We start from the raw sequence: 143844 nt of genomic DNA on the forward strand, positions 1-143844 counted from the left end.
AATGAACATGTTGGTTTTTGTTCCTGTCAAATTCTTTGGTGAAAAAGTCATTATGAACGATGTAAATCTCTTGACATATTTGCAGATTTTATTCAGATTTTTTTCATGATGTCACTCACCGAAGCGATGCCAGGTGTTAAAGTGATTATGTTGATGGAACATGAAAAATAAGCTTCAACAAACCTTCTTTCAGTTACTTTAGAAAGTGCAATTAGAAATTTTAAATCTAATGTGAAATAAATAGCAAAGCATGTATTGTTTGTTATCGGTCACAGGGCAAAGTATAGAATCAGACTGAATAGATCTGATGGGTATTGTGACACCGGATGGAATTTCTTATCAATATTTGGACCGATGCAGGTAGTAATATCGGTGGTCGGTGCGTTTCTAACGGTTACAAGGAAATACAGTTCTCGATCCATCTCAGTTATCAAAATGTTCATATTTTAGTTACAAAACATTTTCAGTATTTCTGAACAATCCGGAAGGAATCCCTCCTTCAGACCGATGATTCAACAGATACGACAGACTGGTTGATTTCTGAAGGCATATGCGATTTACCACAGTTACATCCTGATGTTATGAATTCATATCAGGTGCATGAGTCTAACCATTTCAAACAAATGCCATACAGTTTTCCTTGACGTTATAATTTATTGAGCTTAGACGTTAGACAAGAGTGACTTTAGCTTCTGCTTGTGTTTCTTGGTATATTTAATAAAAATAGTTGCTTATTTTTTGTGCTTTGTCGTACATTTTGTGACATGTTCACAGTAGATTTAACAAACACCTCCCACGGTTATGTGAATGCAGGAAGCGTGTGAACAAACGAGACCCTCTGGGACAGTCCAGGACAGCTGCTCGGTCTTGGGTGTGCTTGTCAGAATCTGATCCCTCGGCTCTTTCTCGGTGGGGCTGACGACCTTTCAGCACTGACACAATATAGAACTGCTTGAATTGAGATGCTTGACATTAACTTTAATGACCCCTTTCTTAATACGACTATGACAGTTGTAGCTCTTGTAGGAAGGCAGTCTGCCAGAAGTCTTTGGTGAGGCCAGATGTTGATGACGGACGAGAAGGCTAAAGGTTTATCTGTATCGTACATTTCGTGTACGAGACAATTCCAGTTGTCGGCGGTGTACGAAAACGAACAGTCCTCAACCACCTGACTCAGAGTCGACTTTTCTGCTTTGATCAAGTACGTAGAGTCTCTTCTCTAACTCATCCTGAAGGTGTTCTCGTCAGGCTGCGTCTAAAGGTTTAAGGTTTTCTAAGCATTTGGTGTGTGTGTTGGACAGAGCTGTCCTCAAATCCTCGAAATGTTCCCACAGAGCAGGAAATAAAAACTTGCAATCGACTTGTCGCTGTGTGCAATCGGACAAAATGGCGGCGCACCGAACCACGTCGACACCCGACTCTATACCGCCCAGTGGAAACCAGGCGACACATCCTACAATACAGGCATTAAAAACAAAACAAAACAAGAGCATCAGTTTGTTTTCACACCAATTCTTTTATACTTTATTTCCATTTATAAGCATTTATCTCAAGTTGACAGGTTACATCACAGCCCATCAGCTCTCTGGAATTGTCAATGTACTGGATATCAGCAGGGAGGACGACGGAAAGACCGAGGGAGACCAGGTACGGCTAAAACAGGGAGAGGAACGGAGGGGGAGGGAGGGGATGCTAAGGTTACTGCTTCCAGATCCCAAACTCAGACCGATCAACACAGTGTTCGTCCCACGATAATCATCATCCTTATTGTTATCACCATTCAGTCGAGTGCTGTTGTGCAGAAGGGAATGCTGGGAACTCGGAGGACTCAGTGCATTGGACCTGGAAGAGAGGAGGACGGATTTGAAACAGATTTATGACAGCAGAGGATTTCCCTTGTTTCAATTGTCTCGTAAATTTAGCATGTCTTTTGTTAGTTTTTTATTTAAATGGAGAAAAACACAGTTTTAACTCTGAACAATAATGATCCCACACCTGAATAAATATTTGGCCTTACCTTCTGAAATCAGTTCAGTATTTACACTGAAAAGACTTTATTATAGACTTTGTACATATAAAGCAGTTCTGGGCTCTGCTAAATCACATTATTTAAAGTATGCAATGTAAGACATATTTCATTAGTGGGATGAAAACAACCTGATACAGTTATAATTTGCACAACGTTCTTCTGCAGGTTTTCCATTGGTTTCATACAATCTTCCCCTGATCTGCACACATTAACTAAGCAACAGTGTAGCATGTAAGCTGCTTTCTGATTTGGAAAATATATATATATATATTTGTAATTTTATTGAACTCTGCAATAGTTTTTGACACCTTCCAAGTGCAATTTGCAGTCCAGTATCACCCCGAGAAATTCTGATTTCATATCATGAGATTAACTTCTAAAAAAAAAATTTAAAAAAAATCTTTTTTTTATTTTATTAAGAAGTCAATCTCATTATATGAAACTAAGTGCATCCTTACATGTCAGGCTGCAGGGGGCTCCTGCTCCTCACGACGTCCCCTCAGCTGCGCTCTTCACGCAGGCAGCGAAGGCCTCCATCAGCTCTTTGCAGCCCTCAGCTCCCTTCTCCGCCACGCTGCAAGACAGATCCATCGAATTAGACCGACGAAGACCCGGCTAAGCCGAAGAATAACTCAAAAGTCCCGCCGGTGGGAATTTGGCGCGGATGCTTTGAATCTGTATCTGAACAGAGGCCTGTTTGAAATGCTTACAGATGAGGTTAAAAACAAAAAAAAAGAACGAAAAGAAAAGATGTGAGCAGGAGCACGTCCTACGAGTCAGAGGGATGAGAGGAAAGAGGGAAAACATGGCTGCGGATTAAAACAGGCTCCCATTCAGCAGCAGCCACTGACACACAGCATCAGGGTGATGGAGCGAAAGAGAGGAGGGACGGAGGGAGGGAGGGAAGAGAGGATGTGTCCATGTGTTTGCAGTGGGAGGAGGAGAAGATTGCATGATGAAACAGAGATAACATGCAGAGTGTCACGTTACTGTAGACTCATCCTCTGGCTCTCCTCCCAGGGCTTCATCAGCTCCCTGGAGGGAGCTGCTCCTTCAGCAACAGGCCCCAGCATGACTTTCATATTCCCTCTGTACCCACAGCAAAAAACATGAACTTTTTGAAAAATTATTATTATTGTTTTTGTAATAATTTGCTTCACTTAGTGTTAAAGGTCTGAATCCAGAATATCTACAAAACGTAACAGACTCAAAGGAAATGATTCATCTTGTTGCTGCAGTTCAGAATACGTGTCAGAAATCTTAACGTGCCTGAGTATTACAAGCATTACTGTAAAAACAGAGGCAACATTTTCATAGGGGTGACCCTCCCTCATCAACACCCCCCACCCCACCCCACACACACACACAAATCAGGGATGGTGGATGACACCATTTCTGTTTCATCCACAGTTTTAACTCTGTGCTGTTGTTTAATTTTCAGCAGCTGTGTCACTCAGTAAGTTGTTGCTGTCGATCCACAGTTAGTTATTTGACGCCATGAGAGACAAACAAGGTTGAGAGTTTGAGCAGCTAAAGACTTTCCTCTGCCTTCATTTCCCAGAATGCTGTGTGGTTCTGAATCGGTGATTCAATCAGAAGTTTTATCTCTTGATGTTGATCACGTGTCAATCGCAATACAAATTGTTTCAATGGTTTCAGTTTTCACAGTGAAATTGAAAAGTATCTGTTTCCATCTGGACTTGTGTTCGTTCAGTTCAAAACCCAAACCGGACACGAGAACAGAAAAGAATAGAAATATTCCTCTCTCATATTTTTGGTTTCACCGGTTGCTCCTCGCTCCCCTCTCTGCTGCGTCGCGTTGTCAGCAGTGATGTAACATCCAGCTGGCTGCTGCAGATTATCACTCTGAGCCTCGCTCTGCCTGGAGGATGGAGCAAGGACTGTGTTTGTGTGCTGCTTGTGAGGATGTGGGAAGAAACGGGCCGCCGAGAGCACACTGTAAATAAACCCTGTTGCTATATCGGGCCCAGAAAGTATTTTCCCACAATGTAAATCCTTAAAGTGGGGATCATTTGTTCCAAATAATTGATTTCTCTTTGTCCTTAATGAAAATATTGGGTTTCAGAGGGTCACTGAGGTCCTTCAAGGATTCCAGCAGGTATGAGGGGATTACAGTCAGCGGGTCTGTGTGTATGAAGTTGGATGACATCATCACTAACAAAGCCATTGCGTAATCTCTTCAGAGAATCAGTACAGGGTCAAAGGGCAAAGCTGAGTTGTCATAGCAACATGTGCGGTGGATCCACGTCCTGGACTGGGACGTGGAATGAAGAGCATTAAGGACTGACGTCCCCCACGTCCCCGGAAAGAAGTGGATGATGAATTATTTAGGCTCCGTTAGGTGTAGTGAGTCATCTATTGCCCACCAATGCATATTGGTGGGCAGGTGCAGGGGTTAAAGGTTGATGCGGAGAACAAGCATTAGTCAGGGGTCAGGTGGTTCATGCTGGGCTTAACGCATGGTAGAAAAGAGACGAGGGGATTCATTCCAACACAACTAGAAGTAAAAGGAAGAAAGTCAAAAATCAAAGATCCGGCTCACTTGATAATTTTTTGGGAAGACTTCTTGTGAGCCCTCGCTGGTGTCGTTATAAGGAAACTGCATATCATAAGCTGCATTTCCATTACAAATGTGCACAAACCTGTGTCCATATTCAGCTAATGTTGAAAAATAAACCACACAACTCTGCAACCCTGGCAGAAAACGTAAGGGCTGTTAGACCATGAGGAGGTCAAACAGTTTCTAGTACAGGTTAGGTTACTTTTTGCATACCTGTAGCTATAGATAAGTGTAGCTCTATAGAGAAAAATGTCATATTAACCAGGATAAGAGGAGTTCTATCCCAGACACACTAGTTTCCGCAACATGACCACCTCAGTGTGCTCTAGCTATTCCTGGCTCACTGTAAATGTGAAGCCTTTGCGTCTTTAGCCAACCTGAGTTAAATAAAACGGGTATCGAGTAGAGCAGGAACATGATCTGTGACAGAGAGCGCTGCACCGTGTCCTGCACACACAGTTTCACACATACTGGAGGCTATAAATACCCAGGGACGACTGATCATTACACTAAATGAAGCCGTGCTGAGTTCAATGTTAGCTTCATTTTGCTCGTCAAATCCAGGTGCAGCCAGAAGTGTATTTTGATGCCACCCTGGCCTTTATCATGGAGGAAACTAATGGAGACCTAATGATGTTAAAGCAGAATATTTTCCCTAAAAACATCTTTATTGAGGAAGAAATGAAGACAGTTTTAAGGTTTAGTAACAAGGACTATTGTGTCTTCAGTCTAGGCAGATGAGAAATTGTTAGCTTAACCATTTGCTGACAGATTTTACTATTTGAACGGCAGCAAGGCCAAGAAAGAGTAAAGGTTAGTGTTATAATTAACCTTATGATTATAAGGTGATTTAGTCTTTTTTGTCCAGGTTCCGGTTAAACATCACGAGAAAAAGTAAAAAGCAGTGGCTAACTGGATATTGCTAACTTTAGCATCTTTAAAGTGCAAGTGTTGATAGCTGAACATTTCATTTAGCTAAAACTTGATGTGAATTCACACTCAATGTGAGTTTTAGTTCTACATCTAGACTAAAGCTAGATGTAGGAAATACTTCTGTAAAATCCAAAATATACATCCAAATAAATATAGCTAAGCATTTATATTACAGCTTATAGCTAAAACTCAAGATAAAAAGCTATAAAACTGAAAAAGGTGCAGATTCAGCAATACTTCCAAAGGCACAAAAATGTATGTAGGCTCCATCTGTGTTCAGCTAGCAAACATCACTGCAGCAAAATCATCACTTAGATTCTTACGAAATGATTAGAACGGCAGGCTGAAGCAATACTACCAAATTAAAATATCAATTCTTGTAGAGCTAGCTGAACAAACTGAACTCAATAGAGATCCTTATGAAACTCTCGAATCCGATAAAGATGAGGAGAGACACAGGTAAAGAATGCACTGACGCATTAATTAAAGGGAAATGCAGAAGTACCTGCATGAGAGGTGAAACAAATGAAATGGAGAATGATTCTTATGCAATTCATGTCTTACTAAAACTCAAGGTCGCAAATCGAAGGTCATAGCATATGTGTTTACTACTAAGAGTCACTGTGGCTCTCCAAAACTTAACATGAGTTGGACGGCTATATTTGTCAGTGCTTGTGCTGCTACATTTTGGACTTCTGAAAATCTTGGGTTCAAGTTCAGCTGACTTCAGCTGCATACAGTGACCTACATAAACCCAGAGCCCTGCCAGACATCAATGACATAGCACGAATGTCCGCTTTGAGCATCTTGTGTCTTAAACACCAGGAGGTGTAATTCTTGGCCTGATCTCCTTGAATTTCTAGAATGTCTTAAATAGAAGAGCAATTCAAGTAATTATTCAGTAACTGCACTGTGGCTCTCTGTGGTGTTAAAACTTAACATGCAACTTCAACTCGCAATAGAAACACAGCTTAGTTCCCTGCAACATAAAGCTGGCACATGCAAATCTTAAAAGCAAGATTCATCCACGCCTTCTTATATTCCCTGCCCCCACCTCAACTTGCAGTCTTATCTGAAGGATTCATACCCCAACAAGAACTTTATCAACTTAAACACTCTTGCCAAAGCAAGCGAGACTGTCATTGCGCTCCACAAAACATGAGCACTTCATAAAGCTACAAATAATGTTGTTATTTATGTTGTTGAATAAGTTCACTGCATTTTTTTAAGCAAACCTACCAACAGCCCTCCAAACATCCTTTTGCCTTGTGTCCCTGAACGTTGACACAGAAAGAGCTGAAAGGATACAGCGGGGACAAATGGATCGAGGTGCCGCAAAGTATTGTGGGGAAATGGAGGCAAGTGACGCAAGCAGATTCCCAGCCTCCATTCATGCGGATGGACAAGCACCAAGCATCACCCCACTGCCATACATCGTTAACCTCCAATTACTCTCCCATACACAGGATATCCCAGAGTTTTTATAGCCCCTTTCAGCACCCAGTTGGGATGTCAAAGTCTGTTACATCCCCACATACAAGATGTGGACGTTTTTAGCTGGAATCCTAGTGTCCGCTGACGAGACTCCATTTTATCGTGGCGCATTTTCGAACGCTGCTGTCCAAAGCTAACCCAGAGATGTTGTTACAAGCTCCGAGGTTTTAATTGTTATCAGCCGTAGGGTGATGGTGGTGTTTGCTTGTGCAGTTGCCTCTCATGAAGGTATCAGTCCAGCTTCTTGCAAGCAAACGATTGTACAGATTGAGGATCTCCACCTCAATCTGTAAAATTATGCGAATGCATCTCTGAAAGCCTCAGCTGACGGTCAAGCAGGGCTCTCTGTGATGAGTTTTAGTGTCAAAGTGCCCAAACTTCCTTGCAACACAAATTCCATCACTTACCATTTGTCCAGGTCTGCTTTGACACTGGCGCACGCTGCAGGGACGGGGGCCTCTGCGGGGGCAGCCGCGGTCTCAGAATCCGACATGTCTGTGGTGGGTTGTGGTGCCAAAGGTACCCTTTCTGTCCCGTTTCTGTCCTCTGGACGCCAATGGATTCCAGTGCCAGTGATAGAAAGAGAGAGAGAGAGAAAGAGAGAGAGAGAAGATGAGAGTGAGTTGGTGGTAGGGGAGGGGTAGTGGAGTGCAGCAGGGGGTGGGAGGAGATAAAACATGTAAGAGGGAAGCGCACATGTGTACATAGTGGTTCAGGTTGAGAGGGCAGCAACATGAAGCAAAGGGCTCAACATTAGAGTTGGGAAACAAGGGCAAGAATTTGGGAATCTTCCTAAGTAGGCTAAACTCCAGAGCCATCCTGTGTACGATCAGGTACACTGAAATGAGTTGAGTCTTATGGTCACGTGTTTGTACTTTTTGATATTTTTAGAATCCATTTTGGGACAGTTGCTTACTTTTCAAGAACCTGGTATCTTTGTGGAGACATGAGTCGTGTTCCAAATATCTTGAAACATTTGGGTTGCATTTGGACTTGGCTATGTCAGTGTAATGTTTTAATAAGGACAGAAAAAAGAACTTGCGTGAATGAGTGTGTGTGTGTGTGTGTGTGTGTGTGTGTGTGCGCGTATGCGCGAGTGATTCAAGACTCGCTCTAAGTCACTGAATGCTGCCATCTAATGGCAGCTTTGTAAAGCTGATTTATACTCCTGCCATCTTCACAATGACCTTCTGCCAGTCACCTCAAGATTTTTTTAATCAACATACGAGACAATATTAAAAGTCAAAGCTAAGAAACTGCTTTGAGCAAAACCTTTTTCTTGGACTTTTGAGTATCTATCGTGAAAAATTTGGAATTGAGGAGCAACGGATCATTTTCATCAGTTGTGGTGGTGATCTTTTTTTGACCTATATAATCATAATTCATGAGATTAAATGAACCAGCCTGTTTGACTCCAGGCTTTAGAACGAAAACAAAACTTCACCAGGTGGATGGAAAAAAAACCCACACAACTATTATTAGCAGGGTAGCGTTTTTTTGGTGTTGCCGCTTTACATTTCTTCTAACATTGTTTCCTAACAACCTATCAAGTGATTTGGATATTTTGGTCGAGCCTTTGGATAGTGGATGATGTAGTTCTCTAGTTAAAGTCAGGTTTCCTTTCTTAACTTTAGGGAGGCAGTTGAGACAGTTCCTCAGCTGCCATCATAACTGATTTAATACTATCAAATATTACAGGAAAGTGACCTAAAATGACCCATCTAACTCTTCTATAAATAGGTTTTCTGTACGATTTAAACATTTCATGGTGAAAATAACTGAAATTCAGCACTGCCTGTTCAAATACATGAGGACGAGGTGAGGCAGCTGCGCCTAACATTAGATGGCGCTGTGTCGCATTGACAACCTCAAAACATAAAGTCGACGACTCAGAACACTTCACCTCCGTAGTAGAAATAAAGATATGATCATACACAATTTTTTCTAGTTTAAATACAAAAAGGAGAGTTTATCCCAAAAATGTTTTACATGAAAAATAATCTAACCCTAGTCCAGTAAAAGCCCCTTGCTCTATGCTTTGCTTCGTCCAAAGGGAATATACCATTGAGAAATGATTGCTTGCTGGAGGCATGGAGTCTGAAACATTCACCGGTTTTTACCCAGTCCTTCACTTCACATCTCAACCGTGAAGGAATGAAGGCAGTAAGTTGTGCTGCGTATTTTGAACTTATACTAGCATCAAATCAGTAGCTGAGCACAGAGCGCCCACAGCTGTACACACTGTGAGAACCTTGAGACTTTCCTATAAGTAAAACAGAAAAGAATCATTTTAGATTTTCTTTTTATTATCTAACCCTCTTTACTATTAACATTTAGCAGAAAAAAGATCTATTGTGTCAAAACGTCTTGTACGTAGCGAGTGTGTGTGAGTACTGGAGGTTTGCACAAAGCCTAAATTTTATTGGTCAGTTTGCTTTTGCAAATTTGCCGGCTTGGCGATTTTTTCTGTCAGCTAAAAACGAATGAGTGGAGTTTGAATCCTCCAGTAGTGCTTAGAGCGGTCGTGTGGATCCTGACAGAACTTTTCACCCTAATCCTAACCCTAACCCGTGTGCATGGTTCTGTTTTTTTCTGATTATTTTTCACCAAATCTCTATGACATGGTGGACCCAAAATCATTGTCCTCCAGGTTAGGGATGTTTACTGTTCACTTTGGGACAAATTGCGACAAACCCACTGAATTGATTGACAGGTGCCATCCTATCAATTGACCAAGTGCAGGTGACATGACCCCGCACCTCAACAATGAATCTGACAAATGAAGCCTATTGGAAACTGCAAAAGCCCAAAAGAAGAAGGGCCACAACATATTTGGCTCGAAATAAAATGTCTTAACATTCCTCCTGCTGCTTTATAACTCAATACTTCGATGCATGGCCAAAACAACGGGTTGCTAACTCATCAAACTCACTCTGCTACTGTAAACTACAGCTCAGGCATCACAGTTTAAAAAGTCAACTAACAAACTGTTTTGAGTAAAATGGAAAATTTTAACATAATGAACAAACTTTTGCTCCTTGAATGATTAAAATGGCATATTAAGGCCATTATGGATTGAAAAGAAAATCGGTGTAAATTTCCAGCAATTGTTCGCAAATTTCCCCAAAACGTTTTTTTCTCGAAAATTTCTGAGATTAATCTCAAAATTTCTTAATTTCTTACTTTTTGGGCAGAAATGTACTCTTATTTTTCTTTCTATTTTATGACGCTAATACGCTGCAGTAAATGACTGAAATACCTTATTTTATGCCTCTGTTTATCAATAAATTACATGTTGGATTTATGTTGATGTGCATTGAAAGACATTCTCCATGTTGAAGACCTCTGAACTGTCGTATTTTTGAACATCTCTGAGTAGATTAAAGCATAAATTTAAAGCTTTCAAAACAACAGAAGTTTCAATTAGGCTCAAAATTGAAATGTAAATTTTTGGGGGGGTTTCATGTCTGTGTTTAGCGCTCCAGAGGAGCCAGCGTCTCCGGACATGAACGTCACCTCACATCTCTGCGTCACTCGTAATTCAAGACCGACATGCTGTAACGGGACTCTGCAGCTCCTCAAAGTAATCCTCTTCCTCATTCATAATCCACAGAGAAAGTGTCCGTAAATTACATTAGCATCAAATGCCAACCAATTAGCTCGCCGTAAAACCTCGGCTCAAACATATCTGAGCTCCTGTCACCAAGAAAAGCCTTTTAATGAATGCATTCTCCAAGATGAGACAACAGTTACAAGCACAGTTTAGATCATGACAATTTGAAATGAAATTTATGGTGTTTTTTGTTAAAAAACTAAAAAACACCATAAATACTTGCCAAAATACATGGGACTACGAAAAGGTTTTTGTAGAAAAAGAAAATGTAGCTCTCTAGAGAAAGGGGGACCAATTCCAAACTTCAGTGTGGGTGGATGAGGAACTGGATAAGAGAGAACGCCATGTACTTTAAGCTGCAGAATCCTGAGTTTTAACGTCAGAGCTGGTAACCCTTACCTACAGTCTCAGCAGACGGGATGTCCAGGTCAGCGGGGCTGGAGAAGTGTCTCTGTGTCCAGGAGAATGTCGAAACAAGGACTCTGATGTGCAACTAGTGCTCTGGGGTTGGATGTCTTCCTTCGAAGAAAGACGGATTCTGGCTTATGAGAGCGTGCGCAAGTATGTGGACACGTGTGCACGTGTATGCAGTTACAGGTTTTCGTATGGCCAGGAGCAGAAAGTTAGATCGCGATTGTCAGAGGGGGGTGGAGGGCAAACGGCTGAAAGAGGGCCAACATTTTTTTTTGTTTTGTTTTTTTTCCCCCCTCAAACAGCTCACGGCAAAACAGCAACAAGCTAAAAAAGAAGACACTCCCTGTTGAAATTTCATGAGGGTTAAACAGAGAGCCGACGAAGCGGTGGGGGGTCAACATGTGTGTGACATTTATCATGGGGTAGGCCGAACCTATGCCGACGGTGCGCCGCAGCAGTCCTTAAAGCCCCTGGTCATAAATTAGACAAACAGCTCCGGCGACCCTCACATTGTTTCCTCTGTGTCCTTTCTCCACTTCAGCCGGTTTCCATCTCAGGATATAAAGGCTCCTCATGCTTTGGCGCCTCAGGCTCTTTGCTGACTCTTCACTGTTGAATCGACTTCAGGACAAACCCTCAGTGTTGCTTTGTAACACAAAACCCACAACAGCTAACCGGGTTTCCTGTCAATGAATACGCATTTTGAAGGCAAAAATTTGGAAGTCGAACCAAAATCACCTGAATTAGTGAAGACTTGTGGAAAGAGAATCCATTCAAAGTCAGTCAGTCTTGTATGTCCCACGTGAGCCTTTCATGTTCACACATATCGCGTGTATTTTGTGTGGTGACAGATGGTTTTCAGGGTGTTGAAAGCAAAAACCCACAATCGGCACACATGAAGGACACCGGGGACCATGAGACAAACATTTAGAAATGTCCCAGAGGGGGGAGGTAATGTGTGAACCTTTATTCAAACATTCAGGATAATCAGTAGAAACTTTGTGCTCTAGTTTCCTCTACTACTATATTTTGAAGATGATTTTTAGCATTTTAAAAGCGAAAGTCCATGTCATAGACTTTCTGACATGTCAGTGTATTTACTGGGAATTTGTGTCATAAACCTTCACAACACAAATAATAATTATATGGTGGAGAAAAAAAAGTTTTGTTTTCACAAATAATATTATGGAAAATGCGTCTCCTCTTCACTGATAACTCCTAACAAAACCCGTCAATCTGTCAGTGCAGTAACTGTTAGTCATGCACTCTGTTAGATCTGGAGCGAAATGGTGCCTTGGTTGTTAGGGTTAGGGTTGTCTTGTACCAGAAGAGTCCGGGGTTCAAGAGTTTCTCTCCTTCCTGACCTGGTCAGAACCAGAACCTTGATCTACGCTTTGCTCCGTCCAGAGGGCCCGGAACCCTCGGCTATTGAGAAACGTTTGCTTCCTGAAGGCGTGGCCCCTGTTGACATTTGAAACAGTTGGATCTGACTTTACCCAATCGCTAATGTTTGGCCGTGACATATCTAATGTGCCAGCTTGATGAAGCATGCTGAAAATTGCGTGAGCCGTAAACAACCCCGCAGGGAGAAGGATCAAATATCTTAAACATTCATCGTGCTCTGACTTTAATTGCTCAACATTTGGAAGCAACACAGGCTGAACTGCTTCGTTCCTCCGCTGCCATTGCCAAACTACAACCGTATATTTTCAGACTGCAGTTCTAAAACAGAGCCGAAATTCAACGGGATAGTTTCAGGCAACGTCTTTCCTCCTGCAGCTCAAAATCAGGTTCCTTGTTCCACTTTCCTTCTGAATTGCACTTGGGAATCAGTGTGTGTATCGAGGTGTGAGTCTGTATTATAGTCACAAGCTATAGAGCCATGAAGCTGTTGTGTGTTGGAGATTACCATCAACACACCGTCACATCACGGTATAGGGATGCCTTCCCTCAAAAGGGATTGTCGGAGTTATGGGAAGATGGGTGTAGTTGGATGCGCAGAGATCCTGGAGGAAAACCTTTTGGAGCTTCACCTTCCCGGTGGACAAATATCCTAAATGTACATCCAGAGCCACAGAGGAATGGCTTAGATTAAAGATATTGATCCTGTATGGTCTCTAACAGAACCCTGAAGAGCATCACATATTGATTCTCATGGTCACCTTTGATTTGGTTTGAATCCCTGTTAAAAATGAATCCAGATTAACTGGAAGTCAATCCCGTGAAATGAAGGCTGACATTTCTACCCACCAATATTCGAAGATAACGACTGTCGGCATTAACCCCGTTAACCCCACTGTTTAAACAGCTTTTCGTTGATTGAAGTAAACCCCTTGCATGCAAGCACTAATGAGCATTATTGTTCCCGTGGTAACCATATTAGTGAAATTGGCTTATCCAGATCAATTGTAAGGTCACTGCCCAAACAGATGCCCAGAAACAAAGACTGTAAAGAAGATCTACCAGCTGTTTGTTGTGAAAAGACTGATGATGTAATGGAGACGTTTGGCCAGTTTCTTACTGGGACACAACACACTTTTTACCCAGCTGCACATTGGTGTAATCGGACCATTGTAGATAAAAAGAGGAGCAAATTCACTCCAAAAACTCAAATATTTTAGATGTAGAAAGGTCATCGTTTCCAAATGAGTCAGTTCTCGACTTTTAGACATTTAAAGTGTTTCAAAAGTCAAACGTTTGCAACTTTTGAAACTTTAAATCAAGTAAAGTTTCAGTTTGTTTCTAGCAATTTTTCTACTTTTCAAACTGAGAAATGTCCATGTTTTTATCCGGAACATTTTTCAGATGATTTTTCAGCGTTCTTATGTTGGAAATGTTTCTATCTGGAGTTTCTATCTGGAACATCTCCAACATGCCGTTGTTGCAATGTTATCATTTAGCTCTGGAACAAGACTTTTAACTCAAAAGGATTTTCCTTTTAAAGTTCAGATGAAAACTTGCCCTTCCACATGTATCCACCAGATGTCGCCATAAACACTTTGGCAGTTCAAAAGCCAACATCTGAGCTAAACTGATGTACACTCCTGATCAAAATCTTAAGACCAGTCAAAAAATTGCAAGAATTTGCATTTAGCATTATTGGATCTTAAGAAGGTTCTAAGTAGAGCTTCACAATGTTAAAAGAAGAAATCAGCATAAGAGACAAAAACATTTGAGCGGGGAATTAATTGAAAACTGCATTTATACTCAAACATGATTTTTTTAGCTGATCAAAAGTTTAAGACCATAGCTCAAAAAACCTCCAAAACCCCCCAAAACAGAAATCAAAGTGCCAAAAAAAGGACTCAGTAATGAGTAGCTCCACCATTCTTGTTGATGACGTCAAACAATCGTTTAGGCATGCTTGATGCCAGTGTTTCCAGGAGGCTAGTGGGAACATTGCTCCAAGTGTTGAAAATGGCTTCACGAAGGGCATCCACTGTCTGGAACTGATGTCCATTTTCGTAAACTTCCCTTGCCATCCATCCCCAAATGTTCTCAATTGGGTTTAGATCCGGGGAACATGCAGGATGGTCCAAAAGAGTGATGTTATTCTCTTGGAAGAACTGCTTTGTCAGGCGGGCATTGTGAACTGCAGCATTGTCTTGTTGAAAAACCCAATCATTACCACACAGACGAGGGCCCTCAGTCATGAGGGATGCCTGCTGCAACATCTCCACATAGCCAGCTGCTGTTTGACGCCCCTGCACAACCTGAAGCTCCATTGTTCCATTGAAGGAAAACGCACCCCCAAATCATGATGGCGCCCCCACCACTGTGCCGTGTAGAAAACATCTCAGGTGGGATCTCTCTGTCATGCCAGTAACGTTGGAAGCCATCAGGATCATCAAGCCAAAACTTTTTCTCATCAGAGAAGACAACTTTCTTCCACCTTTCAATGTCCCATGTTTGGTGCACCCTTGCAAAGTCCAAACGGGCAATTCTGTGGCATTGAACAAGACGTGGCCTTTGAAGACGTTTTTTGTTTCTGAAGCCCTTCCCTTGCAGATGCCGTCTGATGGTTATCGGGCTGCAGTCGGCACCAGTAATGGCTTTAATTTGGGTAGAGGATCGTCCCTTGTCTTGATGGACAGCCAATCGGATCCTGCGGTTCAGAGCTGGTGAAATTTTTATGGGTCTACCGCTTGACTTTTTTGTTCCATAACCCTCAGGATCATTTAAAAAATGCAAAATGACTGTCTTACTGCGTCCAACCTCAGCAGCAATGGCACGTTGTGAGAGGCCTTGCTTATGCAGCTCAACAATCCTGCCACGTTCAAAGTCAGTGAATTTTTTTGCTTTTGCCATCTGGAGGTCTTGACAGTGTAAAGACTTCACAGAACATGACATGGAATCCAGATTTTTGCACAGCTTTTGGCTTTTAAAGACTATGGTCTTAAACTTTTGATCAGCTGAAAAAATCATGTTTGAGTGTAAATGCAGTTTTCAGAAAATTCCCTGCTCAAATGTTTTTGTCTCTTGCACTAATATTTTCTTTTAACATTGTGAAGCTCTACTTAGAATCTTCTTAAGATTCAATAGTGCAAAATGCAAATTCTTGCAATTTTTTGACTGGTCTTAAGATTTTGATCAGGAGTGTATTTATATACAGACGCGCCTGCACGTAAATAAGTAACACACTCTTAGAACAATGTTATTTAAACCTTTAAGTATAAGCATCAAAATTACACTGAAGAGGGAATGTTTTAACATAAAAGTTTAAATAATTGCCTAATATTCATTACCAAAATATATTCCTATTTTCTTTTATAATTTTTTTTTTTTAATCGCAGACAGTCAGATACAGGGAGCTAAATCTATGACTTTTGTGGACATGTTACAAGTAAAATTGACTGATATCAGACAAAAAGAATTGTCTTTGGTTTTAGTTGGATTTGGTTAAAAAAGTACATCTTACTAAAATGAGAAAAACATGTAAAAAAGAGAAAACATAGAAGTTTTCAAAGAAAAATAAGTAGAAACACTTAATAGATCTTTTGCTTGTAAATAATCTCTCTCTATATAAAATAATGAATTTATTTTTTTATCATTTATTATTCTGAGGAAATTAACTGTAATATCATGAAGAAGAAAACTTTCTCCCAGGGCAGGTTTAAAATCTGAAAAACTATTTTACTGATCCTAAAATCTTAAAAATATGACTTAAAGAGTCATTTTAATTTTCATCCTAATTTGTATTCATATCCATATTTTACCTCTCAGATCAGATGAATCCACTTTTCATGACCAGATGGCCATCAGTGACATTCAGACAAAATGAGGAAAACCTCCTAAAACTTAGTGAGAGCTGATGTTTTTATTCATCACTTTAATCAACACGAGGGAGGAAATTTTTCCACTTCTACACCATGCGTATACACACACACACACACACACACACACACACACACACACACACACACACACACACACACACACACACACACACACACACACACACACACACACTCACACGCATACGCAAGGTGTTTGTACTGGCACCTCACCTCATCCTGTTGCATCCATTCAAAGCCCCTCCACCATGTTTCTCATTATAAACTGGTCAAAGCAAGTTCTGGACAATTAGTGCAGACTCATCCCACTGCTCCATAAACAAAGTGTCAGATCCGAGGAACTATAAAATGGGAGCAAAATGCAGCAAAAGAGCGAAAAAAAAGGCATCAGGGCCAAGAAGAAGAAGAAGAAAGAGACTGAGAGCCTGCAGGACAGACGAGAGAACGATGGCTCAGAGAAGAATCAGCGCAGGAAAGCTCTTCATCACAGGTGAGATGGGTTTTTATTATTTTTTTCCTGTGTTTTAACAAAAAAGAACCCCAAAAAACAACAAAAAAGATTCATGCAATATTATGCAAAATGAAGAAAATACATTTGTTTGTGAGTCTATGAAGACAACTTCCTAAGCTGCAAGAACAAGAAACGTGGACTGAGGTGAAACCCACCGATGGAAGTCTGATGATCAGTTTCTTAAAATGTAATATTCTTGGATTTTAAAATATAAATCTGGCCGACATTTAGCTTCTTCAATAAAAAGATAAACCACAACGAAGCCAAAGCCAAGCCCAGAGTTTGGCTGGAACGAGAATTTACACAATCGTAACTCTGAGCAAAAATACAACGATCTCATGGTTTCTAGTTAAAATGAAAAAAGAACACAGATTGATCAGCTGTAAATTGATTCTAATACACAAACTTTTAAAAATTCTTATAATTTTGTATATAAAACCCACTAAAACTACAAATTATTAAGTGCTGATTGCACGCTTTTATTACATTTGAAACTAATTGAGTTGTCAGCCTTCATTGACACACCTTGAGTTTCCGTATTATCACGGTCTGTGTCTTTTTTGCAACTAGAAGTCAAAGTTTTCTTTGCTGGGAGAAAACTCAGGGAAAAGCCTAGCAGCCTCTCTTCAGCCATCTGACTGGCAGTGCACAGCAACAGATGGGGAAGGGAGAGCGCTTCCTCTAAATGAGATGCCTGAAACATTTTGTGACTGTCAAACTGCTACTTCTTTAAATGCTGGAACACCTTGATACCGGTAGCTAACATATACTTGGTGATAAGTGATACGATTTACCAGAAACAAACCACATTTAGACACCAACGCTACAGAGCTCAGAGTCTAAAAGCTGTCTTGTCTCCTGCGTCCTGCTCCAGCCGTGTACCTGGTGGCCATGTGCAGAGCCGTGCCCATCAATGACCTGCTCGACCGAGCCTCACAGCGCTCCGACAAAATGCACTCTCTGAGCACGCTGCTCACCCAAGAGATGGTAAGACCTCACTGCTGCCTGATTAAATCCAGTCAGATCTCTTCTATGGCTTTCACTAGATGTAGTGAACTCTTATAGGTCTGCTGGTTCTTGATAATGTTCAGAGATGTTGTCTTTTGGACAATGTGACAATCACCCTTTACTTCTCCTAGGACTCTCACTTCCCTCCTTACGGTAGGATCCAGATGCCTCGTCCTGCTGACTGCCACACCTCAGTTCTACAGACGCCCAATGATAAAGAGCAAGCTCTGCAAGTTTCTGTAAGTCGGTCTGGGTTTTGCTCTTTCGTGAGCTTTTCCCTACTGAGAAACTGGTCTTTGAACAACCTCCTTGTTGTTCTGGCTTATTCTCCAGGAGTCAGATCTGATGTCTCTGGCCCGCTCCCTGCTCCAAGCCTGGGTGGATCCGTTGGTGGTCCTGTCTACCAACGCCATCACCTTGCCTCACCCGGCCAAAAGCAGCATAGCAAGCAAGGTCCAGGAGATGCAGGAGCATTCCAAAAGCCTGACGGACGGTCTGGACATACTGTCTGGCAAGGTGAGCAAGATTTCTTACACCTAGTGCGGTTTTTGATAAAATGCTCCCCACTTGTACCTCAACGGCCTTCCTCTGTTCCAGATGGGTCCGGCCGCTCAAGCCATCTCCTTGCTGCCGTACACCGGTGGGACTGACCTGGGCCAGGACCGGATCACCATACTAAACAAATTCAACTTCCTGCTGTCCTGCCTTCGCCGCGACTCGCACAAGATCGACAGCTTCTTGAAAGTTCTTCGCTGTCGTGCAGCGAAGTTGCAGCCCGAGTTTTGCTAAGGCCAACGCGACTCTGGGGGGGAGTTCTGCTTCTTACTATCTACTAGCTCAGAGCTAGCACTTGATACCTTCAACAACATCCTGATTGTTGAGTAGTAAGTAGTGCACGTTTTCAGAGGATGGAGATATGGAGGAGTTATATAGAAGACAGAACATTGAACTTTAAGCAGTTACTCAAAACACTCGATGCCCTAATTGTTTGTCAGGGTAAACCATAGGAATTTGGTCAAAAAGGAGATTTTTAATGTTTTATTTTTTTCTTTTTATAGGGACAGATTTCTCCTGTTAATGGCATCGTATCAACTGTAGTCAACTATATTCAACTATATTCATTGCTACCTTTTGGGGTTTTCTTACCGGGACATTCTTTCCAGCTGGTCTGGCATTTCAAATTGGCCATCATTTCCTGACCTAACTCAGTAACTTCTGCATCGTCCATATCTTGCCTCCTCCTCGTCTCGTCTTTCTCTGAAACGGTTCTGCCCTCAAAGTCAGACTCCCCAACAGCTGAGCGCTGAAGCACAGGGTTTCTTCTCCTTCCCCAGTTTTACTGTGCAGCATTTGCACTTTAGATTCATTCCCACCTTCAATGCAGTGCCTGTCGCTGAATTGTTTCCTTTAAGTCTGTTAATCAATAAATACTATTTCTTGCACAGTGAATATTTGTCTTTTTTCAGTCGAACATCAGAAAGGCCTCGTTCCTAGAAAGCATTACTTACAGCCGAAACTGTCTCCATGGTAACATGAAGGAGTTTTCTTTTTTTTGTTGGTAGAAACATTTCTGGAAAATAGCTACATGGTTCTGATTACGCCTTTTGGTGAGTTAATGTTCACAGATGCACAAACTCATATTTACAATTGCAAGGATTCGACTGGAAGCACGTTGCTGCCATCTAGTGGTCAGAGGTATGAAAATACTGCTCTTGAAAAACATGCCTATTTCAAATATGACTCTTTAGGACACCAGTCACATGTTCATGTGATTTATGTCACTAAACTCCACATAATGGCTGCATGTAATCATATTTTCAAATGAAGTGATATTTATAGATGCTCTCATTGAACAAACTGTGGGGAAAATAGTGAAACCAGCAATCCCAACAATACGGACAGATTTGGAGACTTTAAGCATCATCAACATCATTTGACACCTTTTGAAATGAACAACCTTAAACCAGTTTTCTCCCTTAAAAATGTTTTTCTAATATTAATATTATAATATTCTGATCCTAAATATTTTGTATTTGATAACTGGAAATTCGTCATAGTTCACAAAAACAATTCACTGTAATAAATTAACAATAACCCACCAATAGCCTCTTTATTCTAGGAGGGTGGGAGGGGGGCTACAACAGGTAGGGGCCGTGACAGAACTTGCTCCGCCCCTGTATCTGTGCACCGGCGCTGAGCCGCAGCTCGGTATTCACAGCTCAGCCCGTCGTGGAAACACAGCTGACCGCCGAACCACAAGCCCTGTAAGCCGACACCTGCCTGCCCCCCCAGATGCGCCTGTTGGAAGTCCTCCGGCACGCCTCGGCGGACATGAGGAGCAAACAGCAGCGGGGCGCAAAGCCGCCGCTCCCGGACATGTCCAGCTTCGAGGTCTCCCTGCAGCAGCTCAACGACCTGCTGACGGACGACAGCGGCTTCTACAGCTGGCCCACCAGACACTTCCACGAGGTTCACCCGCGGATCTACATCGGCAACGCGTGAGTCCCGCAGCCATGTTTTATGGAAACCATCTTTAAGTGTGTCATGAGTGAAGCAACCTGCAGTGTTCCTATTCAGGTCACGTCATTATTCAAGACTCTCGTTAAATGAAACTGAATCAAATGTCTTTTATCTCGGTTTATTCCTCTTATTGATTTGTAATTATTGTCAGTCGGTTTCAGCAAGTTATTGTTAAAGATATTTTGATGTTTAAAAATGATGTTGGAAAACATATGTAGGACAATTGATTTGTTGCAATTATATTACTGATCAAATTTAATAATAATAATAATAATAATGATAATAATAATAATAATAATTGCATTCTCTCAGGGTCTAACATGGAAGCTCCACATCTTTCTAGAAAATGAATTCATTAAAGTGAGTGCAGCCCTCTGCCTGCCGCTTCTCTTGCTTGTGGAACAAACATACATTCGTGCGGCGAAGAGATGATGTTCTGTGACAAACCGAGAGCATCTTCTTCAAAGCTCAAGGAGCTGAGATCAGACCAGGATCTGTGAGAGCAGCTGAAAATAGCTGCTGTGCTTCACCTGTCCTCTGCAGGGGGACAGCGTCCCCGGAGCCACGCTCCACATTTCACTCACTGTACTTACTGAATCCTGCGGCAGGAAGGAAATTCTATTTTTACTGGGATTTAATGTGATTTTCATGTGGCGGGTATAAAAATGTGAAAACAATTAATCAAATTTTATTTTTACATACAGAGGTTCCAACAGGAACCATTGTGTTCTCGTGTTTCTGGTGCGCCCGTAAAGCTGATGCACAAGCTACATCCGCGAACAGCGATGGATGACAACGTCGCCTCCATCGGGCCATTGGGGGGGTCAATTTGTGCTTAAAAAAGATAAAAAATCTGATTGGACGCTGGAGAACACTGCGGTTGTGTTCAATTTGGGCTAACTGGAGTTAGCCTATCAGTGAAGCTGTTGAAGCCTAAACTAGCCTCTCCATGCTAAACATGCTGCAGCAGCACAGACACCAGCAGTCCTCACTCCTCAAGAAGAGCCATGAATTATTAAGATTTCCTGGAACACTGGAAAACTCAGTGGCTACAGCAGCGCTAGCACCCGTCTGATTTTTGAAGAACCTAAGTAACAGATGAAAATGATGCATATATCTGTTGAACTGAATAAAGAGACATAAAAAAAAACTTTTTTACTAATCTAAATGGACAAAAAATAGATTAGATTTATTATGGAAAATGTTGCTTATTTTGGCAATAAATAGAATTTGATTGAGTTGTGATTACAGATCCTGCAATTACTTGATTATAAATTTGAACCAAGTCGAATACAGACGCAGCTGTTCATTACAAGTTCGCTAATGGATGGTTTTATCAATTCATTTTAGGCTAGAACTGGCTCTTTTCAGGATCTTCTTGAGCCCAAAATGGAAATGAGTTTGACACACACACACACACGCACACACGCCTACACACATACACACACACTGTAGAAAATCTACAGAGGGAGCTGGGAGTAGGTCAGCCAAGCCCAAAGAGAGAGGAATTCATCAAAAAAAGTTAAACATAATACAAAACCGGTAAAAATACGAACAAAATAAAAGCAGCTGAAAATGCAGATAACTGGTTCTAGAAAGTATGACTCTGGTAGTACTTTCTGATTTTTGTTTGTACCACATTTTGAGTTTCGCTGAATTATATTTGGCAAAGTGAATGCAGGAACAAATTTTTTCTTATAAAACATATTCACACTCAGTGCTTTTTAAGAGAAAAAATAAAGACTTGAAATGATCCCGTCTCCTTTGAAAACCGTACATAAACGCAAAGAGGCGCTTGAGTCGGAATGTTCTAGAGGAAAATGCACTTCTCAGCTTTTCATGGCAAAAACAGAAGCATGAAAGACAAACTCTAAGGTGTCATTTTCTTTTTTATAATTCCACCTACGTGTCAAAAGATTTAAAGAACACAGAAGAGCAGTGGTCACGGTTGCCATGCAGGGAACCACTACATATAGGACGGTGGAGCAGGGTGAACAGAAGACGCGCCCACGCCTGGCTGCCTGGCGGATGTTTTCATCTCTGCTGTGTTGCCTTCAGTCTCCGGTGACTATTTTTAGCTCTTTGGGTTTGAGAGGATGGAGGTGCGAAGCGCCGCAGCAGCAGCAGAGGTTCACGGTTAAATGGAGCACGACTTTGTTCCAGCTCAAAAGGGATGCAGGGAGAAGGCGGAGGAGGGAAGAATGAGTCCCCGAAGATCTGTTCATATATGTTAAGTTGGATGTTTAGGTCATATGTTGAATTTTTACTCAGGAGTTAAACAACACTGAGAAATGTCGCAGTTTCATGTTCATATGTGCTTCTGCTTGAAGAAAAAATCAGACCTGAGCCTCTAAACCTCTTGATATTAAGAAAGGCGTTGCACCGAGTTCCTTGATTTTGGGAGATCTAAACCGGCAGATTCAGACTTTGCAAAGATCAACAATCGGCAGAAAACTGCCATCGGTGCATCCCTAAAATTGAATTCAGCAAAATTCATATTCTTAAGAATGCTCCTTACAGATTTGCCTTCTTGTTTAGATTTGTGGCGACTAACGTGATGCGCCTCAAGCGCCTGGGCGTCAGTCACATCCTGAACGCAGCGGAGGGAAACTCCTTCATGCACGTCAACACCAACGCCGAGTTCTACGCGGGCTCAGGCATCACCTACCACGGCATCCCGGCCAACGACACCGACCACTTCGACATCAGCGTCTACTTCGAAGAGGCGGCGGACTTCATCAAGAAGGCCCTGGCATACAAAAGTGGAAAAGGTACAGCGTGGCAAACACAAACTCCGACACGCATCACTTCACTGGAAATGCGACGGATCTGAAACCTTTTGACAAACGTTTTCGCTCCGAGGTGCAGTTTGCTTTCCAACAAACTGAACTTGCTCGCATTTCCCGTCTCCTCCAGGCAAAGTGTACGTGCATTGCAGGGAAGGCTACAGCCGCTCGCCCACCCTGGTCGTCGCTTACCTCATGCTTCACCAAAAGATGGACGTCCACACCGCTGTGGCCATGGTGCGGCAGAGACGAGAGATCGGACCCAACGACGGCTTCCTGCGGCAGCTCTGCCGGCTGAACCAGAGGTTGGCCGCCGAGGGGAAACTCTGGAACAAATGAGAGACGCGAGTAAACAGAAACGTGTCGTAGGAAAATGAAGTATGCTCAGCTGTACTTTGTTTGCTTTCCGCTTGTTTGAAGCTTGAAAAGCCCACAGGCTGGTGAGAACAAGCTCAGGACAAAGTGAAAGGTTTTGACCGAGGGCGATAACAGGAAGTGATGTATCTACAGTAGATTAACACCCCCCCTCCCACACACACACACACACACACACACACACACACACACACACACACACACACACACACACACACACACACACACACACACACACACACGCTGCCCTGTGTTGTGTCTTAGTTATACTGAAAGGAACATACCTCTGGGTCATACACTGACCCAATTCAGATCAGGTGAAAAAAAAACAAACAAAAAAAAAAAATCTAAAATTTTTTATTGTCGTGTGAATTTAAAGATATTCTTCCAGGCTTTCTACTTAACTTCAGCTAAATTGGAAAATTCACTTATTCATTTACAAAGAGTTCTAATGGCGACAAAAACTAAAATAACGTCTTCAGGAAAGTGTACTGTCAATAACTCAAAGTTAGTTCAGGTGAGTTTGCATGAAATGACCCTTTTTCATAAACATTACTTATAACTTGTTTAGCGTAGAACGGGTTAATTATTGTTAGATATTTTCTGAATATTAGATTTATCAAAGTTCAGTAGTTATTTATCATGTTCCGTATGGTTTGCTGCGTTTTCTTGATCAGTTTAGTTAATAGGAATATAATATTATAAGAAATAGTGAAACTTTAGATAGTGTTACTGTCACATCCAGCCTAATTTGTCCTCCACCCTTCTATCCATGGGCCCCTCATATCGGCCCCTGTCCTGCTAACACTGCCTCCTGTCTCAGTCACAGCCCCTCCCACTGTGATTTTTAATGTGGAAACTACAGGGTTTTATTACAGTATTTTTGCCTAATGTCTCTCCTGGACTTTTTGAACTGTATTGTACTCACGTTTAGAAATCTGCCTCAGACGTATTTTTGAGTTATTTCTTGTGGTTTATCACAGAAAACGAAACAGAATTTAAATTGATGCAGAGAATGTAAAACGAACAGAGTTGTCTTGAGATGTGGAGTTAGACGAACTTTGAAATTGGCCCGGTAACGATGAGAAAAGCCATTTTAGGCTCAGCTGTGTCCATGGACAAAAATACAATATTGAATTAGTATAAAATTGTCATGCATAAGGAAACGTGTATGGGGAGAGTTGGAGCATTCTGATTTGGTCTGGCTACAAAACAAAAAAAGTCCTTCAGTTCTTTGCTCATGAACTCAAGTGATTTTAATAAAATACAAATTAATTTGATTATTAGAATAGTAAAATAAAAATATAGAATATCGGTCCGCAAAAGACACACGAAGAATTTTAAAAAATGATTTTAAGCCATTTGTATTCATAGAATCGAGTAGTAGACGATGCCTTTTAGCTTAGCATAAATGCAGCGATTTGTAGTTTTCCGACAAACCTGAAACCAGTGAAGTGATTAATGTTGTAAATATCGCTCTCCAAAACAGCAAAATTATCCTAATTGTGTAATTAGGGTTATTAATAGCTAAATAATTTGAATAAAGAAATGACTTTTAGCTTAGCATAAGCGCTGTTGTTTTGGGGCAGTTAGCCTAAAGCTAGCTTTATGTTTGGCGTAAAGAGATGAGAACTGTAGCAACTTCTTCCTCTAGCTCTAAAGTGTCTGTAAATATGAAAGTACTGTGTATGAAATTAGTTGTTAATTAAACTGTTGTAGCTTAGCTCAAACATTAGCATCTGTTTTAAGCTGGCTAACCTAAGGGAAGCTTTGTTTTCTGTGTGTAGACATAAGGGAGGTCGCTTTAATATTTCTAACAATATAAACATAGTTAACTGTTGACTAATTTGCCAAGACTAAGTAAAAAGAAAACCGTTAACAAAATAAGGTTTCTTTCACATACAGCAGTGCAACTCTGCTTCGAATGTAACTTAACTGCTGCCAGGATGTCAGGAAGTCCAACTGCAAGTTTTGAACTTTTTGGTCAACATCTTTTGCACAGTGGAGTGTGGACATATTTGTACTTTTGGCATTTTCAATGCAATTTTATATCGTTGAGTTGCATGCTCTGTGATGTTTGTCAGCCCAAGTGTTGCTTACAGTCCTTAATGGATACGCTGTGTCTCTGTGTGTTAATGTGCATTACTCAGTGTGCATTATTTGTCACAGTGTGTTCTGTTGTGCCTATATCTTGTGATTCACGGTGTACTTCACTGACGGTGCAGCCCAATTGGTCAAATCAGAAGACTTACAATTTTGACTCAGCTTTGATGAAGTGCACTTTATCTAATGACTCTTGGGATTGTAATTGCTCTCTTTTCATACATGAAATAAAAAAATGTAAAAATAATACCGTCGTCTTTTTGTTTAATTGCTTCTACTTTTATCTCTTTTTTATTTACAAAAAATAAGTTTTGTATGGTTTATAAGGTTGATTTTTATTGCACAGCGGTTTACTTACTTACAATTTCTTGCTCACGTTTTGTCCTTGAAGTGGGGCAAAACTTTTATTCGTCTTCCATTGTTGATTTGTTTGAAACTTACTACATTAGAATTTGACTGTTCGACTTTATTCAGCTTTGAAAACAGCAGGACATGACCGTCTGTTGGTAACCATGTTGTCCTGAAGAGGGCGATACAGGATTGCTTTGGTTTTGCTTAGATCAGTAAGTTGTGCCAAATAGTTTATGGGCCAAAGGCCAAAAATTTAAAATTTGGTCCATCTCAGGCAGACTATATAAATTTCTTTTCTTTTTTTCTTCTTCTTCTTCTTCTTTTTTTTAACGATACATGTCTGTAGATGATATTTTGGTATGATAGTCCTTCCAAAGTGGTAGCTGAGTCTTCATTATCAGCGCATGAAGCTAACAAACCAGTATGGACAAATTCTGTTTGAGAAACTGTTTCAAAAACAGTTTGGCTCTCAAAAGAAACACATAGAAAAGAGAAAAATAAGAGCTACTTCTCAGTCCAACGCTCCAAACAACGGCTGTGAACAGCATAATGAGAAGTACCGACGTGCTGAAGGGAGTGTCAGAAAGAGCAGAAGCTTCTTAAAGAGACAGAGGCCCAATTTAAAGGCATTAAATTACAAATTTCCTTTAACTTACTTTTGATACACACCATTTTTAGAGCTGAAGTTACTTGACGGTTCTACAAAATGGCTCCATATGCCTGGAAAATACATAATACTGCTTCTTTAAAGTAATTTATGGTACACAAAATAAGTTTATCTTAAAGTTTTTTTTTGTGACTGAAGCATTAATAAAACCTTGACGACAAAGGCGTTACCATTTTGGGACCGCCACTAGAGGGTAGACTTGTACTTTAAACGGATCTTTTCTCATGGTCTCTCATTCATTGGAAGATCCAATCTCTCCTGCATTGATCCTGCTGATGTATGTAATTCAATAAAACGTTCTCCGTCGCTCTAATCACATGCTCTCATATTTCGGGCGTATTTCTTACATAACAGAATTTCTCTGAGCACGTGCAATGAAACCAAAACTCAAAGTTTGAACAGGGTCCATCATGATATCTCTTATTAAACACATGGATGCATCTGTAAGACCCCCTGACGCGGGTCGCCTCCGCCCTCCGTCCTGTATTATCTCTGCCCACCCAACTGTTATTCCTCTGACCAAGTTGAAGCAAGGACATGTCTGCCAGGGTAGCAGGGTAATGCTCTTACGTAACACCAGTCTTCATGAATGGATCAGCCACGGGGTTTAGTGTCCGATCTATTTATGGGAAATTCTTCTCAAACTGGTAGAAATACATTAGCCCATAAAGTGGGCTGCACACAGACAGTGGGCCAGCCATCAGGAAACGACCAGGCGATGAAATGACTTTAAGCCTGCGGTATGTCACTGTCATAAATAATATTTGTTTACATATTTGTTGAAACTGAGACTATATGACAACAGTAAGGTCAAACTGAACTCCTCTGCTGGTAGAGCTAATTAGAAACAACCAATCAGAGCCAGGAGGAGGAGGGTCTAAGCAGAGTTTGTGGATGCTAATACTAATTAGCATTGCAAGGACATAATAAACAGTTTTAACATTGAGTTTTGTTCCCACCGTTAGCACATTAAGTAGCTTGCATGAGGATGATTGACAGCGCCAAGCCCCTCCTCCTGGCTCTGATTGGTTATTTCTGGTCAGTGAGTTTCTTTAGACAGCAATAGCAGCTCAGGAAGGAGATCACCCTTTTCACAATGTAATCAATAAACACAAACTGCATGACAAATGAAAACAAACTCAATAATTTCCATTTTCTCTTTTCTGTCCTTTTACCAAAAACTGGATGACAGAAGTCTTCAGTCTGGTGTTTTGGTTTCTACTAGCCTCTCTTTTTTCCTGGAGGACAATTCTGTTTCACAATTCATTTCATTTGTTGTTTCTGTTGTTTTTCTTTTTTTTTAAAATTATTATTATTTTTATTTTAAGATGTCCGGTGCTAAATGTGTCATTAAAGTTTAAAGTTTATTGGTCTTGGAAAAATTTGTTCTTGCGTTATTAATGATCATATTTGAAAATGGTCTCAAAACAACAATGTGTCACCTGGACAGGCCTCATCATGAGACGGTGATATGTTTTGACATATTTGCTTGAACTATTTTTAGTACTGCAGCATTAATGTGTGAAAGAGTCGATCATTCATGCTAATCTGCAACATAAAGAAACGCAGAAGCAATGTCTACTAAAACCCGCTCTATCTAACCCATTTCAGAGATTTCCTGGAAGCATGTTTCCCTTACAGGAAAAATCTGTAATGGATGTCCGGGCCTGTCAGACTGCATCTCTGTGCAGGGGTGTGAGCCTCTCTCACACAGACCCCCCCCCCCCCACACACACACACACACACACATGCACGCACACACACACACACACGCACACGCATGCACACAGAACAGCCTTTACACACACACAGGCTATCTGTGCTGGTCTCGGCAGAGAGGCATTTTTGGATTGGTGGAGAGCAAAGCTGCTCACTGTTACATCATCTCCACCACAACAAGCTAAGAGCAAATTTGACGTCTCCATGACGGCGAAGGTTTGGGAATAATTTAGCCGTCTGCCTCATTGAAACGTAACCAGGTTCATGAACGCTGTCGATTATAAATTTTAAATTACCCCCTCGGCAAAAAAAAAAAAAAAAAAAAATGCTGGTTAATATTTCAAACATGTTGAAACTTTCACTTGTTGAAACTTTCTGTAATGTGTTACTGTTGGTTTTATAAAGACTTAGATGACAGACTGACAGCTGGATGCAGGATTATTCATGTCTGCCATTGATTATTGCTATAGTTTACCGTCTGCAATGTCGTTATGGTAAACAAGTTATTATTTGGTGGTTAATCAAGACAACATATGCTGTTTTGTGGGCTTTTTTGTCCCCATACTTTAAAATATTTTAGTTTAGTAACACTCTGTTACGAAACCTCGCTAAATAGATGTTGGTAGCAGTACAATGTGGGGAGCCGTCGTATTTCCATTTTTAGACAATGTGACTGAACAGATTTATGTGAAATGTACAGAGTTTGGGAGGTGAACTTCAAAGCCAGTTTGGTTCTGGATTTAATTTGGGGGTGTCAGAATAAAGAAGGGGGGATGTAAACTGAACTTGTGCGGATTTGGGTTTATGACTGATAAACATGTTAACCTGTTTCCCCTTCAGATCACATCAGAATGCAGATTAACACCAAACCGTAGAGATTCTTTTAGACCAATCACATCTCATCTCATCCGTTCCATTATCCGGGATCAGAACTGAAACGTATGATCAACATACGTATTGATCATATAAGCGTTGACAACACTGATTACGTATTGATTGTGTGATAGCAGTGTTGATCTCTGTGGGTTGATAATGTTCATACAGCCAGTCCTTCTCATTGTGGAAGAGGGAATATAAATGTTCACGCTGCTAGCAAAAAGTCAGTTCACAAGCTAAAGCCGGCTTGCTAGCTGCAGTTAGCATGCTGGCTAGGTAGTTGGCATTTGAGGCTAAATATCTAGCCTCAAATGTTTGATTTGAGGCTAAATGTTTGGCTTACAAACTAATTATAGTTGTAAGTTAAATATTTAGCACCAAACTGAATACTTAGCTATTAGTTTAGCTAATAGTTAGCAAGCTAAATATTTCGTTTGGAGCCACATACAGTATTTCGGTTGCTTGTTCAATATTTATTTATTTATTTAACGACATCCAAAGATGACTGACTTTGAAATTTGAACCTCCATTTTTTTCTCTTATTTCACTTTTTCCAATGACAGACTAAATAACCTGTCATTAGCAAACACATTTTTGATTGATTGATTGGTTGAAGAAAAACACAACAAACAAGTTTCCTGTGTGATGAGAAGGGTGTGGTGGAGGTTCAGTTCTCTGAAGCCTCACAAGTATTCGGTTTAAAACATATTAAAATGACTCCTAACACTGGAGGTCATTTAATATCTGCCTGAGCACAGTGTTAATCCCACAGCTCCATGTTACCATGTTCAAACTGATCACTTGGCTTAGCGGTTAATCCTGACCTCTAACTCTTTGTTCTCGTATAGAACGTCGGCCATGATGTTTTCTGGTATTGGATCTCCACCCTCGCTGCCTCACATGTGTCTACGGACTTTTGAAGCTCTGCTCATGTTGCAGCCACTATTGATGGTATTTTATTTGGCTATGTGAAAGACTAATGCAACGTTTGCCGTAATTGGAAAGTGGAAAATCTGAAAAATAGGATCTCGTTATCCATGATGGCGTTGAAAGAGCACGTTCCTGCCAGACAACTCTGAGGTTTTAAAGAAACACAAGGACATTTCTGAGTTTGAAAAGTCGCTAGAAAATAATTGAGAACATTTTGAGGTCAATCTCAACAAGTTTTCTATAAAAACAAACTTGGAGATTTCTGAGTTTGGAAAGTTTGAATTTCTCCCGTTGTCAATCTCTGAAAATGTACGAAAGTCGACTTTTCAAACTCAAAAATTTCTCCTTTCTCCTTCTAGAAAATGTTTTTTTTGGATGGAATTTACTTCTAACCCTAACCCTTTTTTTTTTTCCTTTTCTCTGATGTTCCGCCGTAGCTTTGTGCCAGTCTGTCACTTAAAATCCGTAATCAGACTGATCAGTCACATCTGGTTGAGGTCTAAAGTGCTAAATAACTGCTGCCTTCCCGCGCACAAAATTCCCCTTCAGATGCACAAAGTGGACAGACAAATGCCAAATACTTTGACGTAAGAAATGTCTCAATAAACATCAACAAAAAAAAAGGTTTTAAACTATCAGAATGCTTTTCTCCGATTGTGCTGACAGCAATTTGTCACAGAAAGCGAGAGAACAACGGATCCTGTTTCCTCTGAGCCGTTATCTGAGAGGCTCCAGGCCAAATCGGCTCAGCTTTTAGATCAACAGCTAGGAGAGAAAAACTGTGGCTGCTTGCTAAGAGGACGCGATGAGTCCAGCTGCTGGAGCTGAGTCTCACATGATGCTCTTCTGATTCACTAATCAGAGCCTGTGTGCTCCCAAATAAAGTTAGTGGAGAGGCGCTGCAGGCCGAGACAACACAGGCCCGCTTTCATCACCGCCGCTGCCTGGAAGAAGAACAGAGAAGTACGCAAAAGATTTCAGTTTGTCATTTTATAAGACACTACTTTGTGTTAAAATCACTCTAAGGGAAATGGAGGATGTACGGCATTCAGCAGGACAGAGAGCTGAACGACGGCACATTAGAGCTATTGTAGAAAAAAAGAGTCAATTTCTACCAAGCAACTCAGAAATCATCTAAGAAACAAACAGGGAAATTTCATAATTTGGAAAGTAGAAAATTTGATTGAAAATACTTTTTTTTTAATGAATCTACGTGCAAGTCTGAAAAGTCAAAAATTTGTCAGAAAAGACAAGTTTCTCATGTTTCTAGAAAAAACATAAGAAAAGTCTCAAAAGCTGAAATGATTTTTGAAATTTTCAAACTCAGAAAATGTCCAAAAGTCAAAAATGAACACAGCACTGAAACCGTTCTAGCGTTCCCTGCAGGTAAAGAGGCAGACGTGTTTTGATACGGACACGTTAAAGTTACTGACAAGTTAAAAAAACAATGTTGTTCAATTGACCGGTTGGTTGAAACCAGTAAAACGACAAGAGCCTGAAGATTTCACAATGTGTCTTTAATCACAATATTGCAGTATTTTACATTCCACATGGAGACACACTCCTGCAGGGATTGTCATATCTTCCTCCACCAATGAGAGCTCAGAGGAGCGCGGTGGGCAGAACACAGACAGAGGACAGGAGGACGGTGCAGGACAGACGCAGCTAGAGACAGAACCGTTTCTCCTGGGTAAGTCAGGAGGAGAACGCCTCAGCCGTTACGGTTTGGTGCAGTGGCAGAGATTAGGATCCGATTCACAGTTTGGACGACTGTAAACACAAGGGAGAGAAATCACAATTCTCCCTTTGCAAAAGTGAAAAAAAAAACCTCAACAACAAACAAACACCTGATTTGCTCTGAGGCTTCATTTTAAAGGTTGTAAAGTCATCCTGGGTTGGAGTGAGTTATCATTTTTATGTCAAATTAAAGACAGAGCTGGGCTCTGGACTCCAGAGTGCTGCTGTGGTTTCCCTCCGCCGACCGTTTGGCGCTGTCAGCTCACATCTGCATCACCGCCGGGGAGCGCTGACCCTCGAACTCAGCAAAAAGCAAAAAGAAGAGAAGAAAAAAAAAAAGAAAAAAGAAAGGAGTGGAGAGAGACGGCTCGATCTGCAGGCGGGGTCAAAGGTCGGCGGACTGAGAAGGTTACTTGGTAATCTCCACGAGTCAAACGAGCGTGGTCATGTCAGCCGGAGAGAAACGCTGCTGATTTTCATCCGGACTTTTGTCACCTGGTGAAATCATCTGAATGGGCCTGAGTGCATAGAAATATATAAATATGTATATATGTCGCTTTAAATATTTACAGATATTTATATGTATACTACATATAGTCCACAGCAAAAACATTCATACTTTTTATTTTTTTACTTTGTCCCATATCATATTGCAACCAAACATTTCTAAAGTACTTTACTGGGAGTTTATTGTCCAGACCAACACAAATAAAATGGTTCTGAAAATAACGGTGGTGGCAGCGTCATGCTGTGGGGATGTGTTTGTTTAGCCACGGACTGGCAGGTAATTGTGCATAGTTAATACTTTTTCTATATAATTTCTCTAGTAATTTCTCATGGGAAGCTTTGTTCAGTAAATTTTGATTTATACTGTAATAGTTCATGACTTGAAAATTATACTGACCATCATTTGCAATGAACGTTTGAGAAAACCTGGGAAAATATCACGTGCATAATCATTTGGAACACGGTTTAATGATGTCAAATATCAGCTGCAACAGCAACATAAATACTGGATATCGGCGTTTCCCCAAATGTTCAAATAGGTGCGACTTATTTCCGATTTTTCAAAAAAATGTCAAACTTTCACCTCCATCATGTGAAACTTGGTGCTGGTCAAATGAAACCCAGTGAAACACATCGATGTTTCTAGTTGTAATGCAACAAAATCGTGAAAGAGTTATTAGCTGTATGACTATTTCTGCAAGCACTACGAAGTGTAATAATGCACCCATGTGAGGCACATGAACATATCAGGATGAGCGACAGGGCAGCTGTCTGCGTGTGTGTGTGTGTGTGTGTGTGTGACGGCGCTCACTCAGTGATACCAAGACGGTGTGGATCAGTTTAACTTCTTCCGCTTTCTGTGTGTGTGTGTGTGTGTGTGTGTGTGTGTGTTTGTGAGTGCATGTCAAATGAGCCACAACGTAGATTAGCATCAGCAGCTGCGCTTCATTAACCGTAAAACTGCGCAAATTTTGGAAGAAGAAAAAAAGAAACAACTTGTGTTCTTCGACAAAAAGCTTTTGAGACGAGATGTGGTGATTTTTTTCGGCCGTATCAAACTTTGCAACTCTGCAAAACTTCAATGGAAACACTTTTCTCGACATCGCAAAAGTCACGTGATCAACAGTAACCGATGGTACTACTGCCGAAAACGACACAGAAGAAGACAGGAAGTGGAAGGATGATGATGGTTTCTTTTCCTCAAACCGCAGCATACGTAGATGTGCCAACAAACGTCGTCTCGGCGGATCGATGATGAGCTCTAAACCTCATGTAGCTTTTTACATCTAACAGCCGCGCTCCAAGCCTCATCGTCCGGAATCACCGGATGGAGTGAAAGACGAAAACAGCAGGAGGACAAGACGGAGAGGAAAAGAGTCCAGACTGGTTCAGGATACAGACAGCGTGGTTTTAGTGCAAAAAAGGAACCTGATAAGTCTTTTGTTGTTGTTTTTTTTTTGTAGTGATTGGCAGCTAGAGACGTGGTTCACAGAGTTTCTTTCCCTGCAGGTTTCTGAGGCGCGGATGTTCCTTTCTCCATGGAGGAATTTAGTCCATCATGTGCTTTGAAAAACTGCTGAGTCACCCGTCAGAATCCTGACCCGACCGGGGCCGAAACGGCTCCACCCGCCAGAGCACTGTCACGGTCTATTTGAAGTTCATTCATTTTACCGTCAGTCCTTCACCACCAGGCCGCCATCGAGTTCAGGTTCTGAAAGAAAAACCTGAACTCAGAGCGACTCTTGGTCCCACGGGGGCAGTTAGAAAAACAAACCGGGTGCAAATGATTTCTCCGTTCACAGTGGGGACGTACGGCGTACAACTCCAAATGTGTGTTAGGTTGGCGGATGTGATCGTGTTGGGTTCCTAGAGGCGGCTCCATGGAGACGAGAGGTGAGGTAGAGTCTGTTGGTTTCAGGCAGTTACAAGCAGAGGGGTCGGGTGGGGGGCAGAGGGGTCGGGTGGGGGGCAGACGGGGTGGGACAGGTCCCTACCAACCATCCACCAGGATGGAAACGGACCAGGGGATTCAAGATGAGGACACACTGAGACTGAGAGGCTGCTTCCCACAACGTATCAGAAAGGAATACAAAAATAAAAACAGAAGCCAATGAGAAAGAGTAAAAGCATCTGGAAAGTGAACGTGTGTCTGTGAGGTGAAGAATCAGGAGGTCTGAGTTGGGTGAGGTATTCTACATGCAGACACCCTGCGTGGGCTGGAAGTGGCTGAAGAGCTTTGAGATGTTTTGAATAAAAATAGTGCTTTCTGTGAACACACTGACTTCGTCATCAACCTACGAGATCAAAGTGTAAAGAAAAGGCTGAAGTTTGGAAGGACAATGAGTTGATGGGCAACAGCGACCCAATCCTCTTTGATTTGATCAAGAAGTTTTCCAGAGTTTCCTCGTCTCTAATTTCTGTCTGTCAAAGAAAGAAAATGAAATCAGCTGACTGCTACACGCTGAGGTCATTTGCAAGATTAAATTTGGGGCTGGTAGTGCTTTCACTAAGACCATGAGAGTGTCTTTAGTCAGAGGCTTCTTCAAATTTGATGTAATACAGACTGCTACAGGGGATCCTTCCTGCCAGCAACCATCACAGTTTACAATATCTCTGAAGAATTTGAATGAATATGAGTTACAATAACATTTAATTTCTCTTCGGGATCAAAAACGTCTTTTTGAATTGAATGGTGCACAATTTCAGATAATTTTTTAAGCAGTTATTTTTTCCTTCATTTATTAAGAAAAAATGCATAATTTGTTTTGCAAAAAAAAAATGCATTTTTTTTGCATAATAACATACTATTTATTATGCAAAACAATAAAGATTGTTATTTTGCATAATTTTACATATTTTCTTTACTGGGACACAGACTGTGGTGATAAGCAAAATTGTGTCAATAAAATTAGATAAAATCTTGAAAATCAACTAAAAACAGCCAAAGTGAGAAAGTTACCAAAATCACTAACAAAAGTCACACATAAGCTGTGATTACCACATAGAAATGTGTAGAAAACAACACAAAGCACTCCATGTGTTATTGTAATTGTTTAAATATTTCATCAATGAGAATAAAGGAGATAGATCTCTAAAGTTTCAGACGAATAGGCTACACATTTATTCAGATTATTTGCTTGGAAATCATAAATCGCACCAATTGGGATATGCATATATAAACAAATTTGTTCGTAGCCCTAAAAATATGTAAATATGATCTGAGAACCTTTGCAAGTGAAGCCCAAAAGACTGAAGAAGCTGGCCGTTGCCTTCCTATGCATTTCCACTCAATTCTCATCTCCACTCAGGGATTTCTCCCATTGGCTTTGATTTCTCAGGGTGAATAACAACAGGGCCAATCAGCGAACAGAGGAAGGAGTCGTGAACTGCGATGTTGAGTTTCTGCACTTTGTAACCGTTTTATCTGCCCAGACTGACTCTATACATACTCACAGTTTAGTGCTGCCAGAATGCACTGCGATGTTCAACACATCTGGTGACACACTGGATGTGACGACACTACTGCTGTAGTGCCCTCGGCTATAAGACTTGTAGTACAAATAATGTTTTATAGATTAGTGTTTGAAACAAAGCTGTTCTCTCAGCAGTTGTCAGTAGCATATGGGTAACTGTGGGGTGCATGGCTCCATATCCTCTAACTCAACTACGTCTGGCCCCTCCGTCCCCACCAAATATAAATAAAGAAATACATTTGACAAGAAATGAGGTAACACTGTTTTTTTGTTTTTTTTGTGCATGTACATTCTGTGAGTGTGTTTCTTAGTGTGAAGGTTTGTGTGACGGAGGTAGGTTGACGAACACTCTCAGGGCCACAGTGGATTGAAAGTGGAAGCTTATGCTCTTGGAGATGTCGGGGAGGTGGGAGGTCAGCGGGATGGTTGTTGGGGATTGTCAGAAGTGCCGGTTGTCAGGCCCAGGACAAGAAAAAACCCTCGAAGACAGGTGCTTGAGATTTCACTAAGGTGTGCCGCTAGCAAAGCCCCACAGTTTGCATTAGGTGTGACACCAGTCCAGGCCTCCTCATAGATGCAATTTGGATTTGCATATAGATGCACGTTTATGGCATAGTGTTGAAACACTACCAGCTGTAGAACACCTGGGTTTCTGTTTCATGATGCTGATGAGAGTTTGCTGGTGGCAGAAGGTCAAGTCTTGTGTTTGACAGAAATGGGCAAATACACAACTGAAAAATGAACAGGGCACGTTCTCACAAATGAAAACAAAATCCAGTCTTTCCTATGACGTTCATCCATGGCCGACGCTTCCTTTACTGGCGACCCCGAAGCGGTGGGGCGAGATGTCACACTTCCTGGTCCTCGAAGACTTCCAGGAAGAGTGGCGGGAAGAGTTCGTTTGGACACTCAACCTTCATGTGGAGGAAGCGACTGGCGTGGCAGGCGCCGATCATCCGCAGGTCCGTGACCTTCATCAAGAGCTTTGGCCAGAAGTGGGGAATGTTGTGCTTACGGTAGTTGATGTAGTGCTCGAACGCCAGCAGGAAGGCCTCCTGGCTCCGCTCGATCTTCTCCATGCTCATCAGCCCCGACCGATCTGAAGCCAGTGCAGAAAGAAGAGCTAGTAATATGACATGTTTATTGCAGCCGGTTCAAGCAGTCCTTCCTATAAAAGGTGACGCTGCCTCACCTGAGCTCATGAGCAGCACAGCTTGCAGCAGTGCCACCTCGGAGTCGTCCAAGTTGAACTGTGCCAGGCTTTTGCCCAGATCAAATATGGCGTCCGAAATGACCCCGAGCCCGCCGTTTTTCAAGTGCTCACGTTTTACGGCCATCTCGCCGCTGAGCGTCAACGTTTCGCTTTCGGGGTCGTAGCGCACGGCGGCGCGCAGCGACATGATCTCCATGCAGCAACCCTTCAGCAGGATGATCTGGTCTTCACAAGGCAGCTGGCAGGTGCACAGGAATTCAGGGTTACTGAATTTTCAACAATTTTTGTTTGAATTAAAATAAGTATGGTAATAAATTTGTGAATTTAAGTGTTAATGGGGTGTCTGGACCCGCCCCCAGTCTGTTAGCTAGGCCCCAACAGTGATAGCGCTGGACAGGCCTACTGTGTTGTACATGTCATTGTATTGTATTGCGTATTTCACATCAAGTCATAATGCAGCAGATTTAAGAAAGTGGCTGCAACATTCTGAGTAGAACTTCATGATGATGTGAAATGCTTCTAATAGAGTCAGATTTGTGGATTTCAATGTAAAGGGGGCTAGTAGCAACTGCATGCTACATTTTCAGATTTTTATCTGCAACAATATTTGAAAAACTTAATTTTATTTTATTTTACTTTGCAGGTAAAACTTTTGTAAGGCTGCTATTGCATGTACAATGGCAATAAATGCAAATGTATTATAAATGCCTACTTTGGCTTGTTTAGTTCTGATTTAACAACCAGTGTTTCCAGAACTGAAGTGGCACGTTTGAGCTCGGGATGGAAAAAGACGGCACCACAAACTGTTTCATGTATAACCAGATTCAGCATCCTTTCCCACCAACCTCTGAAAACATGGGCAGTTTCTTGGCAAAGTCAACAACGCGGGTGATGGCAGGGGTCATGATCTTGGTGAACTCACTGAAGACCTCCAGGTCGACCTTATCTCCGTCCGAGGTGAGCATCAGTTGACCGTGGCCGATGTCGTCCGCCTGCAAATGGCACAGTAACGCCGTCAGCAGTCGAAGAGGAGAAAACCTTGGACTAAGCTGCTGAATTGCTTCAAAAAATGAATGAAAATTTTTTTTAAAATCTTTTTTGGTGAAAACGTATGAAAACTCATGCACGCACTCTTTTGAAAATTCAAACATATTCAATGAGGACTTTTTTTTTTCTTTTCCCAAAGCTTTGTTTGCACAGATCAGGGTCGTTCTGAAGTGAAGCAGCTATGAGGCTGTGAAGCAGCAGCAGTCATTGTGCTTCTCCCACACAGCGTGTTCTTCAGACCTGAATGTCCTTCCCTTTTTAAACCGCTGCATAAAAACGTATTCATGTGTAAAACTGCTTGCTTTTGTGTTAAAATGGTTGCGTGGTAACCATCATTTTCTAAACTCAGTGTATGAAGGTATCCATTGATCACCACAATATATTCAAACTTTTATAGCTGGGTTTTCATCAGTAGAACGTTTTCTCGAAGCTTTGTCTTTCACTTTACTATTTTGGTACAATAAGAAGGACCTTTGAAAAGTTTTAACATTTTGATAAAGCATGTTAGGCTGCACTGTGTAATGATGGTTTACTAAAACGTTTAGCTGCTTAAATTTGATTTAAAAAAATTCTAACATTGTGATAAGAATTTAACAAAAAAATTTAGTTTCTGTAAACAGCTGCACTAAGTAATTGTGCATGTATAGACTTTATGTAAAAATTAAAGAAAGAAATTATTAAGAATTAATATTTTTGGTTTAACAACACTTGATTGAGCAGAAGTTTTTTTTCCTCCTTTGATTTGGTAAAAAATGTCCAATAATTAAGTGAATCTTAAAAATTTCGATTTTGTTTTTGCATGATCCGCTAAAATCGCCGTTGGAAAGCGAAAACTTTACAAACAGAGTTGTACAGCAAGTTATCACCGCATGTGGCGACCCTGAAACTCCAGTGATAAATTGCTTCTCTTCAAAGTTACAAATCACCAGAAATTTGCGCTTCTGTTTCCAGCTGGAGCCCTGGGCGTTGGTGTGCCGGTGAGCCTCAGTCACCATCCTGATCAGCTCCCACTCTGCGCTGTCTGGCTCCGGCCTCATCTGCAGCGTCCGCACCATCTCTTCCCGCTTCCTCCGCTCTCGGTTCTCTTCGATGAGGCGCCGCTTGGCCACGCGCTTGCTCTCATCCAGCACCACTGGGAGACAGAACGGGTGGAGTTCATTGGTTGGTGGTTTCATATAGAGATGCAGCCTTGTGTGTAACTACATGGTAAAAATTCAATAAGTTCTGACTTGGGCTTTTCACAAAGTATCCTGAAATTATGTTATCAACAGGACCGAAAGGACCGCAACCGAGCTACTCAGTGAGATAGGTAGATAACTGTGAGGTAGGGAGCTATCTAGTTGCCCCTTGTGGTAGCTAGATACTAGCTCAGTATGGTGGCCAGCTTGCTGCTCAGTGTAGTACCTAGCTAGTAGCTCAGTGTGGTAGTTAGCTGCTAACTACCACACTGAGCAACTGGCTAACTGAGCAACTGGCTAACTGTTAGCTAGCACCTCGGTGTGGTGGCTAGCCAGCTGCACAGTGTGGTAGTTCGCTAGCACCTCAGTGTGGTAGCTAACTAGCTGCACAGTATGGTAGTTCGCTAGCACCTCGGTGTGGTAGCTAGCTGCTCATTGAGCTAGCTGCACAGTGTGGTAGTTAGCTAGCAGCTCAGTATGGTAGCTAGCTGCTCATTGAGCTAGCTGCACAGTGTGGTAGTTAGCTAGCAGCTTGGTGTGGTAGCTAGCTGCTCATTGAGCTAGCTGCACAGTGTGGTAGTTCGCTAGCACCTCAGTGTGGTAGCTAACCAGCTGCACAGTGTGGTAGTTCGCTAGCAGCTCAGTATGGTAGCTAGCTGCTCATTGAGCTAGCTGCACAGTGTGGTAGTTCGCTAGCAGCTCAGTATGGTAGCTAGCTGCTCATTGAGCTAGCTGCACAGTGTGGTAGTTAGCTAGCAGCTTGGTGTGGTAGCTAGCTGCTCATTGAGCTAGCTGCACAGTGTGGTAGTTCGCTAGCACCTCAGTGTGGTAGCAACTGGCTAACTGTTAGCTAGCACCTCGGTGTGGTGGCTAGCCAGCTGCACAGTGTGGTAGTTCGCTAGCACCTCAGTGTGGTAGCTAACCAGCTGCACAGTAAAATATAATATGGCAACCTCACCAAAAAATGTTAAGACATAATTCATGCTGCAGACATAACCAGCTGCACAGTGTGGTAGTTCGCTAGCAGCTCAGTATGGTAGCTAGCTGCTCATTGAGCTAGCTGCACAGTGTGGTAGTTCGCTAGCAGCTCAGTATGGTAGCTAGCTGCTCATTGAGCTAGCTGCACAGTGTGGTAGTTCGATAGCAGCTCAGTATGGTAGCTAGCTGCTCATTGAGCTAGCTGCACAGTGTGGTAGTTAGCTAGCAGCTTGGTGTGGCAATTCAAGATTGTAGCTAGCAGCTAACTACTACCCCATTGTACACCTTCAGTAATACGATGGGGTAAGTGAGAGGTTTGGGATGACTCACAGTCCATGGCCATGCCCACAGAGATGCACTTCTTGAATCTGCACAGCTGGCACTGATTGCGGGTGATCTTGTCAATGATGCAGCAGCCTTCATATTTACAGGTGTAAGAAGGATGGAGATTTTTCTGGATTGTCCTGCGGAAGAAACCCTATAAGAAGGGACAGAATGAGAGACAGTAAACACCCCATCACTCTACAAAATGTTTTTATTAAAGGGCTAGTCAGAGACGCCGCAGTATTTAATGACATATCTCCCAAAGTGCATTGCTGTTAGCATATGATCGACCGAGGATCATATGCTAACATTTTTAAACTTCCTTTTAAAAATGAGTGCATAAAGTAAAGTCAGGATAGTCTCGATGTTTGAGACTCTTATTTTGAAGCATTAAAGGAAGTAGTTTTTAAATTCCCTGCAGAGAACTACCCAGCCCCATTTCGTTTTCTTCTCATCTTTGCTCCATCTGGAATTTCTCCCATTGAGCTCGATTTCTCCGGTTGAATTTCAATTGAGTCATTCAGCAAACAGAAGTTGGCTTTACGAACAATGACGCTCATTTTCTACGTTATTTTAGCATTTTAGTCTAGAGGAAATGAACAAAGTTCAGTCTGTGATGGGCACGCTTAAAAATACTGAGAAATGAAAGTCGGAGCAAGAGGAATGTTTAAGATGTTTGTCGTGACCCTACTCACTACAAGGGTGTTCACAGCAGACGCAATTTCCACCAAGCTTCATTCGGCTGACGCCCAGCCAAACGTTTAAAACTCGAGAGTCGTTGGCGCAGTGGCTAGAACAGACAGAGGCTATAGTTCCTTTTCCTGGATTTCTTTGTCCCCTTCTTGTCTGACTACTGTCAAATATAGGCAACTAGTCTCAATACAAATTCTTAAAAAAAAAAAAAAAAAAACAATAGCTGGGCATCCAGGTCTTCTGTATGAAACAAAGCGTAGAATAAATAAATGGTTTTTACCAGCCTGGCATGGGGCTAACAGAAACATCCTTTTTACCAGTCGACTGACCATAGCATGACCATAGCATTGAGCAAGCCTGTTCTTCTGGCAGCATTTACAGCAGAGGGTAGAAAAGTAAAATGTGGACAGAGTGACAGACGGGATCTAAAATTGGATCTAACTGAGGTAAAGTTAGGATCTGAGTTGTGGCTTTGTGCCGTTTGGCTGTCCTGGTTCAACTCCTGACCCTGGGCTATTTGTGCTGTTTGTTTTCGCTTCTCTATCGGCTTTCTTTATGCTAAGCAGCAAATCAATAAATTCCACCAGTTGCACAACATTTAAAGGACAATTTCAAAGTCTGCTGTTTATTCTACTTTCTCCAGTTGGAACCTGAGCTGGATAATTTAACGGAGCCTTTAAAACACAGATTCATCATACCTCTATGATGTTGTTTATGTCAAAACACACAAGATGGAGGCATTTTAATGTTTCTTTTTTTGTGGGGGAGCATTGAGGTTATCTATGAATTAGACAAACATTAAACAGAGTCAATGTATTGGGTATTTTAACCTGAACTACAATATTCTGAGAAGTTTTTAAACTATCGGGTTTTGTGAAAAGTTATTTTGTGAAAATAAAAATTCTGGAGGCCTTAGGTGTCCCCATAATGTTTTGCATCACCTGGTCTGAGTTGGATGGATCATTATCTGCACATTGGTTAGAAAATATGTCTGATGGACATCTGACATATTGCCTCTTGCTGAAATCGCTTGAAAGCAATTCCCATATGAAACAATCCATTGTGTCACAATGATGCAATTTCACCTACTGTCTTTCATGACACCGACTTTAAAGCGGGACTGAATCGTCACCGCTCCATCACCGTCGTCAAATATCTCCAGTTTGGTCAAAGAACCTGGTTCAGAGGGTTTAAGATTCAGCTTCACTAATCTAACCTGACCCCTCGGCCAGAACATTTATCACTTAAGCGTTCTTTTTGCTCCTTGATCTCATCACATGGTGTTTGTAGGTTCCAAGAACAGTGAAGTGATCAAGTTATCAAGCAATGATATAAGTGGACATCTTACATGTGCTCTCGCAAGAAAATACAGACTGTTTGGCCTGAGTTATGTTAGCGTAATGTAACCTGACCTTATAGGCAGGACACAAGGAGTGGAAAGGAGGAAGGAGTTTGCAAAAACCATTATGATTAAAGTCAAGAAATCCACGAGCTAACACGACAGATGTCTGGCTGGAATGTGACAAAGTGGAAATGAGTCTTTTACAGTCATTATATAACCTTTTTTTCAACCCCCGTTTAATAAAAAACACACTACTTTGGTATTTTCCTGTAAACAAAGAATCAATATTTAACATTTGTGTCTGTAACATGACAGCAGTTGAAGACGTGACGTAGTGGTGTGGCCCAGTACCTTGCAGCCTTCGCAGGTTATGCAGCGGTAGTGGTAGCCGGTGGCCTTGTCCCCACACACCACGCACGGCTCGTCCTTCTCCAGGTAGCTGGGGATGTACCCTGGAACAGAGATGCTAAGAGCTATAGGAGAGGAGGAGGAGGACGAAGAGTGAGACAGGACGGGGTGACAAAGAGTGCAAACGAGGGAGGAACGGGTGGATGGTGAAGAGTGAGATTCAGGATAGGGATGGAGGGAGAAGGAGAGGAGGAGGGAAGGGGCTGAGCGTTATCACAGGGGCCTCTGTGAAGCACCTGTACACAGGGGCCCCCAGAGACTGTGATACAAGGTTGAACATACACAAGAATGGCATTGTTTTCCCACGGGGGGCCGTTGTCATGCAAGGTCAGGAGGTTCAGGCTCCAAGGATTCCTGAAATATTCTTTTGCTCTCAATCTTGTCTCATAAATATTTTTCTGTTCTCCTTTGATCCCCTAAGCTCCGCCTTAAATGATCTAAGGCGATCTACTCCTTGGATTGTAACCTCTACAGATCTATTGTGGCCGAGAGACTTTAATACTCATTTCCACACAGTGAGACACTGCTTGAAAAGGATGAACGCCACCAACAATCTTACGACACAATGAAACCATCTACACAGGATTCTTGGGTCGAAGGTGGCTATTTGTAACTCTGTAACTGCTGGTATCATTTTTAATAGAAGACATGTCAATGATTTGGTCTGAGAAGAATGTAGTTTACATTATCAAAAGCTGGAAAGCAGAGACAACAATCCAGGAAGAAAAGTTCTCATTTTTAAGAATAAAAATGCCTACAAACTACAAAGAACACATGACATACCGTCAGTCAAGAGTAGCAGAGGTCCAGCTAATGCCTTTTGTTCACCTCACAAACGGCTGTCGATTATAAGTGTTGGTTTGCAAATAGTGTGCTCAGTGTCTTCTTTGGAGGTTTTTAAGTTGATTCCTTCAGTGGGTCTTGGTGAAGCGCCCACACAGGTGAGGGAGGGAACAAGTTTTTCAATGAGTTTGGTTTGTTTGACAAGGGTGAAAGAGAAGCACACCGGCTGAAAATGCAACAAATATCTCAACTTTCATCCCCAATTGAACTGAGTCTACCAGACTGTCAGGCGTGAAAATAACCTCAGATTTACTTCTTGGCCCATTGCTGTCGTCTCTATTTTGCTTTCTGGCTCATTTCTCGAGATGCTCCTTGAATATTTCTTTGTTTTTCATCTGATGCCTTTTATTTTTTGAGTTGTGCCAGCCTGAACTGCATCATCGTTGCAGAGGACAAGATACGCTGATTTTTAGTTTATACAAGAATTCTATGGTTAGCAAATCAGCTAGCTGCTCCAAGTTACAGAGTACACTCTAGTGGACAGCATGAGGACAGCCAACCAGAAAGTTCAAACTGAGTTCAGCTGCTGGAGTGCTCAGAAAAAAATAAAACATCCCTACTGCTGATCAGACTGCACAGGCCTCAGTCAGCATGCTACATGCTAAAGTTCAACACAGTGCAGTCGGAATAACTGAACTGATCTGGGTTACTTGGAAGGATTGCTCGAAAAAAGGTCTCTGTTTATTTTTCTTTCAAAAGAATATTAAAACTCTCTCTTGGTTGCCAAGTTGACCAAATAACTAAAAGTAAAAGAATATGTGCAGCAAAAACAACAGCAAACAGATGGACAGACAGACAGACAGCATGTCAGAAACGTCCCTTCATGGTAGATTGGCGGAACTGTGATGATTATGGCCACATGACTTCACTAGCATGCAGTCGGTAATGGAGATGACAGTGAACTGTTGACACCGATGTGTTCATGCATTAACGCTGCAATAGTCGAGTCACTATCTGAAAATTGTAGAAAATTAAAAATTGGGTCCATTTTTTCCCCTTATAAAACCGTGAAAGACTACTAAGGTCAGCAATAATACATATATTTTTCAAATTATTGCAGCTTGGGATGGTTGACAACTACTGGACTGTAAATGCATGTTGCCATTAGACTGCAAAACAGATGAAAGTTATTTTTCATCAGCTTTTTTTTGTACCTGTTTACAGAATGTTACAAAAATTATTCAGGCAGTATGAATTTTAAAATCTGTGGTGTTGAATAACTTCAGAAAATGTGTATATGTTGTTAGCTTGACTTTGAAGAAAAAAACATGTTGACTGGTGAACTAATTGATGATTTTAATTTTTCATATGAACTACATATTGTAGCTGTCGCAAACTTATTGTTGTGAAACATTTAATTTTAATAAAAGAATGCATTTTTACATTCTCACATGAAAATGCCAGTTTTTAATGTTTTAATACAACAGCTGTGTCAGAACGTCATACACATTAGTTGTGTCAATAATGACACATGTGTTGTCCCTGAGCTGATTCGCCACATGTGTTCAAATTGAACACATGTGTTTTAAGAGTGTACAAGAGGTTCTATCGGTTCCTGTGCCCAGCCACACGGCCGGTGCAACACACCACACGTGAACCGATTCCACTCAGAAATATCCCAGTTCCAGAAGAAAATCCAGTAAAACCCCCAACATACCAAACGTGAATTTAGAATAATTAAACACGATGATGATGTGGAAGCAGTAGTGACATTTTAAGTGATAAAAGACGAAAGAAAAAGAAAAGGCAGTGGATAAAAAGAGCAGCCGCTCTATTTGCTGCACTGTGATTTGGAGGTGAGTTATGTTTTTTTGTAGTTAACATTTTTTAACTGAATAAACATCCGTGTTTATACAAAAACTGTGAAATTGTACCATGTGAACTAGGCTTTAGCTTACACAACAACATGAAGAAGCCTTATCTGACAAACTGATGTAAAGCACTTTGAACTGCATTGGTGCTGACATGTGCTTTACAAATAACCTCGGCTGCAAGGGGAGAGAGAAAGCATCTCAGCAGGTAACAGGAAGGCTGAACAGAATATAGGAACTGCTCTCAAACTCTGATGAAAGACGCTGGATTTAGAAATGTCTGCTGCCTTATGGAAGGAGAGTAAGTGTCTATTCTCTGGTAAAGCTAGCCATGCTAATCTCTTATATAAGATGCTAAAGGCAGCTTAACATGTCGGTTCTTTAATCATTCTGACTTTGGTTTGAAATGAAAAAATGACGATAGTATATAAAAAATTGCGCATTCATTTAAATAAATTATATGTGAATAAAGCTGAGCTTTTAACAGTTTCAGATGCTTGTTTTAAATAGTAAAAAAAAAAATTAAAATCATCTATATTTTTGTTTGTTGCTGTTAAGTTTGAGATGATTTATTTGTAACATACAATGCAAATATGATATGTAGTTTGAAAACTATTTATTTGAAAAGGAGGTAGGCAGAAGAATAAAGTTATTTCACCCCGCTCCTTTCTGTGTGTCTGACTTTTCACACTTTACACAAATAAAATAAACAATAAAATTGTTATAATTAATACACTGCAAATAAAAAGCGGATGATTATAGTGCATTTTTCAGTTAGGGATCAACTGCTTTCAGACCCACTGAGTGGTACAAAGACATGAAACACTGCATGTTCCTGGATTCATTTCTTCTGTTTTAAATTGCAATACGTCACTTAGTAGTTGTGCACTTAAACTCTGAGCCTTCATATCCCTATCATCATCTCTGAGCAGGTCATCACACCTCGGTGGGTAACTGTCCAACAAAGCCTCAGAGGGGAAATGAAAAGTGGTGAAGAGGGGATTATTTCATGAGAAAACCACTCAGAGCTCAGGAGAGCCAGCTGTGGAGTCACTGACTGGCTGAATCCTCCAGCCTGAGCTTCTTAGCGGGAACCTGTTTTGAATTGTGATCGGTTTTGCTCGCTATGCTGTTTGGAGGTGACAACATGAGCCGAATGAGGGAGGAAGAGATTAACAATCCTTACCAGACATGCTCTTCATGGAGCACTGGCTGTTTTTCCTCTTTCTCTTCGGCACATCTGGCCATCTGGAGGAAAACAGCAACATCACGGTGATCAGTGATAATAGCAAGAATAAAATAACATGGCTTTGGAGATGTCTGACAGGTTAATTGACACATCGGAGGAACACCTGTGGATGTATTTCACAGCCCAGAACATACGGCTGTTTAGCTTGACGTGACGGGAAAGCCGAAGGAAATCAGCCAGGATTTCAGGAAGAGAATTGGGAACAATCTCCAGATGCTTGAGGTTGCCTCGTTCATTTGTTCAGAAAAGTTACACGCCTCTATAGACATGATGGAGATGTCCAACCATCAGACCGCTCAGGAAAGAGGAAGGTTCTGAGTTCCAGAGCTGAATGGGTTTGGATCCAAAATGTGCAGGTCAGTCACAGGACAAAGACCTGGTGAAGATGCTGCTGAAGCACAGTGAGGCAGCGTCATTATCCCAAGTGAAGCGTGTGCTGGACTAACGTGGGCTGAAAGCCACTCAGTAAGGAGGAGAGGCCTGTTAATGTGTCACACAACACATGAAATGCCAGACTGCAGTTTTCAGACGCACATAGGGACAAAAACCTTCACTTCTGGAGACCACGGCTGACCCGATACAACTTTTTCACTCCTGATGCGATACCAATATCGCAGCTTCGCGTATCAACTGATACTGATATTGACCCAATTCAATATCAGCACAAATCATACATAATTTTAATGCTTATTTTTTTTGCGTGGAATGTTATAAAAGGCTTGATCATGTGATATTACTCAAACAGAGAACACTAGTCAACAGCAATAAGTATGAGAACAACTGACCTATTTATTTTTAACCATTGGGTTAAAGCACTGCTGGATAGAAACAATGAAACGGACTGATTTCCAATATCCTATATTGGATTGGGACGTCCTTACAGGAGACATGTTCTGTGTTCTGATGGAACTAAAGTGCGACTGTTTGGCCATAATGAGGAAAAAGTGGGACGCTTGTAAGCCTGGGAACTCCATTGCCACTATGAAGCACAGCGGTGACAGAATCATGTTGCGTTATGTTTTGCTGCAGCAGGATCTGATGCACTTCAGAAAACAGATGGCATCAGGAGGATAGAACACTATGAGGGAATATTAAAGCTAAAGAAAGAAAGCAAACAGTCAAAGTGGTTTAGAAGTTTAAAAAAACAAAACAAAGTCAAAGTTCTGGTGCGACATCACAAAGCCTGAATCTCAGTCTTACAGGGATTTGCTACGGAGGTCTGATAAGGCGTGTGGCAGCAAGGTGGCCTACAAACCCGACTCAGTTCCACCGGTTCCATCTGGAGGAATGGACCAGAACTCCAGCAAACCTTTGGGAGAATCTTGTGGAAAGGAACCCAAAACATTTGACCTAATTTATGTAGTTCAGAGGCAATGCTAACAAACCCAGAGAGACAAATGTAAACTTCTAATCTTGAAAACTTTAATGAATAGCAAATAGAAATAATTCAGGTAATTCCAGCTGAACTAAAGCAGGAGAGGTTTGGTCAAATGTATCTATGGATCTTTTTTAAACTTCCGCTTTCAACTGTACATCCAGAACAGTTTTAGGGCTTGAAAGACCAAATGCAAGAGTATGAGGAGAAAAACATCCAAAAAACTCTCTCCCTCCTGAAGCTGCTTTTGTCTCATAATATCAGATTCAGTGAGCTGTTCAGATATACAGGATGCTGCCGCAGGCCCAGCCCTAAATCATTGAGCCAATCAATTTGTAGCCCCACCCCGATGTCACTTCAATTCAATCATTCGCAGCTGGAAGCTGGAAATTCCTGCCACTGAAAGAGAGACGAGTGGGCAACAGGGATTCCACAAAAAGAACGGGAAAAGTCGCCTCTTAATCCTCAGCATCTAAATCCTTGAAAGCGCACAGAAAAGGACAATCAGGAAAAGGTTTATATGGACGAGGTTTTACCGTTGAAATACTGACTCGTCTGGGACCGGTTTGGACAGTGGGGTGGGGGAGGGTTAACAACTGGGTCAATTTATCACATGACCCAAAACAATATTGAGTCTGAAAGATTAATTTAGTAACAACAGGAATTAGTAGCAACTGTCCTCTGTCAATAAATTATTACACTCTATTTAGGCTCTCCATAAACACCATAAATATTTGACTTTGCAAAGCTTGAAAAACAAGCTCTCATATTTACGGAAGCAATAGTAAATGTTTTTGCAGATGAATAAGATTTAGAAAGTTTTTCTATTTACTGTGAAAACTTATGGGGTAGGTAAAAGTTAGAACCAGTTAGCTAATAGCAATACTTTTGAATATAAGAAAGACAGATGATCACAAAGCACAGATGTTCTGCTTCCTGGCCCTGAGTCGGGTCACTTCATCATCAACGCGAGATATTAAAACAGCAACATTTTCCAGTCCAGCTGTTGAACATAACTAGTTCTCAGGTAGCATGATGGGTCCATTCTGGGCGATACGGACTTCAGCAGTTTGATTACAGTATTCTGTGGCGCTGCTGTGAAAACAATCAAATTGACAATAAGAACTACTTTTTTAACGGACTAAAACTACACACAGTAACTGCATTTAGCCATATTTTCAAATGTATTGATATTTATTGATGGAGAAAATAGTAAACCTCGCAATCCTTACAGTACTGATAGTTTTGTGGGGTTTTAAACGTCACTAATCGGAATTGATAGTTTAAACTATAAATCTAAATCATTGTCACGATACAAAATCTATCACGATAAATAATGAACGATACAATATGCCTGGTCCTACACCTAAGATAAGGGAAATCTATTCATTTCCATTTGGCATCAAAAGAATATTTTGGAATTTGAATTGAATTGCTTTAACTCTGACAGTTTTCTAGATTATTCAGTTGAAATGAGGAAAGAATAAAACTGATCAAATCTCATCCCATGAGGCGGATGGATCATTTAACCACTATTACATTTATATTTTTGGTTTGATCTAGTCCTGATACTTAACCTCTTTATCAACGCCTTCTGCTGTGATGGTTCCCAGAGGATATCAGGGTGTGTAGAATATTTACCTGGACTAGAACACATTGTTGTATCTTTTTTTTTTAATCCTACATCTCATTCCAATCCATCTCCAGGTACCCTAAGGACAGGCCATTCTATAATTTCAGTGGTTTTTTTTGGGATTACTCAGAAATGAGTAAATCATATCAATGGATGAACACATGCACAAATAGTCGGCACATGCAGATTTTCCAGGATAAAGATAATTCCTTTCGTAATCTCTTTACTGCCTCCTGTCTTGTTCTGTGATTTTCTATGTTTCCTCTTTCCTGGCGCTTCCAGGGAGAGGTCAGCACCAGCCAATCCGCACCCGGCCGCCCGCTGGACGTACATCTCCTTTCCCATCTCCGCCTCCAAATCTATGCTTCCACACCAAATCCCCCTCCCTCATTTGATTCTAGTGTTTTTCTATTTTGCGGCTGCCCTTGAACCCCTCGGCCCCCTCTCCTAACCTCCATCAGTAGCATTAGATAACACCAGCCTCCCTCTCCCATTGGCTCCTCTCACTCGCTGTCAAATCCCATCTCTTTCTCCAACCAGAAAAAAGACTAATTGTTGCTGACATTTTCCTTTTCTTGCTTCTTCACGGTGGAGCGGGTGCTTTGTGGGTTTAATTACGACGCAACACGCTCGGTTTGTGCCGTGGTGGGAAGACGCCGCAATCGCATTTCTGATGAAAGCGAGCTGCATTACAAAGACAAGGGGAAAAAAAACAACAACAACAAAAAACAAACTATCAGTTAAATTCAGCCAGGTCATGTTTTTGCAACCGGAGCAGGAGTGACAGCAGCAGAGCTCCAGGAGAGCTGGCAGTCCGGCGTGGAACCGGAGGCGACGCCGTGGTTACGAGCTGGAACCAGCCGACGGGCCAGAGGCAGTACGATTCCAGAATCAACCGAATGCGTTTCAAACATTATGATAATGCAACTTTAACCATTAGGGGCGCTGAAAGCACAATAACAATAGCAATTTGCTCAGAAATAATAACAATTTGTTTCAATCTTACAAATATTTAATAGTCAGTGAAGATGTAGCAATTAAATTGGCATTGAAGGTGCGCTATGGTAAGAGTGCATACTGAATATTCAAATTGAAATGTGGGAACATTTATAAAACTCGCCAAAAAAATGCAATCGAGGAGGAACTTGAAAGCAAAGCCTGGAGGCTGAAAGCTGCTCAGAGTGCTGGGAATTTTAACAGCAGACTCTTTATTTAGCAAACAGGGTTTAGAGAATCACATGCCTGCTGCCTCCTGCAAAAACATCAAAAGCAAAACAACCTGCTGTGGGTCTGAAGATTCTGTGTCTTAGTATCGAGCGGCTGTTTAATGTCGCTTCAATTATCAGCTGATCCAAAGTTATTTTGTTTGAGAAATTCCTCCACCGACTAACTGGATTTGCAAATTTAACATGGTGACCAGAGCAGAAATTACACGCTGAAACTACTGAAACTACATGAAGGTGCCACCATGAACTGTGTCCTCCATACCAACCTGTTAATGCAGTACGGCTGCAGGATATGCATGTTGCTCCCTGTGCAGGAATTAAAACTACTCGGCTCTTCCTCTGAATCAGTCAGAGTGTGCCATCCAGGCTCTGTCTCAGGAAAGCAAGCCGCAGGTTTAAAATCCCCAACTGGCCGCGCTCCAGAGTGATCTTCGAACAGTTCTGTGAAGTCGGGCTTAAGTCGCCTCTCCAGGCTGAAACATCTGCTAGCGGTGGTTGCTCTCTTGCTCACACTGGCGGCCGGAGCGATGGAGCGCTCTGTTTATTCCCCTCCCTCTCACTCAGGCTGCTCTGGTCCAGCCTCCCTCTCTGTGAGCCAGTCCGCCCTCCCCTTGCTGTACACCTGAGTGTGTGCTGAGTGTGTGTCGGTCGCAGTAGTTGGCTCTCTGTCATCATGACACGGATGTACGTGGTCTACGGTGTGCAAACAGCCTCAGCTTTATGTCTCAAACACAAAGTGGAGCATCGTTGTGAAGGGAAAACCTACTTACTGTGATGTCCACAAATACAACTAGTGAAACCAATTGTCTTTAAATGTCACCTAACTGGTACACAGAGTTCTCCAGTGTGTTGTTTTATCTCAGTTGTTTGGTGAAAGGCCTTGGAGGAACACAGCATCATAAAGATGAAGGAAGAGATCAGGTCAGAGGGAAAGTCCTGCTAAAGTTTAAACCAGGTTCAGGATGGACAGTAGGGGTGTGCCAAAAGAATCGATTCAGACCGAATCTCATTCACTATGATTCAGAATCCACTCAAAAATGAATTAAAAATATATAAACATCTGCCATCCTCAGTTTCATAACGACTACATCTGAGGTCCGAATGGTTCTGGGACGTAGGCATGAACAGAAAGCACCGGCGGAAGCTACAGAAATGAAATGCAGAGTGATTCAATCGTCATGTTGAAGATCAACATTTGGATTTGCTTTCCTTCTTATCGAAAGACCAGGAAAACAGGGCCTGACGTGATCTTCACTGTGCTAAAGGTTCAGGACATGAAGATTGAGCACTTCACCATGCGTGGAGTCAGGCTGGGCCAACGCCGTTGAAATCTGTACGGTGTGCTGTAGGATGGATCAGAAGTTTGTGGTCATGTTTTATGCAGAAACGTTGATATTTCGCTTCAGCAAGTCCATTTCCACTATCCAGTTATTGTATCAGCAGGTGATGTGAATATAAAATGCTTATTTTACGATTCTTCACTCAATAACTACGAAGACATAGGACAGGGAATGACCTGTACTTGTGTAGCGCTCGTTCAAGTTCCCAAAGCGCTTCGTACTTTCAGTCATTCACCCATTCCAGGCGGATAAAATGTCTCACTCATGGACACAACAACAGAGGCGGATGTGACCAGGGATCAAACCGGCAACCCAGCGATTGTACTACCACTGGAGTACAATCTAGAACAATACAGTAGCTTCAGGGCTCTACAGTCTTGAAAGCAAAAAAATGTGACCTGATTTCTCCACACTAAACCCCAAAGAGACTCATTACAAAAGACTTGGGTGTTTCTAACTTGGGATTATATATTTGCTGGTCTTATGTTACCTGGAAAAATATTACTTAGCTGCTCAAAGGCAGATTGTCGCTTTTTTTACATTGAGAAGGAAAATGTCAGACAGTTTGTATTCTTATCGCTAACAAAACAAAAAAGCCTGTTTCATTTCATTTTCTTAAAATATGGCACAGAGCTCATAAAGCTATAGAGCAGCAGAACATTATTTCACCTCACACATTGAAACAAAATGGACTCATACGTACTTCACTGGGAAACGAGGTTCTGGAACAACGGCTTCGCTACTTAGAGGGAAGCTATGAAATATAATGTCTTTGAGGACATAAGGAGGAAGTATTTTGCATCAAGTAGAAAGATTTTCTTCAATCCCAACCAGAGATTCTTTCGTAAAATGTCTTTGGGTTCAAATATGGTCAAACCTCCTGGAGAAACTGCCTCATGATGTGAAATCAAAGGTACTTTAATAAAGAATATTAACATTTATGTTACGAGTTACAAAATGATACTGTGTGCCTATAAAATATGTAATATTGTCCTGTTAAGTTTGATATTTTTCTAAATGAGGGTTGAACTCGATCTTCCCCAGCTTGTTTGTTTTGCCCTTATTAAGACACTAAAAATGTTGACAAATTAGCATCAGTATCAAATATGAAACGGTATTATTGTGACAAGCCCAGTACAGAGGGAGCTGAACCAGCCATTAAGAAGCTCTTCATAGACATCCAGCCTTGATATGTTAGCTTCCTGTCACTTTGTTCATCAAGTTCTCCATCGTTCTTCTCTTATATTTAGCTCTCTTTTCATCTTGCCCCCGAGGAAAATAAAACTGAAAAACAGAATATTCCCGAAACTCGCTTAAGCTTTAATGTGAACTTTGTTACATAACAGCCGGGTGATGCAGTCTCCGCAATTCGGCTGACTGAAGTCCTGCGAGGACACAGAGATAGAGCTACATGCCCTAATAATTAAATTAGACTGCTCTTTCATCTTTCTTGGCTGCAAGTGTAAGAAAAAGTTATTTTGATGGCCAGAACTGCAGCTGGAACCACATTTGCACGGCTTAATGATGATCTGAGGCGCAGTGGCAAAGCAACAAAGCAAAGCATGTAGAGACGCCGTTCGGTGGCACCTTTACCATAAGGGTGAACATTTTTCTGACATTCGCTTCTCGCATGCAATTGTTTATGTGCACATTCTTCTGCTCTGCTGCTTTTTAAGGTGGCGTGAGACCTTTTTCCCTTTGAAGGAGTTAACCAGCAACTTTTGTCTGCAATAAGTCACGTGTTGGGTTTGAACTCGTCAATCTGAGGGCATAGAAATGACAAGCCAAGATGTATGAAATATGTTCTGTATTACAGAATTAGGGAGTATATTGAAATCGGCTCTGTCTGCAGTTGAGGAGAAATAAGGACAGGCGCGCGGGGAATGGAAGTACTCGTGTAACTAGACTGCAGAATGCAACATCCTTGATGTGTGCTTTGACAGGCGAGCGGAAAGCATCACGTTTTCTTCGCTGTTTGAGGAACACGTGTCGCCGGATCTGACACAAACACACTCTATCTCGCCGTCAGTCGTCAGCCGGCGTCCCCTGTAGTTTGCGTTTGTCTTTGTTGCCGTTCGCCATCATCCGCCGTCACGCCCTTCTTCCACCTCTCGCCTCTGCTGATGCCGTTTTCATTTCACTGACAATGTCACCCTTTTTTCTCGCCCCTCCACCCCGTTCCTACAACCGACCGTTTTAGCAACACCTCAAGGTGAATTCCAGAGCTGCAGCGACGAATCAGACGCCGAGCTGCCTAAAGACCTAAAAGCAGCACTGGAAAGGTCGTCCGAGGCAAACAACGGTAGTTTTATGTGCAGTCGCATTGTTGTCTGAGCAATCACTTAGTGTCATGCCTGAAATCACATGGCTGCTGAGAGGCGCACTCGGTGGCTGGTCGTATGAGTCATGTCGAGCGCTAATCCCCGCTGTCATGTGTGTTCATGTGTAAAGTTGAAAAGCCTCCGCGGCTGTGACAAGCCTGTGAATGTCATTGTTTAAGCAGCATAAATGAATTTTACGTAGGGAGTGGCGAGGAGGGGGGAGACGGCACAACTAAGTGGGAATAGGCGGAAAATTAGTCTCCCACTGACAGTACACAAACACACCTACCACACATTGTTTCGGTCATCATGAAGTATGTCACACTCACTGTTCTACATTACAGAAGGGATTTTGAAAATAAAAAGGCTTCTTGCCGATTTCATCCAACACAGCTTTGGGTGTTTGTAGAGGAACTCATGAAATTGTATCATTCCTTGACCTCTGACCTGAGAATGAAAGGTTCAAATGAACTCACGTTAACAGCTGTTCATGGAGGCACAGAGAGGACAAGGCTTTCTGAATTTGCTGTGTAAATTTACCTGTAAAATAAACAGCCACAAAACAACTATTTAAAAAAAAAAAGCAGAATGCAAAACCCAAAAATTTTGGAAGTTAGACTAAGCATAAGTAGTTATTAAGTCCAGTACAACTAATGTCTGTAAGTCACCCATAGACTAATCATTCCCTTCCAGCTCAATATCCCTGGATCCTCATTTCCTTTCAGGGCTCTGTCCGAGATTATTGAGCTTCATATATCTGGGAGAATTTCAAGCGGACCAGTCATTGAACAGAAAGAGGTGAGAACCATGACGTCAATTTTCAGGACGTGAGGACGTGAACGAAGCCGTTCGGTCCATGTTGCTTCCAATTACCGAGCAATTAAAGCTGGAGCAAGAGGAATGTTGAAGAAAATTTATTGCCAGCAAAGATGCGAAGATGCTCCCCATGGGGGATGTTTACAGTTTTGAGGAAGCTCACAATTTCCAGTTGGTTTCATCAATCTGGTGTGCTATATACGCCACGGCTAAACATTTACAGATTAGATGGAATAATATCCAACAGCTTCAGACTTCAACATGCCTCCAGGAAGCAACAGTTTCTCAGCAGGGTGGGGATCCAGTCTGTGTGTAAGAAGCAAAACGCAGAGCAGGCAAGGTTTGTGAGGGCAGACAACAGCAAAACAACATGGCCGACGCAAAACACTGAATTTTACAATGATTTGGGAGGTTCAACAAACACCATCCTGGATGAGGAGCTTGGAGAAAAAAAAAATCCTGCACAAGTTTTCTTTTTCATCCAGTCGGATGGACTTTATACCTCAAGTATGCAGTTCTGATAAGGGTCGTTACAATAAAAAAATATAAACTACATTAAAAAAATGAAATAAAAATACTCAATGTTTAATATTTTTGATGCCACAGCAACCTGTTTTGAAGACATGATGACATCTACTGTGTTATAGATTGTTGCGTTGTAGGAAAAGAATGTATGTGAACAGGAACACCTCTGACGGTCGCAGGTTCGATTCCCGGCCTGGCGACTTTTGCCGCATGTCTTTCTCCTCTCTCGTTTTCTTTCCAACTACTTTCAAATAAAGGCCACTAGAGCCAACAAAACCTTTGAAAAAAAAAAAAAGGTTATGGACGACTTGCTGATTATTAAATATGTCACCGCAGAAAAAATCTTTTGTTTTCTCCCTAATTGTTAGGGTGTTTAATTGATGCCAATTGGAAACCAATTTTAAACCAATTTTAACCAATATAATTGCATAGGGTGCAATTATATTGATAAAATGGTAATGATGCTTTTAAAGTGTCAGCACACTCTTTTCAGTGATGATGTGAAATTACAGTTTTTGTCTGTCAGTTTTGGTCTCTTAAGCTTTCTCAAATGTTTTACTGATTTATTTATATCAATTTAAAGTCAACTATCCACCATCAAACCTCAACCGCTGTGATTCCATTCACCATAAAATTCTGCAAATTGGAATTAAGGAAATAAATTTGCTTAATGGAAACATGACAATTTTGATAAAACTCTTTAAAAAAAAAAAAAAAAAACCTTTTCACCTGTTATGAAGTAGATAACTTTCACAAAACTGTGAAATGCTTTCTTCACATCACGAGTCACGCGATCAGCAACTGGATATTGCTACTGGTGGAAATACAAAAGAAGGCTGCAGGAAGTGGCAGGAGGATGATTGTTTGTCTTTTTTTCAGACAATTTGCAGCTGGCTCCATAAGAGTCCAAACAGCATCACAGTTTCTAAAAAGTTGTGTGTCATTTCAAAGTGTTGAATCCATAACTCTTCTGTAAAATCAATTATTGAAAATTCCCCGAAACACTGCTTATGTATTTGCACCAGAGTAGGGAGGTCTTATAAGATGCCAATGTCTCCTCTGATTGGCTGATTGATGAGTACCAACACTGAGTGAATTATGAATAAACCTCATGTAACTGCTTACATCTGTTGCTGCCATGATTTTTAACGACTCATCACATGAACAAGCTTAGTCAGGTGTGATTTTAACATTATTTCTTCAAAGGAAATCACAATTTTGTGTCTTTTTTTTTTTTACCATTATCACTTGTAGTGGAATCGCAGCTGATGAAGATGATTTAGTTCCTGTGAATCATCTCTGAGACAAAACAGTTGTTTTGGTCTGACTCAGCCTCCCTGAGCTGACAGCTGTCTGGGTTCAGATCCGATGGTGGCTCGGTTTTACTGTATCCACTCAGGAATTGCACAGCACCAACTTTTCTCCTCTTCCTCTAGGGAGGGAAAGTTCGACCATAATCCGCCACCACCTGATGGGTTTTACTCATGTTAAAAGGAGCGAGCTGCTGGCAGGCGCCGGTGGGGCAGATCTCTCTGCGTTACCCCTTCAGGTCCTGCCAAGTTCCAACCGTGTGCCAGGGAGCTTTAGGCCGGTGGCTTATGTTGCAGCTGTGGCATCCAAAGACAAGATAAGCAGAATATCAAGGAACGTAAAGCCTGATTTACATGGCTGCCTTCAACAGCTGGTTGGGTGCAAACAGTCCACGGGATCTCAAGTAATGGCCTACTGTCACGCTTCATTAATAACAGAAATGCAATAAATTTCTGAGAAGAAACCATCTTGGAGCTCTCACAACAAACTGCTACACAGCTGTCACAAGGCCAGGGATTATACAGTTTGTGTGCGTGCGTGCGTGTGTGTGTGTGTGTGCACGTGGGTGGAGGTTGGGGAGGCAGTCATGAGAGGTCATATGGTTATGTTCTCAATGTGAAGGAATGAGTGGAAAGGAAACTGTGAATCTAAGTTTAGAACAGTATGGTGTACATTTGAAGGCGCATTATTACGTGAAATCAACTTTTCTGAGTTTTACATCATGTCATAAGGTTATTTTCTCATCAAAAACATACTTGCAGTGTTGCTTTGATTCTTTTATGCATGTTTGAGAAATAAATTAATCTCCTATGGCAACCATTTAGCTGGGTGGATCTAGCCCCGCCTTCAAGCCGTAACTTCCACCTCACAGAACAGCCCTCCCCCTCTCAGCTCCTTCAGACTAGCCAGTCACAATTAGCAAACACCTGGTGGAACTGTGCATCTGCTGAGCTCATTATAAGAGCTGCTTCTCAGTGAAAACTACGGTGGCAATGACTTCCTGAAGGCAACATGTCAGAAAGAGCAGGAATTTCTTAAAGAGACAGAGGCCTAATTTCATGGTGCTAATTTACAATGTCAAATTTCTTTAAGTTATATTTGATAAACAGCATATAGCATATTTTTAACAACTGAAGTAAACATAGTTACTTAACTTTGCTATGAAATTGCACTATGTGCCTAGAAAACATCATACTGCCCCTTTAAGACTTCAAGTCTGGACATTGAAAACATTTTGACTTAAACTAGGGCTGGGACTTTGACAAGTTAATTTTGATTAACAAGATAGATTTTAAAACGTTAAAAAATGTTAAAGAAATGAATCAAATTATTGCTATTATTTGTGACATACAAAGGCTATGAAACCTTTGTGTATTCATGCGTTTCCAGTACGCCCATAAATCTGACGCACAAGCGACATCTGCAGACAAACAATGGTCCATTGTGGGTTCTTACCACAAATTCAGTTTTCCATACAAGGTCAATCCACTGAGTGAGATACTTTTTCTATCAAACCATGTACAAAACTGACCACCAAGGTAAAACTTTGTCTTCTTTTAAGCAAACGACAAGGATTTTCCATCAATATCACATTATGTTCACCGCTGATATTACACACACAGAACAAAGGCTGTACAACCTGTTTAGTAGCCCCTCGGGGAGGTATAGCACTTGGAACCAGCTACCTTGGATGAAAGCGAAGGAAATTGAAAAGGCTGAAAAAAAAAACATTGCAAAGCAATAAGATGAGATTTTGTAAAATAGAGACAGTTCTATATTCCTGGTCTTGGGAACCGAATGGCTGGACCTTAACTCCAATGAGCGCTTTGTTGGGTCAGTACTGGCAGCTCAAGCCGAACCCAGTGCAATGCCATTGGCTGACCTGTAACAAACTGGTCAAAGTCTGGGATTCGATCCCACTGACAAGCAGGTGACCAACATGATGTCCTCACACACAGCTGAAGCTCATTAAATTGCCAACACGTCTTCTTTCTTCAGACTTCAATCGGCCAATCCAATTAACAAAACCAAACAAGAGTCAATAGCAGAATAAAATGCTTGGCACTCAAATAGAGGATTTAATTAGTTGGCATGGGAACAGCCAACGTACCCAACATTGCTGCTCAGCCTAAAAGACACATTTTTATGACAAACGAATAAAAACCCCCAAAACAATTCAGAATCAGCTTTACTGGCAAAGGTTGCGTGCTCAAACAAAAAATATGTCTTTGGTTTCAAGCACAATACATTCAGGATTACTTCCTAACTGGATAGCTTGATTTCACAAAGGTGTGGTAAACTTGGAGTTACGGTTTGCGCAATGTATTTTATTTCTAAGCTCTCCCCACCTTATTAGTTTTGCCCCAAATAAGAGGACTGAAATTATTCATATAATCGAATAATGAACTACAAAGGAGTACTGTCATCAAAAGTGGTATTATTTTGCTTTGTTTCACAATTTCACAATTCCACTTGTCATCTTCTGACGAGGACTGAGCGACCAATCTCCGTTAGTCACTTAATACATGTAGTTGTTGTTCAATGACTCTTGTGACAATCGCAGCTAAAAATGTGTTGCTCCTCTCCACAGACTTCATGTGGTTTGTCGGTCATTGTCCATGATAAGGACAAATTTTGCTCATGGTTCCATCTCTAATGAAATGCAACATCCTGGGGTTGATATTGAAAGATAACGTACTGGATATACTGCATTTGCATTGTGCAATAAATGCCTCTTTGTATTTCTCTTTGTCACAGAGGTCTAGTCCCAGTTTGCCTCTAGTTTCTCACAGATTATCCCATCCATCCTTTTTATTTTTGCAAGGTCATGCCAAGGGCGACTGTTTTATCATGTGTTCTGGTTTTCAGAAAAAAAGTGAAAAGTGATGGTGAGTGCGATGGGATTGAGTTTGAGGGATTTCCCAGGATGTTTGCTAAACATCGTTTGAGGTTGACTAATTGTGACACCGCTAATATGTAAACCCTTTTAGCATTTTGTCACATTATACACATCAAGCTTCAACGTGGGATTGTGTGCGACAGATCAACGGAAAGTAGAGCATAATTGTGAAGTAGAATGAAAACAAACAAACAGCTTGCAATGAGATTTGTTTCTTACAAATAAAGCATCATGCGCTTATATTCCTTTACTCCGATTCCCCTATAGGAGGTCATCCTTAGAATTTACCTACTTGGAGTACAATGCTGTGGAGAAGTGATAGGTACCAGCTTCCCTTATCATTAAACACCATCTCCACTGTAAAAAATGGCAACATGTGACAGGAAGGTAGCGAAAATCAGTTAGTGGTTTTATGTTGACAACTTTAAGGCTCCCATGTACTCGGGCGTATTTAAAGGTCTGCACGCACTGGATTGGGATTCCAAGTGGACATCTGCCACTTGGAAGATGTCCACTTGGACATGATGGGCCTGATGCTACATTTTTGCGACTGTGGTCTCGGTGTTGCACAGCAAACGGCTCGGAAGGACTAGTGTCTGAATCGACGTACAAATCAGCAGCGCTCTGATAGCGGCCATCTTTCCTCCACCGAAGGGCCGAACAGTAACAATCGTCACATATGTGACGCCAATGCTGCATTATTTGTCGCAGGCTGTAATGCAGCGACATCAAAGTCTCGACTTTCAAAGTCCCCACGCCAACAAGGAGAATTCTTAAATCTCCACTTTGGTCAGAGTTTTTGTTTTTAGTAAAACTAAATGGAGGCTACATGTGGATGAATGACCAAATTGCATAAGAATCATGGTGGCAAAAACACCAAACTACATGGATTAGTGATCAAGATAGGCTCATTGCCCATAGTCTAGGCCCATTCATTGGAACCAATATTCAAAAATATTTTATTTACCCTAACTTTAGCTACTCGCAACATTTTTTTGGCTCGTTTTGCTTAACAAGCCATCATTACTTGTTGTGGGATCAGGCGGAACAGCAGCTCTTACAGGACAGAGGGCCGGCCGTGACTGACCTGAGGGTCTCCACTGCGCAAATGAGCTCTGGTAATCTTCTCTTGAATTATGATTTTACAGCCCCGGCCCCATTTCAGCAGGGCTGCAGCAGAACATCAGAACCCAGAGTTAAACTTTCATCTGCTACATAACACATTCATAATTCAGAAGCCCCAGGAAGCCTGCACTTACAGTATGAGTTTAATCAAAGATTAACAAAGTTTTCTAATGTTAGTGTTTCGACTCGAACCAGCCATGTGTAGATTGAAATGAGAAAAAAAAGGAAGTTTGGTTTTAGTCATTGATTCGGAGTGTATTAAGTTTCTACCGTTTTCCTGGTAGAAACGAGCCAACACAGTCCTGATTAGTATTTTACCTTTATAAATATATTTAATCCTTTCATCTGCAATATCAGGCGCAGAATCAAAACTCCAGCTCTAGATAAAATATTTTATTATATCAAGGTGTAATGAAGTATATCGAGTCAGTAGAAGGCTGAATTAAAACGAATATGAAATATGCAATTGTTTCTTATTTTTTTTATTATTACAACACTGCCTCTTTTGTGTTTAAAGATGTATCTACATGGATGGGCGATTGATGTTTAGTTGCAGTCTTCCTCAGTTCAGAGAAGGGGCAGACTTCTCTCCAACGCTCTTGTTTATCTCAGCGTGTTCCATGTTCATTTTAAGCTGTAATTGGATGAAATAGACGAATAAACAAACAGATGAACACATTTCCGAATCCTTTCCGGTTGGATCTGAACTACGGAGCGTTGCTGAAAGCCGACTAACTCCTGAAATATTCAGACGCCTTGTACTGCAGCGAATGTGACACAACAAATTCTATTTCAGCACCCTTACTGCAGGCTATGTCGAGTTACACATGGGTACGCGTGTGAGTGTGTACCAAGAGAGCAGTGTACTCTGAAAAGAAAAAAAAACACACAAAAAAACGGAGGTATTCACAGAAAGGGAGGGGTCGGAGCATGAGGCAGATTTCAGCAGGACACGTGCATGTTAAGTGACACTATGTGGGAAACACACATGCGCACAAACGCACAGCGACAGTGAAATCCCCTGTTGATGTCAGACCCTGAGTTGTCGTCTGCTTTCTGTGGCTCCATCTGCCTCCCGTGGTCCTAATCCAGCTCTCTTCCCGCTCCGCTAATCCTCACACACACACACACACACACGCACACACGCACGCATGCACGCACGCACACACACACGCGCACACTCACACACAAACACGCACGCGCGCAACCTCACACACACACACACACACACGCACACACACCCCAACACACACGCACACGCCCACACACACACCCACACACACACAAACACACACGCACACACAAGGCACAAACTTCTACATGTACACATCTGAAAGCCGACATGCAGAGCTTTTGTTTTGTAAAAGCAAGGAAAAAAAGAAAAACAGAAGCAGAAAGCCAGGAACCAGTTGGAGAAAAAAACAAAAACAAACAAACAGACAAAAAAATACGGACCTCGCCATGCACAGCTATTAAAATAATTGAGAATGAAATAATTAGAAAATATTTTTGCAATTGTGGAATGTCACAGCTTTTTTTCTCTGCATCAAATCTGGATGTAAAAGCTATAACATTGAATTTGGTTTAGTTATTTTACAGTTTAAAAAATATATATAACATATATAAAAGCAAAGATCAAACAAACAAAAGCAGTAAATATGCCAGTGTGAACATGTAGCTAGCACGATATACAGTCAGAGGAACAGGACTGTTCCAGGACTCTGTCTGAAGAAAGATACTCAGTAACACCAAGCAGCTCTGAGCAGCTCTGAAGTCTTCAGAGCCTGTGGGAACAGATCATTGTCTCACATGGGGAGACAGTTTGCTTTCCATGATGGAAGACGTTGGATAAAGAAGCCCATTCTGCTAACTATCTGGAAGCGGTGACCATCAAAGACAACAAACATAAGAAACCGGTTTCCAACCAACCCAACCAACTCAACCACAGTGGAACTGCTTGTAGATGTCCTACTTTCTTGAAATAAACTTCAAAAAGTATTTATGGATATGCTTAATCGCAACATTTACCCTGGGGGAAAAGGTCAAGTTCAAAGCTCAGACAAAATTATTCAGCTGTGGTGACCTTGATAGTGAAGTAGTGGCCCACCGTAGCTGCATTTCCATTACAAATATGTTAAACTTTGTCTATAATCTTCTACTGTAAAAAAACAAAACAAAACAACAACAACAAATTTATTTCCAGTAAATGAGAAACACAATTAAAATCAGAGGTGGATAAATTTGTTTACGAGTTGTCATTAATAAACGTGCCGCTCCATTATCCTCATACTACTTCGTTTTCTTCATGGTTTGCATCAGTGGCTACATCCAGTTGTTGATCATGTGACTCGTGTGACGCAAAAAAAACAAAAAAAACCAAAACACTGAAGTTTTGAAAAAATAAATTAATTTTGATCCCGCCTTAAAAAACACCTCGTCTTACATGTTCTCCATATTGAGAATATCTTTATATAGAGCTTACAAGCAGGTCAAAGAAACTTCTCTATAATTTGTTCAGATTTAAATGGTATGAAAAACCTCAGGCACTAGTTTGCAGTTAAAAAGTCTATTTCTTTATGCTAACTACTGAAACTAGGTAATTTTCTACCAAAGGGAGTGAAGGACCTAGTTCATTTCTGAATTACCTAAAGATATCAGATGATGTATTTTGTCAACTACTCAGCAGTTCAATGCACTCTAATCTCTCAAACAACCCGCCTTACCCTTTCTCATCACTCTCTGAAGAATTGCTCTCCTGCTTGTCGAACATCGTTGCCGTTCAACTCCAGTAGCATCCAGCGACCAATCGTAGAGCCGGGAGGCGTACCTCAGACAGGTCGACCTGCTCAGCATTCGCCGGCAGCCTTCTCAACAGCCAACCAGAGGAATCCGTGAACGAGAACTGTGGGACGGGAACACGGCAAGTCGGGCGGAGAGCTGCATGATGGAAAGGGATGGAGACAAATCAATCTGTTAGTAATTCATACGCTGGTATCCAGCAAGAGTGAACTCTATGCCCCTAAAAGCTGAACTCGCTGAGTGTTATCTAAGGGCTCAGAATTGGGTCGAGCTGACCTGTTTTGTAGCCATGGACCGGCTGGGATCCAAACTGCACACTGGAGTGAGTTTTGTATTTTAAGTTCAGGGAAGAGGGAGTTCAGTGGTGTAAAGCATTCACTTCATTACAGTTACAATTAGCTCCTTAAGGCATAATTATTCATCCATGAGTCGCTTCCCAGAAGGACTCCTGCTCTTTTTGTCCCTGGACAATGTGTCCTCATGTGGTGCCTGATGTCACTTCTATCCAAAGTAGCAGACTACTTTGTTTTTTTTATGAAATATGAGGATCAATAGTCATGGAAAGAAAGTTTTGATTTTGATTTTGTTGTAAAAAGTTTTCTAATAACATCACTTCCCTTCTCGTTCTTTGAGATGATTACCCTAATAAGTAACCACCTGATTCTGGCTGTCTATCAGTTTCATAACCATACCATAAAAATATGCAGAAAAACTATTTTACATTTCGAGATTTGAGATCGTCTTGTTTTCCACACCAGCAAATCAAAGAAAACGTGCAGACAGAATCAGCCCGAGTTCAGTTTGCCATTTTACAAAAACTTTGTTGACCAAAGTATTTCCCACAAAGCTTCGCCTGGTGAAGAACCATGACATCATCCACAGAGTTTCTCCTTCTCAGCTGATGACTCCTTTAGCGCCTGAGTTGGGTAGATTTTTCCTAGATGGATTGAACTGAACTCCAGGGGATCTTCAGGACCTTAAATTGTTTTTTTTTTTTGTTGTTTTAAATATCTAATGGTCATGGCAGCCACGGATACTGGTGAACCAGTGGATGGAACCTTTCGAAACTGGGTGTCTTGAGAAACACTGAATGCATAATTTCCCGTAAATCATCTGGAAAGGCGGCACCTATTGGCTGGACCACTGTTGAATTAGGTCAGTTTATGCAATCACTTCTTAAATATGATTGCAAAATAAGATTTGTTCATGACCACTGCTTCTTCTACAGCTCTGCTACTCTCTCCTCCCCAGTGTAGCATCGTTCGGTGTTTCTTTAACTTTTACCTTGATGTTCTGACAACCTTTCAGAGATCAAGCCCAGAACTGTAAAGCAGCAGTTTAAAAAAGATGCTGCGCTTTCTGTCCACAGGCTGCTACTTGAGACTTCAGCAGACGACATGGAGACTGGATGTTGAACAGCTATGCTGCTCTGGTTTATCCGTTAGCCGTCAACCCCGTTCTCACAAGGAACATTTAAAGCCATGTCTTACTGTGATAGCTCATCCACTGATGCAATCCCGTTACAAATAATTAATGAGAGCGAAACGGCAGTGGAGCTAGAAAGACATCATTTGCACCCTCGTTAAGTGCGAGAAGACTTCAGCAAACATGCTGTGATAAAAGCATGGTATTTATTAGCTGGCACACTTGGAACAATTTCAATAATCATAAACGACCCCGAAATGTACCAGCCAGTCTTGTTTTTTTGTGCTAGACAGTCATATCCAAATTTCCAACAAAAATGTCACCAATATCCTCTGCTTATGCTCTTATTATTAAACTAGAGTTGTGTGCGGAGGAAGAGGAGAGGTAGGACAGGGATATAGCTGAGGAAGAGCTCACAGCTTAGAGGAAGGACGATGAAAAGGCGTATATCACAGCGGCCGTCATGGTGCGAAATTTTTCACGAGGATATTTCTAACACTTCTTGATATTTACAAACATATTCAGTGGGAAGAGTGCAGAACTCAGGGTGATCCTTTCCCCCTGAATGCCCACAGACCACCAATTCATGGCTGGACACATAAACTCAGCTTAAGCCACTGTCATTTCAGTTTGGTCATTCAGAAAGGTCAAGAAGACGCGTGGGGAAGAAATACTGAATCAACCAATCCCAAGGCAGCAAACGAATTCAATTAGACATTTGAACGTGGTGAAGGCAACCTACTAATGTTCGAAGTGAGCTGTCGAAACAAACAGAAAGGGAATTTAGGTTACGTTCAGGTCTGGTTTGCAGAGTTGGAGACTTGGAAACAAAGACTTGACTCTAGATGAAAACCTTGATCTCAGACCATATGACATCATGTGTAAAAATGTAATAAAATCTGTCTTCAACATGCAAGAAAACCTCATTAACACCACATTATGCAGAATTTCATGAAACCCTTAAACACATTTTGTAATACTTTGTGCCGCATTATATATTATTACATTGTGTGCAGGTTGTGCAGAGGTAGACCAGCGTGTTCTATGATTTCTTTTTTTGTCGTTGGTGAAAAAAACAACAACAACCCACCAGACACTTCTTCTGTCAGCAACAGAATTGTGTGTTTATATTGGATGCATTTACCCAGAATTCCCTGCGCTGCAGTCCACTTCCTGTTTTTGGTGCGCTTGGCCTTTACATACATCAGAATTAACTTCAACCGGCCCAAAACCAGGGCCTTTATGCGGACCAACGCTCATTTTTCTGGTCTGCATCAGAATGAAGTTTATTTCCTCGAATTAAGCGAATTTTCAAGATTTTTTGAGTTCAATTAAGGCAAAAAAAAAAAAAGCAGTGCTGGTCTGAGTGCACCTTGTAGTTCAAAACTGATGAAAAATATTCTGAATCTAGCAAAACAAGGACAAAGTTTGTTTGAAAAGTTATTTGATTGAATGTTCCTACCTGGTTTGCAGAATGTATGGCTCAGTAAGGACCGTTTTATTTCTTTGAGGACCCATTTTGAACAAGACTCCTGGTATTCACGTAGTTTGAACTCCATGGAGGTAGATCTGCTTTTACAATACAACCTCTGTGTTCCTTATTTACTGCTACAGTACTGCGTCTATTAGAGGAAAGCAACTGCAGCCAAATCTAATTTGCTATAAGCTGCTTACACACACAGAGACAAATTCAGGCTTAATTGCTTTGGGAGTTTTTATCTGTTGTTTTCTACTTTTGAATGCTCCAAATGTCAGCTGAGCTCGATAAAAGACTCAACCTGTGTGTGTCACTGCTAGAAGTGTGCTCTAGACTCTCACAGTTCATCCATGAGTTCAGTTTTGAGAGAGTTAATAAAGACGACGTGTCGCATTTTTGACGTTTTCACACACTAAAGAATGATAATGTGAAACAATTTCAAAAAGAAACCAGTATGACGCTAAAAATGTTAGGAAAACATGCAATGATTGTTGCATTTTGGACAATCAAAATCATTTTGGAGAACATGTTGTTTGAAAAGTGGCAGGAGAATTGTCAGCTGCAGGTAGGAATCTGAGAAGAGTCCGCCATGATTGTTGTTTTTCTTCCAGCTTGCGCGTATGAGGAAACAAAATACTGACGTTTATGGAGCATCAATGGCATTCAGGTACGAAGAATGCAAGTGGGCTGGGTCGCATTCGAAAGAAACTCAGAACTGTATTGCTCAGACTGCCACAAAAAGATCCGGTGCAGGTCGCATTAACCCCCACAAAAATAATAATAAAAATTGAATTGGGTCACGTCAGGCCAGTTTGAATCTGAAAATACATCAACAGCAACAAACACGCTAGTGAAAGCAATTAGCGCCTCTCGCCAGACGTTAAGTCTGTTTCCTCCAAATAAAACCAGAAGCTTACACAGTCTTTGGAGAGCTGCACTGCTGCTCCTACTTGTTAAACCAGAACAGTTTAATAAGAACATCGCCTTCTTGTTGATACCTTGCTGGTAATTGTGTAATTTGTCAGCAATGGATTATCCTGCTAACACCATGAACTTTTGCCACAGATCAAAATAGTGCTGTCTGTTCATGGTTTTACACCCAACTAATGAAGATTTCACAAACGCATGAGGCCTTTTAAACTACTCTGCCTTCAAAACAGTGGCAGTTCTTTAGTGAATGGCATGCTGGGTAATTCTCTATCTCAGCCTGTTCCTTCCCCAAACACAAACAGAACTCATTTGGTCTCTTGCTGGGGCCCATTTAAAACAGAACAGAGCAGACTTTTTAATTTGTGACTTTTCTCAGAGCGATTAGAGAAATAATGTTTCGATCTGAAACAGAGAGACTCTCAAGTCTGTCAGAGGAATGTTCCAGGATTTGGGCAAATTATTACAATAAGCTTGTGGAAAGAAACCCATCTAAAGTCTGAGTTACAAAACTCCCAGCTAAGACTGAGGAGATGTTTGAAAACTTAAGATTTTGAAGCAATTCTTAAATAAATGTCTGTTAGGCGTAAGCCTACCAAAATAATCAACTAGTCAATAATCACAATTAAACTGAGTTTGATCATTTCCAGTCCGATGAGTAATATTTTATTTACAGAGACATCACAGTTCATTATATTTATGGTTTTGGTTGTAAATGTTTCATTTTGGGTACTTAAAATATCCCCTATTTCCAATGTGTCGAGTTCTTTATAAAATGAAAGTTTAATGGAGTTTGAGAGGGCGAACTTGCATCATTATGCTGCAATCATTAGATCAGTTTAGAAAGGCCTCAAAACACCAAAACTATCAATTATCGCAATAAATTGCTGGACAATTTATTGTCCAGAAAGCGATTAATTGGTATGACAATATCAGGACAGGCCTTTTCACATGTATATGGTATTTTTCTTTGCAGATGTTAGGCTTAGTAAAAAAAAAACCCAAAGTACTGAGATTTCATTGAAACAAAAATAAACCAATATCAATGTGTATCAAAGTTTGTTCTTTCTTTCTCATAATTAAGTACTACTTTTGAAAGCACTTTAGTTAAAATACTAAAAATGAAAAATGCAGCGATGGAGAGCAGAATCCAGTTTTACCACAACACCGGTGTTGTGTGAATGAACATGTCCTCAGGTGACCTGCAGACAGACTCTGCTCTCACAGCTTGCAGCAGGGTGAATAAAGAGCAAATTAGGCATTACTAATTATCACCGTTTACCACAGTGAAAACATCACATGGTTTTGAATGCTAATAAATGTCAAATAATTACTTTTAGAAATTTTCTGACCTTTCTTTCTCGTTTTTGTAAGTGGACTTTGCTGCGCTGTCCTGAGATGAGTTATACTCTATTGTGATTTGTTGCTACTAAATTAAACTGAATTGAATTCATGTGAATTAGATTATAGTAATAACATTGATAAAGCCTGACAGGTGACTAGTTCATGTCGTAGGCAGGATAAAAAGTGATATTTGCCAGGAAAAAGTATTTATAACCCTTTAACAAATTATCTTCAACAGAGGTGAAGAAATGTGACTTTCTTCTATATTTTTTTTCTCACAAAAGTCTTTGTACTACTGAAAGAAAAAAAAAGTTTCTTTGTAGTTTGTAGCTGGAATGTGACCCAGTGTGCAAAGTCAGTCACTAAAGTTTTAGTGCAAAACACACAAAAGTAAAACAACAAAATGAAGAACATACGGCAATTTGTCAAAAAAATAAATAAAAATAATGTAAAAACTCCAAAAATGCCATTTAAAGAATGAGGGTTTTCTTCATGACTGAATAAACATGAAAATTAGAACTTTGGCAGAAATGCAAGGTTTTCATTTTTTTGTTCCTGGTTTTCCGCTGGCGTGCCAAATATCTCTCTACAGAAATGTAAGAAACAGAAAGCGAATGTTAAAGTGTAGGAGCACAACATTTTTGCATCACCACTAAAAGATAAGTAGTATCTTGTTGCTCTTTTTTGAACAGTGGATGCACTATTTTAGAGACAGAAAACTCTCTGAACGAAAGAAAAGGCGGCAATTTTTATTACCCCATAAATTTTTCCAGAAATTCCATCAGTTAAGTTTCTGTCATGACTGAAACAGACGTTCTGTAACTGCAGGACAGAAAAGTGAAAGTAAAGCAGAGGCGCTGATGCCCACTTTCACTTGTGAGACAGCAGATGGCATCAGAGTATGAAACACAATATAACAGCTTTGTCTTTGTGTCGCACTTCAGGACACACAAAACCCCAAATGAACTACGATCAGACAGGTGAACCTGCCTCTAATGCCAAACTGTTAAGTTCTAAAATGAAACAAGAGAAGAAGATGGTTGTAATTAAAGCCTGTTTGCTTCACTCAGTCTTCTTTTTTATATATATGTATTTGAAGCTAACCTAAAATAATCAAAAGAATGAAAAGAAAAAGAAAATCTGACATCAAAAAACATGATCTGAGAAGACTGAATAAAATAAATCACAATTCACATTTTATGAGCTGGGATTTGTTTTCAGTCCCAAATATGAAAACATTCCACACCAAGCTTGGCTTCACAGTCTATTAAAAGCAAAGTACATCTGCACTAAGGCAAGGTGAACAGATGAGCACACACACACCCCAACACACACACACACACACACACACACACACGCACGCACGCACGCACGCACGCACACACACACATGTCTATTGGCCCAAGTGTGGCGCTATCAAAGATAAGTGATTCTCCTTCATCCAACTCTTCTTACCTTCCCAATCATCTCTTACTGTCGTCCAACTCATCATCTATTCGCTATGTTGTGTGAAATCTCGTTAACTTTCTGTCCAATCTTTCATCTTTCCGTCATTCTGCTGAAGCTCCATTTGACGCCAGCAGCACTTAAAGAGCAACAGTTTCTCTGGCCTTATGAAATATGATGAAAAGAAGGAGAAAAACAAACTTCCCTTTGATCGAGCTAAGATGTAAAAGTTGTGAAAGAAGCCGCTTTTGCAGTTCCAGAGCCGATAATGCTCCGACGTTCAAACCACTGCATTAGGTGGCTTATAATGCTAAAAGGTGAAGGTTCACCGGAGGATAACAAGGCCTGTCAATATTATAGAGTGCCGGTCCGCATTAACTGGCTAGTGATATCAGAAGTTTAAGACTTGACACTCCCAGGGCGGAGATGTCAAGACTTAGAAGGCCAGGACAGGGTAAAACGATTACCAATTCCTGAGCCAAAACCTTTTTAGCCTGAAGGACCCAATGACCGTTTGGGGAGCGCTACGGTGACAAAAAGCACTTGATAGATTTCACTGAGATGAAACTCATTAACTGGAGTGCTCGCGACATCAAGGTTTCAAAATAAACTTGTGAAGAAATAAGAGTCATCATGCTGAATTTTCTGAATTATTGGCGCGGCAGACTGTTCTTGCCTTTTGTCTTTATCCGACATAAACTATTATGTGAGTTTATGTGAGGTTCTGAGCTGGAAGCTCCATAGCCGTGGTAGATGTCACTAAGGTGAATCCCTGCCCCAGTCTCAGGGTTTTTTTCAGCCTCTAACAGGATTGTCCTATATTTAGCTGCATCCATCTCCTCATCAGTCCTGATGCTTCCTCTGTCTATAAGAGACTCTCCTACGTCAGGATGCTGATGTTACCTTTTAAAATTTTGTATGATCACTGAGCCCATACTCCATACCATCTGACGGGTGAAACGGCACCAGCTTTGTGCTAAACGTCCCAGCGACACTAGAAAGTTCTGGGAACGTGGTGTGAAAATAAGATCTGACTTTTTCAAATCAAATCTGATATTAATTGAGTTTTTTCCTGCTTTTCTTTTCTTAAAAAGGGACAAATCATGCAAAAAACATTTTTTTAGCCCTTAAATACATGTTGCTGCTCAGTTGGATTTGTCAACAGTGCAGAAAAGTTGAATTCAGCCTTTTTTTTTTAAATGAATGGACAACGTCTGCCTTTTTTTTTGTTCCTTTTAAACACAATAGTCATGACTGTACTCAAGAATGTGCCGAAATACAGATCCAATGCTGATAATTTATCAGGGAAAGTCCCGCAAAAATGTATTTTTGGTTCTGTGCGCATGGGGATGGGGAGCATCGGCGGTCGAACGAAGCCAAAGCAAGAGTCTGTGCAGTATTACAGGCAAACAACGATGAGGGCAAAGAAATATTCAGTAACTTGTGGTATACAATAATGACCCTTTGCTTTGTTTTATGGCATACTGGACCTTGTGGGAATAAATGCCCACGTTCTGTTCCAAGGCATCCTGAAACACAAGTTCCAAGAACCTCAAGCTTTGCTGTAGCGGCAGACCGAACACCGGATACTGATGGCCGTCAGTTACCAAAGACATGGCCTTGAAAGTGGAAATGAGATCAAATACATTACAAAACCATATGATTATTAGAGGAAAGATTTTCTGCAGCAGAATAATGTGACATGAATGGTATTTTCATGTTTGTAGTTTGTTCAAAGGCAGAACATTTAGGTGTTCCGTTTGGGTTTAATACCATTTGGTAAAAGAAATATTACAAGGATAATATTGTATATTTTCCAGCCACATAGAGTCATTTTATAGCACAATCAAGTGACCATGTTACCTTTAGTTGTTATAAAACAGCTGTATATATGGAACAAGACTTAAAAGAAAATTGATTTTGCAATGTAACATGCTGTCTGTTTCTTTAAAACTTCTTGTTCTTTCACTTTCACTAGATGTTTGCTAATTGCTGCTGGCTAGTCTGAAGGAGCTGAATGGACGAGTCATGGAGGAGAGCTGCTCTGTGAGGTACTATCTCTGAAGATTGGAAACTCCAGCTCAGAGGAGGAGCTTTGTCCAAGGAGGCGGGGCTTGGTCGAACCAGGTGTTTTGCATTGCTGACTGTTTGCCAAGGGCGATTGAAGGCGTTCTCAAACATACATGACAAGATCTAAGCAACACTCCAGGTATGTTTTTGATGAGGGAATACCATTTTAACATGATGTAAAGCTAAAAAAATATAGATTTTTATTTTTTGCATAATATCGCCATTTTAAGACATATGTATACAGAACTATACAGTTTAAAGACATAACTTTACAATTATACAGATGCTTGTGTGAAACTCAGGACTGCATGTAAAGATTCAACTTTATCCATTTGTTTCTCCATTTAGATGACTGTTAGCATTTAGCCATGACATAACAACAGTTATATGACCTGGTATTGAACTGGATTAGCTGGATTGTATCTCATGGGATCTGAATTGAACTCTGCTTTTCTCTGTCCAGTGTCCTGAGATGGCCTCTGTTGTGAACTAGAGCTAAAATAATGCAGCGAACTGGACTGAACTCTGAAGAGAATCGAGCTGAACTTTGTCCTCAGTTTGTTAACCCAACACATTTAAACATTTGGGTCACAGAAAGGGACCGTGCCAATTAAAAAGGAACCAAAAAAACCAGAAGGTTGGCCCGGGGATTCACGGTGCTTTGCAAAGGTTTCACAGTGTCTCATGTTGCAACGCAAAACTTGATTTCATTGTCTGTGTATGAACAAAAACGATACATGCTCTGCTATGTTTCTTTCTTTACAAATTAAAAACAAAAAATGTTTTTGCTTGTTCTCCTTTGCTAAGAGAGTACATGTATATGAATATATATGTTTTCCCACATGTTCTGGATTTAATTTAGATTTTGACTTTGACTAGGTCATTCTGTTTGCTTTATCTACACCTAGGTCTAGCAAATGGCCCCTGCTCTTTCCGACACTCTGCCTTCAGGAAGTCGTCACAGTAACATTCCTCCATTAAGCGTTTTTGTTATTACTAGTGTTGGACTGAAAAGAGGCTTGTAAGATAAGCTTGGTGGATGAGCAGTTCCACCAGGTGTTTGCTAATTGCTGCTGGCTGATCTGAAGGAGCTGATGCGGGAGGGAGGGGCCGTGTGGTAAACCCTCGGTGAGAGCAGCTGTTTTGCACAGCTGAATGGTTGCCATGGAGACTAAAGGGTTTCTCAAACATGTATGAAAGAATCAAAGCAACTCTGCAGGAATACATGAATAATATAACGTAAATCTCAAAAACTCGATTTGACATAATGTTGCCTCTGAGGTTTGTGGTTGAAACATGAGAAAGTTAAATACTTTTGTATCACAGTATATAGTGCAGTCATTGATACCACCTGGGTAATTTGGACATGATTGTAATAGTAAATATTTTCAACTTCTTTAACCTTCTAAATTAGTTTTCTAAGTTTGACTCACTCTTTTTTTTAATTCAACAGTTTATATGTTTTCACTTCTAAACAACTGTTGGTAAAGACAGATTATATATATATTAAAATCAGATGCTTTATTCCAAGTGAATGCTCTTCCATTGTGGAAACAAAGTTTTCCCTTTTCTTCTCTGCCCTGGTTGTTTCCATCCCTCCATGTGCCAACAAGCATGGTCTCCTCCTCCTCTCCTCCCTCGCTCCTCTTCCAGCCTTTTATTTACAGCAATCATCCTCTCTGTGTGTTCATTGTTCTCCTGCTCTCATTGACTATGTATGGCTGCCGTTTTCTTCGCCAGCGCCCGTAATTAAGTGGCGATGGAAGTGTGTGGATGCGTGGGCGCCGCTGGGATCAGAGTTCTGGATGTGGCAGAGTCAGAGTCAGGGTATGTGTATGTTGCTGGGAATGTGTGAGCTCTGAAAATGTTTCACCTCTCGTCAGCTGACAAAGGATGAAATGAAGAGAGAACAATTGCGGGGTTACTTAAAAATAAATGCCCCGTTTCCGAGTAATGCACAAGGATTATAAAGTATTCAGGTTCCACGTGAAACGCAGCTCCATCAGATCGGATCTTCATGAATGTCTGGAATTGGACACACACTTTGACTACACAAGTATATAAAAAGGGAACAATTTTTTTTTCTGAAGACATTCTGTGTGTATGCAATGGTTTTGCAAAAGAGGAAGTGAAAGTTGAAAAGATTTCCATGTTTTAGGTAGAGACTCACCGATCCGATATTGATATTTGTATCAGTCCCGATATCGAAAAAAAAAAAAAATCTAGATTGCAAAATGTACCCGATCCCTAAAGGCAGACCTATTCAGTCTAATCCTATGCTTTGTCCTCTGAGATATGTCATGTTTTGTTGTTTATTTTACATTATATTTAGAATTTATTTTGGTCATATTTACCCAGAATGCCCTGCATTGTAGTTTACTTCCCTCCTTTTGAAGCGGTAGCAGAGAATCAGCAGAATTCTGATTCTGCTGGTCAGAATCAGAATGTTTTTTTAAACATACTCTTTTGCATCAACATTGATAGAACCACTAACCTCTGAAATCGGAGCGGTGCAGCTGTATCCGACTCCGACCAGCTTCTCCGCATCCTCCTCCTGTTCCCTCCACATCCTCCCTCTACTCTCCCTCTTTAATGATCCGCTGCTGTGACGACTGCCAGGAATCTAAGTCTGCGATGGCTGACCTTCGTTTCGCCTCTTCCCTCCGTTTACATGGAAGTGTTGGAGCGAAAGCGCTCCCCCCGCCGCTGTGCCCTGTTGGGTTGTATTCATTGAGCGGAGGCCACGGCTCCATCTGGAGCTGCAGAACTGGCCCTGCTGATGCCGACGACCAGAATGCGACACGGCTGACCTAACGAGGCCCGAACGCAGGCTCAGTGGGGAACAAACACAATCACTCATTGTGTCGCTCTTTTACTGAGGTGAACCGTAGTTGGCCCTTTCAAGCTTTTTATGTACAATTGGTGGATTTTAGAAGGTGGAAGTGGTTTAATCACAGAGGTAGAACCGATTAAATAAAAACTTTTAAAACCAGGTTGGATTCATTTTCAAGGCTTCGTATTTATCAGCCCAAACAGTGTGCAGTTATGGAGTGAATGAAAACAATTTCACATCCAGTCTGTAGATTTACATGTTACTTTTTTTCCCCAATTTTAACTATATTCATTGCTATTGTTTTTTTTTTTTCAATTAACTTGTTTTTTTTTAGTATTTTGCACCAGCAACAGTTGCACAATTGTATATATTTATAGTAGCATTTATAGTTCTTATGTGTATTTCTGTAGCCAAGCTGCAACATTTTGTAGCCAACTTCACTGTTGTGTCTTTGTGCAACGACAGTAACGTAAGTCTGTCTTGCTATGAACAGAATTTTCTCCATAAATTGTAAAAACCTTGCATTCCTGTTATTGTGGATCCTTAAGCCTCCAGTCCAGCCTTCATCTTGTCTGCTCACCTGATGTGACCTGCAGAACCCTTCTCACCCATCCAGCATTTCATTTTATCTCTGAAAGTCTTTCTGAAAATGCTTTATTATTGAAAACGGGTAATAAACCTTGAGCTGGCTCAACTTATATCCCACTGCTCAGCTCTTCACAGCATCGCAAGGATGTGAGATTTATTTGGTTTCAGAAATGCTTCTTGACCTTATAACTCACACGAGGGGGAAGAAAGCAAAATAAACCACATACAGACTGTTGCTTTCCAAAAGCCGGTCCATATTCTAAAAACGTGGACAAAGAACAACTTTGTGGAAACTCATTTGTTACCACTTCGCTATTTCTTTTCAAAATTCACTATTATAAAACCCAGACTATTTTATTCTCTGACCAAAAATGAAACTTATTCCACATGAACATCCTCTGGATTATCAAAATAATCCATCCTTGCACATCTAAAACATTTTTTTAAACATATTCTTTTGCATCAACATTGATAGAAACTGAGCCAGTCTTACTTGTACCGTCAACAACGATGCAATAACAGACACATTCTCTGTCCTCCCCAAGCCTCTCCAGACCAAGACAATTTGCAAAAAAAAAACAAAAAAAACAAACAAACATGTAGCTTCTTTAGCTAACAATGCAAACAACAAGAGCGCTGCTTGGAGGTACTTTCCCTCTGAAGTCATACAGAGAAACGCCAAACAATGCCACATGCTAGTATGCTAAAATATTAACTTCCTGGACAAAGACAGAAACCTTTCGTTCTACAGTGGTACTAATTCAGGAATTGAAATTGTGTTTATTTATAAAATTTTGTATTTAAAATTGTATTTTATTGCTGTCTAAAATTGTATTTAGACAGCTCAGACGGCTACTAAACAGTGACACAACAGCTGTATTACAAGCAACAATTTCTAAGAGCATTTTGATGTAACACATTAGAAAAGGTTGATGTGAGCAACAAAATTTGAAGTAATGTCCCCAGTTTCATTCTCTTCATTTGTCTGAGATGTGGGCTCCATGCTGGTTTCCACCCTGTATTTATTTCAGCCACGGTACGTATGCTGAATTGTAATAGTTTCCTCAAAACTTGAATGACAAAGGCATGAAAACAGCTAGTAGGATTGCTAGATATTTGGAAGATCTTGCAACGGCGATAACATTGGTAAATATTGTGATAATAATATCGGGCTTAGATTACATCTGGTTCCTTCTTTCCTTTCCTTCTAATCTGTGCTTCCTCATACACTACTCCAACTACGACCTTTAGAAATTTGGGCGTGAGCTTTTGCTACTGTGAGACTGTCCAACTGGCTAAATACTGCATCAGCTTCACAACTCAAAATATATTAATCAACAATTACTGCTTTCCAAACAGTCCTTTGCGATTTGGATATTGCGCACACTGATCCTGCAATAATGATGACAATAATGATTTCAATATATTGAAAATATATCATTATTGCACTAGCAAATAGCTGGTAAAATCAAGCAGTCTGCCATACATTTAGTTGTGGACTGATGGAGGCTAACATATGGGAATTATTGCAATCAGGAAGAAAGCAATCAAAAAGATTGTGATTTTTGCCACTATTCAACAATGCTGCACAGAACCGTTCTTGATTAAGTCCCTAAATGACCAACTTCAAAATTCAGACAATCTGGGCAGAGAAATCGGAGCTGGGTATTACCGGAAACAGGGTTGATTGGAATTTTCCAACGTTTTTCTCCCTCACCCGTCCCTTCGGGAGCCCTCGCTGTGGAGGACGACCTTGAGGAGCGTGCTCGTCATTATGAGCTGGAGGTTAAAGGGGCAGTCCAGCCGCGGGGTGGAGGGGTGCCGTCACACTTGACTTTTACAAGGAGAGAACTTTCATCATCACGGAGACGGAGTTGAAGTACGTTCAGCCTGATGGTGAATATGTGAGCACCATTTCACGCCAACACTGTGAAATATGTTCATTTTGCACTGTGACTCATGATAGCTTTAGCATCGCAGAATTTAATATGTTATCACAGCCATTTGAAACCTTCAAGAAACAAAATCACAGCTATTTAAAAAGAAAGGAACTACATGATTTATATATTGATTCAATGCTTTAAAAGGGAAAAATTATGTTAATATTGAATTTACGTGAGCCACAGACTGCAAAACAGAGTACTTGATATTTTAGATGTTTGAGTAAAAAATGTTTGGTGACATTAAGTAACTCAAATATTGCACAATGGTGTTTACTCATAATTTTACACACTGCACATACAGTTGAAATCTGATTTTTACTTACACTGAATAAAAAGACACAAACTGTTCAAAGTTAAATTAGACCAAAGTTTTCTTTTTTTTGTTAAAGTTACTGAAGTTATTTATATTTGGTAAGTGACAGAAAGCTTGGTTAGAATATAAAAAATATGTACATATTTTCTAAAATTCAAATGTTTACATACATTTGGCTGGTAACAGGGATAACCATCTCCTAAAAGGTTTGATCCATGTCGTACATTTTAAGCAAATAGAAATTATTTTGGTGTCTTTTAACTTGTGACTGTGCGGAAACAAAAAAAAAACTGTACTTTTTATTCAGTGAGAGTAAATGTCCTGTGGTTTTAAATGCACGTCATTATAATTCATTAGGATTGTCTGTGATATACCAACACAGACAAGCACATAACTGTGAGGGGCAAAGACAATTATCTGTTTGGGTTTTTATTCTTAAATTCAATAATAGCAATGAATTACTGAGAAGCTTTTGCATTCAGGCTTCCATGTGTTGCAGCAATGGAAACATCTAGAAAGACAAAGAAACTAAAATAGGCCTTTTCTAGCAGTCTGGCTTATTTCTGTTGAAGCAAAATGGGATGTCATGCAGATTTTAGTGGGAAAACTAAAATTAGTGTTGAGGCAGAAACAGGCGAGATCAAAACATGTAAAAAAATAATAATAATAATTTAAAAAATCTTAATGTACCACTGGTTTAATAAACACTTAAAACGGATTTTGGTTATTTTTCTGCTTTATGAATTTAAAAATATATGTGTTGAATATTTATTAGCAAAAATCATATTTTTTAAATTGTTTAAATAACACATTTGATTTTAGTCTGACTGATTTACCCATAAAGTTGTATGAAAGACTGAATCACCATGGATTATTCCATATCATTTAGTATTGATGCACTATTTTAGGAAAATACAGGGAAGCAGTTTTCTTCTGGTTTGTTAGCATACCCAAAAAATAAAATAAACACTACAAGCATCCTTCTACATTTAAGAGACCTTTAGCTATCACCGCACTTTAACCTGACGCCAACAGGAACTGTTTTCAAAGACAAATAGGCAAAAACTTTTTTCTCTGGATGGGAAAAACTGGTCCAGACAAATTTCCCAAAAAGACCACAAGATACTTTCCGATTTTTTTTTTTTTTTTAAATCTGTCTAATTGTCTTAACAGCCCAATTCTATAGAGTTAGGTGTATGGTGTGTTTCACTCCTGTTCTGCAAAAGCCTTTTCTCTGACAGCTACCTTTACCTTCTGTATGTCACTGAAATGAACAGCCTCACATGGTGGAGGAAGGGCTATGTGTTGCTGTGGCAACATCAACCAGAGGGAAGAGCGTAAAGGATTTGAAAAGAAGATCAAAGATGATGTTTGAAATGTGTCTGGATCTCTTTCTGCTGTAAAAAGCCATATTTTAGTTCCACTTTCATCACAGAGACCCATCCATCACACTGGTTTCTCCTCCTCTAATTCTGACAAGTTTACACAGAGATGATCACATCAATATAATTGCATTGTTGACATCTCAAATGTGGCAACCGTTCAGATGTCAACGTCAGCTTTTATGAACAAAGAAAGCAAAAATATGGACCAATAAGTGCAAGTTAGGGTTAGAATATGTAGCTCAAAACTGGATTTTCATTCATAAATCTGCAGGGAGTTAAGTTTTCATATATATGTGAAATGTAAAACAAACTCTGAATTATACCACTAGTGCATTATATTGTCATATTTACTGTACAATGAAAAACATGACTAACCCTAACCCCTGACGTTACCCTGGGGGTTAGGTTAGCATGTTAGCTTTTGTTAGCTTTTAAAAGTTGTGTTTGAATAAACCACAATGTTACTGAGACGCCTTCTTTTGACAGATCAGAACAAAGTGAAGATTCCTGGCCATGTTATGCGGCACAGTTTTATGTTCCATACATGGTGGTGGAGGGTTTATGATCTGGGATTCCTTTGCTTTCAGGGTAATCAATACCTTCCAGACCCCTAAGATTTATTGTACAAACTAAAGTTTCATGCAGTGAATTATGTCATCAGGAAATCAGAATTTCACATTTTTTCCCATACTGACTGGAATGAGCGACATCATATAGAAATGGATTGATTCAAGTTACTCAAGCTATTGAATCATGGGGTGTATTTAGTTTTTCAAAAAAAGGTTTTCTGTTTCATTTTTGTTAAATAAATGAACCAGTTGTTGACTTCCGTAGGGAGATTTGAGTCTAATAAAGACTTGATCAGTTTTATTATGTGCTGATATTTAAACCACTAAAGCTGGAGTAAATTTGGTCTTTTTCGGCATTAGAATATTTTCATTTCAGTTATTAACAGAAGAGTTTGACAACCGTTTCAGCTCTGCATCGTAAAACGTCTCGAATGACATTTAAATGCCAGCTAGAGATAAACAGTAATGAAATAATAAATGAGAAAATGATTGTTTCCATCTGTGAGCATAAAAAGCCAATAGAACCACAAACTGCATAGTCATTTCATTGTCTGATGAAGAGTTTTTCTAGTTTCCAGTTTCTTAGTTGTAGTTTGAAGTTATAAACCGGATAGAGATATAGAAATGCTTTATTTATCACAAGGAAAATTTAATATATCCAACTAGCCCATAACACATCAGCACAAAAAAATTAAAAATAAAACCCCTACATACATACATAGATTCTGAGATGGTTTTTATGTTCCAAATTTCTGTAGAGGAATAACGTACAGACTGTTTAAATAGCCAAATTACACACTCAGATGCCTGCCAACAGGTGTACTAGTACCACTGGCCTCCTTAAAAACAATTACAGGTAATGTTTGTTAAAACAGATACAACTTCAGCTTCATCTTCATGTCAGGTTGGTATTATAAGGATTCGTACACACCAATCCTCTTCGGACTTTAATTGAACTCCAGTTTTTGGGTCTTACAGAGATGTTCCCAAGTCAGGTTTTCTCAAAACCTGACTGAAATCTAAAGTCTTAAGCTTGAAATGACTAAAACATCATTTTTGATTTAACACATGAAAACTGTTCTGTCATATCACGAATCTATATTCCGCAACCCTGTTTTTCCAACACACATGTGACACGTCACAGTCTTGACAGGACTTCATTTTCTCATGTTCAAACCCTTACAACATACATGGCAACCCAAAATAAGAGAAAAAAAACTCACCATTTACATCCTTCTTCACTTGCTCAGTTCTTCTGCGCCCCTTCTGCCACCTGTGAAGATTATTTGCATTTGATCTCCCAGGAAGTTTCTTTGTGTCTCAATTGCAGCACAGAAACAGCTGGTGAAGTTTTCAAGCCCTTCTTCTGCTGCTTGGAGGCTTCAGGTGTAGAAATACGCTCACTGAAAGCCCCTTGTGTTTTTTTGCTGGTGTATTTAGATAGCTTCGATAATCTGGTTTATGTGCTGGGAAACATGAAGTTATGTCTTCTCCAAGGCAGTACTCTGATTTTCTCCCTGGTTATAGTTTTTTTTCTCCCCAAAGCAAATGAAAGACACTAAGTGCTGCTTCCCTACTTTGTAGCTTGCACCTTGCTTGGACATCAACTCCTGTCTGTTGGATCAATTCCGTCAATGATTGTCGCTTTGTGGTTTTTGCACACAAATTTCTTCCAGAAAATAATAACTGAGGTATATAGCTTTCGGCTAGATTCAACAAGTGAACGATGAGAGGCTGAAGAAGCTATTGTCCGACTTCCAGTTTGAATAATTTCCACTGGACCAAGCTCTCAGTGATCAGTATGGCTGCTTTGTAGCTTATAGACGACAGGAAGTTTGAGGTCTTAAGTCAATGCTCTTCATCAGTTTGAAGAGTTTAGAAGGTAAAACAGGTCGTCTCTGGCTACAGTGCTTTAGTGGAGGAGGTAGGCATTGGAATAAAAGACCTGAGTAAAACAGAGAAGACTTCTAGAGTGCTATGAGATAGAGAGCACAAGAGTTTTCTCTGGGAACATTGTGGGACGATCGTTGGAGGCAAAAAAAAAAAAAGGTGCTACCATCAGTTTTTAGAGTTTGCTGCTGCATTTGTCTGGGTCCATTGAGGGTAAAGACTTGATACACGCCTCTGCCTTTTGACAAGAACTGATCGGTTGTCTCAGGATGTCCACCTGTGGAAGATAAAACAAGGAAATAATCAGTACAGCTTCAAAGTAACAGGTGTGTGGTTTATGTAATATTTAAGAGCATGATAAGAGTTTGTAAGAATTGTAGTGTTTGTAGTACTCTAACCCCAATCTGGCACACCCTAACTTAACTTAATGTTAATTTGGCCAATGGGATTCAAGTTAAAAACGATGGAATACATCTCCTTGTCCAACAAATGGCAATAACGTCAACACAAGCAAGATTCAAAAGAAGAAAAGTCTTGATATGGCTGAAGTCTCCCAACATCTATTTTTTTCTCACACCATCTAACTTTTGTATTCAGGCATTTTTGTATTCCTGCATCAGCAGGCAAGTGCCATATTAAGCTCAAAACTTGGCCTTGTATTAATATGTTTAAATTTCTATGATGATCTGAAACATCTGGTTGTGTCAAAGAAGCAAATAATTTAAATCATTACCATAACGTATGCTTTCCTTTATCTCTAGGATAATCTTGTAAAAGGCTCACGGCAATCTCGGTAGTTCAAAGTGAAGCAAAGGCAGGACTTTAGAAACTTGACACATAATGAAATAATGAAACACAAAACAGAATGCAAATACACGTCGTGCCAGATATAGAGCGCATACATGTATGAAATGCCAAACGAATGTGAAGACTTGAATGTGCAAGAGAAGCCGTCGGACTGGCTTAGCAGGCAAAGTTGTTGTGGCGTAATCCTCTTATCACCCATGGGTACTTGAACTCACAGAGGTACACCCACAGTTGTGGGATACACCCAAAGAGTAAACTGCCCGGTTAATCTCACTACATCTCAGCTCTGGTCCGTTTAACACAGTGATATCGACTCGTTGTAACTTCAAACAAGTTAAAAACAAATGCCAATCTATTTGTCTCCACCCATCTATCTCTGCTGAAGAAAAGCAGTCCAACAACATGATGCAGCCACAACCATGTAACCCTGTAGATTTGTGCACAAGTAAAAACTCAATTTTGATTTGATCCGACAAGAGCAGTTTCTGACTGCCATGACACCTACAAATGTTAACTTGGAGAATATTAACATTTTTGAGCAGCTTGTGTCCTCTTGCAGCTCAGAAAATAGACTTTAAAATACTGTTGTGGGTTATTAAGAGTGATGGCAGAGTTGTTTTGAAAAAGTAACTAATTGGATTACTGATTACTCCTTCAAAAAGGAACTTTGTTAGATTACTGATTACTTGATTTGGAAAGTAACTTAGTTACATTAAAAGTAACTTTTTTTAGTTACTTTCAGCAGCTGCTGACAACAATTTTCCTGTGAAAACGACATTGATCTTTGCCAAAACTTAATTGCAATTTATTTTATTATGATTACATCAACAATGTGTCTCCACTTATATGGTTGAATGCAAGCAGAGGTTTAATGGTTACAACAGTACAAAAAAAAATAAATTAATTTGTCCATGTTTTTGTGTGTTTTGTGGACAGCAACGCAAAGTGATTTTGATAAGTAACTGTAGTCCAACTATTGGATTTGAAATAGCAACGCGGTAGATTACTCGTTATTCAGTAAAGCGTCGATTATAAATCGCTGAAGCGCCACAATACATCAAGGACATGTTGTCGCTGTATCAACCTCTCAGGTCTTCTGGTTCGGCTCTACATCTCCAGAACCAGAACCAAATATGGAGAAGCAGCATTCAGCTTCTATGCGCCACAAATCTGGAAAGCTGTAAAACACTCAAAACACTGATCTCCTTTAAGCCTCTGATTCACAATTCAGAGGCTTCACTGATCAACAGATTTTAATGTGACTTGATGATGGCATTTGACCAAATGTAATGTTTACATTACACTGTAATGACTGATGGCTGTATGTGTTTTTATAATGTAAAGCACTTTGAACTGCCTTGTTGCTAAAATGTGCTAAATTTGACACTTTCAGAAATCTCCTCTCACACAAACCAGTAACAGCACCTAAACATTAGACTCACCCAAACCAAACACCAGTGGCAGGTTTGTCGTCAACTTAAACTGCATCCAGTCAAATCTTTAGTTGCTGCTGTTAATGGAGCTTCTGAGGCACCAGCAGAGGTCCAGTCAAGCAGAAAAATGAAACTGCAAATGACAATGACTCAAACTAATGCAATACCGGAAGCCAACTGGAGACACCAGTGTGCACGAGGGAAGAGACGTTCCATGTAATATGCATCAGTCTGGAAGAAGGAGCCAGGACTTCCTGTCTCTCCAACTTACACTGACAGAAGCAGTGCAGACTGAAACTGGAAGACATTGTGACCTAAGATCAAACTTAATGAACTGGTTGTTGTTTGGATCTGAATCTGACTGTTCTAAATGTTAAGTAACAAAACACAACTCTACTGTTCTTAATAGCTTTAATCATTGTGAGATTTTGATACGTCAAAGACCAGAGCAGTGGGGAAAAAAAAGACTGAAGATGAATTAGAGATCACTAGCAGTTGGATGTAAAGATGATGACAAAAAATATTTATACATTTTGACATGAAAAGAGAAAAAATCTTGCCAACTGTGATCTCATTCACAACTTATGCAAAAAAGCAGCTGTCATGTGTTACGAGTCAGCATTTTGTTAGTAAAATGAGGAACAGAAAGAAAGACAGAGTTCCTTAAGTAAAATGAATGTAGGATAAAATTATGCTAAAATGATAAAAAAATAAAAAAACAATGATTTATAGCCAGACACTAGAGGAACGTTGTCTAAGTAGTTCAGAAAATCAAAGGGGAAATTTTATTTGCACACAGACCCAAAAATTGATTTGTTGTTTAATAAATAAAATGAATCAAAAATATATAGTGTTGTAAATGCTGAGCAAATAGTTTATGAACTTGTTCACATTAATAGGGAATGTCTTTGTCTTTTCTTTTTTCTTTTTTTTTTGGTTGCAATGTCTGAACCATTAATTACATTATCAAATCATATATATATTTGTATATCAGCTGCACATTTTGGCAGGATCAGTCCTCCATAACCTGGAAGGTTGTTGCATAATAATCAGCCACTGAGGCCAGATAACAAGAGACAGAACAGAAAAAAGGCCAGATTGTCAAGAGACATAAAAACAGACGCATAACCATCAGATCATATGAAGGATAGCCAGAAAAAAAAGATCAATGATTTAGAAGGACAATAAAGATTAAAAGCAGGTAGATATTTTGTGTTTACAGATAGGACAAATTGTGCTGTCAACCACAGTAGACTCCTTTTCCTTGGAATCCTGTAGTCAGATATTGTGTGTAACAGGTCCATTTCATTTCAGCACGTTACATAATCAAGGAGACAGATTCCACTTCTGTCAGGTTCTGATTAAACAAAACGATTGTTATAGTTCATTTATCTCACCAAAGCTCTGGAGTTGTTACGAACAATGTGTACTTTAACTAACCGATAACACTAACAACTGTGTCGACACTGTTTGACAGATTGGGACAGAATTTACTCCAGGTTCTGCTGCACACTCCCCTGAACTGAAACCAAACTTTAACGGCTCGCAGGAGGAAGAGAAGCTGCCAACGAGTGCTGAGCTTCTGCAGGAGCTGAAGTAGTCGTGACGTCAGCAGCGATAACACACATCTGTCAGACAGCGAAAGACTCGGGCTTCCAGGAGCGAGAGACTGTGAAAAAGCTGCTCAGGGGTCCAACCTGCTTTTATACTTTACAGCAGTCTAATCTTTAAAACATCAGATTGAATTTCCGTCTTGATAAGTGGATGAACACAGCTGAACAACACAGAAGTGATAACTCGTTTAAAACATTGAAGGGTTAACTGGGGTCAGCATAAAGGCTGGAGAGGAAGACTTTACAAAGTATTCAAGTCTTTTTCTATGCATTCTCCCTTTACAACTGACAACTTCCATATGTTTTGAAGGTTTCTGTCACATAAAACCCCAATTAAGTTTACAGGAAGTTGTGGATGTAACATGAAAAGAGATAAACAATTTCAAAAGACATGAACGTCATATATGTCAATGATGTAAAAGAATATAAGCTTAAAAACAAACTTATAGAGGTCTATTTCATAATGGTCTACTATTTTAAAAAGAAATTCTAATAATTTTTTTTTATCTATTTGAAAATAAATGTGTATAATTAATTTAGTGTTATTTTTTATGTTGGCGTTCTTATATATATATGCTTGTCATAATAACACATTTTGCTGGACGATAAATTGTCCCGGATGTTATTGCGATACACGATAATGTTGTTTTGAGACTGTTTTCAAGTATTATGATAGTATTGGCAGAATAATGCAACAACACATTCTTAAAGATCACTAAACGTCCCATTCTGATGGACATTTAACACCAAACATTTAAAATTTCCAAAATAAATAAACAGAGCAACACAAAACAGAACTATGAAGTCTCTGTAAACACAACACCAGACTGGAGAGAAAAAAATTAATAAATCATGCAAACTACTTGTTGAGCTTATTTTAATAATCAAATTAACAATTGATTTGTTGTTTATTGTAACAAGCCCTCTCATAAAGTCACTACATCATTCGCCTAAGTCAAAAAGTCAATAGCAATACAACATAAGTCGCTCTGTATACCTTATTGTTGTATCTATTTTCATCTTTGCGACTTTTCGCCTCGGCGGCGGCGTGTTTATTTTAGCTCTCAGGCTTGTGTAATCACACTCCGTTTGTCTGACACACAGAAGGAAACACTGATGAATCAAGCAGTTTGTGAACATTGAAGGAGACTGAGATTGAACAGCACAGCTACTACTGCTGCTGAAGCAGAGCAGCTCTGTTACAACGGAGCTCGACAGGATCTGGAACCATAACATGGCAACCGCTAATTTAACTAGCCGCTAGCCAGGATGCCACAGTTCATAATGATGTTGAATTGGGGGAAAAAAAATGTCTGCCAGCCTTCTGTGGCGTCTGCTAACGCTACAAATGAAATGAGGACGATTCATCAGATCGGTGAGTCTGTCTGCATGTGGAAGAGGGAAGCAGACAGTGGGCCTCGACGCTCTACTTATGCAACCTCACACACACATATAGAAACATGCAGGGGCAGAGGGAGAGGGCAGCTTTTGGCCTCAGGGGAAAAGAGGGAGGGGCAGGACATGAGAGGAGGTCATGTCTGCCTGCTGGCAGGTCGTAGGTCGGTCTACGTGAGACAACATCACATGGATGATACGTTTCCACGTGCGTCCATCCATCGCACATGCATTCAAGGCTCACTTTTCAATACGCTTCTGGTTAGTTCTGCACGGTGGAAACGTTTATCTGCACTGTTTGAAACTTTTGCTCAAATGATGTGATAAACGCTGCTCCATATAATACCGAGTTATAATACCTAATCTCGCGGCTCTGAGATTCGGGGAAATAGATTCCCATCACAATAAATTACGGACAGGCAATATGAGTTACAAATAAAATCCGATTTTTTTTTTCATGCCAGATCCAATTTTAATCAATTTTTCCTATCTAAAAACGAAAATACAAATGGCAGGGAATATTGTCACAAATATTTTTATTTCATTCATCCATTCTGAGAGTTGTACAACGGGCTATTAGTGCCAGGCTTGGAGAATTTTTGACGTAATATTAGTGGAATAAAGATGCAATTTTACAATAAGAATGTCTTAAAATTAGAGGGGGGAAAAATGGGATCGAGTGAGAAAAACGCTTGAAAAAGGGTTTTTTTTAAGGTATGGTTTTATTACAGATGCTTCTTTTTATTTGTTTTCACCATTACAGATTGTCCTCACTTCCTTCTGTGAGTTTTAACATCTCAGACACTAAACTCGTACATCACTACCAGTCCATCCAACTGCAGACACATTATTGATGTGCTACAGTGATTGTCCTAATATCCTTCCTAACAGTGTGTTGATATGCGAGTTGGCTCCCTGAGGTGTGCCACTTTCAGGAGCTGTCCGGTGCTGAAGTGGACATCAGCGGACATCAGCAGACCACGTAAAGTCACACTGAGAGTTTGCTTAATGAAGTCTGAAACAGTGTTCAAAATGAATGATTTTTTTTCTGTGTGACTGAAATGAAAGGAGAATCAGTTGATGGTCAGATTCGCTCCACAGCAGTTTGCTTCCTGTTCTGATGTTTCATAGCAGACGCAGTGAACCACGGCACCCAGACATGCACTCCACAAAGAGGAGGCAGAAGAACGAGTGATGAAGGACATATTGTTGCTTCAAAAACTGATCTGATTGACTGCTGGAAAAAACTATTGTTGTGTTCAAGTTGTGAATGGGAGTGACTGAGCCGAGAGTAGTCATCTTCTGATCAGAAGGTTGTAGGTTCGATTCCAGTTTACCCCTGCCACATGCTGATGTGCTCCTGGGCAAGGCACTTAACCCCAATTGCCTACTGATCTGCGTATGTGCGTGCGTTGTGAGTATGAAAGTGATTCAGACACTGTAAAGTGACTCCAGTGTAAAGTGCTTTGAGTGGTCAAAATGACTGGAAAAGCACAAAGTTCAGACCATTTACCATTTAAAAAAAGGAAAATAGCCCATCAGTGAAGCCATTCAAGACTAAAATAGCATCTCAATGCTAAACAGTAAGAAGGTAGTTTGTTGCTACATCACATAAAAAATGCAGCGTTTCACTGATGGCGCAGCACCAATATTCTTAACTATAAAAAATTGGTGATTGGCCAATACTTGCCTGTGAAACTGATCTTATCTACTTCTGCAGAGGACTGAAAATCAGGCACTGTCTCCTTTTGCTCTGAGACTCACTGACCCAACTGAACTTAAAACAATAACCACCAAAATGCTGCAAACTTAAGACACTTTTCAGACCACAGGAAAACTCAGTATCAGCCAGACGGAATTGTAATCAGTGTACCCTCAGTCCCAACATGTCGAAATATGAGCAGGTTCAAGAGCTATGAATACGTCCACAAGACACTGTATGTGTTCCAAATGGGAAATTTTGTAAGAATGATGGAAAATGTAAAAACTCTCCCAAGCGGTGTGTGAAAGCACTCGCTTTCTAGGACCTTTAAGAGATATTAGCAATGGCACTTCCAGCTTTCTGTAGAGTCTCAGAGACCATCGGCAGATCTTCGTGTGCGACCTGGCGGCTGATTTTGTTTATTGCAAAAATAACTTTCTCCAGTCATCTGAAGTGGTCCTTGTTCCAGCGCCATCGCTGTCTTCCTGAGCCTGCTGGGAGACGTGCTGATGGATGAAATGTGGTGTGACAGCAGACTAGGTGAGATGCACGCTAACATCTTGCTAGTGCCCTGCTACAGTCAGCTCCAACAGTCCACTGGATTGTGTCGACATTGTGTGGAGATTGAAACAGAAACTTTGATGGATAACAGCTCAACACTCACTATTAAAACTACACAACCCAATAAAGCTCTGCAGCCTGAATATAAGCAAGTGTAACACTACATCAGCAAAACCTGCAGGTACAATGTCTTCTAAGCAAAGGCATATTTATACATTTTGTTTTTACAGTTAATGGTTCTTTGTCACACTTAAATGTTTCAGAAGAAACAAAACTTCATATTTCATAGCTATATTCTTTATCATTCAGGTCCTGAAGAGCAAAGCAGGCCCAGATCATCACACTATCACCACTCTATTTTCATAATTATGTATACAGCTCAAAATCTACAATGAACTTTACAAAAGTAAAAAAAAAAAGTGATCAATAACATTTAATTGATGATTTAACAAAGTGAGTTTGTGTTGCAGTCATGGAATTTTACTGGGATATTTTGTGGTGCTTTTGTGATAATAAGGATAAAAAATATTTTTTTTAGTTAATAAGTAGTCTGTTAGGACATTGACTGCATGCCACAGCATTCACAGTGTCACAAGCGCAAATATTGTTCTTGAAGCACAATCTAAGCTGAAATATAAGACTGCATTTTAGGGGAATAAGATATAAAAGACAAAAGGAGAAGTACATTTCCATCAAAAATCTCTGATTAAAATTAATCTCAGACATTTTCTAGAAAAAAAAAACATGGACGTTTCTACGTTTGAAAAGTCAAAAACAGAGCCCATAAATAGGACATTTATGAAATTGGAGTTATGTCCCACAGACAAGTTTCTTTCTTGTTAAATGTGCTAATCTTGGGTGTGCTGTGGTGACTCAGAAGTTAAGCACAACCCACATATAGAGGCCTTAGTCCTTGACATAGCTGCCACAGGTTCGATTCCTAGCCTGGTGACCTTTGCATGACTTCCCCCTTTTTCTCATTACCCTCTTTCCTGTCAATTCACTGTCAAATAAGGGCCACTAGAGCCAATAAAACCTTTTTTTTTATTGCTAATCTCAACCTTTCAAGCATAAAGGATAATAAAATATTCCAAGGTTAAATATTTTTTGAATCAATATGAACCACCCAGGCAGCGGTGAGGTGGTCAGCAAACTAATAGAGGTGGATCCCCAGCCCCCTCTCTTCCCCCGTTGGTTTCGCCCCTGCTTTGAAACGGAAACGTTCCCTCTCGAGTCTCCAATCGCTTTTCAAGAGCAAACAGTTGGATGTGTTGGAGCTCAACTCCGTGAGCCCTTGCTGCGCGGAAGAAAGCCCACGAGTTCGAGCAGAACACCCGGAAACATCCGCATTCCTCCCGGTCTACATGCTGGCGACGTGCCCCTGACGTCACTGCCCTGACCCATTAACGGAGAATGTAGGTTAGCAAGTTTGTGGCTCCGGCTGTCAGGCAATGCAAGCGCAACGACAGCCACAAAAGACTCTTTAGACAGAGGTTAAAGTCAACGTTGACATTTCATGGAAAGCCGACAAAGTCCGGGGGGTTGACGTGAGGACAGCACTCACCTTGCACCGCGGTGACGGACTGCGAGGCGCCTCTCTCTCTCTCTGTCTGTCTCTGTGTGTTTCACTTTGTAGCGGCGCAGTCCACTCCGGGTAGAAAAGCACCACAAGCAGGGTCGCCGTAAACCATGTCACCGGGAGCGGCAAATTAAAGAAAAGAGAAACAAATAAACGCTACGGCGTAATTCCGGTCCGCTTCAGCCGGCTCGCCATGAAGCTCCTGGGAGAGACCGCTTTCCTCTTTCAACGCGCTGTGAAGAGAGAAAAGAGGCGACAGCAGCGACCTGCCGTCCCGGGACGGCCGGAGTGTCGCGCTCACGGTGTACGTGGGGGGGGGAAACTCCACGGTGCGGTTGACGAGTTCGCCGCGTTCCGGTGCTGTCCCGTGTCTGTACAGCGCTGGTGAATGCGGGTCAGCTGGAAGCGGGGATGACAGGTCGCTAGGCTCTGCAGCACCCTCTACTGGCAAGACAGGAACACTGCCGCCCTGGTGGTTACATAATGAACAGTCCAACCAAACAAGCGCTTTTCTTCTTCTTCTTCTTCTTCTTGTTGTGTTTATTGGCGGTTGGCAACAAACTTAGAGTAGCATTACCGCCACTTACTGGTATGGAGTGTGGCTCGTGTTGGTCTAACGCTCTCTCTCTCTATATATACCTATATATATTCATACATACACCTACACACACAAAAAAGAAAAAACATATTTATATTTATACCTACACATACATACTTACATCCATATTTATATTCTACTCATCACTATCATCCATACATTAACTCTTATGTCTACTCTATCAAATTCTACTGAATATCTTAATTTTCTTTAAAAATCGAATAACTATTTGTATATGTTTGCTCTCAAAACTCTTCCTCAAAATATCTATTAAATTAAATTTTTCCTTAATACTTTCAAACTCTTTTTATATATCCTCTCTCTTTCATATTATCACATTCTAGAATAACATGTTTTACTGTTTCCCATTCTCCACAATACTCACATTTACCAGTTGCATGCTTTTGAATTCTAAAAAGTGAGTAGTTAAGTCCTGTATGCCCAAATCTTGTCCTTGTTATCACTCTTTCCTCTTTTCTATTTCTTCTTCCCTTTCTTCTTTCTCCTACCATCTTCTGAATCTTATAATACCATCTTCCTGTTATTTCTTCATCCCACCTTTCCTGCCACTTTTCCGTCAGTTTTTCCTTAACTATACTCTTTCCTTCAGCTTTACTTGTTTTAACTTTAATGCTAATTGGATTTTGAATTGCCCCTTTTGCTAATTTATCTGCCCTCTCATTTCCTTCTATTCCAATATGTGCTGGAACCCATACAAAATTAACTATCACACCCATATTTTTTATTCTATATAATGTGTGAAATATTTCTAATAAAATGTCCATTCTACTATCCGATTGCTTGTTTTTAATATTTAATAATGCAGATCTTGAATCTGAACAGATTATTGTTTTTAATGGTTTTATCTCTTCTTCCCAATTGTAAAGACAATAAAATTGCCATCATTTCTCCTGTGTACACTGATAATCCGTCTGTAATTCGTTTTCCTATTCTTATATTGAATTCTGGTACTACAAACGCTATACCTACTTTTCCAGTTATTTTTGATGCATCTGTATAGATTTGAATATACTGATAGTAATTGTTTAAAAGTACCTGCACTGAACTACTATCAATGATGAAAGATTTATCCTGTTTCTTATCCATTATTGTCATATCTACTGTTGCTTCTGGTAGAATCCATGGTGGTTTTACTGATGTTGGTGTTTTATGACTAATTTCCAGACTACTCATGTTAAATTCTTTTATTTTGTTTTCAGTTGTCCATCCAAGACTCCCCATTTCTTTTGTTTCTTTTTCCCAACATGGTTTTAAAATTTCCCTAGCCGGATGATCAATATTATTGCTTTGCAAATTTAACCAATAATTTAATTCCAACCTTAATCTTCTTAATTCTAATGGCATTTCTCCCATCTCTACTTCCATTGCTGCTCTTGATGTGGTTTTAAATGCTCCAGAACATAATCTTAATGCTTGATGTTGTATTACATCTAATTTAACCAAATGTACTTTCACTGCTGAACCGTAAACAATACAACCAAAATCTATGTTAGCTCTTATCATACCTGTATAAAACTGTCTCAAAGATTGCCTATCTGCTCCCCAATCATTGCCAGCCAAGCATCTCAAAATATTTAAGATTTTCATACTTTTATCGACAACTTTCTGAATATGTACATTCCATTTTAGTTTATCATCAAACCATACTCCTAAAAATTTTATAAACTTTACTTGCTCTAATTCTTGACTATATAATTTTAATTTTACTTCCCTGTTTATTTTTTTCCTAGTAAATACCATTACTTTTGTTTTTTCAACTGAAAACTTAAATCCCCATTGCCATGCCCATCTCTCTAGCTCATTAATAACATCTTGTAATTTTTTAACAATAAAACCTAAATTTTTCCCTCTTTTCCAAACCGCTCCGTCATCCGCAAAGAGTGAACATCCCATTTCTTTATCAATACCTTTAAAAATATCATTTATCATAATAGAGAACAATAACGGACTTATTATACTCCCCTGTGGTGTTCCATTTTCTACTCTATATACTCCTGATGTTACTTCACCGATTCTAACTTGAATTTTCCTATTTAGTAAAAAGTCTTTAATCCATTGATATATCTTTCCTTTAATGCCCAACCTATATAATTTAATTAATAATCCCTCTACCCACATCATATCATACGCTTTTCTATATCAAAAAATATTGCCACCACATTTTCTTTATTTACTTGTGCCTTTCTAATTTCATGCTCTAGACATATTGTTGGATCATTAGTACTCCTCCCTTTTCGAAATCCACTTTGATAATTTACTATATACCCCTTACTATTTAAATAATATACTAGTCTATTGTTAATCATTTTTTCCATTATTTTACATAAGTTTGATGTTAAAGCTATTGGCCTATAATTTTCTGGTTTTGATTTATCTTTCCCTGGTTTAGCTATTGGTACTATAATTGATTCTTTCCATTCCATTGGTAATTTCCCCTCCTCCCAAATTTTATTATATAATTTCAATATTATCTCTTTAGATTTTTCACTGAGCTGACTTATCATTCTATACCATATTTTATCTTTACCTGGTGCTGTATTTTTAAGTTTTGTAAATGAAGAGTTCAATTCAGCTTTTGTAAATTCAACATTTAACAAGTTATTTGCTTCTTCTTCATTCTGCAACACATCTTTATATTTGAGTTTTGTATTTTCTCTTCCTTTTCTACCCTCCTCACTAATATTATCTGAACTGTGGATTTTACTGAATGTTCTTGCCAATATTTCTGCTTCATCTTTAATTATATTTATATTATCTACTTTTAATATAGGATATTCGAATTCTCTTTTAATGCCATTCATTCTTCTAATCATTCTCCAAATTTTTTCTATTTTTGTTTCCTTCCCTATTGTGCTACAAAATTTTTTCCAATATTCTCTTTTTGCATTCTTAATTATTCTCCTTACTATTGCTTGCTTTCTTTTATAATCAATTAAATTCTCATATTTTGAATTACCTCTTAATACCTTAAATGCTTTGTTTCTTACTTTTATTGCTTCTTTACATTCATTTGTCCACCATGGTACTATTTTCTTATAATTTTTACACCCTATTTTCTTCATAGATTTATCTGCTGCTTCCAAGATTATCTCACAAATTTTTAAATTTATTTAATCTATATTCATTTCCATATCCACTTTTTCTAATTTTATTTGACTTAAAAATCTGAATTTAATCCAATCTGCTTCATTAAAATCCCATTTTTTATTGACCTTTATATTTTTATTATTTATATTTAATCCTACTTTTATTGTAATGGGATAATGATCACTACCTATTGTTGTATTTTTATCAATGATCCATTCACAAATACTCGCTAAGCCATTTGAAACTATTGTTAAATCAATAACTGATTCCATTCCTGTTCTTACATTAAGTCTAGTTCCCCTCCCATCATTAATACATACAAGATTTTTACTTTCTATTAATTCTTCTATTATTTTCCCATTTCTATCATTACATTTACCCCATAATGTACTATTAGCATTAAAATCCCCACACCAAATTACTTTTCCTTCCAAATATTCAGTTAATTCATCCATTATTTCAATTGATAATAATTTACATGGATTATAAAAAATTATTATTTTAACTTTACCACCTTGTTCCCAAATTTCAATTATTATATATTCAAGTTCTTTCCCTTTCCCTAAAACCTGATATTGTATCCCTTTTTTTACAAATATTCCACATCCACCTCCTCCTCCCTCCTGCCTATCTCTTCTTACACTACCAAATCCGTTAATCTCAAAATCTAACGTTGCTTTTAGCCATGTTTCCTGAATACAAATAATTTCTGGTTTTTCCTCAAGAATATCAATATATCCTTTAAGTTCCTGTCCGTTAGCAATAAACTTCTTGCATTCCATTGTAATATTAACATGAATTATTTCCACCAGATGTTCCTGGCTTCCTGTCTACCTCCAATTTTTTCTTTACGTTCTCCCATGATCCCTCTTTAAACCCCAAAAAGTTTTCCGCTCCCCTCACTATAATTTTAATCTTCTCCGTTTTATTCTTGGCTTGGTCAGTACAGTTGATAACATATGCCATAAATAATATTAGTTTTTCTACTGATATCACAACCTTTTCCTCTGACTGTATCTCACTTTGCAGTGGAATTTGCCTCGTTTTTTCAATCTCTCTTATTTTCTGTTCTTTCACATTTTTAACTGCCTCTGCATAGCTTATATTTTTAGTCATTTTAATCTGTGTGACTTCTTTTGCTTTCTTCCTGACTTCACATCCTCCATATGTAACTCTATGATTCCCTCCACAATTACAACATTTTTCTTGTACTTCTTCTTTACATTCTTCTAATTTGTGATCTTCTCCACATTTTGGACATCTCTGCTTTCCTTTGCAAACTGCTGCTATGTGTCCATATCTTTGACATTTAAAGCAACGAAGCGGTGGAGGGATATAAGGCCTGACCTGAAAACTGAGATAACCTATTTTGATGTTTAGTGGTAATTCTTTCTCTTCGAATTCCATGAGTATTGACAGACTCCCCACTCTCTCCCCGTTTATTGTTTTGGACAATCTCTTTAAGTTATTCACTTTTGCACCAACTACACTTTTCTTGATTTTATCAAGATCTTCATCTAGAGGGATCCCATAAATCACTCCTCTAGTTTTTTTATTTTCTCCAATGATTCTTTTGTCCAACACATTCTTTTTACAAATATTCTCCACGTTTAGAGCTTTGTTCTTTTGTTCTTCGTTTTTACAAACCACCAACAGATTCCCATCTCTCAACATTTTTACCATTTCAACATCTCCAATTTTCTTTTTTATTTCTCTTGACACCACAATGGGGCGAATGTTATCTTGTCCTTCCTCATTTTTAAGTTTTAATATTATTTTAAATTCCTCCCGCACAACTTTCCTCCTAACTATCCTTTCTTCCTCTGAGCTACTTTCTTCCAGTTCTCGTTTACTTCCTTGACTTTCACCAATTTCTTTTCTTTCATCTATTTTGTTTCTTCCACGTCCTCTCCCTCTTCCTCTCCCCACTGGCGTCCACCCATCTAAATCCATATCTTCCTCATCTCCTAACTCCATTACCAACCGAACCATTCACATACCAGTTTATGCTCAATCCGCCTTTTACAATTTCAATTTGTAATTTGTTTTTCCGCCTTCTTCCTCCAACCGTCTCCTCCGACCTCCGTCGACGACCGGCGCGCCCAAAACAAGCTCTTTTCTTCACATTCAACACTTTTAGTTTGCTAATGACCCTCTGAGTTTAACGTCAAAAATGGCCACAGTGAAAAGCTACGACTTACTCCACTGATTAGTTTGTTGGAAGGCGAGTTAGCATGTATAAAAAACTATACCTGAATATAACCTTCGAAAGCTGATTCGAATCAGAATCAGCTTTATTAAACAAGATTGTTTCAAGCAATAATCAAGTGTCAATACATAAACTTCAGAGGAAGTAAATTGAAGGATAAAATTCACAATGTGTGAAGTACATAAAAAACATGCACATTGTGTTAGTGCAGCAGCTTTAAACAAATCTTTTTTGGGTTTTGGTGTTGGTTCTACTGCAATCTCTGTCCACCTTTAATGTAATGTTTCACATTTACATCATTTATTATACAAATCAAAGAAGAGTAACTTTGAATATGCACTAAGTTTACTTATCACTATATAACATATTTGACTTTCCTCACACTCTACTATTGAAAAATAAATACTAAAGACATTACTTTGTTCTTGTTTTATTATTTCCTCATTTTTTAATGAGGTTGCTACTCTACATTTTCTCTGCTTTCACAAATATTATGTTTACTATGTTTACATTGTTGTTTTTTCTTTATTACTTACAGCTGTTGCTCCATTACAGATTAAAACAGAACAACCAGACTCTATTCTTCCACTCATTCAGTTAATCATCTTCCATTCTTTCTCTCTGAGCTTTCTCTCTTATTCCTGCTCAAACACGCCTTGAATCTGGGTGGACCCAACATCTGCTGAAGGTGAAAGCTGATTGGCTGCTGCCTCTCCGCTCTGACATGTGACTCCCAGGTCAAAGCTCAACCCAGTTTCTGTTTTCAGGAAATTAAATTCACACAGTCACTGTGACCGAGAGCAGAAATGGACCCAGAAACTTTCTCCTGTTCCATCTGTCTGGATCTACTGAAGGATCCGGTGACTATTCCCTGTGGACACAGCTACTGCATGAAGTGTATTAAAACCCAGTGGGATGAAGAGGATCAGAAGGGAATCCACAGCTGTCCTCAGTGCAGGGAGACATTCACACTGAGGCCTGTGCTAAAGAAGAGCACCATTCTAGCAGCTCTAGTGGAGCAGATGAAGAAGACTGGACTGCAAGCTGCTGCTGCTGACCACTGCTATGCTGGACCTGAAGATGTGGCCTGTGACTTCTGCACAGGAAGAAAACTGAAAGCCATCAAGTCCTGTTTAGTCTGTCTGGCCTCTTACTGCGAGAATCACCTTCAACCTCATTATGATTCAGTTACATTTAAAAAACACAAGCTGGTGGAGCCGAACAAGAACCTGCAGGAGAACATCTGCTCTCGTCACGACGAGGTGATGAAGATGTTCTGTCGTACTGATCAGAAGTCTATCTGTTATCTCTGTTCAGTGGATGAACATAAAGGTCATGACACAGTGTCAGCTGCAGCAGAAAGGACTGAGAGGCAGAGAGAGCTGGAGGAGAGACGAGGAAACATCCAGCAGAGAATCCAGGACAGAGAGAAAGATGTGAAGCTGCTTCAACAGGAGGTGGAGGCCATCAATCACTCTGCTGATAAAACAGTGGAGGACAGTGAGGAGATCTTCACTGAGCTGATCCGTCTCCTCCAGAAAAGAAGCTCTGAGGTGAAGCAGCAGATCAGATCCCAGCAGGAAACTGAAGTGAGTCGAGTCAAAGATGTTGAGGAGAAGCTGCAGCAGGAGATCACTGAGCTGAAGAGGAAAGACGCTGAGCTGGAGCAGCTCTCACACACACAGGATCACAACCAGTTTCTCCTCAACTACCCCTCACTGCCAGCACCCAGTGAGTCCACACACTCATCCAGTATCAACATCCGTCCTCTGAGACACTTTGAGGACGTGACAGCAGCTGTGTCAGAGCTCAGAGACAAACTGCAGGACGTCCTGAGAGACTCATGGACAAACATCTCACTGATGGTCACTGAGGTGGATGTGCTGCTGTCAGCACAAGAACCAAAGACCAGAGCTGAGTTCTTGAAATATTCACTTGAAATCACAATGGATCCAAACACAGCAAACACACGGCTTAAACTATCAGAGAGGAACAGGAAGGTGACATGGATTAAAGACCATTAGTCTTATTCTGATCATCCAGACAGATTCACTAATATACCCCAAGTTCTGAGTAGAGAGAGTCTGACTGGACGTTGTTACTGGGAGGTGGAGTGGAGAGTTTATGTTTCTGTATCAGTCGCATACAAGAATACCAGCAGAGCAGGAACCTGGAAAGAGAGTGGATTTGGATGTAATGACAAATCTTGGGCTTTAGATTGTCTTCATTCTAGATTTGGACACAACAACATCTGGACCCCCATCTCAGGTCCAGTTTCCTCCAGAGTCGGAGTGTACCTGGATCACACAGCAGGCCTTCTGTCCTTCTACAGCATCTCTGAAACCATGACTCTCCTCCACAGAGTCCAGACCACATTCACTCAGCCGCTACTGGCTGGAGTTAGGGTGTGGAATTATTTTGGGTCCAGATCCTCTGCAGAGTTCATTAAACCCAACTAGATTTCATCTCTACTCTCATCAGGCTTCATGGTTCTGCTGTTCTGTTCTTCATTTATCTGGTTTAAATGTAGTTCTTCTCGGTCTCTGTGCTCCGGGAGCCATTAATGATCTTCTGATGTTTTCTTTCATTCTTACATGAAATATTTCTCCACCAGAAAATCTCGTCTTCTCCAGGGTTCAATCATTTTTGCTTTAATATGTGTATTGATGTATTTGGATGTTCTGATTTTCTTCCACTGATCAACATCAATTTAGAAGTGATGCTGTTTTGAATTCTTTCGAACTAGATTAGAACAACTGGCTTTTGTTCTGCTTCTTTGGCTTCATTCCAGAGACATCTGGCATTTTTTTTCTCTTCATTGTTCCAATAAATTGTGAGTTTTGTCGTTTAAATTGCTGAAAACATTTCCTTCAGAGGGTCTCGTGATCCTGGAGAGGATCAGATACACACCTGATGCTTACTGGGACAACAGGAGCAAAAAATTTGAAATGAGTTACAGTGGATTATATGAAATTTAATGTCTTGAAATTGGGCCTCTGTCTCTTTAAAATCTCCTGCTCTTTCTGAAACTCTGCTTTCAGGAAGTCATCACAACATGGCTCCTCTATTAACTGTTTGACAATGTTTTTACCGGCACTTCACTGTGAAGTAGGTGCTATAATCAGCTCAGCAGATTCCCAGTCGCGACAGGCGTTTGCTAGTTGCTACCGGCTAGTCTGAAGGAGCTGAGTGAAGGAGTTATGAGGGAGGCCTGCTAAAGGGAGGCGGAAGCGCCGCAGCTTGGAAACTGCAGCTTCAAGAAAGAGCGGCGTCTCAAAGGCGGAGCTAGCTCCGCCCAGGTGTTTTACACAGCTGAATGGTTGCCATGGGAGATTAAAAGATTTATCAAACATGCACGAAAGAATCAAAGCAAAACTCTAGGTATTTTATTTTTAAATGAGGAAAGCTCAAAAAAGTAAATTTTGCATAATACCACCCCTTTAATAAGAGGGGAGATTATTTTTCCAAATGAGATCAAGTTAGAAAGCCTAATTAATGAAACAATCAGTTTAAAAATGCATTTGTATTTTCTCAGGTTATGTTGGTCTGTAAATTAAAATCAGCTCATAGGTTTGTGCCATTAGCCCCATTTGAGCTATGAAAACTCATTAATCTGTACCCAAAACTGTCCTCTGTATGAAATTTGAATATTTCAGTGGATTTAAAAATGGACACGACTAACAGCTCTACAGCTCCCCCTGACGTGAGGTAGGCCCTCAGATAAATTGTACATAGCTGAAATTTGGTACATCAGTATTCCTCTGTGAAACAAGAAAAAAGGTCTCTTGGAGGTATGCCTTAACCCAACAGGAAGTTGGCCATTTTGGGTCAAAGTGTTCATTTTTGGACACTTTTCCCACGTTTCATACATGTTAAACTCGAGAGCTTTCCAGTCGGGCTTGCAGCTTGTTGTGAGCGCTTGGAGGAGAACATTTGTCTGTCTATCATTTCATCTTGTTCATCAACAAAAGAAGCCAGACATTCAACACTCCATTGGTCTGTTTTGCTGTGCATATGTGCTTTTTATTGCAATAATACATCTGCACATTAACATTTACTTACACACACACACTGCCAACGGTCTGAACAGAACAGTAAGTTTGGATTTTTCTTTTTTGAGAACTGAACACACGGCTTAAGCAACAAAAAATACAAAATGATAGCCAGCTGTCTTTTTTTCAGGGGGTACACAATTATTTCATACACGCGCACACAACTGCATTTGAATAAACCCTAGTCAACCATTCATACACACACCATACACATGCAGCATGGGGTTCCCCACAATGAACTGAACAGCACTGTGTACAGACAGAGCAGCCGACGATCCGTTACGAGATTTTATTTCTACACTAAAATCAAATCAACATCTCCACAGCAAGGAAGATCATACTGATATACTAGGAATTATCCATCATCTGTTCATATACTGTTTTTTCCTCTATATATATATATGTATATATATACTATTTACAAAACAATATCATACTGTGACTTTAAAGGGTTACATTTACACATGAAACAGCGTCTTTGTACAGCCACAGCTAAATCACTAGAAGCCTCTCATGTATACACACCTCAGCAGCCAAACGGCCTCAGTGCTGCGTTTTTAACGACTCGTCAGAACGCACAATAACTAACGCCAGCGGGACGAGAAGGAGGCAACAAATACAACAGAGAGATGAGCTAAAAACACCACCTCCTCCTTTTTTTGTAGCTTTTTTATTTTTATTTTTTTTACGCACAATGCACAAAACAACACTTTTTTTTTTCTCCATGATCATCTATTGCACGTTCCTTTACAGAGAACAGATTTTCACATTACAACTTCCAATAGTTGGCTGCAACATGTTGATATAAGTGCCGTTAGTGACGTCGGTGAGCGTGAGGCACGGAGACGTTTTCTCGGTTGGACATGCAGAGGGGGAGAGGAGTTGGACCAGGGATCGGTTTTCTCCTGTCACGTTGGTTCATGTTTATGGTTTTGCAGGAAGGGAACGTCTCCTCAGCTCCTCTTGCTCCCTCTGCTCTTACAAGCTGCGATCACTACAGAAGGGAAGACATTAGAAAAAGAAGGAAAGGTTTGCTTTGCTTATTCTGCAAGTTCAGAGAAGCCCACCAACACCTTGCAGCATGTTTCGGTGAAAATACGTGCATAAATGAGATGTTGGGAAGAGACGGGAAAGACAAACAGCTCAAAAGAAGAAAAAGTGAATCATCAAAATCCAGTGTGTATTACAATGTCATTCTTAAAGGGGCAGCATACTGCACGAATGCACTGCTCTGTCAGAGACAGCCAATCAGAGTCAGGACTCAGGAGGAGGGTCTTAGCGCTGTCAATAACCCTCCAGTACACCTCTCTTCTGAAAGCTCTTACGTAGGACGCAGTGCAAAAAACAGAAAATGTTGATTTGGTAAAATATCCATAGCAATGTGGATAATTTAACATATTACTTATGTTAAGTATAAATCAACATATATATTTAAAAACACAAAAAACAATGGAATTTTGTTTTGGTTGATGTTTTTGTTTTTTGTAATATAGATTCATTACCGAGATACATAGTTACAGTTGAGAAAAAAATGTAGCAAACTCAAGTTGCCTTTAAATTATGCTGTGCTAATGATTCTCACCTCAGCTGGTTTTCTCACTTCAGTTACTTTGGACAGTAACTGCAGTTAGAAAAAGAAGGCAAGGTTCGCTTTGCTTATTCTTCAAGTTCAGAATAAGCACAGTCAAAGTACGACACAGTCCTTTAGTAAAAGGTAAAACGTCTAAGCACTACTCCAACTATTCCTTCAACTACTAGCTCTAGATCTAGCTGTTGGTCTTACCAGGAAAGAGCGACCGACGGCTTAAATTCGGATTTGGTCGCCTTCATTCAACCTGGTGATTGCAAAATAAAGTCACTGAGGTTGGTCAGTGTTCAGGCCAAATCCCCGACTGCTGGATTTGTTATGAAGCAATAAATACTCATTCAGGAATCAACTGAGTGCAAACTGAGGAAATTCAAAGAAGAGACACGTCAAAGCAGGAGCGTCCCAACTTTTAGACAAAAGTTTGAAAGCACAGGAGGCCACAAAAATATAATGTTGTACATTGTTTTGAAAACTTTTTGTGCCTTTTTTCATTTTATCTACTCAATAATAAACAAAAAAATAATAATTTTATTAATATTAACAACCTATTTGTTTTTTTTTTTTTTAGAAAACGGGTCAGAAACCGTTACAGAAACAAAACATTTAAAAAAAAGGTCTAGTAAAAGACAAGCACATTGTTTCCATGTTTTCTTATTTGGGCTGTAAGGTTTGATTTTGAATAAAAATCTGTGTTAATCAGATTTTGTTACTCCACAAATCTGATTAACACAAAACTTTGGTAAGAAACAGAAATCTACTTTTTACACCCAAGATCAAAGAAGTAGTAGTTAGTAAAAAAAAAAAAGATGCCTTAACAGGTGATAAAGTGTCCATCTGGACCAACTGTCTGTGATTTCAGGCCAGATTTGCTCAACATTTGAATTGAGGTCGCCCCAAATCCATAAGAGGGCCACAAACGGCCCCCGTGCCGCATCTTGGACACCCCTGCTTTAAAGGAAGGAGGATGTCAGCTGACTTAGGCCGTCTTAAAATAGTGATTATACTCACGCTCCCTCATCTCTAAGCAGAGTCATGAATTTGATCACTCTGTAATCTGGATCCATCTGCAGATTAAGAGGTAGGCAAAAGGAGAGAGAAAAGGATTGAGAAACAGCATAAAACCTAAGAAATGTGTGCTACAAGAACCAGATTGACATCAAAATACATTACAAAGTATGGCTATGATTAGAATCTTAGATTAGAAACATTATTACCAGAACATTATTCAAAAGTCAATTATTTAACGATGAAATAATTCATCGTTAAATAATTGGTTGGACATATCTAGACTTCATCTAATATTCAATATTTAAAAATCTGTTTTTGAAATTGAAAAAGAAATCAAATTTTTTGAGCACTTGTAGAAACATTGCTCTCCCTGACTTCAAAAGCTGTTGGATCGGTTTTCTGCCTGCGACCTGAGGTCTCGTACCTGCAGCGACATCTCTATGAGCACCAGCAGCTTCTTGATGCCGATCCAGACCCGCTTCCCTCGGAGCTGCTGGCCGATGCTGGCTCGCTCTTTATCCGTGAAGCTCCCGAGCAGCTGCGAGAGCCGAGAGGAGATTTACGGAGATGTTCAGCGTCACGCTCCAACCCTCCACCCACAGGGAGAGCGACATGTACTCATAGCTGAGAACGTTTAGCCCCTTCAGGATCTTTCTTTCTGTGCTGTACCTCCAAGGCGTCCACCAGCTGCTCCCCAGTGGAGATGTTGGGGACGTGGATGGTGGTGCTGAAGGCGTCCAGCATCTCCATCTCCTGCAGGACGTCCTTCCTGCTGGTGGTGCCGATGATGAGCAGCTTCCGGCCCTGCACAACCAACACATGACGCCGTTTCAGGATAAAACCCTCGATTCACGTTCCAGGCTGAACGACGCCTGCCCATATTTTTATGCAAAATTGTTCTTGATGGAAACGTTAAGATAGTAAAATTTAGGGAAACGAAAAGCACAACAAAAGGTATGTTTTTCTCTGTCAGATTCATGCTCAACCAATCCCTGCACAGGGCAACTTTTCATTTTTTACACTTAGAAAATGAATACACAGTCACAAAACAAACATTATTTTGAAAATATATAATAATTAAAAAAATAATTTTTTATGGCTGCAATAAACAACTTCATCTTAGAGATTTTGTTATAGATTATTCTGAAGATTAATAGATTAGTCATATTTTAAAAATGGCCTATTCTACAGATTTGTAAAAAATTATTTGCTTCTGCTTGTTTGATACAATATTAGAAATGCATTTAAAAATAGAAGTAATGAATTGATTTCCTTTTTAAAGAAAATAAATGCATTGTATGCATTTTTATTGCCTAAAATGAAATAACAGCTTTTCTTTAGTGTACATTTGATCACATGTAGCAAAAAAATAAATAAAAAAACTTCTGACACCAACATGTGAAAATCTCGTCCGTCTCCGTTTCATATAACAGAGAGTTAATATCAATGTTGTTGGTATTTTTCGAATTAACCGATCAATTAATGGAAACCAACAGGAAAACAGGTGAAGCCAGAAACATCGCTTGAATATTTCTGAATAGACAAAGTTGTCTATTACTACAAACTGTCTATACTTTTTGTACAGTTTTGTTTTAATTACTGAGTATGTTGTTCTTTCAGCAGTTGTGTCTGCAGGCTTCAGGAGATCTCTCACCTTGGGTGGAGGTTTTTTAAGCAGCACCAGCAGAGCCTGGAGCACAAGGTTGGAGAAACGAGGACCAATAGGCACGTAGTCCAGCAGGCGCTCGATGTCGTCCACCACCACACAGCTGAGCTGGGACTTGTATGCGTCATCAAAGACCTGGGACAGGCAGAGAAGGAGGAAGGTGAATATAAACACGTGATTGTTTCTCTAGGAAGTCGGACACCGTCTGCAGGACTTGCCTTTTTGATAGCCTGGCATTTGGAGATCTCGGAGTTTCCAATCATCTTGTCTGGAGAGCAGATCTTAATGAAGGGGAACTGGGAGTCCTCTGCAATCTTCGCTGCCAGGGCCGTCTTCCCACTGTGGGGTGGACCTGTGAGCATAACCACAAGTGGTACACTTTACTATCCGAATCTTGTTGCTTTTGAAAGGCTTTGGTTTGAACAGTTTGTCTACCCTCCAGGAGTACGGCCACCAGAGGAGTGCGGTCACTATTCTTGGTCTGCTGGACAAGCAGCTCTCCGTCATCCAAGACGTGGGTAACGGGGTCGCCCCATTTGATGATCCCATTCATGATGAAGCTGGAGTAATCCTCCTGGTTTGTGCCAAAAGCCTATAGACAAAGCATTCGGGGTAGTGAGAAACTCTGTGTTCCCCATTCTCCACGTCGATGGACCACAGCGATTTTACGCAACAGGAACCAGCAGTGCCACATACGGGCTTGATGTCGTTGTTGAGGGATCCCATGAAGTCAGACCTCGTGACTTGGAGCTTCTCCGCCCGTTCCATGTCCACCTCAACTGTAGATGTAGCCTGGAAAACAGCAACAAACCAACGACACATTGATGGAAAGATAGCCTTATAAACTACTTTGTCATTTCAGATTTACTAATCATGTACTCCTACTGCTAAGGGTGAGTTGAGATCTCATGTCAGGATGTTAGATCCCTTCATTTCTCTGAGGATCTCTTCAATTTCCTACTGACTTACAGCAAATAGAAAAACTTTGAGTGTTAGGATTTCAGGCTCTCACATTCACCAGGCTGTAGTAGCAGCCTGTTGATTTTGTTTGAGTCCTGCTGTCACTCCAACCTGCCTGCTGACTGGACAGTGTGCGCAAACATTTGTAGCTTCAGTGAAAACATATTCTATGCTGTTTTATGAGAATTCCTCCCCCAACACAAAGTTAGCTTAAAGGTGCCAGCATGAAAAATTTGCTTCCTGTCTGTGATTGACTTTGTCCTCAACCGTAACGGTTGACGTTGAAACTGAATCCACCTGAAACTCAGGCGCTGAGTGTTAAAGAGAGTCAGATGACCTTAATATGTCGGTTCATGGCGGTGGACTGTGCGGCCCGGACGAGCCCCTCCAGCTCGGCGCCGCTGTAGTTCTTCGTCTCTGCGGCCAGCTCTTTGATGTCAACATCTCCAGCCAGCAGGTTAAAGCTCCGCATCTTATTAGTGTGGATGTTCAGGATCTGGACGCGACCCTTCTCATCAGGCAGACCTGGAGGACGAGTGCAGTGGCAATGAGAGAAATCATATGACCAACACTGAACCTGGATTGATCGTCTTTCTAATGGTACCACTGAAAAATTATTGCAAAAATCCCATTGATCAAACCAAAATGCAGTAGGTGCAGAAAAGATACCCTTCGAGTCAATTACCTACAGGGTAACAATGGGAACCCAAGTTTAAAAGATTATTGTAGCCAAGTTTTGGGTCTTCTTACACTACACCCATGTTGATGGGAGTCTCTGGCCCATATGTGTTCATCTTGCACATGCCTCCCAACAGAAAACCCACAAAACACTCCTCTCATGTTGTACAGGGTGTGTGCACTGGAAAGATCACTTCATAAACTAAAACAAGAGATCAAAATGGCGGTCAAGCAAAGACATCAACTCACCGATTTCCATCTTCACCTCAAACCTTCCAGGCCTCATCAGAGCATCATCAATGAGGTCGGGCCTGTTGGTCATTCCTTCACACACAGAAAGTCAATGGTCAGCAAATCACAGGAGAAAATAAGAATTTATTGGGAGACCAGGAAACGAATGTGGGAGCAGAGGCAAAAGCGTTGTCAATAGTAAGAACTCAACAACATGGCTTCTGTCTGACTTCATAGTCCTTACCAATAACCAGGATGTTGTTAAGTTGCTCCACGCCATCGATTTTTGACAGCAGCTGGTTGACCACCGTGTCGTGCACGCCCGTGCTGCTGGCGCCCGTGCCTCTCTGCTTGCAGATAGCATCCAGCTCATCGAAGATGATGATGTGCAGGCCGCTGTTGGCGCCAAGCTGAAAACAATTGTTTCTTTAAGTTTCATTCTTAAATGTTTTTGCATTTGTACCCTATAAAGCACTATTGAGAAATTGCTTTGTTTCATGAGAGAAAAGACACAACGTCTTGGTCTCTAGGCAGCCTGGCATCTGTCTCTCACTTGACTATGTTGGACAAAGGCTCGTTTCAGGTGGTCCCATGGTGAAGACTCCAAGATACCATTCTCAGTAAAAAGCTCTCACTGACCAAACTCTGCCTGTAACTCTCCAACCAGCTCTCTGTTTCCTTTTGACTGGCAGCAGGAACCAGGAAGAAATTTTCTTGGAAACCAGACAGACTCCAGCTATGAGAAGGCTTGGAAGAAAAAAATGACCAGAGCAAATTAGTCTGGAGTTTAACTCTTCATCGACAAAAAGTAGAAAGGTTCTTTCAAAGAAGATCAGCTTTGAACAGACACCAAACTTTTACAGCTCTCTAGAGGAGAAACACCATCCACTATGTTCCATCCATCCATCTGGTTCCTCTGTCAGAATCTGAAGGCATTCCCAGTCCAGCCCAGAAATGTCATCCCTCCAGCATCTCCTTGGTCTTCCTCCAAGTTTCCTCTCTGTGAGACACCAGGGAGGCATCCAGGAACCATCCTAATCAGATGCACAAGTCACCTTAAGTGGCTCCTCTTGACATGGAGAAGCAGCGATTCTACTTCGAGTCCCTCCCAGGTGACCAAATTTCTCACCCCATCTCTGAGGGAGACACCCTGCGGAGAAAACTCCTTTCACCTGCTTGTGTCCGTGACCTCGTTCTTTTAGTCACGAGCTTTTGGATGAAGGACTGGCAAATCAAGAGTTTTGCCTTTTACCTCAGATTTCTTTTCACCAGGACAGACAGGTACAATGCCTACATCTCTGCGGACATAGCACCAATCCAACTATCAATCTCCTGCTTCATTCTCCCGTCATTCATGAAGGAGAACCCAAGATACTAACCCTGTTGGGGCAGGAAATCTTTCAGCAAAGTCAAAGGCACTCTACCCTTTCTGACTCAAGGCCATGGTCTCAGACGTCCAAAGCAATGTAAATGTTTCTCTTCAACCCGACCTTCACTATCTTCATTCAACATGCTGTCCACCAGATTCGCCATCTTGGAATTTCTTGCTTCAAGTCACAGCAGACATGATGTTTCATGACCAGAATTTGTTTGTGTTGCATTCCGCCTCCCAGCATCATCACAGGCACAACAAGGCATTCATGACAACCCTCTCTGCCGGCCAAACAGACATTTCGGCCGGCAGAGAGGGTTGTCCTCCGAGTTCTCGATGAACTACACAGGACAGAAAGGTCTCTCACCCTCTTCTGCTCCTCCTCTGCCTCAGCAAACAGCTTGCGGATGTTGGCCTCAGACTCTCCCACGTACTTGTTGAGGATCTCCGGGCCGTTAACAACCTTCGGCTCACGGGCGTTGAGCATCTTGCCAATCTGCCGGGCCATCAGGGTTTTTCCACACCCTGGTGGGCCAAACAGCAGGATTCCCTTCACGTGCTTGCAGCCTGGAGCAAGAAAATGCACAGTAAGCAAAAAGAAAAGACTAGAAACGAATTATAAAAAAAGAAAGGGGTGTGACCAAAAGACCCCCCCAAAAAAACATGATAAATGAAGGAAGAGTCAGGTAGTGTGGATGGAAGGAAGAGACGAAGGAAGACATCATCTATTTTTGCTAAATGTATGATTATTTTTTCAGCATTCCAATGTCCAACATTTTCTTAGATCATTTCTTTATTTCAGATGTTAAAAATGACAGAGAAAAGCCACATCTTACCCATCTGCTCCACAATGTCAGGAGGGAAAACCCTGGAAGCGAAGGCTCTGCGGAAAATGTCAGAGAATTCCTTGTCCAGACCTCCAATTCCCATTTTCTCAAAGTTCCAGTCGGGGTTGATGATTGTCTGCCGTGCCTCCTTGGTCTTTGCTTTACCTGTTTAAACATACAGACCTCATGACATATTCTAAAGCCTAAACAATATAAATGTATCAATACTTTTAAATACAGTTATTTATTAAATTTTTTGTAAATTAAATTCATTTTTAAAGTGAAACGTAGCAAGCCTGCTCATTTTTTTAAGCATCTTTCTTTGCAGGCAGCTCTGGTCGATTTTTGTTTGTTCTTGCTGCCATCTTGTGGAGAAAACGGACTCAGTCACAGGTTGTAAATGCAAAGCTTTTCGGCTTTGCATTTACCAATCAGTTGGTACTCAAACACAGTGAGAGCACATATATGGAAAGAAGAAGAACAACACACCGACTAGTGTGAGCGAAGAGTTCTCTGCCTTCTCGAAGATGACCTGGCTGTTGCCCACCATCAGACCGACGTCGATCTGGAGGAGAAGCCAGAGTTACTCACGTTCTTCGTTCAAAATGTCTCGATATGTTCAGCGGTTACTATTACCGTGTTGAAATTAAATCCTGCCTAATATAAACACAAATGATGTTTAAGATATTCACATTTGTTTTAGCTGAAGCTGTATTTCAATTAAATTTGTGAAGCAGATAGTGCTTTTAAAACTAAAAAATAAAACTTTAAATAAGAAAAAAGTCAAATAAAAATAGGAAAAATGATCCCTGTATAAGAGTTTAAAAGGCATGAAACTCTAATTAGAACTCATATATAAGGTCCGAGTCACTTTTTGTCATATTTCAGAAAACGTAGTCAGACATAAGACACAGACTAACCAAACAGGATTTTGTTATTTTTTTAAATCAATGCTCAAAATGCTTTGGATGAGAGAAATACAGAAGGATTCATGACACAGAAATGCATCATTACGACTCATTTTCTGCTTTATTTTCTGTTTGACAAATTTAAATACAGGTGCAGTTAAAAAATGTGAATATCATTAGAAAGTATATAAAACAAAGACACTCATTTAAAAAAGTGCAGCTCATATATTGGATAGATTTGTTGCACAGAATGAAATACGTGAGACAATTGAAGCCATGTGCAGGAATCAAGCACTTTTTCCTTCCACTCAACTCTCCATGTTTTAATTTTCACCAAAATGATATTTTTAAGGAACTGAATTTTGGTTATTTATTATCTGTAAGCATTGCTCTTCAACATTTGAAGAAATAAGCACTTAAAAATGTCCCTATTTAATCTATAGCATTTTACAGAATGGATCAGTTTCATTTTCTAAAATAAGGGACAAAAACTATATCTTTGTCACTCTCACTGAGAGCGTCTGTAATCAGAACTGTGACTATAAAAATAATGTTAATAATAATGAAGGAAGTTGGGTTGCGGTCTAAGAGAGAAATTCAAATGATTGATTTTTAATATTCAAAATATTCTAATGTTTTGAGTTATATAATCAAAGGGCCTGTGACCTTATGCCGTTGGTATGATGTCCTGCTAATCAGCTGTAGTTTACTATATAATGTAGCCTCATCAGAAGCTTTTGACTTAAAAATGCATTTATTTGGACAATTTCTGAGGCAAAAACATAAGGATATTGCAACATTAATTCATTAAAGGAGACTTTATTGTATTTTCTAGGGCCATTTTATAACACAATCAAGTATGTTACCTTCAGTTGTTATGAAGCATTGGACTTAACATAGTACCTTGAAATTGGGCCTCTGTCCCTTTAAAAACTGCTGATCTTTCTGAAACCTAATCCTAACCCTTTAACAGTGTTTGTTTGTTTGGTTTTGTTTTTCGTTTTTTTTTTTTTTTTTTTTTTACCAGAGTTGCACTGAGAAGTAGTTCCACCAGGTGTTTGCTAATTGCTACTGGCTAGTCTGAAGGAGCTGAGGAGGAAGAGCTGCGCCTTGAGGGCGGGGGTAGCGCTACCCAGGCATTTTGCACAGCTAAATGGTTGCCATGGGAGATGAAAGAATTTGAATAAAAAAGAACATCAAAGCAACACTCCAGTATGTTGTGAAATGTTTTTGAAGAGCGAATAACATTATAACATGATGTAAAGCTCAAAATAGTTTATTTTACACAGTACTGTACCTTTAAATGAGTTTAAAGATATTGACAATGGAGGACTTCTGTATTTGATAGTGGCCTCTGTGGTTGTTTATAGTGAACAATGTTAAGTCTGATGTTACAAATAAAGTTAGTAAGTTACAAGCAAGTAATCTTAGTACTATATCAAACAAATTCTCTATAAATATTCAGATTTAAATTTAGAGTTAGTAACTATGTGATAAAGTATTTTTTTAAGTAACCTTACTGGGTTGGTCCAAAAGTCCCACATTTTTTTCTCACCCTCAACTTAAAGGTCTGAACTCGCTCCAGAGGTCACGTACCTTCTGCGGCTTCTTCCCAGAAGCTGGTTCTCCTTTCAGGATGCTGGCGTCCATCGCCTCGATGTCCTTCACCATCAGTCCGAACAGCTTGTCACAGAAACTGAACACTAACTGGAAAGTGTGGACACCAAATATTAATAACAACATGATTCAACATGAAGAGGGAGAAGAAAAAAACAAATAAAACAAAGGCTGTGGAGAATCAACCTGCTGGGTGACGGAGAAGGCCTGGTTGTTGAACTGCTGGATGAACTCGGCGGCCATCTTGTCCGAGTCGTAGGGAGAGGAGTCGGTGCTCTTCTTTTGCAGGAAGTCGATTTCGATCGTCATGGCGCCAATGCACTGCCTGGACTTGTCAAAGTTGTAGTTGGACACTGAACGGGCGAACAAAAGCTGTTATTTTTCACAACGTGACCCTCTGTATGTCAACATAAAACCATTATCATGATGGGGGAGTCAAAAGAAATGTATGTTTACCTTCCACTTCCTGGCCGATGGAGAGACCGGCCCATTTCCTCTGCAACAGAAAAGGACGAGCGCCTAAGAATGGGTTCTGCAGCTGAGTTTCAGTGTTTCAGTGGAAGCTTTGCGTACCTGTGGCAGACTGAAGGCGATGCTTCCAGCTGCTACGGTGTGATGGGTCTTTACTGTAAACACGTACTTGTGGTTTGGTGTCGTTTTCACTGTCACATGTCTGCAGAGAGTGGCAGGAAACCTCGATTGAGCTTTTTATAACTGATTAGTTCCACTCAGAACACTGAATTGGTCCAATGGCGTCGCAATCAGGACATGCGAGTTGCTGGTAGAAGTGGACGATATGGACTCCAAGTTTTATCACGATATTTTGCAATACTGTCCCGATGATAAAGTGACAATAAGAACTGTTCATTACTCCTTTTTGAAATAATTGCATTGCTTTGACTCAATGGCAGAGCTATAATAACGCCGCAAGCACAATGATGCTCTTGAAAAGCCATGAGTATTTTAATACACTTCTTTAGGATACAACCCGCATGGAAAAACAACAAAGACAAATTAACTGTATTTAAACATGTATTTTAGTTTATTTATACTTCTTGATACTGATTTCGAACCAACAGCAGAGAAATTTGTAAAAATAATCCCGACAATAAGCCGGCAGCAATAAGTGTAAAGGTTTTGGGGGGATTTAAACATCATTAATTGGAATTTATTATGACAAAATACTGAAAAAGAAAAGTGATCTTGATAAACGATAAATGATTATCGATACGATAAATGCCCATCCCCAGCTGCTGGCCTTGTTCTGTTCAATGATAGTGTTGTTGTTTGACCATCCAAACATCCAAACATGTTACTAGCAATATATACAATAGAAATTGTTTTGGACTTTGAATGTTGTCTAGTTTCTAAACACAATCTAGTTCAATACTGTTGTTCCAAAACTAGAAATATGCCTCTGGGGCATACTGTCATATATTTACATATATGACAGTTACTCCTTTTTGAGTAACTGTCATATTACTCAGAAAGGAGTAATATGACACTTAGGGCCATTTTATAACACAATCAAGTATGTTACCTTCAGTTGTTATGAAGCTGATATATATATATATATAAAATATGACAAATGAAATTAGACTTAACATAGTACCTTGAAATTGGGCCTCTGTCCCTTTAAAAACTGCTGATCTTTCTGAAACCTAATCCTAACCCTTAATATCCAGTTCCTTTCCCATACTTAACCAGATTTGAAAAATGTCAAAAATCCAGTTTCATATATTCTATTTTATAGCTCCAAAACACATTTAGTAAAGTCATGCCTTATCTTGTTTTCTGGTAAGAAAGCTGAGAAAAAAAAACAAAAAACATTGATATTGTTGGAGTTTTGTTTTTGTTGTTGTTATTCTTGTTTTGTTTTTGTTGCTCATCACATCAGTTCGATAGAATTTGATTTCAGAAAGAAAAACAAGATGGATATGTATAGATGTTCCTTGCTCTGCATTTGCACTGACAAACAGCTCAGTGGTTGCTACTCACTGTCCGGACTGCAGATCCTTCTCGCTCACGACGGCACAGTTAGTCAGCGACAGCTCATCTGTCGGGCATCGGGCAGCTTGCATGGTCTGAGAAACGAAAAGAGAAAGTAGAACTGCATTAATGTTTCATGATGGTGAAACATTGGTCATGTCCAGGGACGGAAAAGAGGGAAAGGAATACTTTGCAGTGTATTTGGAACAACAGCAAACTGTATCTGTTGGATTTATTTTAACGTGATTGGATGCAGCAGCTCAACCAGGTCGCTTTGACAACAACATCGTTCAGAGTGGAGGGGCTTAGTTAAAAAAAATCAAAAAGCAAATAAGGAATGTCTTTTTTATGTGATCTCTAAATAAATTATTTTTTCTTAACTAAAATGATGTGCATGTTTAAAATATGCTGAACTGAGCCAAAAGAACATTTTTGAAACATATCTGCTTCATTCAAGCAGAAAGGAGTGAGACTTTCAGCAGATAAACAACAAATGTGTTTTATTTAACCTGCCTGTGATGAAACATTTCAAAATCTCAAAATTAAGCTAATGCGGCTAACCATAAGCTAAACTACATCTGAATAGTGTTTCCCCCCTCTTTTTGACAAACTCTGGTTATTTTAGTTTGAAGATCAATTTTATTTGATGATTTGAAACATTTAAGTCGAACAAAATAAACAAATAGATGAATAAAAGCTGAAGAAGTTTGTAAGGAAGGGAAGAAACAGAGACTGCAGCATTGCCAGCTATGCAAGTCCTGCTAACTGCAAATAAAAGGGGGCAAAACAATGCATAGTTTTGACTCTGTTGTTTTTTCTAAATGGTGTTATGATTGAATCCTATTGGATAAAATCGGTGCTGATGAGTAAATACAGAAACGGCGTTCTGTCTCCAAACAGAACTCAGGCTGCCTTCACTCACAGCCGAGCTTGAGACTGAACAATGAACAGGCCGAGTTGCATCTTCAGAAACACGATGGTGCCCGAGAGAAAATGATTCACTGCATCAGACGCTGCATCTCGAAGGGAGGAAGGAATTAACACTGCCAACCTTTCAGCTGAGCCAACGGAAATGGAAAAAAAATGCAGCTGAGACGTGAAAAGTGATGGTTTTCTAAGGAGCGTAATCACTAGATAAACAGAACTGCATTAATATTTCACGCTCATGAAATGGTTAATGCATGTAAAACGCCTGAAGGCCGTTTTCCGTTTCAGCTTTGTCTTCGCTGATGTTCTCACTTTCCTTCGTAACGTTTCTGAGATGCTTCAGGGTTTTCCCTCCTAATTCGACTCTGACTGTGTTACCGATCCATCAAACATCAGCGTGGAGATGAAACCCTGATCTCCCTGTTCTACTATCTGATAAACATGCTGACATTTCCTCATTTTCACACAAATAAAAAAACAAAAATGTTTGTCTGTCACAAAGATTTACATGGAGATAGAAATGCAGCACTGCAACCTAGTAACCATAGTAACAATACAGCAACAAGGAAGCGGAGCCAGGGACGGGACGTCTGGCTCTGCTCTGCCAGGATTTGTCCCAGACCTGAACAAACGTCTCAGCAGACGCCATGGCAACAGCGCTTTCGGCAGTGCTTTGTAGAACATTCGTAAAAAAGTAGGAAAGAGTCAGTCATTTATCCTACTAACCTTTATTTGTGAAACTACAGTGAAATATTCTTTGCTGCGTGGTGAAAGGATGAATCTGTGCAGGCCAGAGTCTCAGGTCTACAAAGAAAAAAACCTGGAGCAAAATCTAAAATCATTCCAGAACAGCTGAGACTGTTCACAAAAGACCGTTCCAGAACCTGTACCGGAGTAGTTGCAGAAATGCAACATCTGACTTAAAAGAAATTTGAATTAGTGTGTTGAAATAGGGCCTCTGTCTCTTTAAAACCTCCTGCTCTTTCTGAAAGGAAGTCCTCTATTAACCCTTTACCAATGTTTTTTACCAGCATTGCTCTGAGAAGCAGCTCCTGTAAGGAGCTCAGCAGTTCCACCAATCGGTTGCTAATTGCTGTTGGCTAGTCTGAAGGAGCTGCGTGGAGGAACTCGGAAGCTTGTTAACCTGCAGATCCGAGGAGGAGCCACGCCTTGGTGCAGCCAGGTGTTTTGCACAAATGAATGGTTGCCGTGGAGACTAAAACATCAACATGAAAGAAAAAAATATCAAAGCAACATTGCAGGTATGTTTTTGATGAGGGAATAACATTATAACACAATGTATGCTCATCAAAGTCAATTTTATATAATACAAAAAAAGAAAAAAAAAACAAGAAAACAAAATGTTCTAAAGTTTTTTTGTCTTTATATGTTTTACATGACAAACTGTATATGAGGGGAAGATAAAGTGGATAAAGTGAGACAAACACTGCAGTGCTGGCAGGATTCCACATGTCCTGCACAGTCTGGCCACACGAGGCGCACCGGTCTGACCGGAGGACTCTCCCTCCAAGAGAAAACACTTCCTTCCATTCAGTTTTGTTTCTCCTTTTATATTTACCGTAGTGTCTTTTGTATTTAGGGCATTTTGACACAAGCACATCGCAGCAAACTGCTGCCTCAATAGTTACACCCATGAAACAACATTTCTGAATAGCTGACAAAGGACAGTTTTTAAGCTGCAGAAGTTTCCCCCTTTTCATTAGAAAGGAAAAGATGAGACGAGATCAAACATGCTGATTTTTGTATTTATGCAGATAGGAAATATCCCCTTTATCCAGGACGGCAAAGTGATGCAGAAATCTATATGGACAAAAGCCAAAGGAGCTGGGATCTAATCCCAGAGCAGGAATCTCATGTTTTCTGGATTCCTGATATGTTTTCTAGGTTAGCCTATGTTTAGCCCAGAAAGCACAGATTTGTGCATCAGAGCAGTTTATTTAAAACCTCAGCCTGTGGGGCATGATCCAGTTCCAGTTTGAAGCTCCACTAAAAAAAACGACAACAAAATGTAAAAAACTAATCTCAGGACACGAGGACAGAGGGGCGCACACAGTAAACAGGCTTTCCCTTTAAATAGAAATGCATAAATGTTTATGTCATCTGTCAAATAATATAGACATATAGAAAACATGTCTCTGTTTATGCTAATTATGATCAGATTAGCATAAGCATTAGCACTTGCACTGCAGAAATCTAAGAATCTAACTTTCCAGTCTCTGAAGTCAATTTCTTTAAATGCAAAAGAAACAGACTTGGATTGCTACTCTTCCTCAATCAAGTAAAAGTAGTAATCATTCATAATAAAGAAGTAAAAGGTATGGTTCAGTAAAGCCACAAAACTACAAAAGTTACCCAAGTAAGTGTCACCAGTTCTACCCGCCTATGAACATATAACAGCAAAGTTAGTTGCCTTTTATTGTTAGCAAGCTTAGTGTGATATGTTGGCCTGGACAAAATCCCCACCCCCTAAAACCATTTAAATAAACACTGCGAAGCCAAGATGAATGTGGCCTGGACCGTCACAGCACCATTTCCATTGACAGACGAGAATTTCGAGGTTTGCATTGCATTGTGGGAAGCAGTAGCGTACACAAACTAATAAGCAAAGGCTTTGCGTCTTTTTCGTAAAGCAGAAAGCTTGCGGTGTCCTGATACCGATGCCGGTATCGTATCAGTCCAATACCGGTACCAACATCAAGTATTACATCAGTACTTAATACAGATACCAGCATGAATACTTGCTTTTATCTTTTGCAAGATACACACCGATACACTTTCTGCTGGACTTTCCTCCTGCTCTGTGCTGCAGCTAAAAGGCTAAACCACCCTTTATAACAAGTGGTCAAAAAAAAAATAATAATAGAAGAACGAAGAAGTTAGATTGCAGGAAAGAGTGAAAATATCCACAGTTTGGAGATATTTCAAAGTAAACACAGAGGATAGTAAACAGGCTGCTTTCTGTGCTTTGCTACGCTGTGAAGAGGAAAGACAAATGATTAGTCTTTTAACGAGTCATTTGATGAGGCATCCGAAGACTAAAGCAATCTGTCATACTCTATTTATGATTTATTAAAACAGTTAGAGTCTAAATAAAATAATTGCAGTTTCAAAAGTTGTGTGAAATAGTGTAAGTACTAACTTAATTACTCTATACCTGTAGTTAATAAGCTACTACTTAATAACTACTGACAGTTCAAATGACTGATGCGCTTATGCTCTGAGAATAAACAACTTTTTATGCAACTTTCAAAACTCAGTATTGAGGAAAAGCCAGATCAATGAATGTTTAAGATATTTGAGTCTAAAATGAAGTTATTATTTATACCTGTTCAGACTACTGGGGTAATTATGCTTTTATTAATGTTAAGTCACAAATAATCACCTTTGAACCATTTCATTTATTTTTTTTGTCATCTTGGCTGCTGGAGCAAAACGGCAGAGCACCAAGTGGAATTTTGCCGTCAGCTCAAGGGACTTTTGCAGTGTGACTGCAGAGTTGATTAATGAATGCTAATGAGCGAGTGTTTCCGATTAGTCAGCAATCGACACCAGTTTGAGTTGCTCGGCTGCAGAAGTGTCGGTCCAGCCTTCAGGGAGGATGCGTGCACACTGTGCAGCTCCTCCTCCAGTGGAGCAGGACATCACAAACATTAGAGATAATGACGTGAAAAAGAGCATTTGTCCCTTTGAGGATAGTTTTTGCTTTTTATGTCACGCTTATATGTGTTTTTTTTTAAAATCATCAAATAAATGCTATTTTCAGAGAAGGATAACTTGAATAAATACAAAAGGTTATTTTTAATTATTGAGGAATAAAATCCATCTGAACCAGCACGACTCTGAGGTGGAGTCATTACCATGTAGAGATGGTGACTGGTTCCAGCAACAGGAACTTCCATCAAAACCCTGACAATGGGTCTGTCCAATTTCTAAGGCCGCGTCCATTGAAGCATCCCGACCCACCAAGCTCACAGGTCGAGAACTTTGTCAATCAGAAAAACAGGAAGTGAGCGACTGCAGCACAGGACGGACTGGCCTCCAGATGAATTCCTGGCCTCAGCTCAGCCTAAGTCATAAATAAAGTCAAAAAATAATAATCTTTGAACCTTGTGGCAAAATGGATTCGCAAAAAATATCCACTGCTAGGCAACGGTTGTGCTTGTTGCTAGGCACAACCCTAATTCCCTGCTGTCTGACCGTGACATCTGCTGTGGTTAAACATAGGCTGGAAACAGTAACGTTTGTTGAATATATTGCTTTTATTTAGTTAATCCTTTTTCTGAATTAAATTATTGAAGAAAGGTTAGGTTTTTCTTTTTACAAAAATATAGTAAGAATATGTTTATGCAAATGGAAAAAGTTCATCATCACAATCTGTTGCATTTTAATACGGCCAGATTTGAATATTTTTATATTTAAAACTGTTCTAGCCTCTCTCTCTATCCACCTCTTCATCCTTCATTGCTACAAGAAAAAAATGTGTGGTTCTGGGAACTGATGGTCTGACGAAACACACCTCTGACTCCTTGCTGCCCGACCGGGACATCTGCTGCACATTGCCGCAGACATCGTGCTCAGGCAAGGGCTGAACTGAACCCTGGCGCAGTTTGAATGCAAATGTGAATGCCAAGCGGACCGGAGACTACAGCACAGGGCTTTCTGGTTCTGCCCTGTGATGGCGCTACCTGGTTTGATTAGTTTTACACAATATAAAACATGACAGCTGAAAATGTAACAAATGTTGCAACTTTGGTTCCTAATTGAGCCGAATGTACTGGACTACCAGGTGGGGAGAAAAACACCCTAAGAAACTCCTTGACTGTTCTGGTTTAGCAGCAAATCTGGCCGAGTGTGGCTGGTGAAAATGAACTCGGTGCTTCCCAAGAGCGTTGATAATCACATTTAATTCATGACGAGTCGAAAACTGTTCTGTGTTCACTCAAGTTCTCCTTGTCCGACACTGATGACCTGAAGCATTTAGGTGTGACAAAAAAAAAAAACTGCAGGGACAAATGCGTTTTCACACGACGCTGATGATGGCAGCTTGCTTTGACATCACTCATCCATACATACCTTATAAAATATTACGACCTGGTGGACACCAGCGTAGGCAAGCAGAGGAGAAGGACAGAAGACAGTGTTTGAGACAGAAGGGGACTTGGAGCAGCAAGCTGCAGGAACTAAAGCATGAAGAAACTGGGATGTTTTTGCAGACTCGTGAATTCCAGCTGTATTCACAGGTGGGAGGGAAGAAGCCCATGCTGCACACGTTGAACCACAGCGCTCGGCATGCGGGCCAGAGTTGGGGTTGGATTGACTTGGACTCCAAATTGGCATTTCTTTCAGTTCTTCAAATGAACCAATGTTCCAGGAATGAATTGAACCCCAAATCGGGAGGTTTTATACTACTGCATGTTTGGGTCAGTCAAAGAGCATCATCTATTCAGCATATAGGAAACACATGGCAACCATCCGGTCATGCTTACATGAACAGACATGAATATTTTCCTCTTATATGTGAATAGACGTTTTTAATGAGTGACAATGGAAGTGTTATCAAGGTGCCCATAACATGAGGGAGAATCTGATCTGATGACAAATATTCACAATTGTGTCAATTATAGATTCCATATCAGGGAACCAATAATTAACCAAAGCATATTTGAAACACATTCTTACGTAAAGTAACTTTAGTTTTCTTCATTTAGGCGGGGGAGGAGATTTTTTTCTTTTTCTTTTTTGCTGGTTACAATGATAACTAATGTCTACGGATTTAACTGTACCAGTTAGCATTTTCAGTCAAGACATAAGACAGGACATGACGTCTTCTACACTCTTTCTTCAACACTGACATGAAGCACAGTCTGGGCTCCTTCTGAAAACTCAGCAGATAAAAGCATTTTTTTTAATGTGTCCTGGCACCTTCAATGAACACCGCAAGACAGAAATGGGAAAATATTTCATTTTCTTTCTATTTCTGAGTTGAAATGCAAGAGAAAAACAACATAAAAAGATGCACTGACAAATTATCAGATGACTGAAGTCAGTCAGTTTTCAGCTTGAGTGCCTCACGATCTGGAAATGAAAAACTTGATGTTTTTCCGATGAAGGCATGCGCCGTAACTTCATGCTTCCAGGTCACTCGGACAGCAACACTCTTCGGAGTGAAAGTTGGAACAGAGAAAGTCTTCCCCTGCAGTGACTTCAGGCTACAACACTATATCAGCCACTCTTTGGCTGATATCGGTCTCTTCACTCTTTGGCCATTTTGGCTTCTGAAAATCTGATCAATTTTCTTCCAACTTGTTGAGGTATGAAAATCAGCCATCTGTCCTGCTGGGTACTGACCACTGAACACAATGTTGCTCAACTTCTACACTGGGACAGTGGGGAGGGATTACGCTGGTGTTGGGGTGAGAGATGCTGCTGACCGACTCGTCTGTTGCTAAATGTGGTCAGAGGTACAGGGACATGTTGAACATATGAATATGATGTTAAATTTGTTCCTTTGTTCGTTGATAATCTTACAGTCTACCCACCTCTCCTGGAGAAAAACTGGGTTATAAATACACACTTGTCTTTTTTTTCTCTCTCTCTCTTTGAAAACCTGATATTATTTTTGCAAGGCAGCATAGTAACAGCCACAGTTGCTCTCGTCTTCTACTGTCTGCTGCTGAACACGAAGCAGGAAGGAATCATTTCAGGCAGACACAGGGGGCTCAGACGTGTGATTTTTGCTCTGGGAGTTTATTTTTATTGATGAAACTGTTTTAAGAACACTATGTGACTAATTGATGGGGTCCCAATTTTTTCCCCCATTTCTATTTTTTTCAGTCACTTTCTGCTGAAGTAATTCATCTGATCTCCTTCTGCATTGTGTATTCCGGTCTCATATTCTCGATCCACATCCTGTTTGAATATTAAAAACTCAAGCTGCACTCTGAATAATGAGTGTTGGCTTAATGCCCCCATCTAACAGCTTTGCCTTCATTTATTCATATTATCCAGTCGGAGAATTCCCTCGCGACCCATTGACATTTCCTCCACCTCCTCTAAATTGTTAGTAATGACATAATGATTTCTGCACCCGTTTTTGGTCCCATTAAGTTTTCAGTGAATCAAGAAAACTGCTGCATCTCCTGGCTCCCTTCTCATCCGCCGACGGCGCTGCAGCATCCGCTCCCAAAACGTGTTGCGCCGCAGAGGCAGGGAGTGGCTTTCCCCGCTCATTCTAAATATTCTTCCATTTCAAGCTCCCCCCCCGTTAAATCATTCATCCCGCGGCGCCTGAGCAGGCGTATTGAATGTGGCGTCTGCACCGGGAATTGAGTGGCAACGCTGCAGCGAGTCCTGTGGTTTAAGACACGGGCAGAGCGGAGCGTCTGCTGTTCTCAGCTGAGTCGTTTTTATGTTTCATTGATCAAAAATAACGATTTTCCAGCTGTTTTAATTTCCACATTATCCACATTGCCATTGAAGTCATCCAATATTAATAGCTACTATTACCACAGTTGGTTAGTAGTTAGTTTCATTTACCTGAGTAAATTTATTCCCAGCTTTAAAAATGCACTTTCTGCATCTACTTGAGTAACACTGTTCCTGCTGTAACCATCGATTTCTGTACATTTATGTTGTGAAAATGTCATTTGTTGCTTCGTCTGTCTGAATTTGTAACTTTGTGTTGATATTATCTATTTCTGCGCACTTCAGACTTTTATTCTTTGAAACACTGGTTTGCATGCATCGCTCTGATGATTCAGATGTTACAGTCAAACTGCCAGCACTCGACTAGCCTTTCCACCAAAATAATCTGATTACGTCCAGATTAATACGGTTCATAGCGAAAGCTTAAAGTCAACGTTGCCGTCGTCCTGGAAACAGTCTTACAATTTAGCTTCCAGTCTCCCATGCAGAAGATCCCATTCTCCTGTTTCTGTTGAGAAAATCTGCTGACAGCACATGGCAACCAGAGCCACCGTGTATTTTATCATCAGGTACGCACTAATGAGAACGTTCTCACCATTTCGTGGGTCAAAAACTTCAATTTGAGAAGTTTTGATCCACAAAAAAAAAAACCTCTCTGTGCCAGAGAGATCATTTAAGAGCTTTTGTTGGTCCATTGGTGCATTTGAAAGAAAAATAGGATTCAAACCCAAGTGGCATTGATCACATTAGAGGCATCCGACAGGTTTTGGAATGAGTGCATGAGCTATATGAAGAGTAACAAATAAACAGGTCAAATCTGACTAAACCACAGATCTGGACCCTCCTGGTGTCTCAATCTTATATTCACATGGTATCAGCTCCCTCTGAGCTCACAATGAAATAATAAGCCACATGAGAAATCGAAGACTTCTAAATAATTCACATGAGTAATCTCTTGGCAGTTCAAGGGAGCATTCATTTAAACATCAGTTTCCTGATGCATCTCACCCTGAGTGGACCTGGGATACAGAAACCCTGCAATCTGTTGAATTTGACTGGAGTTTGTTCACCATATGCTCCCTGGTTTATCAGAACGTAAGGCTCTTTTTAGAGTGAACTACACAAATCCCACGCTGGTAAAAAAGCCAGTTCATTTCTAATCTAGGAGCCCCGCCTCCTCCATCTAACCTCCCTCTGAGTGCTTGCCTTTCTAACTCCTTCACCCAGGCGTCTCATTCTGTTGAGATGGAAACCTGCTCAGCCTCCCTCGCATAATAGACGACTTGGGAAAGTTTTGACTCATCAAACTTGGGGGGGTGAAGGAAATCTCCCATAGGTTCTTGCAAGACACTTCAAAAGCTCAGGCAAAAATCCTTAGAATATTTATTCATAAAGTGATTAGACGCTCCCCAGGTTATTTACTCTCTCTCCCTTTTGTCTTATGTATCAATTGTATCAATTATTGGTTGTTTTTCTGTTAGGAAGGGAGATAATAAGGAAACTCTCAGCCTCAGCAGAAACCACCAGCAGTCGTCCTGCCAGCTGTTCAGATGCTGATGTCAACCGACGGCTGGAAGTGAGGATATTTTATTTCCTGTTTATCCAAAGTCACTTGACATGTCAAACTGTATGCAATAAGGCTTCTCTTCTGCATGTTAAAAAAAAATATTTACATGCATTTCAAAAGATTCCAGTCAGCGAACGCAGCATATCTAAGCTCTAGCATTTCATGGAAACGACAACACTCTTCAGTGTGGGTGTTGCTCTTGAGGCAGCATGACTCTGTTAGTTGCATTTAGCATCCATGTGGTGTTTTGAAAAATTACTATGTCATAAATCAACTCATTTTCTCCATGTTTCAAAGCTGATTATTATTTGCTAGCTGTGCTAACTCTGTGTTAGCACAGATGATGCTTTGCATTCCAGGCACCGTCGCAGTTGCCGCTGGCTGCAGCAGGCTGCAGCAGGCTGCAGCAGAGCAGAGCGCCATCTGCTGTGGAGGTGTTGCTGCCGTGTCGTCTGACCACAGCAGAGTAGCGTTCTAAATATATCTGCAGATCAGAGCTCAGGGAGGAAGGATCTGTGCTGCAGAATCTGGGATTAACCATTTCTCTCTAATTCATGGGCTGACACACACACACGCACACACACACACACACACACACACACACACACACACACACACACACACACACACACACACACACACACACACACACACACACACACACACACACACACACACACACACACACACACGTGCTCCTGACTTCCGATTCACACAGAAAACCTAAAACGTCTCCCTCTGGAGCTGTGAGTCAGGCCCAGACCAGGTCATGCACTAACACACTTGTATGGACTCATTAATTTTTCAGTTGCTGACAGAGGAATGCGTGGAAGTGTCCCATCTTGTCTATGAACATGCCAACTCCTGTTGCAGTGATGGAAAAGTCCAGATTAATCCATTACATCAACGTGGCATGGCTGACATTAACTGCTTCAAAGGTTATTTATTAATTAAAACCAAATTAATTAATAAATTCATTTGGTTCCTCTTTTGCCGTTAAACATTTGGAGCTGCGTTTATTTGAGGCTGACATAATTAATTGTGACGAATTGATTATTGGAATAATTGTGAACTAATTTAATAATCAATTAATCGTTAGCTGAAGTAAATGGTACCCATTTCCTGAGAGAACAACACACCCAAAGCAGTGATTATGACAAAACCTCACAAAAAATATAAACATTTAGAATTAAAAAAAATAAAAATAAGATTTATCTGCCCAGAAATCATCAGCTTCACCTGATTCAAACTCTGTAAGGAAAACAAATCTGTTATTTCACATTTTTCGCTGCCCTGTCGGTGTGAACAAAATATAATCTACCAATCAGACGAACACTGCACTGATGCCAAGTCAGGCAGAAAAATGAGATTTTCACATGTTGACATTTGAAGGATTCGCAGTAGACGTTTCCTTTGCCACAAAGTCCACAGTAAAGGAATGTTATGCTTTTCCTTTTTAGGCAATAAAAAAGATTTGCTTCCTTTTGTGAAAATAAAAGTTATTTAAATCACTTTCATATTTAAATATTGTCTAAAAGAAGCTCAGATTAATCAATTAATCCTCAGAAATAATCAATAGGATTATCAATTGCTGAAACAATTGTTGGTTTGCAGACCTGCGTTTATTATTTATGATTATGTTCCGTTCATCGTCTCATTTCTGATCCCCGTCTCGGTGCTTTCTACTCTGAGTCCTCTCTCTCTCTCTCTTTGATTCCACCTTACAGAGTCGAGCTGTGAGGTGGAACTCATCGATTAGATAACAGAAGGAAAAAAATAAATAAATAAATAAAATCAAGAATCTTCCCTTCTACCACACTGGCAGTTTCGCTGCTCAGACGTGAGCATGAAGACGGCCAGCGAGGCAACGGCAGCACAGCCGAGCAGGGGGGCGATTTGGAGACGCACTTCATTAAACGGCATAACCAGCGAGAGCGCAGAGAAGGAGAGACACAAATTAAACGAGCCTCCAGCTTCTGCAGCCCACTCACTTGTTTCATCAAATAAGACTTTTTTTTTTTGTTCCTTTTTCTCCTCAGCCGGGAGAGCAAACGCCTCCCAGTCTCTAGTTATTGATCTTGACACTTTCCAATCAATCAGGCTGTCCTTGAAAACACCCACAAGCAAGCAATTTGAATAATATCCTTTTATACACAAAGCCATCTGGCAAGGAGTAAATTGAGTTTGGTGCTCGAGTTGCATCAAATATATATATATATAATTGCAGCTGTTTGTAGTTTCAGTTCAGCATGAAGAAAGCAGTTCCTGTTTTAATAGTGATCCGAGATACATGATGCTAATCTGCCATGTTTACGGTTTGAAACAGACCAGATCAGAGTGAACAAATGTATCTGATATGTACGTATAATAACAAATGGAGGTTTTAGTCGTTTCAAGAAATAATTGCATTGAATTTCCACTAATTTTGACCCTAAAGGTGACAGCAGGAAGTTATTTAATGTTTCTTTTCTGACCCAATTTTCTGTCGATATCGTCACACAGAAGGAAATTTATCCACCCTCTTTTTACAGAATTTTTATTTGTATTTTATAAACTAAAAATAGCAATAAAATGGGACCGTTTTAATAGTAGGTATTCATCAGAAACAGCCAGTTTTCTTTATTCAAAGAGTGAATTGGTTTTGATTGGCTGGACTCAGGTCAAGGTGACTCTTTCCATGGTATCCAATTAGCATGCAACTTTTAGAAAACTCAAAACGATAATTATTTGAAAGAGCTTCTAAAATCCTAAAGCCCAAAACTGTTTCTGTCTCACACCTAACAGTCATTGCACAGAGAATACTGAGAACTGTAACTCAATGTTTGCTTGTTTAGATGTTGAACTGTTACGTGTCTGATCTTTGGTTTCTGGGCTTTAACAAGGCCAGATAGCTACACACCGTATAGCTGAAAAATGTTACATTAAAACAGCCTTTTACAGAATATTTCATCTCAGCACAACCAGAATGTGAATGTCACACTGACCTGCTGTGGAAATACAAGGAGACTTTAAAAAAGAATAAAGTTAGATTATTTTATTTAGTGGGTGATGATGGAAACCGAGACTAACTGAGTCCTTCACTAAAAGCATTAAACACTTCCCATTTTAACAGTTTAAACACCAAATATACCTTAACATGCACATACAATGGAAATGATCTTGACACAACTGCAGAAGCCGACACCCACAGTCTGTTATCGCCACTCTTGGGGGTACAGCCGATCAACGGCAAGGAAAAAGAATCATGCTCCTGGATTGGCTGCAAATATTGTTCAGTGCATCCCAGCATTTAGTTCAACTAACATTTAGTCCAATCCAGCATCTAGTCCGCCCCAACATTTAGTCCAATCCAGCATCGAGTCTGCCCCAACATTTAGTCCAATCCAGCATTTAGTCTGCCCCAACATTTAGTCCAATCCAGCATCTAGTCTGCCCCAACATTTAGTACAATCCAGCATTTAGTCCGCTCCAACACTTCTTTACAGCAATGCTAGTAACCCACACACCAACCCACTATTGGATAGTTTATTTTTATTCAGATGGCCTCAAAAGACTTTCTGTTTGTAGTTTGGTGTTGAGGTCATCAAGCTGTCAGTCTGCATAGCCAGTTGCTTTCCACTGACTCCTTTTGACACGTCCCAGGATGCAACAGTGCTCAGACGACGGAGTGAATCTGTGGTTTCCTCCGGGATCAGAACGCCAGTGGATACTTCTGACCGACGGCGGATGACCAGAGACGAGAATGTACCATCAAAACAGACAGGATTGTACAAGCTTCACTTTTTTCACTTCAGACAACGACACAGATTTTGTATCTGTCAATGATAATCCAATAGAGAAAAACAGAACTGAATTAAATTAAAAGATTTATTTCAGTCGGTGCAATTAGGAGAAGAGTCAATGAAACTAACAAAAACGATTGGTTGGTTGATGTGTAAAGTAAACTGCAACAAACCGTTCAAATGGTTCACAAAGCGCAATTGGGAATTCTAAATCTAATGTGAAATAAAGAATAAAACATGACATCACTCAGAGGACAAAGTATAGAATTAGACTGAATAGATCTGACCTTACGGATCAGACACTTTGGCACCTAGTTTATTCTCAATTTCGTAACTGATACAGGTGTTAATAACAGATCGTTCCATCTATAATATCTGGCAACTGCCATGTACCTGAATAATGAAACTTGACTGGCTTATTTGAAATTCTACAGAAAGAATCCAAGTAGTTATAGATTCCCTAAAATCGGATTCTGTCTCTGACGCCACCAGTGAAACGCCGCCATTATTCTGAAAGAGGAACCGCAGCTCCACACAAACTGACCAGCTAAAATGAAGCTTCTACAAAGCTGATCAACCCTTGAAAGGATCTTCCTTCCTTCAGAAGTAAACCATATTTAAGAGGACAAAGCTGCAGCACGGGCCCTAACGAAGAACCCTGAAGTGTTAGCAGCTGTTAGCATCAGGAGCATGCATTCTGTCTGCACTGATGAGGACAGAAACCGGGCATGTTGCTGACTAAAATAGAAAATGAATTAGCCTGACGTGACGTGTCCAGTGATTTTTAAGGTAAAATGACAATATGTGGACTCCTAAACCTGAGTGTCTCCAAGGCAACAACATGAAGGATGTGCTACAGCATTGCAAAGATTTGTCTTTTCTTATCTCAGCCTGCGTCCTCCTTTAGAAATAGCTACTTAGCAAACCCCCCACAGACAGCTCAGGAGGATAACCAGAATCCTTGCTAGGAAACTTGTTTTGATTGATGGAAAGATCTGATTAAACATGATATGTGGAAAAACAACAATTTCTATGGTGTTTTTTTTTTTTTTTTTTTTAGTCACTTCATTTAGACTCCATCTTTTTATAGAATGTTATATAGGTTGTAAAATATGATGACATCTGAGGTTGTATGGCTCGTGGTCAATGTTATAGAAGATCGGGGCAGGAAGAAAAGTTAAGTACCTCAAAGGCCGGTTGATATGTCTTGTCAAACTCATTTTGATTCAAGATCCTGAAAGTCCTCAAGAGGCCAGTTGATAAAACCACCCAGAAACAACAGTTGTAATCCTGAAGTTGTATTTATTTGGCCAAAAGAGTCACGGTGGACAGGATTTGGCCCACAGGCCTCAACTTTAGTAAAGAAAATAGTAAAACTAACAAGCCACATGGGGCTGGCAGTTTCAGTGGATTTTAAGATCCTTATTTTGACAACCTTAAGTCAAAATACTTCTGATGCTGCTGATCGCTGTAAATTATAAACAATACAATAAATGCTCTCTAGTAATAATTATTCTCCTAGGGTACATTCAGTACACTGCATGTCAACACATGGGGACAAACATCAGGTTGATCCGTCATGTAGCTGCAGCAAATCGAATCGATTTATTTGCTGGAATTGGAGGCAATAACACAACCCCTGATCAAATATCGCGTTATTCCGAGGCTTTTAAAGTGAGAGAGAGAGAGAGAGACAGAGAGAGAGAGAGAGAGAGAGAGAGAGAGAGAGAGAGACAGAGAGAGAGAGAGAGAGAGAGAGAGACAGAGAGAGAGAGAGAGAGAGAGGTTCTCCTTGTTAAATAAAACCCACCCCGTTCACTGATGAGGGCGGCAAGGAGCGGCTGGTGGTGAAAGTGATGGCAGGTTTAACACCTTGTCTCCCTGCGCGTCGACGGGTTGAACAAACCCAGTCAGATCAACATGCACCGTCCAGCAGCCAGACATGCACCGCCGTGTTTGCGGCTTCTGCAGGACTGCGGATCGGAGGAGACATTAACGCATTGTGCGCGAAATTGGACGCGCTGTTTTTTTGTTGTTGTTTTTTTTTATACCACCAATTACAAAACAAACAAACCAAACAGCCTCCTTATTGGATGACCATCCGGACTGGCTGCAGCTCCAGGGCAAAGCGAAGCCTCGGTTTTCTGTTCATTCTGGCAGCAGACTGAGCCCATGCAGACCTGAACCAAAATGTCCTCCCTCTTGTCCCCCCCAAAACACACACACACAGACACACACACAGAGGAGGCAGCTAAAAAACACACAGCCCCGCTCCTCAGTCACGGTGACATTCAGGCGGAACCGAGGCTTCCTGGGCTCCAGGTTGACGGGAAGATTAGGCTTAACCGACATCTTGCAGCAGCGGCTGAGCCGCGTGTTGCTCCATGACAAACGCAGGGCCCACTCTGAGTCTCACCGCGGGACAGAAACTCGCGCAGCGCTCTTACCCGGGTCGCCATCTTCGCGGGTTGCGGCGGATCTGGGGGATGCGGCTCGGATCAGCGGTTCATAGGACGATGGGGCGCGCAGCTCGACGGCAGCTCGCTTTATAAGCTGCAGCGCATCGCGCTCTCATTGGTCGGCTGAGGCGGAAGCGTGACAAAGGGGGGCGCTAGGGGGCCGGGATGCGTCTGGAGACGTCACCAAGTGGTCGGCACAGCAGATCGGGGGTCGGGTCAGACCTGCTGGACCACAAACCACTGAGATCTGGGCGGGTTCTCCTGCCTCAGCACCTCGGACAGAGCCGCGCTGCTCTCCGGTCACGTGATCTGTTCAGCTGTGGCGCAGCAGAGGCGCATCTACAGGCTGCAGACCGGCCCGTCAGGACTGGAGTTTGACACCCTGCGGTTTAGTTGAACTCAAATTAGTCCGATTTTATGTTATTTTGTTTTTCTCAGGAAGAGCTCCGGGACGTTTGACCTCTAACCTCCCGTCCCTTTCTGCACACAGCGCCCCCTGACATCCCACAGACCAATTCTTGCTACTGCAGATTTGCAGTGGTTTTAGTTAAACCACTGCACATAACTTTCTGTTTCTTACTTATTCTTTAATGTTAGATTTATTTTTCTGGTTCTCTCTCTCTCGACCCATGTACCATTTTCTCTCTCTCTCTTTTTGTTTCTTTCTCTCTCTCTCCATCTCTCTCTCTCCATCTCTCTGTCTCTCTCTGTCTCTAGCTCTCTCCTCACACCTGCAACCTATTAGTCAATCAGCCCAGATGGTTCCAGCACTCACCCTCCCAGAATTTCGTGACCTCTCTCTCTCTCTCTCTCTCTCTCTCCTCCTTGCTGGTTCTTTCTTGTGGTCAGTCCCACGATCTGCCACAGTGACCGGAGCAGAGAGGCGTTTCTCACTGTCGAATCTTACAAAAACGTATCTGAGGTCCACCATGTCCCAGGAAACACCCCAGTGGCCTTGCAGCCACTTTCAGTAGCCGATCAGATTCCATGTGATGACATCATCAATGACTTCGACCCATGAGATGAGGCCAATAATGACAAGAAAAAATCTCCTTCTTCAAATATTTCCTGTCGCCCTCTGGTGGCCAATCTTTGTAAATGTCTATTGAAATAAAATGAGGGAAAAAAAAGAAGGAATCAACTCTATAGTCTAGAAATAAACAAACACACAGTACTTGGAAAGATTTTTATATAAAGTCATTGTAACAGTTGATCAAATAATTCTTATTTCTCACATACATATTCATACATCCACATAGTAACATATTGCAGCATTAGCACTCTAGTAACACTAGTAGCCTTGACTTTTGTTCAACAAAGATTCTTCTTTACACATGAGTCACAAATGAAAAGGGAGTAAAACTGTACCAACTTCATCATACCAGAAGCTTCCACAATAGTTTTTTGTCTTGTACATGACGCAAGATAAAATATGGCACATTGCAAAGAGTTGATCGCCGACGAAGGTTTGGGCGGGAATCGCCGAGTCTCACTTTCCTCTCCCAAAAAACGTTCATTTATTTGACCGTTCTGGCGCCTTGAGCTTGTCGGGTTACTGACACCTGACAGATGGGAGCGGCTTGGTGCAAAAGTGTGGATGAATGCTCACGAATCGTTTTGTTCTCAGGGAAAACACATCAACACTGACACCGTCTGACATTCACATAGTTGCACTAATATCTTGAGTTTACTGCTGTGGTCCATTTATCTCCAAAGTCGAAGCTTAATCTGGAAATGACGCCACCCTGAATTTAACTATATATTCTACCTGACAGACGCAAAGAGAGTGAATTAAGAACCGACCCACTGTGTGAACAGGCCAACTGATACAAGTCCCCATTACATCCGATGGATGAAAACTCTGTAAACATGTTCAATATGTGCATCATTATTAGTGATTGATTCCATGACGTAAATCCATCAGAAGTGCAAATAAATATATTAGAATTGTCACCATATTTTGAACATGTGACAGCTATTGGTAACCTGTTAACATTGATCCTCCCCCCCAACATATGACGTATTAGTTATGACTTCTGAGTGCAAACCGACTGCCCCCGTATGGCTGGGTGCTTATTCATCCTCAGCGACAGGCCCTGTGGAAACTTCACATTTCAACATGAACTATTTAGCTTCTTGCAAAAAAGAAAAAATCTTTCTTGAGTGATTGTTGAGTCACAGGTTGGCAGCTGGAATTTGGCACCGAACGTTCATCAAACTTTGGGTTTCTCAAACTGAAGATAAATCAATGGCATTTTGTGAGTTTGTAGTAAAGAGACAGATCGGCTAGCTAAGCTATAGTCATGTTAGCGTTTAGCATTTCATTTAATGCCTGACAAATTAGTGTGTGGTGCCTCAACTGTCTGTTGAACGTACTCTGTGTGTTGGTACCAAACGTTAGAGGGGAAAACGTTAGCAAAGCTGCTAGCATAATTTCACATTTAAATTCTGTCACATAACATTAAACGTAGAGCAGTTAGACAGTGCAAATTCATGTATTATCATGACAGTTAATGTGCCAAGACTCACCAACACTACATTCCAAGAACAATGTTGTTAAGATATTGACTTTTTTTTTTTTTTTACCAAGGACCAATTTGGTGTAGCTAATGTCTTCCAGGACAGTTTTACCTTGTTGCCTGTAAAATAGGCCTACATTAGGTCAATTAGAAATAAATTATCTTGCAGCTTATCTGTGAACTGGAGGTGATAAGATACAACTACCGCAAAGTCACTGCAGGAGAATAGAAAGCTTGTACCGCTTTTGACAAACCTTTAAGATTTTAGCCATTTTTCCAAGAACGGCACATTCATCATCGCTCTTTGAAATGCTGGACCCGTCGAAATCACAGAAATCTAGAAAAAACAAGGTATTCGTTTTCACCCTGACTTCAGTGGCTTCATTGGATGGCCTCGTGAAAATTAGTACCTCTACCTTTTGAACACAACTTTTACCCTCCATTAACCTGCAGCAACAGATGCATCGCCTCCTGGAGTTTGGACTGCTAAAGAGAAAACAATGTGTGGAAAGGCAGGTTGGAAACGCCTTTAAAAGAGATGCTACTGGTCTGATTAAGCCATCAGACACTTCCATGTGGAGTGACACACAAATAAGCTCTTTTGGCCTAATTTCGTCCCTTGTCTGCATATTTGACTTGTGAGGTCTGCCGTAGTAGTAGGGCTACATGATTTTCATCATTTCAGCTGCTGCAGCCCAGCTAAGTACCATACACTTCCAAACTCCAACTAGAGTTTGACAAATATCTGCATCATGGACACATCCCGACTGCACTTTGCAAATCATTCGCAGTCATTCATCATGTTTAAAAAGCCATTTCCCTTTTGTCTTTCACAACAGCCTACAAAAGCCATTCTGACTTTGTTCAGTGCTCTGAAACATCAAACAGCCTATTATTGTTCTTCAGAGGTCATAAAATCCACATAGATGTGTTGAATGCTCTAGTCATGTGATTCCAAAGTTGGCATACATTTAACAAAGGTAATCATACAATTTCATTGTGTAACAAAATCACAAGCTTCCATGTTTTTGAAATCCACCAAAGAAAGTCCTTCTTCTCTGCTCTACATCTCTGATACAGAATGTATGAAAAACTCTTTTTCTTTACAGTCTCTCTTGTTCAGGACTCAGATACTCTGAGTTGGCTCATTTTTCTTCTTTTGTGTGTTCTTTATGTTTTTTTTTTTTTTTTTATGAAATAATGAGTCTTCATAATGATATGGCACAAGACCTCTGACCTTTAGGAGAAGGCATAGGTTTTTAACAACTGAAGACAGTTTTATTCGCTACAGTTTGACTTTGTGACATAAAATGATCAAGGTAAAGCCTCCAGGATGATAATGTCAAACCCTCATCCTCTGTGGCTCTACCACTATTACTTTACCTTGACGAGTTGGAATCGAAAGAACCCTTTCATTTGTCTCACAAATTAGATGAAAATTCTGCAGCGAGTTAGAAGTTTATGAACAAAAGCCTGTCCACACAAACCAGATATTTTGCCAACCAAATATTTTCACCTCAGTTCAAAAAAAAAACTTTCCAAAGACAAATTTTGAAAACCGTGAACTTTAGAACATTTGTGGTGCATATCCACATGACCTGATGACACGGAAAATATTAAAAGAATATTTTGAATCTTTTCTTGATGGAAAAGCATCAGAGGGGCCTTCAGTCTGAAGCCGATATTTTCACAGAAACCGTAACGTTCTTGTTGAAATCCAGCCGCTCGTTTACACGTCTCCAGTGATCAGAGTTTCTGACGCCGGCGCTTTTTGAAGCCAGGGATCAGAGTGAAAGCTTTCTGAAGCAACCGCCACAGAGGGGTGGAGCTTTCCACAGGTGAGAACACAAGACTGGAGGGTTTAATCAGATAATAACATGAACACCTGTTCAGTTTAACACAACTTCGTAATTTGTATGTTACTTGTTTTCCAAATGAGCTGGAAGCTAGAGAGTTGGAAGCTAAGGGTCAACATGTTGAAATCCCCTTCGCCATCACAACTACATTGGATTTAAGGTGTCTGGGCGGTCTGGTCTAAATGTAGAACTGTTCCCCAATCAAATACTGACACTGTCCAGACAGTGGTCTTGTGTAGTCTTAGGACCCACCACTCTCCACCCCCTCATTCCTTAACGCCTCAACATAACCCTAACCCTAAAACACGTTTTGCATTGGCCAGACCCTAAGTTAAATGACTTTTTACTTCAAACACATTTCTGTACCAGTATAGAATACGGAAAGACTTTTTCCGTATTCTAAGACTTTTCCGTATTCTATACTGGGCATGAATGACCTAGAAAGGGTTTTGGAATGTGGGGACTTAGAGTGGCCCAGTTCAAGTCCAGCTTTTTGTCATAGATGCCTACTGAGGATTCGCTTTGAAGTAATACTGATTAATGACTGATTAAGTGGCAGTTATAGGCCCAAAATGAGTTGACAAGTTGGTGCTCCTGTAAAGGCATTTCAGTTCTGAGATGCCACCTGCGCATGCAGAAAGGTATCCATGAACAAGGCTCTGTGAGGGTATAGAAGAGGATTTCCTTTTTTAAAAAATTGTGATGTCATTATTGTCGTTATTTTCGCCACCCACTGGAACAAAATAGGCATTACAGCCTACGGCACCGTGCCAATGCAAATGCAGACTTTTTCCAAAGTGAAGAGAAAAAAAAATCTGCTTCAAAAAATATCTGGAGAGGTGTAGAGGAAGCCTATCTATTCTACGGCAAACTTCAGTTCCTGGAAATCATGTGGGCTCATTTTCGCCCCCCGTTGCCGTGTCATCACATAATAGAAGTTTAAAATGAAGGGCTACTGCCTGCTCTTTCATGAATATATTCTGAGCTAAGCCACTCAGTCTCCCCCATGACAGAGACGTCATCTTGGTGCCACAACACGGTGTCTTACTTCCAGTAGTTCAGCGTGACCGCCCCTCAATCTCTTTTGCATTGTTGAGGTGCGGAGTGTCCAACACAAAGCAGCATGCTAGGGAACCTACAGAAGCACACATGCATGTCAAACAGCTTGGTCAGTACATAAAGCCAACCGGGTCGCCTGACCTCAGACTGTGTCTAGTCTCTGGTTTGAACTAGATTGTCTGGTTCAGAGCAAGGTAGGTGAAGGGAAAGACGTTTAGCCCGTGTTGTTGTTGAAAGCACTGAACAGTGGCGACAGAGGACGGTACCGGCAGCCCGGGTCTCTAGAACCAAACGGTGAAGTCATAGAACTGCCTTGGAAAAGGAAATACATCTATGTACTCTCTGATATGACTAGGTTTTCTTCAGGTGGTTCAGTATTTATCCCTCATTACACAGGAAGTCTTCAAGAACACAATATTCCTTCCTCCTTTTTTACTTCCTTTCTTCCTTTCCCTACTTATGTTTTCAGTATTCAGCATCGACATGCAGCAATTAAAACAACAAAATCTGTTCCCCATGTAACTGTGTGCCCTGGAGGGTTGAGTATTGCACTTTGTCATGTTTCGTACATGTAAACATCTTAAGGGCGGGTAGGCTTGCTTTATGATCAATGATCTGTGCAAGAAGGACTAAGATTTTACTTAACCTTCTATATAAGTAGTTGGTTGGTGGAGTTTTCCTGAACAAAATGTGAACGCTCCTTTCAAATACAGTACTTTAGATATATTGTTGATGGAATATTTAATTACAGCGAGAATTTCACCGGGGAGAAATATTCCTGCTCGACTTCCACTCTCCCACATCATGGTGTTAGCTAAGGAGCTCAGGCGAGACGATGAGGGTAAGACTGAGAGGAGGAGGCCAGTTATTGGTTGTGTGTTTGGGTTTCATGGAGTGTTAAATACATCGTATTTGTCAGAAGTCGAGTCATTGGCTCAAAATGTGTTCTGTTTATCGGTGCTGTATGTGTGAATGTGGATCCATGTCTGGCGTCTCTGAACCAGTTCAGACGATTTCAGATGGTTTCCCCTGAAAAAGTTCCAGGTCAGACTGATGCTGCGCCTGAGGCTAGAGACTGATATCAAAAATATCTCGGAAATACTTCCTGCTAATATCAGGAGAAGAACTCTGCTTTCAGGATAGGAGATATCATATAGTGTCTTGCAAAAGTATTCCAGTCCTTAAAACGTTCAACATCTTGTCACATAACTAGAACTCTACAAAATATCAATATTTCAAAATATATCAGAGTGAAAATATGAGAAGAATGCTTTGATGCACTAATTGGAGGAATCTGATATTTGAATTGCTATATATGCAATTTTTGAATGCCAGAAACCTTTTTGTTCTCTGGTCCCACAGTGGACGGACATTTCTGTTGGCCCAGATGCTCGACCACAAAAGGATTGTGAAGAAAGAGTGGCTCGGTTGCATTCTCATTGCAGTTTTCAAAAATAGTATCTCAATTACTTCTTGTACTGATATTGTTCAACTCTAGAAACAATCCTATCTTCTTGCTGTAAGCCATGTATGTCCCAATAAAAATTAATTATTTTAATGTGTACAATAAAATAATTCATCATGTGGGTCAGTTTTTTTTTGATGCAGCAAGACAAAATGTGTGAAAGTTCAAGAGGTATGAATACTTTTGCAAGGCACTACAAAAGACATTTTTCCCCGTTTGGATGATGCTCAGTGTTTACATGTAGTTAGAGAAAATCTCTTGAGATTTCTTTTTTCAAGCCAAGTTACTTTAATTATTCAGGCTGAAAAGTCATATTTTTGATCCCATCCAGTGAACTACACCATATTTCAAATTATTATGCAAATTGGGTTAAAGTGTCATAAAAATATATATTTTTTTGTTGTGCTATTAAATTTCTAGATGGTATTGTGTGTCAGGGCTCTTGGAATCACTATAATTAATTTCAGAGCTGGTTGATTAGTTTAGCTCAGTTAAAGGAAATCTATTTAAAAAGGATGTTCCACATTATTAAGCAGGCCACAGGTTTCAAGCAATATGAATCTCTGCTGATGAAAATCATCAGACAGTATAGAGCCGTATGACAAGATATGAAAACATTAGATATTTAACGAAAACTGCAGCGTTATCGTACTGTGAAGAGATTTGTGGCTGATTCAGAAGAAAGACGGTTTGTACAGATAAAGCACAATGAGGAAGGTTTCTGTTAGAGAAATTCATGGGATTAAGAGTCCAGCTGTTAAAATGCTCTTACAAAGCAGCAAACGGTTATTAGAAGCTGCTGGAGCCTCTGGAGCCTGAATTCAGGCAGCATCACTTAATGCTGCACAGTCAAAGAATGACCGTTTGCAGTTCTATATAATCCATAAAATATTTAGAAAATCTGCTGTGCATAATAATTTTGAATAGTGCATTTTGAGTTGTTTATTTTTGAAAAACATATACTGTCCTCATGGGGAAGCTCTGTTCAGTAAAATTTGATTTATGCTGAAATACTTCATGACTTGAAAATGACACTCACCATCATTTGCTCTGACCATTTAAGAAAATCGGAGAAAACATCATTTGCATAATAATCTGGGACACGGTGTGACTGGTGTGAAGGTACAGTCACACTGTATTGACTTTGACGTGGTAAATCTGTTTTGTGTAAAAGTGACTCATTTGCTGACTTTGGTGATTTCATTTCTATTTATGGATTGAAATGTTTTGACCTACGAACAAGAAATTTGGTCAATCGTGGACTAACAGAGACGCCAGACAACTGTATCTCTCTAAGTGAAGACAACTCTGTTTCCCATTTGCCTTCCCTGACTGCAACCTCGCTATCCTTCTACCTTTCCTTACTCCCCTCCCAGAGCCCTCCTATCGGTCAAGGCCTATGAGAAGCTTGGTCTTCTCTTCCTCTTTCTTGCTCTCATTCTTCAGGTCGGCAAACACCTGGGTGAAGAAGTGTGGGTCGGTGTTGATCTGAAGCATCTTGCCACTCATCCGGTTGATGATCTCCAGGCAGCGATCCCAGAAGGCTTCCTTCTCTGCTTCAACCAGGAAGGGCTTCAGCGGATAGGAGATCTCATTGCCCATGTAGGAGTAGGAAAGGTAGAGGCAGGTGAGGAGCGAGGCCTGGAGCTCCCGCTCCGAGGCCACCTCGGACGAGACCACGTCGCGGCACAGCATGTAGAGGAAGACCACGTTGGCTGGAGTGATGAAGCCCTGATCCTGCCAGCCCTGCAGGAGCAGGGAGCGGTCTACGCTGCGCAGCCACAGCACCGGGTCTGTGGGGGACAAGCGCTTCAGTCTGTAACAACGGCGGCAGAGGAACTCTCCGAGGCTACGCATCAGTTCGCTGGTGGAAGCCTGGGGTTCAGAAAAGACAATACAGGTCAATGGAAAAAAGCAGAAGGCGCACGATGGAACAGCTGCAGATTTGATTGATTAATTAACGAAAGGTGAGACATCAAGCTTCCTCGAATATGATTTGTCACCTGGTTTGTGTAGCGCACTCTTTAAAACATATTCAAAAGATTCATAAGAGTTTTCGCAAGACTTATCATCAGTTTGTTGTTCCTGCTGAGCTCAGGCAGAAAGATGAACAACGTGACATTTGCCTCACCTGAACAATGATGCGTTTGGGCGTTCCAGCGGCGGTGGAAGGCGGGATTCCAGGCCCTGTGAGGGAATTCTTTTTGGCGACTACAGCAGCTACGTTTGCAACGGTCTTGGAGGTGGGCAGGTGGGAGGAGGTAGTGGTGGTGGCAGCCAAGGGGTCCTGACCGGAGGAGTATGATGTGAGGTTAGCGCAGGACTGAGACTTTTTTAGCTTGAGGCTGTTGGAGGCTGAGTTGGTGGTGGCGGCTGCGTGGCCGTCCGGGGAGCTCCCTTTCCCACCGTCCCCAACTTCTGATTGCAGCTTCTTGGAACCCTTCCTTTTTGCTGATACAGCAACGATTCGTTTCCATGGCAAAGCGCTAATAATGGAGGGGCGCTTGAGGGACTTAGCCGCCGCTGCAGCCTCCTTGGCATTCTTGCTGTTCTGAACAGCAGTGTAGTGGCCCACTGTGGCCGGGCCGTCCTCGAAGAGAGCGGCTTTACGGTAGCTCGGAGAGAGCGACAGCACCGTTCCCATGATGTCTGATCAGACTCCTCAGTCGGGTCGGGCTCAACGGGGAGAAGCTCTCTGACTGGTGAGGACCAAGAGCTCTGAAGGGGCCAGAGCGACTTACTTTCAGAGGAGTAACAACCTGCAAACAGAAAACAGGACGGCAAAGTTACTGAAGAAGATATTTTACAACAAATAGAAGTCTGTCATTGTTATCGCAGAAATGATTGATTCCACAAGTCAGCTGTTAAGTGGAACAAAATGTGAAGAAACGACAGAGATTTTCTGGAACACCAAGTCCCATAGCATCAGTGAAGTATGAGGAGATATAGATGCATGGGGCTCACATGCACAGTGTCCTGATGGTGAGTTACAACAAGGTGAGTTACTTTTTGTGACATCACCGTCTTGTCAATGCGTTGGCAAGAGGGCCGGCCAAAATATGATGACTGTCCCAATCGATGTAAAACCATGTTTTGACAGCAGCGTCTACATGTTCTTGCTTGTGTTTGTCCACAACCCCAAAAAGACCAATGGCCAAAGTCTTTCTACTTTCTTCTCAGTAGAACTCTTCAACAAAGAAATGTTTCTATGACATTTTAAAGCCCGCCCAGGAGAAGTCTTTATGGAGGCAATAATGCTACGATGTCTGGGTCTGGTGTTCTGAGTTTCCCTCAGAACATCGTCTCCATCAAGCCAAACAGGTGAACGATCATAAAAACGGTGTTTGTTATCTTTGAAATGTTATTAATTTATTTATTTTAATTATTATTTATCAGGCACTGTTTATGGAAATGATGTTATCTGACATTGCTGCAGCTGTTAGACTTTAAAACCATCATCACTCCGAACTCAAACTCAGTGCGTTCACATCCCTGCAGTGACATGCCGTCTTTTTCATTTCCTGTAAATATTTCTCTTGTTGCTTTCTATCCACAAATAAACACATCTGGCATACATATATAAATACATATATATATATGCAGATATATATATTTGAATCACTCCACTCACTGGCACCATTATTTTCTTTTTTCACCTGAGTATGCTATTTTTGACTACTGTACAGTATTACAGTATTGCCTTTGCTGTGTCGTCTCTCTTGTTCCTGGAAATGTTCCAGAGTGTCAGTGGTAGATCCAGGCTGTTTCTCCCTGCTGCAGACAGTGAGACGGTGCACAAGAAGCTCCAACATGGCTTCCATCGAGGCTGCACCAGAGAGATGTCATGTTATCTCAGATCTCCTGCTTCACTCTCTGAAAAATATCCAGATGTGACTTCTCTGATTCACCACTTCCATCTCAGAGAACATTTATTTTGTCACAAATGACAAAAAATGACTTTAGAATGTTTCTGGGTCCCAAATATTTCTGATCTTTTTATTATTATTATTATTATTATTTCTGACTTCTTAATATCAGTTTTCTTGTCACAAAGTTTTGCCTTTGGAGTAAATTTGGAAAAATTATAAAGTTTGTTTTGCGGATGTATGACTTGATAACATCAGAGAATATGCAAGTTTTTCTTCCCTCTCGTAAATATGTGAAATGAATCTCGAGATTTCAGAGTTTGTTGGCTGACGTGTTCCTCTGTGGCCAATTTTCTTTTCTTTTCATCTAGATTTGGCTTCTCAATACTGAGGTGGACTACAATCATATTTATTAAATGTTCCAATAATGCAGTAAAAGATGTTAATCAAGTGATCATGAAGGTCCATGGTTTACACTCAGGCTAAGTGACTGGAGAAGCTTTGCATTTTCTTATGGTATTTTTCTGAACGTGAAGCATGAACCTCCTATTTTCTACATATTTCCTGGAAGATTTTAGGGAATCATTTCAGAGACTTGAGCTCCTTGCTAAAACATTGATGCCACATGTAAACTTGTTTTATTTCAACGTTATGTGATATTTGTTGGTCAGTCGTGCATCAGCGCAGCTTCGACCTTCGGCGCAGTCACAGCTGCAAAACTTGTCATGTTTTCTCCTGCTTTTCTTTACACAGCAGCTTGAGCTCAGTCTGATTGGATGCAGAAAATCTGCAAACAACAATGTTAAGGTCTTGTCCTGGATTCTCAGTTCTGTTTTGCTCCGGATCTCGATTGGCTCCGATGAGAACCTCTCCGTTGTGTCTCTGGTTCTGCTCTCGACCACCACAAAGACGCAAAGTGAAAGGTAAGAAAGCAATGAAGCAAGGTTTTTAGGTTTCCCCTATAGTCAAAGAAAATGATGCATGTAATTGTGTGGTCAGGCTCATTCACTCAGACGCCCCGAAACACAATGTCGTGATGAACGAGGAGCACAGTACACCGGTCAGAGATATAGCTGTAGAGAAGATTTTTAAGCATAGATTCTTAAACAAAATCCAAAGTTTTGACTACACATTTTCCTGACTGATCCACCCATCCATCATCTGAAAATAGAGGGGGTGTGGCATACCGCGCTCCAGTTGGGCTAACAAAACCTAAACAGATACCACAACGTCTGAAGTAACTTGGGAGGAGATGCAGAGATTCATATCATCACTTTCCTTTCCTGTAAAAACAGCCGAAGTAATAAAAAAAAAACACTTTTTTGGCAAAAAATGACTTGGACCATTATTTCAGGAAAGTGCAGATAACTAGATGAGGAGAATCTGTCAACTACTTGTCACCCATCAAACTAGTAGCCGAAAACTTGAAGCCAACTGTTAGTCGAGTGCTAAACAGTTATTTTTAAAAGGGAAACAAAGTATCTCTATTTGAAGTAGCTAAGTTTTCCTCTGCATATTAACATCGTGCACCACTGCGCTTTTTTGTTTCAGTCCTGGTTGCTATGCAACGTTGTCTCCTGTCTTCTAAGACCAAATTTTCCCAACGGGGGACAGACCAGTCGTCTCACACTGTCTTACATGTCGTACTTGCTGCTGCAACTGCAATGCCAACAGGTCATTTGACAAACCGAAGACGGAATACAAATGTGTGCCACACTTTTAAGATTTCTATTCATTTCTAAAAAAAAAAAAAAATGTTTGGAGACATTTTTCTTCCAGCGTTGTGTGTTCCTCTCTCACATTAAACGCCAGTAAAACACGTCACAGTTTGTGGTTGTGACAAAATGTGGGCGAATTCAATACTTTTGCATATAAAAGCAACCGCAGAAAATTATTTGTAGTTATTTATTTTACAATTGTTTTTTTTTTGTTTTTTTTCACAATTTGACTTCTACACCACATAGTGTAAATCAAACGTCTTGTGCAATCAGTGCAGGCCTGCAGGTGTTGTGGTGGTGAATGGTGAAAGTGCACCATTGCGCGGCACAAGGTCACGTCGAGCATCTCCGCGCTGCAGGTTGGAGGAATATTGCTCTTTTCGTTGCCATGGCAAAAGGCAGCTGGTGATCATCGGCGTTATATAAGGAGCGAGAAAAAGGGCCACATGCAGAGGCAGTGAAAAGAAATGTGCGCAGGCATCCATCTTAGCTCCAAAATGGAAGCCTTGAATAATCCACCCCCACCAGCAGACAGCAGCAGCCGCTGCATCAACACACCGAGAAAAAAAACAACAACCGGATAATAAACAGAAACATGCTGATTTTTTCTTTTTCTTTTTTTTTGAATGAATGAATCAATCAGAATGAGTACAGAGGGGTTACGCTGAAGCAAAATGTGTATTTCATCTGGA

General features: G+C 40.6%; 7 protein-coding genes and 1 long non-coding RNA gene across 15 annotated transcripts in view; 4 read left to right on the forward strand and 4 right to left on the reverse strand.

The window, feature by feature from the left end:
- Positions 1–1496: 1496 nt before the first annotated feature.
- On the reverse strand, positions 1497–11189 carry LOC129363821 (uncharacterized). Of its 3 annotated transcripts, none has more exons than XR_008606353.1 (4): positions 11054–11189; positions 7445–7583; positions 2488–2603; positions 1497–1842 (listed from the first exon to the last, which is right to left on the reverse strand). It is a non-coding gene; the product is annotated as an uncharacterized LOC129363821 (long non-coding RNA). The 3 variants fall into 3 exon arrangements; XR_008606352.1 differs by having other exon boundaries at positions 11050–11189; XR_008606351.1 differs by lacking the exon at positions 11054–11189 and having other exon boundaries at positions 7445–7666.
- A 5528-nt stretch (positions 11190–16717) lies between these two features.
- On the forward strand, positions 16718–19326 carry prl (prolactin). Its single transcript, XM_055035748.1, has 5 exons — positions 16718–16848; positions 17744–17856; positions 18009–18116; positions 18211–18393; positions 18475–19326. The coding sequence occupies exons 1-5, from the start codon at positions 16806–16808 to the stop codon at positions 18664–18666; spliced, it is 639 nt and encodes a 212-aa protein (XP_054891723.1). The 5' UTR covers positions 16718–16805; the 3' UTR covers positions 18667–19326.
- Positions 19327–20082: 756 nt separating this feature from the next.
- On the forward strand, positions 20083–25908 carry LOC129363330 (dual specificity protein phosphatase 3-like). The gene is made up of 3 exons (XM_055035365.1): positions 20083–20375; positions 22936–23168; positions 23314–25908. Exons 1-3 carry the CDS (start codon positions 20170–20172, stop codon positions 23520–23522), a joined length of 648 nt encoding a protein of 215 aa, XP_054891340.1. The 5' UTR covers positions 20083–20169; the 3' UTR covers positions 23523–25908.
- A 5794-nt stretch (positions 25909–31702) lies between these two features.
- On the reverse strand, positions 31703–92066 carry LOC129363329 (thyroid hormone receptor alpha). Of its 5 annotated transcripts, XM_055035360.1 has the most exons (11): positions 91663–92066; positions 82754–82864; positions 81921–81970; positions 64302–64515; positions 46945–47006; positions 43048–43169; positions 40668–40815; positions 39108–39313; positions 37980–38126; positions 37114–37372; positions 31703–37020 (listed from the first exon to the last, which is right to left on the reverse strand). In XM_055035360.1, the coding sequence occupies exons 4-11, from the start codon at positions 64346–64348 to the stop codon at positions 36770–36772; spliced, it is 1242 nt and encodes a 413-aa protein (XP_054891335.1). In that variant the 5' UTR covers positions 64349–64515; positions 81921–81970; positions 82754–82864; positions 91663–92066; the 3' UTR covers positions 31703–36769. The 5 variants fall into 5 exon arrangements, with proteins under 5 accessions (XP_054891335.1, XP_054891337.1, XP_054891339.1 ...); XM_055035362.1 differs by having other exon boundaries at positions 43048–43148; positions 81921–82864; XM_055035364.1 differs by lacking the exons at positions 64302–64515; positions 81921–81970; positions 82754–82864; positions 91663–92066 and adding an exon at positions 62583–63087.
- A 6316-nt stretch (positions 92067–98382) lies between these two features.
- LOC129363362 (tripartite motif-containing protein 16-like) lies at positions 98383–100377 on the forward strand. The gene has a single exon (XM_055035429.1). The coding sequence runs from the start codon at positions 98399–98401 to the stop codon at positions 99614–99616; it is 1218 nt and encodes a 405-aa protein (XP_054891404.1). The 5' UTR covers positions 98383–98398; the 3' UTR covers positions 99617–100377.
- Positions 100378–101589: 1212 nt separating this feature from the next.
- LOC129363361 (vesicle-fusing ATPase) lies at positions 101590–130934 on the reverse strand. 2 transcript variants are annotated; one of them, XM_055035427.1, is made up of 21 exons: positions 130658–130934; positions 114498–114583; positions 113073–113172; positions 112956–112995; positions 112686–112852; positions 112479–112589; positions 110464–110539; positions 109984–110139; positions 109515–109714; positions 108020–108185; positions 107794–107868; positions 107204–107391; positions 106603–106698; positions 106342–106498; positions 106125–106258; positions 105895–106041; positions 104910–105044; positions 104665–104778; positions 104241–104296; positions 103428–103479; positions 101590–102638 (listed from the first exon to the last, which is right to left on the reverse strand). In XM_055035427.1, the coding sequence occupies exons 1-20, from the start codon at positions 130667–130669 to the stop codon at positions 103449–103451; spliced, it is 2247 nt and encodes a 748-aa protein (XP_054891402.1). In that variant the 5' UTR covers positions 130670–130934; the 3' UTR covers positions 101590–102638; positions 103428–103448. The 2 variants fall into 2 exon arrangements, with proteins under 2 accessions (XP_054891402.1, XP_054891403.1); XM_055035428.1 differs by lacking the exon at positions 103428–103479 and having other exon boundaries at positions 130658–130933.
- Positions 130935–138131: 7197 nt separating this feature from the next.
- LOC129363221 (cyclin-dependent kinase 5 activator 1-like) lies at positions 138132–140221 on the reverse strand. Its single transcript, XM_055035185.1, has 2 exons — positions 139700–140221; positions 138132–139443 (listed from the first exon to the last, which is right to left on the reverse strand). Exons 1-2 carry the CDS (start codon positions 140210–140212, stop codon positions 138952–138954), a joined length of 1005 nt encoding a protein of 334 aa, XP_054891160.1. The 5' UTR covers positions 140213–140221; the 3' UTR covers positions 138132–138951.
- Positions 140222–140320: 99 nt separating this feature from the next.
- The window catches only part of rpain (RPA interacting protein), a 9057-nt gene continuing 5533 nt past the window's right edge, over positions 140321–143844 (forward strand). Inside the window, exons 1-3 of the mRNA XM_055035186.1 lie at positions 140321–140565; positions 140749–140889; positions 142188–142357. The gene's annotated coding sequence lies outside the window, so the exon portion shown is untranslated. The remainder of the gene's footprint in view (positions 140566–140748; positions 140890–142187; positions 142358–143844) is intronic.

Source organism: Poeciliopsis prolifica, unplaced genomic scaffold, assembly GCF_027474105.1.
Source record: "Poeciliopsis prolifica strain line A6 unplaced genomic scaffold, Auburn_PproV2 SCAFFOLD010, whole genome shotgun sequence".
Taxonomy (NCBI): Eukaryota; Metazoa; Chordata; class Actinopteri; order Cyprinodontiformes; family Poeciliidae; genus Poeciliopsis; species Poeciliopsis prolifica.

Bases quoted from the DNA above. Each gene is read 5' to 3' on its own strand.
- prl (XM_055035748.1), top strand. From the start codon at position 16,806: ATGGCTCAGAGAAGAATCAGCGCAGGAAAGCTCTTCATCACAG. The intron at 17,857-18,008 runs GTAAGACCTCAC...TACTTCTCCTAG, and splicing joins CGCTGCTCACCCAAGAGATG to GACTCTCACTTCCCTCCTTA. The intron at 18,394-18,474 runs GTGAGCAAGATT...CCTCTGTTCCAG, and splicing joins TGGACATACTGTCTGGCAAG to ATGGGTCCGGCCGCTCAAGC.
- LOC129363330 (XM_055035365.1), top strand. From the start codon at position 20,170: ATGCGCCTGTTGGAAGTCCTCCGGCACGCCTCGGCGGACATGAGGAGC. The intron at 20,376-22,935 runs GTGAGTCCCGCA...CTTCTTGTTTAG, and splicing joins CGGATCTACATCGGCAACGC to ATTTGTGGCGACTAACGTGA. The intron at 23,169-23,313 runs GTACAGCGTGGC...CGTCTCCTCCAG, and splicing joins GGCATACAAAAGTGGAAAAG to GCAAAGTGTACGTGCATTGC.
- LOC129363329 (XM_055035360.1), bottom strand. From the start codon at position 64,348: ATGTTCGACAAGCAGGAGAGCAATTCTTCAGAGAGTGATGAGAAAGG. The intron at 39,314-40,667 runs GTGAGTCATCCC...TCTGTCTCCCAG, and splicing joins TGTGGGCATGGCCATGGACT to TGGTGCTGGATGAGAGCAAG. The intron at 38,127-39,107 runs GTGATTTGTAAC...TGCCATTTGCAG, and splicing joins AACAGAAGCGCAAATTTCTG to GCGGACGACATCGGCCACGG.
- LOC129363362 (XM_055035429.1), top strand. From the start codon at position 98,399: ATGGACCCAGAAACTTTCTCCTGTTCCATCTGTCTGGATCTACTGAAG.
- LOC129363361 (XM_055035427.1), bottom strand. The intron at 107,869-108,019 runs GTAAGGACTATG...CTGTGTGTGAAG, and splicing joins TAACAACATCCTGGTTATTG to GAATGACCAACAGGCCCGAC. The intron at 106,042-106,124 runs GCAAGTCCTGCA...TGCCTGTCCCAG, and splicing joins AATGCCAGGCTATCAAAAAG to GTCTTTGATGACGCATACAA.
- LOC129363221 (XM_055035185.1), bottom strand. From the start codon at position 140,212: ATGGGAACGGTGCTGTCGCTCTCTCCGAGCTACCGTAAAGCCGCTCTC. The intron at 139,444-139,699 runs GTGAGGCAAATG...TCTGAACCCCAG, and splicing joins CCAAACGCATCATTGTTCAG to GCTTCCACCAGCGAACTGAT.